The 144,179-nt window shown below is 45.2% G+C and overlaps 4 protein-coding genes across 4 annotated transcripts; 2 read left to right on the forward strand and 2 right to left on the reverse strand.

Annotated features, from left to right (window-relative positions):
* Positions 1-25,582: 25,582 nt before the first annotated feature.
* LOC119379150 (polycomb group RING finger protein 3) lies at positions 25,583-38,640 on the reverse strand. Its single transcript, XM_037648345.2, has 8 exons — positions 38,225-38,640; positions 37,147-37,252; positions 36,964-37,060; positions 36,837-36,892; positions 36,227-36,295; positions 35,908-36,134; positions 35,292-35,372; positions 25,583-25,697 (listed from the first exon to the last, which is right to left on the reverse strand). Exons 1-8 carry the CDS (start codon positions 38,258-38,260, stop codon positions 25,653-25,655), a joined length of 717 nt encoding a protein of 238 aa, XP_037504273.1. The 5' UTR covers positions 38,261-38,640; the 3' UTR covers positions 25,583-25,652.
* A 193-nt stretch (positions 38,641-38,833) lies between these two features.
* Positions 38,834-72,859, forward strand: LOC119379151 (nucleolar protein 56). Its single transcript, XM_037648346.2, has 10 exons — positions 38,834-38,997; positions 39,488-39,692; positions 43,894-44,061; positions 57,787-57,985; positions 60,195-60,382; positions 60,797-60,948; positions 62,306-62,406; positions 63,894-64,042; positions 70,771-70,892; positions 72,533-72,859. The coding sequence occupies exons 1-10, from the start codon at positions 38,995-38,997 to the stop codon at positions 72,794-72,796; spliced, it is 1,551 nt and encodes a 516-aa protein (XP_037504274.1). The 5' UTR covers positions 38,834-38,994; the 3' UTR covers positions 72,797-72,859.
* A 20,975-nt stretch (positions 72,860-93,834) lies between these two features.
* Positions 93,835-94,361, forward strand: LOC119379153 (ribonuclease P/MRP protein subunit POP5). Its single transcript, XM_037648351.2, has one exon. The coding sequence runs from the start codon at positions 93,866-93,868 to the stop codon at positions 94,340-94,342; it is 477 nt and encodes a 158-aa protein (XP_037504279.1). The 5' UTR covers positions 93,835-93,865; the 3' UTR covers positions 94,343-94,361.
* Positions 94,362-94,632: 271 nt separating this feature from the next.
* LOC119379152 (cytosolic 5'-nucleotidase 3) lies at positions 94,633-107,699 on the reverse strand. Its single transcript, XM_037648349.2, has 8 exons — positions 107,344-107,699; positions 106,005-106,103; positions 105,758-105,827; positions 105,577-105,623; positions 105,319-105,494; positions 105,080-105,242; positions 102,704-102,904; positions 94,633-98,592 (listed from the first exon to the last, which is right to left on the reverse strand). Exons 1-8 carry the CDS (start codon positions 107,467-107,469, stop codon positions 98,488-98,490), a joined length of 987 nt encoding a protein of 328 aa, XP_037504277.1. The 5' UTR covers positions 107,470-107,699; the 3' UTR covers positions 94,633-98,487.
* Positions 107,700-144,179: the final 36,480 nt, after the last annotated feature.

Consider the following 144,179-nt stretch of genomic DNA (forward strand, 5'->3'; position numbering starts at 1 on the left):
CATGCAGGGTGGTAAATACAAATACAAATACAAAAGAAGTAGCAATGACATAACACAATAAAGGGTGGGGAAACGTTATTTTGCAGTTTGATCACATGTATCGGTAAGGCAGTTCCATTCACTAATGGTTCTCGGAAAATATGAAAACTTAAATAGGTCAGTGCGAGCAAAATATGGGGTTAAGGTGTTTTGGTGCTGGTGTCGGGTGGGCCTGCTAGTTAGGGGCGTCAAATACGGGGATGGATCTAGAGCTAGCTTTTTGTTCCAAAGTTGATAAAGAAATTCTAATCTAGCTTTTTGCCTTCGTGTCTCTAATAAGGGAATATCATTGGTTTGCATTAAATCTGAGGGTGAGTCCAACGGGGAAAATTTGTTAAATATAAATCTAACAGCCCTTCTTTGAATACGTTCGAGAGAGTTAATATTATGCTTGGTGTAAGGGTCCCATATTATGCACGCGTACTCTAGTCTTGGTCGCACAAGGGCAGTGTAGCCCTTGTGCTTTGTGGGAGCAGTTTTAAGTTTATGTTTAAGGAGACATAGTTTGCGAAAGGCAGATGAACAAATATTATCAATATGGAGATTCCAAGATAAGTTAGAAGTAAGTGTCACGCCTAGGTACTTGTAGAAGTTTACTTGTTGAAGTGGTGAAGACCCCAATATATAAGTATGTGATATTGGATTTTTTTTACGAGTTACTGGAAGGCAGACACATTTGCTCGGGTTAAGACACATTCCCCATTCATTACACCATTCATGTATATTGCACAGGGTACTGTTCAGGTCGTTGTAATCGTCATTGGAACTAATTTCTTTAAACAAAACACAATCATCTGCAAACAATCTTATTTCTACATTAGGGTGGATAACATCAACAATATCATTGATATACAACAGAAAAAGCAAAGGGACTAACACACTGCCCTGTGGTACGCCAGATGTGACCGGAAGACAGTCTGAATGTTGACCCCCTACATCAACGTACTGTTTGCGGTTATTTAGATATGCGGAAATCCATGAAACAAATATTTCTGGTATACCTATTGTTCTAAGTTTAAAAATCAGTTTATTATGAGGAACTTTATCGAAAGCTTTACAGATATCTAAGAAGAGCATATCTATCCTACCGTTTCTATCGAGGGTAAATGCGAGAGAATGAAGTAATGAGACGAGCTGAGTTACGGTTGATAAGCCTTTCCGAAAGCCATGTTGATGTTCGGTCAATATTGAGCGCTCTTCGAGGAAGCTGGTTATACTAGTAGCTATGATGTGTTTCGATAAGTTTGCAACATTGCGAAGTTAGGGAAATAGGACGGTAATTTCCTAGTGCTAAGTGGTCTCCCTCTTTAAAGATTGGCACGATTCGGGCTGTCCTCCAGTCACTGGGCACTTGGGAACATAACAAAGAAGAGCGAAAAATAATAACCAAAAATTTTGCAACAGATAGAGCATATCGTCGTAGGAATACGTTCGGTATGTTATCAGGACCACACGATGCTTTGGTTTTCAAATTTAACAACATAGATATCACACCAGGATAAGAAATAAAAAGTGCGTCGGCATAAGGAAATGCTGTCGCGTTACATGCACTATTGAATTCGGAAGTGTTGAACACACTTTGCAAATATTGATTGAAATGCCGGGCAATGTCCCTCTGATCCGTCACGTTGGTTCCCTCGACTGATATTTGCGATACTGGTTTCTTTTCACTGATAAAAATTCCAGAATTTACTGGGGTCGCTTGCAATAAAGTTAGGTAATGAAGTTTTAAAGTAGTATTCTCTCGAGCTGTGCACAGCTTGAGCGAGGCTATTTTGCGCATCATATACCAAATTAGCCGGTGCGTGTCTTTTTTTTTTTTTCAGTCGCTTAACTCTCCGCTTCATTTGAATAATGCTGCGAGTTATCCAATGCGTTTGCTTGCTAACTTTTTTACTCTTGGATGGCACAAACTTATCTAAGCAAAAACAACACATTTCTTTGAATCGAGTCCACAGTACTGGATCGAGTCCACAGTACTGGATATTGAGCTGGCGTATAAACGCATAAGGCTGATAGTAATGCTGAAGTTGTGTAGATAGAAGACTAAGGATAACACAGCTGAAATGAATCGGAATCGATTTATGGGAACGTCACGAAGCGATACAAGATATGAGAGACGCCGTAGCGGAGGCCTCCGGATAATCTTGACCAGCTAGAGTTCGGACATTGCACAGTATGCGTGCATCTAGCATTTCACCCCCATCGAAATGCGACCGCCGCAACCGGTATTGACCCCGCGACTTTCGGGTCAGCATCCAAGCACCGTAACCACTGTGCCACAGCGGCGGGCAAAATTGAAATCTTCGTAGCGTTGATGTCAGCGTGCTTGCTCCGTGGCATCAGGCAAGCCTGAGATGCTTGCTATATTGCTCTTTAGATGTTGCGCGCTCGATTTCCTTGATTTGTGGGCACACGTAAGTGGTATAGCCCAACTTAATCTAGTAACGTTGGTATAGCCTGCTTGATGTCTCTCGTCGTAGGGTTCAGGTAGCTAGGAAAGGGCCAATTTACGCCTACCTGCAACGATACACCGCTTTAGCGGCAGGTAAGCAGAAGAATTTGCGGGTATACCACAATGCCACTCACGTATGCGGATCAGCTGACACACATACGCACAAACAGACAAATCAATAAGGCTCTGCGCATTGCAAAAAATGAACAAGTTTCCTGCGATCATTTCTTCAGCAGTTCGTAGTCATTGTTTCTCTCCGCCTCTTCTTGTACATGAAACCTCATTTCGCTCGGTGTACCATCACCGCCTCATTCTTTGCATTTGAACACATTTATACAAGGACGCGACGAAGTAATCGGATGAAAGTCGCTGCAAAATTCTGACGTGTCGCCGTCATGCTCTAGGCAATCAGTATTTGATAACCGATACCCACCGCGGTAACTACCAAGTGCGTTAGCCCACCTACCTTCAAAACAGTGCCGAACAGTTTGTCTGCCTTGCTGATTGACACGGCCCGTGACAGCGCAGCAGCACTTACCTAGCAGTAGATGAGAACGGCTGATACGCGTTTGCACTTCGCTAAAAAGCCAGCAGTGCAGGAGGATCGACCATCGGAGACCACAGGCCCAACAAAAACACTTCGCAGCCGCACTTGGATTTCTTGTGCGTCCGAATTCACGCCAGACGTTTAACGAACAGTGCAACAACATTTATTTTATCGTTGATCTTGTCCTTCGCGACAACCAAATGAGGTACTCGGCAGCAACTGCTCTCACCTTTGACAAAACACCCCGTTTTCACATCGCAATCTAGTAAACACAATATTTCCAGCAGCAACAATCCGCACATGGATAGTCACTCTACACATGGACCTTCTTACCGCCGCCATCTTTGCCAGTGTTGCCTAATTTCGCAGCACCCCCCTGAATTTCGTTTTAGGTGCGAAGCATTCTACAATACACAAATAGACAGCTTACTGTTTGCGTGCGATGTGCAGTGCTTGTCTATTCGCGAAAAACTACTTCGCCTGTCTGCAAGAAGCGCCGCAGTGGCTGCCCCCGAGTTTTATGCTTCCCAGACAAAGAAATGGTTCATATTGCGGTTTTCTTGTGCACAGCTCGAAAGAAATAGATAACCACCAGACATTACACGCAAAAGTAAGGCGACGCGCTGACACAAGTGAGATGACTTGCAGCTTTTCACGAAAAGATATGGACGCGGCGCGCCTTCGTTCAAATTCGTCACTTCCTTGTCACGGCTAGTTCCTGTCTGACGTAACAGAACGGTCGCGCTTCGTGCGCGCCGAGCGCGATTAGTTTCTATATCGCCCTTGAAATTCGATGACGAATATCTCGAACTACGTGCAACTTTTGCGATTTCTAAAAAACATAGGTATGCCATAAATTCGCACTACAACTTTGTAATACAAACACCTGCCCTCAAGTCAATAATAAAAAAAATTCACTAACGAGTTTTTGCTAATGTCATTTCAGCTGCGGCAAAGTATTTCCCCCTCGACGTGGAGTTCGTGTGCGAAAACGACAGGAGCCTTACAGAGAAAGGTGAATGACAAACTATAGACCGAAGGGTTCCCTAAAATGCTAGACCACTACTACTCTTTTACACAATGAACACTTGGATGCGCCTGGTTTGGGCGGCTTGACACGCACACCCTTTCTTTTATTCCTCGTGGTGGACATTTCGTACGGCAAGGAGTAGACAGGAGCCCAGGCAACACAGTACACCAAGTGAATGTCCCGGAAAGATCCCAACGCCCTGGCCACTTTTGGGAAATTTTAAGAACCGAGCAACAACCCCGGCCGTATGGAGGATGAAGTGGTTCTTGAAGGAAGTATGGGGTGGCGCCATCTTCTGCAAACCTTGCGGAAGCACGCGGCTACGGTCCCTATATTCTAGGGACCGTAGGCTCAGCGCGAAAATTGAGGAAAGGAAAACAAGATGGAGCGTCACGTGATTCCGCTAGTCTCGGCAAGCCAACCCTGGCCACCCTCCTTTGACACTATGGAGGAAAGAAAAAAAAGATGGCGAAAGCTTGCCCTCGGCCGCGCAAGGCTTGAGACACAGCGAAGCTGGTCGATTTGATGGCGTTTCGTGGCTCGCATACGCGCAGCATTCCGCTCACGGTGATCGGCAGTATCTTCTCGTCGTCTCTCGCTCTCCCTTTCCCTGGCCGCGTATTCTGGATCTGGTCGTCGCGCTGCCGTTGCCGTTCTCGTACAGCGACAAGCCTCGCTTCACGATGCGCTGCTGCTTCTTCGGAAGTAGTACGTACATAGGCGTATCCACCGGGGGGCAAGGGGGGCGCTAGCCCCCCACTGAGAAATGGTAGGGGGGCGGAGCCCCCCCACTTTCGACATTGTCGGCTGCAGACTGGAAAACTAACAAGTCAGGCAAAGTTTTACTTGAATGCAGCAATAACTTAATTATGTAACAAAATTTGTCCTACAATTCTGCTGTGACGACTGTCCTCCGTGCGTCATGACGACGCACTGTAGGCTATATGCGGTGCGGGCTGCCTATTCCACGCTTGAGCGCCTTGCGCTCGAGCATTGCAGAGGAGGCTATCGCTCAGCAGGGGCTCTATAACATTGCAGCAATCTGTCATGATTTTATTTTGTACTGCCTGGCCTGAAATTTAAGTAATCGGCGACGCAAATATCGAGGGGAACCAGTAAACGTTTTATAGCCCGATCAAACGCTCTCCTTTTTCAGGAAATTCAGTTTCTTTGAAAATGCATAGCATCGCCACTGCTCCATATCCAAGCTGCTGTTAGTTGATGAGCGTGCAGAAGTGTCCAGTATTTTAGTTGTGCCTAGCCAGGACAGCTCAAATAGATTCCCACTTTAGTCTCCGATTAGCCTGCTTCACTTTGCTTATCATATGGTAGCCTGCAGCGATCGAGGCGGCTTGTAAGAAGGCAGTGAACTCGAGCACATGGAGAAGCCCAGCTTTCAAGTTTGCTCCGTTACTTGATCTACCTCACCAGGGAGATGATCAGCGAGCGTCCACGGATTTCTGGACTAAAAAGGCTGCCCACCTGCAAAGGATTGTCTGTTCCTAATAATGTTTATTTCTCTCTCTACCGCTCTGTCAGCAACGATGAGTTCACAGAGAGTTGTAAACGCGCAAAAACAGCTCAACATCGTTATACTACAACTGAATAAAAGTATCTATTATACACAATTAGACATATGAATCCATCTCGCCCGCTGCTATAAGCAGCCGCTGCCAATGTGTTTGGCGGGCAGCCTTCTTAAATTACGCTCAGAAAAAAAGGGTTATTGTTCAGCGCAGTAATGTGCTGTTTATTGTGCACACTTCATTTTAACGCCGCGAGTTTTCGCAGACGTCGCGTAACAAGGAGGCGATTTTATGGCACATTGAAATTTTTTTACTAATAGCGAAGAACCAACGATAAAATACGCCGTATTGAAAAGGTTCATTATTATTATTTTTTTATGCAGTCATGCGTACGTGGTAATTACGCAGTGGATCACTTACGCATCATTTGTTGCGTCGTTTTACGAGCAGGTGCTGTGAGCATGACCCAGAAAATTTCGACCAATCATTAACAGCTAACGACCTATACGGAAGAAAACAATGCGAGGTAATTTAACGTTATAATCGCACATTCTTTCAAGGAAAATCTGAGCTTACACAGTTTACGTAGGCTATTCACTTGGAGGAACCGGAGGGAAAGGGCCACTTCAGGTATATACTAGAGTCATAGCAGGTTCTTCATACTCATCATATCTACAACGCCAAACTAAGACTGGGAAGTTTGCTGATGCAATATATGCTCAGATGATCAGGTTAAATTTGGGGGTACTTTTTAAACTTCACGGTAATCGTTCCAAAATGTTATTAAACACTGCGTGTTGTCGCGGCATAGGGCGGCCCAGCCTGCGCAATCTGTTTGTGCAGAGTCTTCCTTGATTTAAAGGGACCGGCAACTGCCCAGAACATGAAATAAGATGACTGCACTGATGGAAAGATTATCCGTACAATTGACTCAAACCAACCCTGTTTATCTCGTGAGAGGCGGATTTATATTTTTATTTCTTCATTGAAAGTCGCGAAAAATGACCTTTGGCGCCTCTGGCGGCAAAATCATACACGGTCCGATGAAGCCGGTCACATGACCATTTATTGGTGTATATGTGTGTATGCGTTCGATTACTTTTCTGTTAGTACTGAAATATTGTTCATTTCTTTATATTAAAAGATATTATTCCATAAAAATGTACATATAGGCCTGCGTTAGTTGTATGCAACGAAGTGGCGCTGCCTTCGCTTGGCGTAATGATCCCATGCCGCGAAAAGCCATCCATGACACAGGCGCAGGCAACCTTGGTCGCAGGCGCGCACAACGCTGTACAAATACCGAGATGGTGTATCAAGCCACATCATCTCATTGTAACAGCTTGCTATTTTAAAAAAATGGCCGGAAAGCTCAAAATAAAGGTGGTTAAGCATAGATACAGTAACTCCTGCGAAAGCAGAACAACGACGGCTTTCACAAGGGCTAGCGGCATTGCTATCAATTCTCAGCGTTGCTGGAGCAAGCCTTCATGCGTGTTTGGAGCCTTTCAGATAGAAAAATACTGCTTATAAAATAACTACGTGCTTTTAGGATAAACCACTGCAGCTACAAACGCTACGAAGGGTAAGCTTCCTGTCGCGCCGTAAAAAGCTGGGTCGCGAAAAATCAGTTGTCGGTCCCTTTAAAATAAACAGTTTTGAAAAGCAAGTGATCTGATCAGCTCTATGAATGTAAAAAACCACATCAAGTCAAATATATATATATATATATATATATATATATATATATATATATATATATATATATATATATATATATATATATATATATATATATAGGTACGGCGGCCACAGTGAGCGGACGCCAGCCCCCTACTCGCGAACGAGTTGGTACGCCACTGAGTATGTTGAGTATGTACTTTCTTTGTGCGTCCGATGATTGTATCGGCTGTATCTGATCTAGCGGCGGAACTCGGAACTGTCGAGACTGCTCAGAAACGCTACTCGCAAGTGCCGACAGTTCGTTTCACTGTGTACTGTTTTATGTCGGATACCATCGAGCACACTCGCAGAGCATAGGGATTTTGATCATTCCAGGTCTGCGTTATAAATTGAGCAATGAAAAAACATAACCGCGCGCCGTTAAAAATAACTTCGACTGTTTGTAAAAACGACGTGTGAAATAAGCTATCAGCATCTTTTTGTATCTCCTTCATTTCCCTCTCCACCACTGCTTGACGCATTAGGGTCGAGCAGTGGCGGAGAGGGAAATGAGGAGGAAGATACAAAAGGAAGCTGATAGATTGTTCCACACGTCGTTTTTGGTGGAGCCATACTTCAAGCACTGCTAATAGCATTAATTTCGAAAACTTCAACCAGTCGAACACCCCACTTGTGCCGAGTGGAAGGCCTTCAATAAGAGAACAACGCTCTTTGCATCACCTGATCAACGGGGGTCAAATTAACAAGCTTTTACCAGCATAGTTTCAATGTACAGCCGCCCAAATCTTAATTATCGTGCGCGAGCGCCGACTTCTTTGTGCGTCAGCGCCGTACGACGGAGCCAAGTTGCAAACAGGGCAAAAGTAAGCTAAAAGAAAAAGCATTTGCGTCGCCAGATAACAAATGAACAATCCACATTTGTCAGCTTTTATCTCATGCGCAGGGGCGTGTGACGTATCTGCGGATTTCATCTTCCCGGTTGCTTGCTGATCTTCGGAATATAAGATACGAGCAAGACGCGCTGCCTGTTCGTCTGAAGTGAGTTATTGCAGGGTGACGTTCACACGAAGGAACAGCCAAGCAGACAATGGGCCCAGCTAGTCTAGATGCAACGTTTATAGACCTGACTGGCTGCCCAGGCGGCGCTGCGAAAACGGTGCTAAAAAGCGCCCCCCCACGATAAGTTCTTTGGTTTCGAGTAGTCAGACTGGCGGCCGCATGCAGCACTAAGCTCAGATGCGCAATGGAGCCGCCGCTGTCGGTTGTGCTGCGCTTTGGATCTCGGCCAATTTCTGGCGTGGCTGAGTTCTTCAGGCCAAGCAATCTGCGTAAAGGCAAGAAGCTCGTCAACGTCAAGTCTACGACGTGCAGGAGATTGAAGGAACCATTTCGGCGCGCTGCAACTCGCAAGTGCAGCGAATCTCATACGACGTTGAACTCGAGTTAAGTTTTACGAGGCATGCTCGCGCGATTAACGACAGCGCATAAACGAAAAGATTGCTGTTAAGAAGGCCGAAATGATTTGCATTACACGACGAAACGGAATCAAGAAAGGTCCAGTGACGAAGGCTAGCCGTCGGCGGCCCGAATGAGCGCATTCGCGCCGTGTGCCGTTTTCTGCTGCATTCAGTCGCAAACACACTTTTTCCCCATGCACCAGGGGCGTAGCCAAGGGGGGGGGGGGTTCAACCCCCCCCCCCCGAAATTTTTCAGTTTTGCTTGCGTATATAGGCACGCACACATACAAACGCACGCACGAACATACATAAAGTATGGTTGAACCCCCCCCCCCCCCCCCCCCGAAAAAAATTTCTGGCGCCCCTGCCATGCACGGTCGTAATTTTCAACATTTGCTTCTAGGGAGGTCGTCAAATTCTGTCAGCGTGCGGTGGCGGTCGAGAAGCGACGGCGCGCAATGTTTACAGCCGGCCGCTGGAAGCAGCCGGCTGTAAGCTGCCGGAAAAATCGCAGGCACATACGCAGGGTGACACATGGCATCGTTTTTCTCGTTTCCCACGAAATGCCGGCTGCATATCCTCGTGATCGCCGTCGGCAGCCACGGCGTGCCGTCTGGACTGCACACAGGGAATATATACATATATAAACGCGTGCACGCGCGTACGAAAAGTAATCAGCACTTTACGTTGCAAACCACGTTTTGCTCGCGTACTCACTTCACGCGTCGGACGGCACGTATCCAGCGGTTACGTCGCTCCACTTCGTACGGCTTTCAGGGGAACCAGTAAAACCGCACATTAGTATCCTTACCCCCATGTTCGAGGCAATTAACCACGCAACAATAACGGCGGCGACCGCGCTTCGGGACCGCGCGCTGCTCAGAGCCGTCGCCCGGACCACCTGCTTTCGGCACGGTTTGTTGAAGCAGGGATCGCTCGTCAAACATGTCAGACTCTGCAGGCATAGCGGACAAGTTCCTGCGTACGTTTTAAGCACTTTTTGAGCCTGAAAACTAGGCGCAAAGTTAAGTAAAACGCTCAAAGCAACTGAGAACTGCGTAACTCGCCGGTCGGCGTCCATTTTTGACTACCCAAGCAACTTCGGCGCACGCCACCAGGTTCCGCCACAGTACTCAAAACTCCAGCGCGTCAGCCCTATAGATACTTTTTCAGTTCCGTATCTCCTTGCAGCGCGCGTAGGGAGGAGGCGGCCTGTCGCCGCACCCGCCACCACAGCGCTGCAGTCGCGCTTTGCGCTAGGAGACGAGGGTCGTCTGCTAGCGCGAAGGGCTTCGCATGAGCCTTTGCATACGGCCGAATGAGAATTGCGCGAACACTGTACTTGGTCTTTACTCCAGTTACTTAACGTTAATTGGACAATTACTTTTATTTGTGCGCGTTATATTGCTCACGAACTTGGAAAGACCTGTACAGACACGCTTCGCAGGCGTCAGTTTTGGGCAATGACAACGCGCTCGCTTCGCCCTGCGCCTTTCCATGTCCGTTTCATTAAGACCACACTAGTTTGGCTATTAAGAATGCTCCAAAAATGCGAATTTCAAACGTAGAAAACTCGGAGTTACGTAACCTCTCTCAAACGCGGAGAAATTTACGGGTCCAATATTTTGTTGTACTATTCAAACATTTCTGTATCAATATACTCGAATTATTCGCCAATAATCTTTCGCGGTTGACAAGCGTATCACAGATTTCGTGAAAACTGACGCACACATATCATTTCAGTAATTCTAGCACGTTCATTAACACGAAAAAATGTGGTCTAGCCAAGAGCACAGCATATTCCGTGCGTAATAATTTTGCAACTTCGCGTTATGTGACGTTTTCGAAAACCTTGCATTGTACGAAATGATAATGCGCATTTGTATTGTTTCAAAACGCCAAGCAACGTGCAATTTGGTCAATGAAATCGAACATGGTGGCATCGCAAAAAATATTACATTGTGAAAGCAAACCGAGATCCTTGGTACGCAAAATGAACGAGAAAACTTTTTTACACGCGTACATACTGCACAGCATTGTTGGCAGGCAGTAGCATGACCGGGTATTATATTCGGGGAGGGGAGGCCAGGAGCTGAGGGGGGCTAGGGGCCCGGACTCCCCCCCCCCCCCCCCCCCCCGAAATTTTGGTGAAGTATGTCTTTACCAAAAATCAATAATGAAAATAGGTGATTTTCTCAAATAGTTAAGGTTTTCAGCAAGTGCCCGCCCCGACAAAAATTCCAGGCTACGGGCCTGGGGGGGGGGGGGGGGGGTGTAATCTCATTTTCTATGTGTTTGTATCAGTGCGCGGATATATACACATGTAAAATTGAAAAATATCGGACGAGGAAGTTTGACACAACCCCCTTCCTGGCTACGCTTGTGTTGGCAGGTTTGCTGCCAACTAAGCTGTTTTCCAAGCATTTGGCTTGTGCAAAGAAGTGCATGGGATAAATAAACGTGAAGCCAACAGTGTTGATGCCTCTCGTTATAAGAGCATTCAGCACACCCCAAGACTGGTCACCAAGAAATGTGCCCTTGGTAGCATGCTTTATAGCACGCTCTACCATACGTGCTTACGTGCAAGCATTTTCTCTGGAAGGCTACCACTGTCACATTCGCGCACAGTGACCAGCATAGACTCATGCGGCAGGGAATCCCGCCTACCAAGGGCATCTTATTTGCAGACTTCACAGCGCGTTGTTTTCTTCAATTTGAAAGCCACGTAGCCTGCCAGGTAACAAAAGGCTGTTACTTCTGGTGATGGTGCACAGTACCCATGGTCGTCAGAAGCACCTGAGAGGTCACGGAATGGCATGGTCATAAGCTGTTGGCACACTTTCTCTTTCATCGCATTCTTCTGGACAAGGGCCTCACGACGCTTTTTTTTTTTTTTGCACAGCGGCTTTCAAATGCACTAGGCGTGTAGTGGCTAAACTTGGTCGCTATGGTATATGGTCTTGCATGTAGTGCTCAGCGGTTTATCGGCGCGAGAAATAGCTCGCACCCAGCTTTCAAGATGCTGCAGATCAGGCGGCGGCGCAAAAAAGTGCCGCTTTTCTGGGTTATGCTTTTCTACCCTCTGGCACAGCCGGGCACGAAACAAGCTGGCATCGCAAAGCTTGAAAACTGCTTGACTTCTTGTGGCAAGGAATGCTCGGTTGTCTGAATTCACCGGAGTCATCGAGAGTAACCTCGCGCACGCACGGCCAACACACCCAGGAAAAACATTCCATGACATCCCCACACGCGGCGAAGCAACTACGGAAAAGAACACGTGCGCCCGCTCGCGCGACAGCGCTATTCACGACTGTGGCGCCCTCTCACTGCCTGGGTAAAAGCGGCGGCCGCCTTCGGCGGAGGAGTTACGGAACTGAAAAAGTATCTATAAACGTTGGTCTAGATGGTGTTGGCTGAGCGCGCTTCGTGGGCATGCGCTTACTCTCGCCCTGTTTACAACTTGGCTCCGTCGTACGGCGATGACGCACAAAAGATTTGGGCGGCTGTACTTGCTAAATTTCGTTTTATCCTTCCTTTGGCCGTCTGCATGGGCGTGCGCACGAGGGGGGCACTAAAAAAGCAACGTTAGCTAACATTTTGCTCAATCTACCCCCCCCCCTTCCCTCGATCTAATATTCTGTACTGTCCTGGCCCCCCAGCTGAGGCGCGTTTGAGACCCTGGCCTAGTCAAACAACAAACCCTGTTCAGTCTTGTGGGTGCAGAAAACAGTTCTGTGACATCCGATAGTTGAGCGACTTTTTTAAAAATTTATGCGCCCCTTTATGTGTGAGGAATGTAGCCACTTTTTTTCTTGTTCCCTGCAGCTTCTCTTGCTTACGCTTACGTTCTCGTAACTTCCGCAAGCTGTTCTCAGAATAGCTAGAACAGCTAGCAGTAGTTTTTTTCTTCTTTCAGACACACACACAGGAATTATTTTTCAACGAGCAAGGTGAAGAAGGCAGCTTCCAGGCACAAAAATATATCAGCTCACGAAATTTCAAAATTTTATTTTACATTCATGAAACTTTACATAATATACACTGCTTGACGTTGAGATAAAATTACCAGGGCACATTAAAAAAAAAGTGGATGCTTGAACCTGCCATCGTACACCTCAGCAACTTGAAACATAGACTTTCGAAGTAAAAGAAAAATATGGCAAGGTACAATGATGCATAATTTAACCAAGTGCACTAATTATCTATACAGGCAATTTGGGTCGGCAAAGCTTGTTTGAATAAGTGCAGACAAGCCAAAAACAACAATGTACAAAAATACTAACATGATGATGCTAACAAAAAATTTAACGTAATCACACATTAACAGCAAATCCAAGCAGATGTTTAGTTTTGCAATAATTATGAGGGATGAAAGAATTGACGAAGAAGGGCAACAATACACAATACAATCCAGGGAGTGATTTTTCCAGAAGTCTTATGTGAAAGCAGAAAAGCTGCAAGGTCAGAGTGATGTTTTTTATTTTCTAGAACTAGAAGATCGGCATTACAGGCTGCAGCATGATAAGAAAGATATTTGAGACATTTCCAATGCTTAGGAAGTAAAAAATAATATGCAGGTCTCGCGTACCCCAGTGATTGAGGTTATGCAAAGCATTTTGCAAATAGTAGCTGGCTATCTAGCATTCGTTGCAGTTCTGTAAAGCATTACATGTATGAACATGTTTATTTGATGACAGCAGTGACAGCATGACTACGACTGTTCATTCTACTTGGTGAAAGTGTTACAACCTGTTCTGTTGCTACCTGGGCCAAGTCCAAAAGCAGTACTACTGTCATTTTGCTTATCAAAGCACCAACTACCACATGAAAGGACTGGACAAAAAAAGTGGGGCAAATACAAAGCTGGCGCACTGCTACATTGCATCTCGAAAGCGCTGACTGCAATGATGGAAAACACTGGCACACCGATGCTTTTATAAAAAACCTGCCGCTACATAACATGATGCAAGAAAGGACAGCAGTAATATTGGCAATTATTTTCTGATTCTATTTTTGCATTGTAGCCTAATAGAAACCGGAGTGTACACCCACGTCCTCTTGCTTTTTAAAGAATATTTTTAATACAACGTGACGCACACAACAATAAATTAAAAGCACTAGGTGCCAATGGCACATGAGAGATACGAGTGCACCTGTGGCCAACTGGGTAAAGCATCGGGCTTTTCTGCTGGCGCCCACGATTACACATTATTTTTATTTTACTGAAACCTTAAACAAGGTACAGCAATGGCCTATAGCTGCCTGCTACAAAGAGTTTGTTATAACGCAAAAAAATGCTTTGCATTAAATGAACTGTAGAACAAGACAAAGACAACAGGAGAAAATAAAAGACTACCTTCTCAACATTTTAACTTTTTTTTTCAGCCTCAATGATTGGAAATGTCTCAAATACCCAAATTCAAAGTAGCTTAACATTTTGCCCTAATCAGGAAGCCGCTGCAGACTCAAGTTCATAAAAGGAAAGGTAGCGGAACTATAATCATCACAGCTTTACTGCTACAATGAAATGCTGTTTTTTTTTTTTTAATTTGAGATAGAGGCAATTCCTAAAGCTTCTTCCACTGATTGGCAATGCTTCAGATTGCAACACAAATACCACCCCCGCCCCCTAGAATGATATTACAAATAAATTACTCCACTGATACACACTCTTATGCCTTGAAAATAGTGTACTGGCCATGCAGCCGCACCCGAGATTTCTCCCTTTTCAGTGCAATAGTATACACTTCAACAATTGCAATCTAAATTGTAGCACTCATTCTAAAACCCAAATTGCAAATAAATTAAGTGACTTAGACTAAATTGAGCATCACGCAACAATGCATACAAAATGGCTGAATGAACATGGTGGTTTTTAAAAAATAAAAACTATATACTAGAGACGTACATTTACAAACCACATTAAAAGTTACAGCCAAGCCTAGCTTGGCATGCATGTAGTCAAGGCACATCCTGTTTCTGGTAAGCCAACTTTTCTGCATGGTGTCAAGAATGGAAACAGGCATCATTCTCTTGGCTAAACTGCTGACCACTTTGTTTCCAAATTAAACACAAAGGTAACGTTAAGTGGAAACTGTCACTCAGCATAACATTTTTACAGTGTGCACTTAAAGTAAGCAACAATTTTACACAATACATAGTTCCAAGACTCTGTCTATTGCACAGGACACCTACAGCACCAGTTATTCATCTTGGCATTACTATACTTCCAACACAAATTGAGGAGCAGCATGCCTATGCTTGCCCTTGGCTATCTCTTATGCTAATCTGAAGCACCTCAGAGGCATAGACTCTAAGGCGAAAACCTTATATGTCTCATGAGTTGAGAGACTTTGAGAGATTTGGCGAGACCTGGGCAAAATGTCACATGACATGATCAATGAGGTCATGCAACAAGATGAATTCATCAATGACATCATGTGACATCACAGATCCACCTAAATTTGTGACGTCACATGATGATGCCATTCCATGACATGACATCATCACTTCCTAAAGGATGGGGTGACACCAAAGGTAGCGCAAGAATGGGTGAAGTGCAGAAAGCTTGAAGGTAACGGGCGGAGGAGGAGAATGCAATTCACTGGGAACGACAAAGTAATTTAATGAGTGTCTCGTGACAGCATACACTTTTGCCTGTTTTCCTTAGGGTTACCGAAAGAGCTTGCCAATTTTTTTTCCCCATATAAAAGAGACAAAGATCCCTTTTTTAAGTCTACTTCCAGCATAAACTGTGGACATAAATGTGAAGCACTTGATGAATGTATTACTGCTCATAAATTTGGTGATCCCATAAAAGCCCGTTTCTAGAGATGTTGGGTACAAGGAGTAGGGGAAGAGCCACTGAAGAAAAAAATAAGTAGAAATGCACTATAAGAAAAAGAAAAACCCTTGTGACTTCACTGCAAGCGCTCAGAAACTTAAATTTGTTTCGATTGGTCAAAATTGACCTAAAGGGGCAGCACTGTCAACTATGTGGTTTCTACCCATGACAAATGGAGCTTCTCTGTGTTTCTCCCTCATTGCTTACGTCCCTTGCCAATTATCATGGCACTCTCTCACACAAGTGCCAAAAAAGTTGACCAATAACAGCAACATAAAAAATGAAATATAACAGCCGTGACTGAGGTGACGAGATATTTAGCTGCAATTTATGAATTAACGGAAATGGTATGAACTTTCCAAAAATACATAAGGCCTCTTGAGGAGCACCAAGATGAGCTGCTACTCCAGACATGAACCAAGTGCGTTACTATTAATGGTGAATTCCATTGGCAGATTCGGAGCACTTCCGGTAGCAGTTTTTCTGCTTCATTCGGAGCAAGTCTGTTCCACTGGTGGAGTGAGAGTGCTCCCTGTATGTTTTGTTGGCAGATCTGGAGCAGCTCCGCCGCCAGGTTCACCACACGGAGCAGCTCTCTCTACTCTGCGAAAAGCGGCGGATTCGACCGGAAGCCACAAGCTCCCTGCGCGTGTGGAGAGCGTGGTGTGCCGCGTGCGCGATGCAATGCATAGTCCGACAGCTCTTGTGTTCCATTGACAGATTTCCTTCGGTTGCTCTCTGCCAGAGTGGAGTGCTCCAGTGCAGAGCTCCGAATCTGCCAATGGAATTCACCATAAGTGCGAGGAATAGCATAGTCACTTAAAACCAACCTCCAAAGAGAGTGAAGGTGAATCGATCAAGAGGCCAGCTTTTGTATGACAAACACTTCAAGCCAACAGATAATTAAACCAACGAAAGCCTCAAAGTTGCTCGCAGGTGTAGAAATGGTAATATAACGGGAAATGAAAGCCGATGAAGAAACAAGTGGCCACTGGTGGGAGCCAAACTGACAATCTTTATATTACTTGTGCAGTGCACAACAAATTATGCTAACGAGGCTGCTACTCAACAATTTACTAGAAATTTGAGTTGGGCTGGTTGGTGGGAATTGACTTCAGGCACAACTAATTAGCGCAAAAAAAGGACAATGGACAAGGTGAAGACGACAGGATGCGGTTGTCTTTACCTTGTCCGCTGTCCTTTTTTTTTCCCTAATTAATTATGCCTGAAGTCCACCATTTACATTCTTGAGTATGTCGAAAGAGGCAGCACAAAGCTAAATTCTCCCTCCTTGGTGCTGTTCTTGTAAGTAATTAGTAGCAGATATTTCAACATCCCCACAACACTGCATGCCACTGCTCTGTGCAATGTGGAATTTTGCTTTTGTAGCTTGTCCTTAATTTTGGCTCATAAGCCAGGAAAATACAACTGAAATGCGCTAAAAATAACCACCTTATATGCTACTTGAGCATGAATGTGTATAAATAGGACAACAGTTTTGCACGTCACAAGTGTATACCTGTTTCCATTATATTAACAGATGACATGAGTGTAGTTCTATATTCCAACTTCCCAAGGTATGGTCACACTTTTAATTTAATGAACAACCTATACACAAATTAAACAATGCCCAAAGTGGCAGATGGCACAGCAGACATCCCCCTACATAGACACACACACATTAAAAAGATTAAAGCAAAATCTTTAAAAAGTTACAAAAAACGTCTTGCATGTTTTATCACAATGTGTCCACCAATATCAACTTACAAAGAGCACAAATAAGCCACTGCTTTCTGCAATCATTATCCGAAGTGACAGTATAATTGTGCCAGCAATTGAAGCTAACCAAAATTAGCACAAGATTGCAAAGAACATGTACATATTCTCAAAAGTTGCAAGTACTTACACTGCAAAATGAATTAAGGTGGTTCTTCAAATACTGTTTTGCAACACGGTGCTATGACATGTTTTGTGAAAAGGACCACACCTAATAAGACCCCTTACAATTCTGATAAGCTTGTGCCTAGCTAGCCCCACTGCACCTGCAGTGACCTTTCCAACACTACACCCTTTCCTAGAAGTTTTAATATATTGCAACAAGTGCCGTTGATCTTTTCATTGGGTCACAAATGTGCTACACACAACATTACAATAACTGGTAGTGACCAAGCAGCATAACTTATTTTTACATGAAATAGAAACAAGCAAACATGGCTAACCATGTTGTGCGCAGTCCCTTTTACACAGCAACCAGACTTCCTGAGCATACACCTTCTCCAACGAACAAGTGCTGGCAGAAATATTTAAACCGATTAAATTTATGGTTTTACATGCCAAATTCACCAAAGCTATAAACTCAATAGTATGTCCTCCTAGGTGGTGTTTCTTTAACACTACCCAGAAGGGCCACAAAAATATGCGTTTCCTCTGCCCACTGCAACACAAGGCATTACTTGTGCAACATTATATGATGGAGTGCAAAAATTACACAGCTTCTATACGTTGTGGGAATTTACGTTAATATGAATCAACTACTAAACATTTTTTTATGTTTCGGTTTGTGTGCATTTCCCTTCCAGTGCTGGGACTCACTAAGCGGTTATCAGAGGCAGATCGACGCACAACCTCTAAGTGCCCAGTTTTATGATTGTAACACGAGCCTTCATAGCATCATGTCAGTAGAACACTTGGCTAATAAAATCTCAAGGACAACTCATGACAAGTCATCACAAGAAGAAAGATGCCTCACACTTCTGCATCACTGAACTAGATATGTCGTCTGCTGTGTAGGAAGTTTCCCCTAGGAGGATATCGGTTGGTATAGCCGCCACCCCTCCAGTTGACCACAAATGGAAGGTCTTTGTGGAGGACAACACCACATGCCTGAAGTGTACAACCCTGGCAGAAGACGCTGATGTACAACACCTATTGTTGACCTGGCAAGCCTTACGACAGAACCATGAGCCGGTGCTCAGATGATATGGCCTCCATAGTGGCCTGTAACATGACTTCAAAAGGTGGAGTCAACATCCACATAATTACTAAAGTTTACTAGATTTCTTGTAAGCTGTGGGGTCACCACATCTGAAACCTTTCTGCTTTCTTTACTGCACCGTAAGGTTGCCCCTTCTCAAAATAAAAAAATAGGAGATATCAAGAGAAAAAAATGCCTGATATCACTCAAACACCGATCTACAAACGGTTCATTATTATTAAATGAAGATACTAAATGGGAAAGTTTTACAAGCACAGATGAGAGGCTGCGATTGAGGGAACACCTATACCGCTCGGAGCGCAAAGCACAGTATATCACTCTGGAAAGAAAAAACCACAAGGTGATGGTATTGCTCTAGGCTAAAGCAGGCCAATCTCAAAGGCATCACGTCACATAGCATGTCAAGGTGACAGCCTCTATGGAGAAATAAAGGGAGCCACTGGCACACTGGTAAAGTCGTAATTCTGTCAAGTTATGCAGGCATCAGTAGTCTCATAGGCAGAACACTAGGCTGCTGTGCTAGAGGACCCAGGTTTGAAACTGAAAACTGAACACGAAATCTTCAATACAGAATGAAGGGGGTGGCAGTGATTTTCGGTGAATTGGAGATGTGGAAAGCCCAACATGCACCATATGCAGGGTATGCTCACCTAAGACATATGGTGAGCGCACCCTGGGTCAGGTGGAGAGCTGCTGGAATGGAAATGCTGAGAAAACGTTCCACAAAGTACAGGGTCTCGATTGGCTGTGAAAGGTGGCATTATAGGCCCGCCCTGCTTCAGCAATGCTTCCTTTCCCACCAGACCTCAATTGCCCATGTTACGTGTGTGGAGATGGATGTTGTCACAGACAACAAAAATAAAAAGGTCATACCACAATGGGTTATCTCAAGTATTGTGCGAACAATGCAGAGGGGTCATTGCAACTGTGCAAGTGGGCAGCGGGTGGCGCGTTTGACTACAACTCAAGTGTTTGGTGCTGCTGTGTCAGGAAGCCTACAGTAGCTGTCGCAACGCCGAAACGCCAGAGTAACGTGCTTCATGTTCTGAAGCACTGAAAAGTATAGAATCAGACAGCTGAGAAACGCCCCGAGTCTTAGTGCAGAGAGAGCACTAAATTAAACACAGCGTAAACTTCACAACTTGACAGAGATACGTCTTGTGTTGCATTTGAGTGGGAGGAATACCGCTGCAATAGGTGGTTGCTCAATATGGTACTTGTGCACTACAAGAGACAATTACAAACACAAAAAAGAAACATATAAAGACATCAAACAACATTGCCTGTGCTTCTGCATGTCTCGCACAAGTGCAACATATAAAGGCTCGTAATTTTTTTAATTGATGTGCGGTTGAAGCCACCAGGCCAGACACTCGGCAAGAAAATGTAGGGAGTGATCCTAATGAGTAATAATAATATCTGGGGTTTAACGTCCCAAAACCACCATATGATTATGAGAGACGCCGTAGTGGAGGGCTCCGGAAATTTCGACCACCTGGGGTTCTTTAACGTGCACCTAAATCTAAGTAATCCTAATAAGGCTTTTAAATAATGCCTGGGCTGCACAACAAAATGAAGACTAGATGAGATAAGCAATTTGACAGGACATGCATAAATTACTTGTCTCACCGTTTTGTAGTGCTGCCCAAGCATTATTATGAACACAATCTTGCCCACGTATCTATTACCCTCTAATAAAGCTTGACAGGCTGTGCATGGCCTTCAAGGTTGGCATGAATTCCATTGTACTTGCCACAACACAGTAGACAATGAAGGGTACTAACTTAAGGTTTCGTCATAAGATACGAGAATGGTGCTATGTTAAAAACAATGCAAGATTCCATTGTCTGCCTCATTGCAGGCAGGCACAGAAAGCAACAGAATGGGGTCATGTGCAGAACAGCAGTTTATTACCTGACCATATATCATAGAAGCTTCAATGTATACAGTTGAACCCACTTATAACAGCTGGATATAACAAGGAGCCCCACTTCACTTTCCACCTTTGTACGTCCCCCCCCCTTCTATTTTAAAATAAACAACTTACTACAATGTTCCCACGCCACATTACCGGTTAGAACAGTACAATTTGGCTATTTGGTGTCTATGAAGTAAAAAAACATTCGGCAGATCCCACGTACCGTGGGAATCGATGTTATGCAAAGCATGCGCGGGATGGTGACTCTGGCGTTTTTTTTTTTCACATTGAGCGAAATGTTACGAAATGACGCTAGAGAAATGTGGAAGTGGTATACGTAAATTCATATGTTGAAGAGTCGCATATGTATTATATAACCAGTTGTTTACAGTTGCGTAGCGATGCCAACAGCAACATGGGTGTTCCCAACACCAGACGCGGTAAGCTGATATGTAGTGCTTATATTCTTCAATACTGGATAGAGCGAATCCGAACAGGACAAAGAAGAGACACAGACGCACAGGACAGGCGTTACTCGCAACTAAGTTTTATTTAGGAAAGTTTCCCTGGATAAGTGGTACGCAGCCGAGTGGCACGCGTAGGCGCACTGCACATACGTTGCAGTTGTTACAGTTGCGTTACAGTTGTTATGCTTATACTAGTCCGTTATGAATGACGGAGAACGCACGCACGTTTCACAAACCTGTGCGTATGTGTAGGAGGGGTTCTTGACAGTTATTGAGCAAGGTCATCATCACCGTGATCAATGAGCACCAGAGGCTGGACCAGACTTGTTATCGGATTCGTTCGTGATCGCAGCTATGAGGGGTCTAAGTGTAGTGAAGTGCAAGGTGTAGTGCAGCTGGTGGAAATCCTGGATTCCTCTTACGATGAAATGATCTATGACGCCTCCTGTCATGGACGTGGCAGCGAGGTCTTTCGATGCCCTGTCCAGATTCGAGCCGTCTTTCGCGCAATATAAAGAGGCGTTGTTGGGTCTTGATAAATCCATGTTGAAGTGACCGGTAATGATGAGAGGCCTGGTTCCCTCCTCAGATTTATTGTAGGAAGCATTGACTCTGATTTCTGCGTAATCGACGAGTGCATAGTAGTTGAGCGTCTTCAAGGGGCGTTCGGTCTTCAGCTTCTTCACTTTCCTCGCGTCCGCCGCGGTGGTGTAGCGGTTACGGTGCTCGGCTGCTGACACGAAGGTCGCGGGTTCGATCCCAGCCGCGGTGGTCGCATTTCGATGGAAGCAAAATGCTAGATGCCCGTGTGCTGTACGACCTCGATGCACGTTAAAGAATACCAGATGGTCAAAATTGCGGAACCCTTCGCAACGGCGTCTCGCATAATCACATCGTGGTTTTGAGACATAAATCCCCAACAATTATTATTATTGTTATCACTTTCCTTGCGTGTCAATGTGTGTGTTCGCGGTTACTGTGTCTGTTGAGGCTTTGTATCACCTGTGGCACATACCCGCATAACATGAGCTCTGGTAAGCGGGTATGTGCCACACGTGACTGAGAGAAAGGGTTTCATGACGTACGCGACAGGTATTTTGCGTTATTCATGTCATGACCAGTGGATCGTGTTCGCCATACACTGATCCCCTGCTATGCCAATTTTGGTGTATTACAAGTTATGGAGACGACCAGGAGAGCGCCCAGACGTAGGCGGCTAGATAGATAGATAGATAGATAGATAGGTAGATACGTAGATAGAAACGCCCAAAGTGCCTGAGGTTCGCTAAGAAATGCTTCGCATTTAAAAAAAAGTGATGGAAAATTCCTGGCGCTGGTGCAAAAGATGCATGCGTGCAGTGGTGGCCTATCAGCACGTTGGGATGCTGTGTTCAAGAACAGAGGTGTCAGAGGTTCGATTTGTCTATATTTGGCAAGGGACAGTGATGCTACCGAGGACTTCCGATTTGGAGCAATTTTTGGAGCAGCAAAATTTCAGTTTTGGAGCACTTTGGAGCAGCAAAATTTTCATCTTGGAGCACTTTGGAGCAGATAATTTTGCATCTGGGAGCACTCTGGAGCAGCGAATTTTACATTCTGGAGTGCACTACAGAAGCATATTGCAATAAATTCAAGCACCGGAATATTACTATGGGGCTCTTATGAAAGCTAGAAATATTTCGATTCATTGCAAATCTCACGGAAAAAATCATCTCAGGAGAACTCCGTACTTCACTCGCTAATGAAAAAATAAGGGCTCATGCAGTTGAGTGTTCTGAATTAACCTCTTCGACGATTATTTTCGACACTAGCAAATAAACAGAATACCAGATCAATAAAATTGAACTTTATGAAGTAACACTCTAAATACATCTATGTAGTTATCAGCAGACATTGTAGACAAATGCCGTGATGTACAGCAGTGCCTCAATGTCAAAGAGCCACACTGTCTCTAATGCATTCCCCTAAGAAAACCCCAAGGCGAAAGCCAGGTTCTTTTTCTTCTCGATCGACGGGTTGATCCTCCCCCTCCTTCTCTGCAAGCTTTCTGCACCTCACCTGTGTTTTGCGCTGGCTCCATGATCAGCGCACCGATTACGGAAGCAGTGTAAAGCGACGATGTCGTGATGGCGTCATCACGTGACATCACGATATGACGCCATGATGACGTCACAAGTTTTGACGATCTAGGACGTGATGATGACGCCATCACGATTATTTTTTGCATCAATCGATTGACGCCGCCGACGGTCAATTTTCTTGTTTGATAAAGCATCTGATGCTTTCGCATTAATATTGTGTATTGAACGTTAACAACCTGGCCTTACATACCAAACTGTCCTCCAACATGTCACCTCCTTGCCATGCGCGAAACAGCTTCGCTTATCATCCACTTCACAGAGTGAAATGACTCCTCAACTTTTTTTAAATGTTTATTGTGATAACAATTATATGGACGCTCTCCGCGGATTTTTGTCGTCACCATTGCCGTAATTTTCTGTATAAAGACCAAATTAATAACATCACCACGCGCATTCTAGCCGCGGGTAAAAGCTCGCGAGCGCTGGCGACGAACGCGGCTGAAGCGGAGATTAAGCTAGCCGGCCGTCTGTCTCCGTCGCACGGACAGCGCATGAGATAACATCTTCCCGCGTGCGGGCCTGCCGTCGATTGCTCATCAAACAGACAGGAAACGTCCCGCCCGTCTTTCGTAAGGAGCATGAAAGGACGCCAGAGGAGAGGGGGGGGGACCGCATCGTTCGAAGGGCGCAGTCGCTTGCGCGCGCCATCTCGAGGCATCAGGAGACGGCTCGTAAGGTTGCTGTGCTCTCAACGCTTACTTCGCGTTTAGAGAACTCAGAGCACGAAAACGCTTCGGTTCCTGGAGCGGCCATATTCCCTTAAACCAGCGTTTTGTTGAGTTACGCGAGATCGAATCCAAAAGAGTTAGCTGCTAGCCTTACTTCGTTTAACAATACAATTTGTTGGTATCGCATTCATTGCTTCACCCTTAAGCGAAACTGAGTTTTTTTACCCGTCAGCTATTGACCCCCGAAAGCGAGGGGCGGACATGTAACATGGGGTAGCCGCTTCACTGTGGGCCGTCAGCGACGGGCCCGCTACTGACAGCTGCGTATTTGCGGCTGCTCCGACCAGGATATATGGTTTTATTAACGAGATGACATTTTTAAAAAGCAAGCAAAAAATTCGAATTGGAACCCTAGCACGTGAGCTCGAAAGGGCAGGGCCTTTTAGGGGGTATTCACCGCAGAGTGATTAAACTCGGACGTGCTCGTATAAGCAATTACGAAAAAGCTCTTCCTAATGAAGATCCATGGATAAAGTATATCCGAGGAAAAGTGTGAACGCATTTCCACCGTTCGCGTGCTATTCCATAAACACGAAGCAAGGAAAATTCAATATTGTTCCATATATATACTGCTAGCGATCCCAGATTTCATTCCACGATGTCCGGAAACAGAAGTGACAGACATTTTAGCAGCACACATGTAGTTATTACTGAACATTGCTTTCCTTACGTGCCGTGCGACGCTTGAAACGAGCTATCAGCAGCGTTTCTAGAACAGACGACGTCCGCCGATGAATCGCCGTCACAATTTCTCGCTACCGAGAGGCCTAGACGTCACGAGCCTCTGCGGAGAGCGCGTTTTGCTGTCGAGCCGACTTGCAGAACAGAAGCTGCGTCGGCACCGTGCATGGCATCGTGGCTTACTCGGAACGCACGCGCGAGCGCTATTTATTCAGAGGAATAATTCTTGGTCCATGGTTGCGACTTTGGCAGCCCCAAGATCAAGCTGCACACGTTCTGACGCGCCGGCCGTGCGATTGCCGGTGATAGACGGCCCCATACCCGAGACTTTGGCGCAGTTTGGCGCAATTTTCGTCGATATTATCAGGATGGCGCAGTAAATATAATTTGGCGCACTTTGGCGCAGTTGGCGCAGGAGTGGAATCACTGCAAGGGAGCAGCAGCAGCCGTTGTAGTACTAGCAGTTGTAGTGCTAGCAGTTTTGCCGTCCTCTACTTTCTTTTGCCTGAGTAATCTAGTTCTAATAACCATTGGTTACAGCAATGAAAATTTACAGTTGAATGAATACTATTATAAGTCGGTTCAACTGTACACAATTCTATGCAGGAAAGACCATTGGATTTGGCGATACTTACAAAGATGATGATGAGCTGCTTTACACCATAGAAGGATTTCTTCAACACAAAATTCAGCACTGCACAACACGCACCCCCCCCCCACCCCCCGAAATAAATCCACAATAAGATTTCACCCTGTTTGCTTCTCCTAGACATGTCACTACAGCCCAGTAATTTTATCTCTAGAACAAGCGACCTGAACATATGCACAATTTCATGGCCAGCATCGGTGGGATAATTCAGTATTTACAGGCATGATCATGACTTATGTACAATGGGAGACCTCATTAATACAGAAAAGACTGCTTGCCAGGACCAGCCCCTGCAAACTACATGAAAAATCTTTGACCTGGAAAGCAGCCATCCAGTCAGTAGGTGCAAAAATTGACTGTAAAACCAACTCGGCATTCATGAGTGATTGAAGACTCAGAAACCAGAGCCCCCACCCCCAACATTGTTTTTCCCCAAGCTCACAGTCCAGTGGCACCTACTAAGACCTTGGACTTGCATCGCAGTTCTTGCTGTCACAACTCCACCTTAGGCCTGTAGTACAGCTTCAGTGGAGGCTCCTGCACACAATACGGCATGATGAACACAATTACTAATATCATCAAAGATGCTAAAGCAATAGGTGTGGCAAAGCAATTGGTACTGTTTAACGGTTGCGCTCTCCAGCGGCTCCTAGTGGGTCGTCCTCTTCTAAACTTAACGTAGGAATTGCTTAAACAGCATCTGTAATACCAAGACCTTAATTAAAATCGCAAATGCAATGAACATCTTTGTTGTTCATCATCGCTGCAGCCGAGGGTAAGTTGGGCGTGGTGTGGAACTTGTGTGTGTGTGTGTGTGTGTGTGTGTGTGTGTGTGTGTGTGTGTGTGTTATTCCTTCGGAGCCACCGATGGTGCTCGGTGCCTCCCTTTGCAAACACTACAATCTTGAGCCTGTAAGATGCCTCAACTATTCCAATACTGCATGAAAAATCTTAATTTTACTTTCTATGGCCCATACATTAACTGTTGCAAAAAGTTTTGCATACAAGGATAAGACTCCTTGAATGCAACAGTTTAATAAATAGCTATTCATCACAGTGAAAGAGAAATTAACAAATATACCCAATGAGAGCCTTGAATGATTTATGGGCTAACATGCAAGCAGTCTATGAAGGCTAAAATATTGAAACAAAAAATAGTGCCCATTGCTGAGGCCTAAAGTTGGCACTGCATGTAACATGTACTGCACGATAAAGTTTAGCTTAGTGGGCTGTTTTGTATCAATGCTTATAAGTAGACCATGACAGATGATTCATTAGACACCACTCGCACCATGTCTCTTGGGCTGCTCATAGCGTTGAGAAGTGTTAATTCTCATTGAAATATGCTGGAAAATGTGTTAGCTTTGGACATTTAGGGCTTCTTCAGTAGTCACTGCAAAACTACTGCCACTTTTGACCACCTCAATAGCTACTAATATACAGGTACCCCTCCCCCACTTCCTTTCTTCATATACAGTGAGCAATAGTAATTTGGCAGTCTGTGAAGAACTTAATAAGAAGCTGCAAGGGTTACTAACACAGCTAACTGGGCCTGTTTGTTAATGGCTACCTTTTTTTTTCCACAAGTGAGGCAATTACCCTGACATCCACTGTCATCAGTGACAAGAGAAGGGTAACCCCAAGCGTGATAAAATGAATTCATGTTGCACAGGGGCACAGCTAGGATTTCATCTCACGATATCTGCTGTGAGAGCTGAGCCACTCGGGTGCTGCGCTGCTTAGCTTGAAGACGTGAGTATAATTCCCTGCCACGGTGGCAGCATTTCGATGGTGGCAGTGAAATACATAAAGATCAATGAACTTAGATTTAGGTGCATGTGAAAGAAACCCAGATGGTGAAAATTATTCTGGAGTCACTTACTACAACGTGCCTCATAATTATATCATTATTATGGCATGTTAAACCCTCACATTTGAAGTTTTTATTCAAAGAGGCGTATGTGTGTGTATCTAATATTGATTATACATCTTCAGTCCGACTATGTGCAACAAAAAAAGACAAGGACAACAGAGAAGACACTGTTGACCATGTCTTTTTTTGTTGCGCAATCATAGTGAAGTAATGGATTACCAACTAGCCCAGAACACTGCTCTCATTGATTATATATCTTGAAGAAGCAGGTACACGCATGAAAATGCAGTTTGCTGCAACTTACTAGTATTTTACCACCTGAGAGAACTGCAAGTGTAATGACAATTTGTACAGATACGTTCATCACACAACTTGCAAAAAGCTGTGCTTGTTTTATCTTCTTTAACTATTGTTTCTGAAGGCTAAAACTTCAGTAGACATTAAAAACCCCAACATCTCAGTTTATGTTTTTAAGTATTACATCTCATTTTTACTCCTTCCTTCCAAATAAATAAAAAAAGGTGCATTATACATGCAGTCCTGCACTATATTCAGTAAAATAAGCTGTCTAGACAGCACCTCTCCTTCAGAACATGACAGCAACTACAACCACACTCCTCAAGGATTTTAAATGCATAAGCATTTCTATGCCAGCTAAACGGGAAAACTGTCCCTGTCCCTCTGTCACATAAGACAATCATCGCTATTACAAAATGTTCTTGGTGGCACTGGGTTTGAACAGATGCCCCCACATCCCAAAGGCAAGTGTCTTAACCACTGGGCTACACACCCACACATGTAGAATGTATATCTGAACCAGATTAATGTGTTGTACCAGCAGTGCAAAAAAATGTAAAACGAGAACACTTTTTGTGAAGGCTTCATTGAATCAAAGTCCTCTGCAAGACAAGATACAGAGCCAACATGGAGCATTGTACGCATCTGAAAAATTCTGACTCTGCGAAAATATGTTGCCAAGCACGCGTTTCGATGGTCATGGAATGCACCTTCCCTTAAGAATGTTACAGATATTGACAAATGTTAGAAGATGAAAGACGACATGTCAAAAACAATGTTCGAAAACAATGCCTTCCAAAAACAATGTTCGAGGGAAGGCTTCTACCTACAATAAAACTCTACGCTTATGCATCCCTCATACAACTCTCAAAGGCACTCCTGCGTGGATTGTTTTTTTTTTACATTAAGTACACAGTGCTATTACAATTAAGCAATTATTGCTGGGATACACAAGAACATGATACTCTGCCGGCATGGCAAGAGGCACCTTATGAATCACCGACTGCTAGGGGGCCAAATGTCCTGACAATGCATCGCAAAGGAACTCCTTTTGATTACATCAGCTTTGTGTCTCCAACACCCACTGATGGTGCAAAATGCACCGACTGACATGCTGGCACAGCATCACGCTTCAATCACTGAGCTGTGTACCTTAAGAGATGTTTCTCCAGCATGATAAAACTGCCAATAAGGCATTGCTTACAGGCTTTCTCATTTAAAAGAAGTTCTCATGTGGAAGCACCCCAACAAATATACAGCAATGAATAAACAAATGTGGTATATTGTGGTTTTCTTTGAAAAATTTATCCACTCAGCTGTTAGATATGGTGTTTTTCACACAATATTGTTGTCAGAGGCTTGTGAAAACTTTTTGGTTCAAGGCAAGGTTAAAGCTAATAGTTATTGAATAATTTCAAAGCAAATACATTTAGCAGGATTGCATAAAACCTTGATATAAGTGCCTGATGTCAACAAATTTGTTAAAAGTTTGTTTTTACTTGCAGAAAAAAAGAACTACGTAATCTATGGAGTCAGTTTATTACTAAGATAAATACTAATTGTACACAGTTATTTCTGCCGGCTATACGCACACATTTTTTCCTGTCTGCTGGGTGTGCAGGTCACGCACGGCAAAAAACGGTAGATTTTAAATTTTACCATAGTTTGTGTGCACAACTAACTCTGCTAAAAAAAAAAAGAAAGAGTTCATTCAGGGTGCAGGCAAATTGAAAACTTCCCCCTAGAATGTGGCTTCACGGCAGCGCAAAACACACCTGAAGGAGCGGTTTCACTGCCGAGAAACCACCTTTACAAGAGGCTTATGTACATAAGGGGAGACACGGGTCTTCTAGAACAAAAAATCGCCAAAAAATCGACTTTTTGAAATATTTTTTTTTCGCAATCTAGACGTCCTAAAGAATCGTTTGCTGCGATATTAACGCGTTCCGCCGAGTATTTATTTTGTTATTGCGCTCTAAAGAGAGCTTCATGATCGCTCTCGCTCGAAAACGCCCCCCGAAAACAGGCAAATTCGATGCCGTCGTCTGCGGTAACCGTTGGCCGCAGCGCGGCCATTTTGGAATAATTCGAGAGCTGAATACTTCTACATTCCGTTTCTAGCGAGAAAACACCTCTAGGTCTGGCGACTATGGAGCTGCACGCCACCGAAAAAGAGGAAATACTCGCGCGGCATTGGCGCGTTTGTACCACGTGGGGTGAATCCTGCTCTCTGATTGGACGACCGGAGTTTCGTCTGCCCGACAATGCGAGACGCCTTGTCAAAAAAACGCCAGGCCTGCGCTGAAACCGCAGCACAGTCACAGCGAAAGCTGGAAGAGCGGCGTTTCTAGAGCCCGTTGTAAGCTCTCTTGGGGCGACAATACAAGTACACTACAAAGGTACCCACAACGCCATAAATCACAATTTTTGTGAAGTTGAGAAGCACCTATAAGCCATTATTAGTCATTCTGCAGAGAAGCAAGGCACCAGCTACACGTCTGTAAGGCATTATGTGCACTTTGTTGACGCGACGACTGATGACGATGAAGAAATATGGCTCAGCCATTTGTAATGGGTTGGAAGCTTTAAACGGCCCACCAGTTATGTAATTTGCATTGGGTGACGCTCGGTCGCTATTTCCCTATCCTGTCATGCTGTATAACATGCGTTGACGTGGGAGAGAGACAGGGGGGGGGGGGGAAGAACTTTACTGAGGCCCCGAGGAAATGGATCATGTGCTTATGGGCTTCCTTGGCAACCAATACAAGTGCATGCGATGAACCCACTACGCTATAAATCATTGTAATTTTACTGAGACCCTGAGTAAATGGATCATGCGCTTATGGGCTTCCTTGGCAACCAATAGAAGTGCACTTGCGAGGAAACCACTACGCTCTAAATCATTGTATTTTTACTGAGACCCCGAGGAAATGGATCATGCGCTTATGGGCTTCATTGGCAACCAATACAAGTGCTCTTGCGAGGAACCCTCTACGCTATAAATCAGTGAAATTTTTTAGAAGTAGGGCAGCAGGCACTGTGCCATTTTTCGTCATTATAAGGAAAGCCGTGGTACCTGCTAAACGCATGTAAGGCATTATGCACACTTTGTTGATGCTGTGCCTGATGACGACGAAGAATTATGGCAGAGGCCTTTGTAATGGGTTGGAAGCATTCAACAACCTACTCGTTGCGCAATTCGCATTGTGTGACGCCTGGTTACCGAATTCCCGTTGTGCGACGCTTGGTGCTTATTTTACTCTTCTACCACACTATATTGCATATGCTAATGTGGTTCCTTCCCGACATGAAGCCTGTATAGGACCTTTTTGCAAAGCAGTTTCAAGCACCGGCATGGCTCAGAGGTTGAATACTGGGCTCCCACGCAGAGGGCCCAGGTTCGAACCTCGTTCCATCCGGGAATTTTTTTCTTATTTCGTTTTTTTTTCTTATTTCGAGCGATACTGGTTACGGACACCGGCGGCGGCGGCGGCGGACAACTACGGCGCCAAAATGATCTCATAACAGCTTTCGCTGTAAAATTGTTCGGACGCGACGATGGCTGGCGGGCGACGCAAGTTTGTGACGGCTCATGCCTACGGCAAAAAACGCAAGCGTCGATCTCGGATACCTAAAGCAGCATCGAGTGGATCGACGGCGACGAGCTCTGCGACATGCGCCAGCGGGTGTACGACATCCACCGAAGCTGCGGCCACTAAGCGATGCCTGTGGCCAACGGCACGTCGAGGACAATGCGCGTCAACACGCTCCTTGTCTCAGAAGCTGAAAAAGTGGCTATTGAGCATCGCGCAGAAGAGCAACGTCAGAAGCTGTCTTCATTATCAGCTACCCGCCGAAAGCAGTCGCTTATCGGAGATTCCCCGGAAGCGGCGGGGTGCGGCACCGAGTTTACGCTGCTAAGCCTACCGCTGCTGAACCAACTGCTTCGGTGCGCGAAATGCGAATTCTGCTCCGGCCCTTTGAACGTTTCAAGGGGCGACCGTGGGTACGGAGTGGCAGTGACCCACGATACAGTGAGTGGCGAGCTCGACATAAGTGCCAAAAAAAACTCTTCGAGCAAGCCTGGCCAAATGGAGGTGGAGGCTGCCAAAATTCTGTTTGGCCGGTCCCTTGAAAAACATGGACTGCGTTACACAACGATGTTGTGCGACGGAGATAGCCGCGCTTTCAACAGCCTTCAGGAGGAGAAAGTGTATGGCTTTGTGCCCATCGAAAAGGAGGATTGTGTTAATCACATTCATAAACGAATGGGTGCTGCACTGAGAAACCTCTTGCAGAAGAGCAAAGGGGAAGGTCGGCCAAGCCTCGGTGGCAAAGGCAAGCTCACTGCTGAGCTTGTTACAAAGCTTACGAATTATTATGGCTGGGCACTCAAGGAACACCAGGGAAACATTGATGAGATGGAGAATGCTGTCCTTGCCACGTACTATCATGTGACTTCCACAGATACAAAGCCACAACATTCACGGTGCCCAAAAGGCGAAGAATCATGGTGTGCACACAACAAGGCAGTGGCAAGGCAGCAGGCACCGGTACAACCTCCCTGAATACGTTGCTGAAGCCCTCCTCCCAGTGTACACTCGCCTCTCAGATCGGAAGCTGTTGGAGCGCTGTCAACAAGGCAAAACTCAGAATTCAAATGACAGCCTCCATTCAGTAATCTGGTCGCTTGTGCCAAAAACCAAACACGCCTCGCTCTTCACAGTCGAAACTGCAGTCGCGGAAGCAGTCGCCCGGTTCAATGCCGGAAAGAAACGTGCCTGTGAGGCCATTTTGAAGGAGCTGCATTTGAGTCAAGGCAGCACAGATGTTGAAAGGTGTCTAGAAAAGGACCAGCGGCGGCTAGCGGCATGTGACAAGAAGCATACCAGAGCAGAAAACTTCAGGAATGCCATGAAGAGGAGGCGTGTGAAAGAAAATGATAGTGATTATGTGCCTGGTGGCTTCTAGAGCAAAAAAGGACTTCCATCTGTTGCTTTTTAGTAGCAAGAAGAAACCTATACCAAGTCTTCAAACTTCTTTTTGAGTTTTCTCAAAATCCGTTTTTCGCTTATGTGCTATACTGTTGCCCACAGTATCTTTTGATCTTGTGATCAGATTTGAATGATTCTTGTTGCAATTGAAAGCTTATGAGTTCCCATACACAATAATAGTACTAAATTATGGACTTGGTCAAGAGAAAATTTTTTATATGCTGATAATACTGATAAAAATTTTCATGTTCCCAACCATTACATTAAAGATGGCAATAACTTTTATAAAAATATAGCTAAAATTACAGTAATGGTTTAGTTGTGATCCTTGATTGTTCTAGAATATGGCCATATCAAGTTTTCTAGGATATTCAATGATTAAATTGCAGAACAATTGGGCAATTTGATCATTCATTATTTATTTAATATCTCAAAAACTACTTGAGCTAAGAAAAAATGGATTGCATATCTGTTTATAGCAGGTTAAAATATACATTGCCTGAAAATTTCATTTGAATATGACAATAAACAAAAGTTTTTTTTAGAAAACCAGAGTCTCCCCTAAGGGAAAATGTACATAGCCTGAAAATGCATTTTGAATAGGTCAAATAACAAAATTTGAGCCAAAGCAAATGTTCACTTAAGCCTAAAGACATGTACTGCTCCCTGAAGCAGAGATGGAAAAAAACATTGCTTATTTAAAGCTGGTGCTCACTGTTGCCTAAGTTCACAAGTTTACGAGCAACTGCACGTGTTCTCTTCCTTAATCCTTTGCAGTACGTTGTTGGGCAGCGCCGGACAACGCAACACTGCCGTAGCGGTCCGCTGTCGGGCACCGCCCAACAAGGGTGTTCGTGGTTTAAATTTCGCCGTTTTCTCACTGCGAGTCGCACGCATTTTTTATATACATGAAGTGCCATCTCTTCAGGAGTAAGTGAGCATTTTTTGTTGAGGTTTACTTTTTTTTTACACTAGGGTGCAGCAATATGTTCAGCACAGAGCCCAGAGCGTACCCACTCACGCGCGGTTCGCTGAGAAGCATGGCCACATTTTCACCGCATGCGTTTTACAGTGGTGTTTTTAGCGAAACAGAGGATGACTTTAGTGAGGAAGAGGATTACACCTCTGCTGACACACAGGGAACAGAAACAACCCTGGCCTGCACCCAGGAGAATGCTTTGAGCGGTATCATACGCTGCCCAAATATCGCTAAAGGAGTTGCCTGCAGAATGCAGGAGCGAAAATAAATATCCTGCGAGTTTTTCTTCGTGGTGCCAGAAACTGGCAAAATAGTTTCGGAGCAGTAGAGCCGGAAAGTGGGTAAAAGTTTCGAACCACAAAGGGTTAACCCCTTTATGTATTAAGGGGGCCCTAAAACACATTCTGAAGTAATCATAATATGACCTTGCTATTTGAATAGATTGCCTCAGAAATCTGCCACAATAACTTTTCAAATCCTTTAGGTATAAATGGAGCTACAGACGCTTATCGCACACTTCTCTGTCCTTTCACCGCCAGAAGTGCACTGGCACCACAGAAGGGGAAGAGGAGAAGGAATGACAAGGAGGCAAAGTGCCACCAAAGGATTACACAACTGTGTGTCATGGCCTTCGACATTTTCTCCGGTTTTTATATTGAACATACTGGCAGCTACCTCTGGTTCAGGGATGCTCACACTGCCCTGCATTTGGAGATTAATCATCCACAAAGACCAAACAGAGCATGCAGTCGACTAACGAGAGGGTTAATCGCAGTATGCTACGATTAACCCTCTCTTTAGCTGACTGCTGCCACCGGCGTTTCTCATACATTCCGCCATTTTTAAATCACTGTTACCAGGCTAAATACAGAGCACAGGTGCAAAACTACATTTTCTCTAGACTTCTACCGCCCTCTAGTGTTTAAAACTGAAGCTAAAGCCAATTGATGACTGCAACATATCTTTGACACTGAGAGGAGCACACATCAGGCTGAACGAGGGTAACTTACTGACACAGCAATACGCTGCATCAATATTGACACGGCAATATTGACACAGCATCCAATGACAACTACACAGCTCGGGCCTGGGGGTTCGGGAAGTTCAGCGAGCTCTCAGTTCTTATAATCACAAAAACCTAATAATATGTGATCACAACAGGTAAAGGCACCCGTGAGTACCTTAAGGCATGTAGCATGATTTAAGAAGCAGAAAGTAATAAAGAGTACTCAGTGAAATGCGAAACCACTGCTCTGGTAAAAATCAATACCCGCTCCACACTGGCCTGTGTGTGGCTGGTACACTAAGGGCTCTTTCCACAAAATGTACCGATCCAGTTGCCATTCCTTAAGCATGAAAGCTTATGTTCTGGTTTTGATACAATGCCTACAGAAATATCCATGAGTGTACCGAGCAGCAAGCTTCCATAAGCACCGGTAGCAGCATGATAAAGTAGCTGTCACTCGGACCATCCCCGTTTAAGAGACGTGCGAATGCTGGCGTGCCCTCATGTCAATATCGTTTCAGATTGCCAACTTCCTTCTCGAACCAAAAACTGCTAAAGAAGTAATTTCATTGACATCTGGGCGAGCTGGTTCATGGCTTATGGTAAATGGTACCAGCAAAAAAAAAAAAAAAAAAACACAGAAACAAGAAAAGAAGAAAAGTTATTTCAGTTTCACTCTTGAACTTAATAATATGTGATCACAACAAAAACGATTAAGTTTTTGTTTTGACCATGTAAATCATTTTTCATTTTCTTGCAGTTCTGACACACTGTTTGCCGGTACTTCACGAAGTGCAAACCACGGTCACTGCATTCCATGGAGTTGTGGGAGATAAAGTGCGGGATTCATGCAAAGGGTGTCAGGTCTGAAATTGACACTGAACAAGCTAATTATTTGGTGCAAGCAAAACTGAATAGCAAGTGATCTAAAATCATTAATCAACAGAAAATGACAACTGCAATTCAAGAAAAGGTTGTTTACCTTAAACCTCCATCGTGTGACGTAGACAAACTTCAATGTGTGGTCCTTGCCTAGTATCTCCTGGTTACAAAGGATCTCAACCTGCAACAGAATATTTTGCATTTAAAGAGCAATTTACAATTCAAGAAATTGTAGAGACTGAAAGCAAATACACAACAAGTTGTGTAGCATGCAGCAGTCAGTATGTCATCTTTTCATTCTGTGCCATCTATAAGTTCAAGCAACCTAAATTAGACCACACATAGGAGAAAAATATGGAAAGGGGGGTTAATGAGATTCACAAAATGTGAATACTCGTATAACGCATAAAAATGCAGACATGCCCCCAAAGGGCATATCCATTCATGAAACTACTCGTATCAGGCAGTAGGATCTTGCAAGTCAGGATAGACGTAACCACTGCATGTACTCGTAGCATTTCAAGTGATGTGTGTCTACAACGTTCCACATCTTTGCCTGGTGACATGCATTAAGTAAATATAATGCAAAACAAAATTCCAGCTTTTGTCATAACATCGCTCTTTCACTTCAATAGAGGCAACTGCAGATAACTGTACATCCTCGTGGTTCAATAAATGAAAATGCACATGCTAAATCAAAACCCAACAGGCCATACCTCTTTGTATCTGTCAAGGTTGTTGAACAGCTTCTTTGCAATAAACTTCTTCAAGTGCGTGATGGTGGCCTGAGAAGAGCATCGAATGAACTTGCGCCGCATTTGCTTCAGCTGGACGCTGTCCGACTCCAGCAGTATGTTGACTTGCTCATCCGATCTGTGGCAATCTGCCTCATCTTCCTTTGAGGATGATGCCTTGGAACCTGCATCCTTTTCATTGAGCAGCCCTACAAAGATGGCAAACAAGATTTTAGGTCAACAAGATTAATTTGCCCAAAATGGCAAAATTAATGCCATAAAGTTAGGCCACCTAGCTCACCAGGATTGTGGGCCTTCGGACACGGAAGACCTTTGCGCCGATAGAAATCTCGCTCTCTCTTCATTTCATCTACAGAAGGAACAGAGATGATGATGAACTTACAGCTATCATAGTGCAAAGCTATCTTGTAACAGAGAACCCCCAGCTGGCCACAGCAAACTGGAGATAGTGTCAATACTACAAAAGCTTCCAGATGGCTTTTCACGCAAGTATTGGAAATTTGAACAACGCATTTTCAATCATCAAGCAATTCAGTCACCTTGGGCGCACTGAGCTACACTTGAGAGAAATGCAGCTTTTTTTCATTTTTTAACTCACGCAAACACTGCAAAGACAGAGTAAATGCACAGCTCATGCGCCTTGAGGCATGGTATTTTTCACTTTGTGGTAATTTTTTGTATCGTTTCGTGATAATGCCACATTACTCATCTGATGAGGCACATAAGGCTTTCGACTCTTTCAAACTTGCTAGGTTCTTTAGCAAGAATGTCCCCCAATAAACCATTAACCATTCCCAGAAAGGTGTCATCAAAATCCAGAAAATTAAATGGAGCTAGAGGGGCTCCAAGGCTGTTCAGTCACCCTTTAGAACAAAAAATAGTTCACTCACTGTACTGAAGATTTGGCACCAGCTTGTACACAATGTCCTGCATAGTCCTGTCGTAGCTGCAAGCGAAAACAATGTCAGCTAAGAGTTTATGAGTGTGTTCTGGTGCAGCAGATCACTAAAGTCATACCTGATGTACTGCAGGGGATAGCTCTGATGGATTACAATTTCACAGGTCGGGCATGTGTTGTTGTCCTCCAAATGTTTGACCAAGCAGCTTTTACAGACTGGGACAAGGTAACAGACATATTAGTCCTGTGCTAAGCAGTGGCAGCACCGACTTCCATATGAGCAGACAAGCAAGGGCACTTACACGTGTGCAGACATTCCGTGACCGTAGTAGCATCGATTAAATACCCCTTGCATATCTTGCAAATGATGTGATTGTTGAGCGTTTTTAATCGTATCCGCCTTTCCATCTGCAGAAAACAGGCAACACAGAACATTAACACCACAGGTCGGGTCTCAGTGCTCAGCTTGCTGCACAAGACGACCCAACGGCGCCGCGTTAGACACGCTCAATTTCGTGCTGTGTGCAGACATAGAACATAGGTACTGCAATAAAACTAGTTCTGATAGAGCACATAGGCCCGAAACGATTACCTTTGCCGGAACGAGAACATCTTGCCAGCAGCGCGTGGGCAAGGAGAGTGCTCCCTTCATGTCATCGGTCGTCCCGCAATTTTTGGGAGATTCAATCTCCATTGGCTTTTCTGGGCCTTGGCTTTCGAGAGGTCCTTGCGCAACCTCTTGTACCTCATAACTTTCGGAGGGAAGCTCATCCATTTCTTCAAAAAAACTCTCAGCCGTCCGTCACCATCGCCAAGAGAGCTCAAAACGTTCCACACACTCCACGCGATCCGCAGAAAGAATGAACCGAGCTCGCGCTGTCTCGCGCGTCTCAACGCTCAATTCCGCACGAGACAGCGCTGCAGGGTCCACAAGCGGCGTTGCACGTGCACCCCCTTCTTCAGCTGTTCAGAGCCTTCAGGTGCGCTACTTTCGTTAGCATGTTCCAGTTTGCAGCAAGAGTGTAGTGCGATCAGATATGTTCGCAAAGACGCTGCGTCGTTAGTGAAGACATCGTGTTCAGAACATAGTCCTGGCAGACCAAGACCAAAAATCACCAAGGTGACCAGGTAAGCACTCATTCCGAAAAGCAGACGCGGTGACACAACCGCAACAACGCGTCAGCTTTTCGCACCGAGGTGCATGCAGCAATCGCCCTACTGCTAAGGCGAAACAAACGCGAAGGCACAAATCAAAGGTTCGTGGCTCACCGGTGTGACAAAACTTGCACTTCTAAGCAATGTGTACCACGATAGCAAACTTCTTCGTATTCACACAGGAAAACACGCACATTGGTTATTAGAGAAAGCAGGCACGGTTACCTGTCTTGATAAGGACTCCTGGGGAATGAAAACCATGAAGCACTAGTTGTTTCTCGGCGTCGCCTGCTCACATATCAGTAGATGAGCGCCTAATTTATTTGGAGAAGTCGCTCTGTGCGCCGTGACTGCTTTAACGGAGAGAGAAAAGCATGTCACAAGGCTTACAGTTGGTATTTCGACGCTCTGTTCGGCAACGTACGGCGCAAAGCAACGTCGGAGAGGCTGTAAGGAACTTTAGCAACTGCGAGAAGCAAAACTAACAAAAACTGTACGGCAACCATCGACGATGAGTGTTACGTTAGCGATTCACGGATCGCTAAAGCCGCACACCCAAGCTGCCGTCTACCGTCACCACCGTATTGTTGTCCTACCTTCGCTCGCGATTTATTTTTCCGGCATAGCGCGGACTGGTGCGGAGCCTCAGAGCAAAAAACGCGAAAAGCGGCAGCTAACATCACTGATGGGAATAAAAATTTTACTTATAATTAATCCAACAAGCATAATTTATTATTTATAAAACTAAATTTGTGTCTATTTTTAGAAGATATAATTTAATTTATTTCAAAGGTTACCGTAGTTTCAGGTTGTAAGTCACCCATACCGCCCATACTCCCCATGCCGCATTCGCGGCACGCACGCCGTGCACGTTTCCCTCGGCCGCGTCGATATTCTCTGGCCGCGTCGTGTTGTGTTGCTCGCGTAGGCTTAGCCGGCAAGGCAACGTGTTCTGCTTGTGGTATGGTGCACCGTCGTTAAGCAAAGTTGCAACAATGGTAAGTACATGTTGAAACATGCGTTCCTGAATATATCTGATAGTGCCTTGTGTCCAACCCTGTGGACATTTCTTATTGTCATTGCTAGAGGGGTTGGTTGTGTGGTGCCACTGCGATGTTTTCGTGCGTAGTTGATACAGATCGGCAGATTCGTGCTGTAGCTTCTTTTTCTGTTCTGTATTCCCAGCCTTCATTGCGAACTAAATGTCATCTGATTAAGCAAGGAGTGTATTCTTACTTAGCTACATGCATGAAAAATAGTTTTTATTCACTTATTTTTTTTTCAGTGTCCGTTTCACAGGGTACCTCAACACCCTGTGAAACGGATCATCTGCAACTTGATCACAGTTTGCTTTGCGTTTTATAACGGTGACGTGAGTGCCGCATTGCTTGTTTCATGAGCTTGGCGTTGTAGTGCGTCTTTCAGTGGTGATCGGTGCGCTTTAAATATGGAGCACGTGCACTTATATTGTCCATTGTCTCATTGCAGTCTCAGCTCTACGTGCTCTTTGAGCACGCTGTGGGGTATGCACTTTTTAAAGTCAAGGAGTTCGAAGAGGTCGGCATGGCGCTGCCTCAGGTGGAAAAAAGCGTCCTGGACTTCAACAAGTTCAAGTCACTCGTGCACCTGATAGCGTTTTTCCCCTTCCGCACTGCCGTAAACGCTTTGGAAAACATGAACTGTGTCACTGAAGGTAGGTTTACTTAATATTGCTCAATTTTTTATCGTAACAAGCGATCAAATTAACTGAGTGCCGTTCCTGCTGCTGCGCAGTTTGTTTTGGCAGTAGTATAATGCCACGTTTAGACACAGCTATGCCCAACCTACCGTTGGGCATAACTTGTGCCCCTTTCACACGGCAAATGTAATGTTATTTGCATCGAAAGACACTGATCATTTTCCGCCCATGCGGTCTCACGCGACAAAAACAGTTGTAATTTGAAAATGACTACTGATTCCTTTGCCATGACTTTGAGGGGGAGGGATTACTAACAGAATATGGCTTTGCCCGATCACATAATTAGTTACAGCCGCACAGCATTAACCAGGTTAACCACCCCATGGGCTTAGTGAAAGAACACATTCTATGAACAGCAAACACTGCTGTGAGCAGCTCAGCCAAATTTTGTGGTCGTGTGCGGCACATAGAGCTTACAAGCAGAGTGCCAATTGCCACTTTATCAAGTGCCCCCTCTTTACACAGAGGCCTGTGCTCACTCTCTTCGAAGGTGCCGGCAGCTGCTAGATTTTGTCATTTAGCAGATTGCTGCTGTTGGCTGAAAGCAGAAATAAATCAAGGGCGGCGTTTGGATCGGGTGCGCTTCTTTCCACTGGGTGCCACCACATGCCGGCACCGCTCTCAGTGATGGAAGTGCTGCTTCACATTCATTTTTGTAACTGCTCCGAACCTGCTCCAAAATGGCACTGAGAAATGAAGACTAGGAATTTTACCCGTGGTGACCAACTATCAAACCCTAAAAAAACCAAGAACAATCTGTGCACTACTATCCTTGTGTGCTAGTGGCTCTAATCTCATTTATGCAACAAGAACTGCCATATGAAGGGTGTAGCTCATTTAGCTGGTTCTTTTTTTTTTTTTTTTTCCAACTTGCAGGCTATTTTGGTAACGTGATAATGGCTGAGGTAGCTTTGTTCTCATACTGATATCAACTGCTGCTTTAGCAACATTTATTAGCCCCGAGAACGAACACTGGCGGCGCAGCGATGTGACTTCACGGCAAGGACTCGCTTGCTCCGCGGCCGAGGATTGCCTTTTTCTGCGCCCGCCGCGTACCCGCTCTTTGGTGATTACTGCTCATTCTTGCGATGCAAATCTCCCAAGGTAGAAGGTGGAAGTTTGCACTACTAGCGAAAGTTTAGTAAGCTGTAGAAAGTTTGGATAATATAGCTTATAATGGGCGAATTCCCGTCCGAACGGAAGATACACTGTGAAAATTTTGATGCACGAGAGCAAGACATTCGTTGTTTTCACCGTGTACTCCAAGACATCGGTGCTAAGTAACTTACGCTAATGGTTCTAACTTCATTACAACTTGGCGTAGACTCCACGGTTAGAACACGCGTCCCGAAGATTACAAATTAAATTAAGATGTTTTCAATTCACTAACTACATTGCGGTTTATCGTACAAGTTATGTCTGCTTTTGCAGATTGTGTAGGTGATTTGACAGAATTGCGCTTTCTGCTACAGGAGTCTTTAGATGAATCTGTCTATCGTAAAGAATCACTTAATACATCCGGGAAATTAAACAAAATAATACTGCCACGCACACAATGGTCTCGGAAATCCTGAGGTGTTGGTATACTTGGATTATGTAACCATTTCTTCTCAGCACTCGTCTGGGATTATGTGGCCGTATACCCTGATTTGCTGAACTGCTGGTCCGATCAACCGCCGGGTCACAAGCGGTAATGTTAAATTCACGTGGAAGCTCTGTTGATAGCAATCGCCTGCTAAACAAACGCCTGAAAGTCAATATGAACGTTTTCAACTGTTTCGATGGCACTCTCAGTGACGTGGCCCACGTATTAATTAAAACACCTTTGCCTTAATGAGTCAATTAATGGTCTCGCACGTCATGTCCACATAAAGGTTGATGATGCTCAGGGGTATATCAAATGCAAAGAAAATTAATTTACGAGCTGGCTACCTAAACTAGTACTTATACAAGTGTAACAGCGCCGTTGCTACGATGCTGCATGCTCAGGGGTATATCAAATGCAAAGAAAATTAATTTACGAGCTGGCTACCTAAACTAGTACTTATACAAGTGTAACAGCGCCGTTGCTACGATGCTGCATGAAGACACAATCTGACAGCAATAAGGAGTTTCCGTAATTAACCTAAACTTTTTTATGTTGTGAAATGAAGCCCCGAAATTATTGGGAGAAAAATGTGAAACTAAACAACATGATGAGTGAGCGAGTACACAAGGAAAACAAACACAACAACTGCGGCGGTATTCTCAGGCGAGCGCTTTCGAGATATTTTGCGAAGCTCAATGCTGCATGCGCTTTCGTAATCGTGTGCGGGGCTTAGCACACCGGCAAGAATGCTGTCCACCGATCATGGATGAGTCCGATGCAAATAACACTTGCGGAGGCGAAGCCATCATATTTTTTAAAGGAATCGCCCGTGAACAACCCAACCTAATAATGTGAGTAAGGTGTCTTACATGTCAAGACCGCGACATGATTGTGAGACACGCTGCAGATTAATTTTGACCGCGTCGAATTCTTTAACGTGCACCTGTATCTAAGCAGAGGAATGTTGCTTTTCACACCCGTCAGAATGCGGCTGCTGTGGTCGGGAATCAGACCCATCCCCGAAGTTAGCACCGCGGCACAACAACAAACCTGATCACCCCTTTCAAAGTGTGCACGACGGTGCGCGGACACCGTAGGGGACTGTGAAGAAAAAATGCATATAACTTTTTGTCGTTTTACTAGGAACATTATAGACGCTGTTTTCGTCATTCATCCGAAGCTTGAGACAGGCAAAAAGCGAACGTAAACAGTGGAACGGCGCACGAAGAAAGCGCGTGATATGCCGGCGCGTCACGGCGGGCATCGAAGAGTCCTTGCCGTGACGTCATCCACGCCTCCCACCAGGCGGCGCCACCCCAACTTCTCGGGGCTAATATCTGACGGTGGTTACTTCTGTAATGTGGTGCTCAGCTCTACTGGTTTGATATTTCTGCCACAAGTACTGGTATCCTCAATCTATACCTCATTTCACAGTGCATTCAATAACCAATCATCATAATTATTCGTTTCTTGCCATTTATATTAATCGTTTGTGAAATATCTTCTATAATGAATATTAAGATTTATGAGACGCTTTGGCGGTTTTTTGAACTCCAGCAGTTAGTTGTATGGCATATTTCGCCATCCAAAGTGGTACTTTTTCTGCTCCAAAGTCTGCTCCAAAAATTGAAAAGTCACTTCCATCACTGCACTTTCATAATGTGCTAAAATTACGCAGTAGCAAAACTTACAATTAGGAATCACACTGTGAATGGGTGAACAGTTTCATGATGCGTGCTCACATAGACTCCTGTCTCTGTGTCATCTGCCCACTCGTCAGATGAAAGAACAGAAGTGCTCAAAACGTGCAACAAATCCATGCAACTCCTCTCGTTCTTGGCTGATTAGAAAATGCTTTGTGGCAATAGATTCAGGAGGAAACTCCAATACTGAGGTCATTCGATGATTACTTGGAAAAGTGGCATCTTGAAATTGCAGTGCTTGCTTGACCACATGTTTTCTATTTAATTGATTTGCATTGCCATCAACACAGGAAGATCCATTCCTCTGTACCTAAAAACGCACTGCTCTATCTGTGGTCATCCCGCAGTTGGCCTTTCCAACGCATGCCAGTGCTGTGATGTGATAGTGTGCCCATGCCACAACACAGCAGGCATCTGTAAGTTCTGAAGCAGTCAATATAAACAGCCAAATCCCTGGAAAAAAATATTGTGATCTAAACAAAAACTGTGTGCTCTTGGCAATCTGTGCAGTTAGTTCCACGCATGCTGCTGCATGTCGTGGTAAGTCATGTCAGTGGAGTCAGTTATGTGTGAATGGGCAAGCCATTTAAAAAAAAAAAAGAATGCTATTTTTCCCCTTTGCTCGTGTGTTTTTAAGGTGATTTGTAAGTTCGCAGGTCAAAAGGTGATTGCACTGCATGTGAAATACAAGGCTGTAGGTTGCAAACAAACCTTACCCCCTTATTTTTAATACAGCTTGATCATTCACAAAGCAAGAGTCATTACCTAGCCACTAACTTATAAATTGAACAGATTTGTAATACTTGTAGATAACAGATAGGTTTGATATGGCTTAAATTTTACTTTTCATTCTGTTTTCTTCCAGGTGTGGTTCATGACGATCTGCAGACCTTCTTGGAAACAAATGTTCCCAAATCAACAAAGAAGAGCAAGGTGATTCTTGGTGTTGGGGACTCCAAATTGGGAATGACTGTCCAGGAGTCTCTGGGAATGTCTTGCCAGCATACAGGAGTAGTACCAGAAGTTATCAGAGGTGAGGTGTTGAGTGTCCTTTAAATGTATGCAGAACATCTGAGTGATCTTAAACCTACAGTAAAAACTTGCATTCCATTTGTGAAATGTGACCAATATTGTAATACCCTGGTTTCTGAGTATTAAAGGGACACTAACGAGAAACAATGAATTGGTTTAGATTGATAAAGTGTGCTCGGAGAACTATTGTGTACTTTATTTCACAACCAGAGGTTTATTTAAATTAGAGGAGAAAACCAAGTTCAAAGTTTGATTTTTAAATTTGGCGCCGAACTTTGTAATTCGTGATGTAAAAGATTTCAAAGAGCATTTAACGTATTTTGGCGCCACTGGCTCGACGAAATTGCTACAAACTCGTTATGTCAAGTCTCTGGCCCCCTCAGAGAACAATGTACTTCGATTTAACCTATTAGGAACTACGTAGGCCTAAGCAGGTGCCGTCAAAAATATGCGACGTCACAGCAAATGGTGCGGGAATTCCAAGGTGGCGTCTCCACCTGTATTTTCTTTTTGCGCGTTTTCTCGCTTATTAAGCGTCTTCTCGCAGCAAGCGTGGTGTTTTTGGTATCGTGGAAGACTACTTTACTAATGGGAGAAAAGTCGTTTTGCTCTTTAGTGTCCCTTTAAATCAGACCACCTAGCAAACAGTAAAAATACTTCATTGCCTCAAAATAAAATGAACATATGCGTAGGTTCTCTGAGCTGGGTACCTCTACATGGCAGCCACCGGGACTTTTTATCTCATTAAAGAGTGTCAGTGCTGGGGAGGACACATAGTCGTTTGTTTTCTTCTGTTCGCCAGCCGCACCAAGGGGGAACACAAAGAAACGCAAGGGAGGCACTGGAACTAATCTGATGCCACCGTTTCTTTCTCAGTGCGCTCGAGTAAGAGTTCACGCAGCATCTCCTCATCTCCTCAAAGTGACGCTAAAATGGTCACAATTAACTACGCTAGAATTAGTTATACGATACGCTAGAGCATTTACGATTTAACTTAGGGATTATCAGACCCAAAGCTACAAATTACAGTAAAAAAGTCACTAACAAAAATTTTGCTGTCAGGGGTCCTTTAAAAACATCGCCGTCCCACGTCAAATGCAATCAAAATAAATGTATTGGTTGCATTCTAAAAACTTTCAGACGTCAGCACATGTCTGAGAGTTCTTGAGCCTGGGTCACCCGTGGGTCACGCCATCTAACACCAGAAAAGTGATTATTTTAACCTCTTGCAACAAGAAATGTACCTCTGCGTACAAGTGGGATGAAGTTATCGCATCCGCAAGCAGAGGCATACTCGTGACATCGCGGCCGCATAGGAGGAGCACAGGCCGTCACCCACCAGTGACCCACGTCGCAGTGAACGTGTTAACCGTCATGCGCTCAAGCAAACGAGCTTTCCAGCCATGATAAGTGGGTCGTTAGCTATTTATCGCAACAGAAAAAAAACGATGTGTAAGATTTTTGTGTAAGTGCTCCTTAGAGATAAAAAATTGGAAAAAATCCATTTTCCGAAAATGGATTGCCACAAGTGCTGACCAAGTTTCTCGCATCTTGGGTTGATATTTCAGCCACAGTAGCAGTTCATGGCACCAAGACAAGCTGTATATTGACTTACAAAAAAAAAAAGAAAAGACTGAAAAATAAGAATGGGCACTTCTCATGTTATGCTGCTGCTGAATGACGTACATGTGACACGTATGCAGTAGGCATGCAGGTTATATCCCTGATGGCTAATAATTATCTAACAAAAATATTTCAGTACCATGTGCTACATGTGGTTCAAGATGAGCTTTATTTGTTTTTTGTTTTTGCATTTGCTCAAAAGAAACCTTTACACGCCCTGCTTGTTAGGGACATTAATTTCTTAAACTCTAAGCAGCTGTGATGTTTAATAATACATGTTCCACTACGTGGTTACTTAAATACAAAAGGATGTGTAACTGCCATAGAAGAACTCAAGACAGAACAGAAAAAGGCTTATTTCAGCTATGATGTTTTTTGCTAAATGAAGCTAAATGCTTAAACCTTGAAGTGCTGCCAGGTTTCATAGCTATCCTTGAAACCCTTGAAAACCCCAGAATTTTCAAATGGCATTTTCAAAGCCTTGAAAACCCTTAAATTTTTTAGGTCCTTCAATGTCCTTGAATTTCGTCAATACACTTTCGTTGAGCCAATTTTTAGCAGTTGCTTTTTGGATAGTTCTGTGCGAATAATCAAGCACATATTACAGTTGTCGAATTTGCTATGACGTTAATTTAAAATTTAAAAGTATTTAAAAAGACCGAATAGACATATTTTACCACGTGTAATACCCCTGTCACACTGGAGGTGTTAATGTCATTAGGTTCGAATGTCATTCGGTGCACCGAATGTCATTCGATCCGTGGTGGTGCTACACTGGAAAAACTAATGTCATTCGTTCATGATATCAATGTCGATAATCGAAAAAAAGAAGGCCGGAAAAGTTGAGGAAGGTAAATGTAGTGTGGTAGAAAAGAGAAGTTATTTATTTTAGAATGTATGTCGGGAGTTGCATCACTAAATAAACACAGAAATGTTATTTTGTATAATATCCGACCAAAACAAGCCAGGACGACGCTTAGCCAGTAGCCACAGCCAATAGAACACAACAAACACGGCCGACATGGCAGTGCCGCTGCACGACGACGCCAAGCTGCAGCATGTAAAGCGTTTAGTTGCTCTGTATTTGGCGTTGCGCGAAAAGCCTGTGAGCCAAAAGAAAAGACTGGAGCGAGAAATAGATGAAGAGTGCAAACGCAGCGATGACATTCTGCAACGCATTCAAGCGAACGCGTTCTCGATCGCGGCAGTGGTCGCCACTGCATCCGCCGAGCTTGCGCCGCTCTTCCACGATCCAGGCATACACTTTACTATTCCTCTTGGCTTTGTGCAAGTCACTTAAATTGTCTTCCCAAAGCCTAATTACAGCGTAAGTCTCCGACTCTGTCCAGTGTGCTCGTGTAGCTGATGATTCCATTGCTGCATGCACACGTGCGCACAGGAGTCTGTTTGTTTACATGGCAGCATTGGCAGCATGGCCGACAGCGCCGGGAGGCGAGCCAGACGCCACTGAGGTGGAGAGTAAAAACATTTCGCAAAAGCTTTCCGTACACATTTGCTCTTTAAAATGATAGATGCCTTACAAAACGCAAAATTAATAGCGTGTTAGCATGAATGCTTCCGAACTTGAGACTGCGGATTGACACATTCTAAGTAGTCTCTGGGGTGGAGAGTACACATTCGGTCCGAGTGCGACGGCGAATGTGTTTCTCGAACTCATTCGATTTTTTAAGTCACTCGATCCTAATGACATTAAATATCGCTGTGTAGCAGCCGCATAATGTCATTAGATGCGAATGTCATTCCCTTTGAATGACATTAAAACGTCCAGTGTGACAGGGGTATAACCCACCTTGAAGGGCACTAAAGAGCAAAACGATTTTCCTCATAATTGGTAAAAATGAAGTACATTGTCCTCTGAGTTTGAGGTAATTTTGTTGAGCCAATGGCGCCAAAATACAATAAATACACCTTGAACTTCATTTTCTCCTCTATTAATGAACCTATGGTGGCGAAATTAACGACGTTAGAGTTCTCAGAGCACAATTTATCGATCTAAACTGATTCATTGTTTCTGTTTAGTTTCCCTTTAAAGATGGTTTCACTGTACCATGAGACTGCTGTGCCGTGAAACCACCTTGTCAGGGGAAATCCATACCAGTGCAAAGCCACACTTCTGGCTCCCCCCCCCCCCCCCGCTTTTTTTTTAGCTTTTTATATTGCCTAAATATGAGAAATTTTATAACTTGAAGTATTTTTCCGCATACAATTTGCATCCTACTACTATTCAAATTCACTTCAAAATTTAATAATAATAATATCTGGGGTTTAATGTCCCAAAACCACCATATGATTATGAGAGACGCCGTAGTGGAGGGCTCCGGAAATTTCGACCACCTGGGGTTCTTTAACGTGCACCTAAATCTAAGTACACGGGCCTCAGACATTTTCGCCTCCATCGAAAATGCAGCCGCCGCGGCCGGGATTCGATCCCGCGACCTTCGGGTCAGCAGTCGAGCGCCATAACCACTAGACCACCATGGCGGGGCCACTTCAAAATTTAATTGCCATTCATTTTGAGCCTAGAAAGTTATATTCGCATGAGCCTATTTTCGATCAGAGAATTAACGAGGATTTTATTTTGCAGCAGTGGGGACGGAAGGGTGCCCGACCCCTTTGTAAATGTGTGTGTGTGTGTGTGTGTGCCTATATGTATATACTCATCAGGTGAACGTGATCGTAGCTTAGTTGGTACTTGCTATGTGACATAATTGCTCCTAAAATTACACAAAGTAAATTGGAAGGGCTGCCCTTGTTGTCATGTTTGTGTACCTTTCCTGTGTTTTTGTGTTATATTAGTGGCAATTATGTTGTCTATGTATTCATAAAAGTTGAAAAAAATTCTAAGGCTGGCGTTGCACATTTTGTGTGAGCGTGTGTGCGTGCACGTGCCCGCACACACAATACATCCATATTGTGAGGTGAATCAGTTTAAGCAAACTAGCAGAAGAATACTGAAACCTGCGGAAAAGAGTGTGATGCCATAAAACCTGCAGTGAACAAAATATGAGCAAAGAAAGGAACTGTGTAAACTCCTTTAGTTAGCTATTAATTGTGAAAAAGTGCCTGCTTTGGCTTGTGTGCAATGAAAGATGTGCTTCATGCTGTAATAACTGGTGTTTCCTTTTTCTACACAAGTGTTGTTTCAAGTGCTTGAAAATTCTTCATTAGGTGCTTGAAAGTCCTTAAAAACCCTCGAATTTTTTTCTTCAGAGTTGCTATAAACCCTGGCTGCAAGCAGATCCTTAAGGGGGGACGTGGCAATGAAAACTATCTTTATTTATGGAGATAAAGTGATGAAATTTGGCATGCAGATGTGATATGTTGTGATGATATCATAACTGAAATCGGTTTTGAGCTATCTTGTGTAGTTTTTGAGTTACAACACTTGATAGACTCTCATTGTCATCCGAAAATTAATTAATGAATTAGACGTAAGTTCGTCAAAATTTTTGCATAAGGATATTCACAAGGGCCCATTCTGTGCCATAAAGCTATTGGTTTATTTTTACACATTCAGAGAAGCACACACAAAAATTTCTGAAATTTCTTTCAAAAAGCCAATTATAAAAATTTGTACGACGTGCATACAAATATGGACAGCTTTACGGCATCACCGATGTCTCGGGTCTAAGCACAGAAAACGGAGTGGTTATATCTTTATTTGTTGTGAAATGGCACAGGATTGACTGGCAGCAACTGTTCAAAAAATGAAAGCTGAGAAAATGGAGCTCAAAGAAAATGGAGCTAAAAGCAATGAAAATGGAGCTCAGGAGGAAGCTGGTTTTATTTTTCATTGGAGAAATGCAGCTTTGCGGCTATCTTGAGCTCTATTTGTCCTCTTTATGGTTACGCCAATATAATGGCCCTGTGTCAAGGGCAAACTTCTGATTTGCATTTTCTAAAGCCCAATTTTCTCATAGTTTTTGATGACAGCACACTAGTAAAATGCTCTTTTTTTTTCAACTTCTACTGCTTATTTTGGTCTAATATTTCACCATGACATAAAACATGGTCTCAGGATTGCAGAAAAAAAAAATTAATTGAAAAATTAAACATTTTGACCAAATTTACCGCTCCCATTGCCACGTCCCCCCTTAACCCTTTGAGGGTCGAATTTTTTCGTGAAATCCAGTCCAAAAATGTGTAATTTTTTTATTGCTGAAATAAATTCTTCAGACTATTCTATTTAAGAAAAAAATTGTCTACAATTTTTTTTTTCGTGACCGTAAAGTGACAATAAAATCAGTATTGTTGTTACATACATATGGTTTATTCATAGTAAAATCAAGCAGAATCCTAAAAAAAAGCTTCACAGTTTTTTATGAATAAAAATTATGCATTGTGTTAAACATAGCTCACAAACATACAGAAATAAGCACACCAGAGTATGTTGCCGGTTAAAAACGCTCGTGCTCTAACACTAAAAACTTTTCAGCGTGTGATAGCCTTTGAAGCATGGCTCCCCGCGCACGCGTTTCAGATGTCGATTCCTTGATCGTCATCAGAGTCTGAAATCCAATGAATCAGATTCTGATTCGGCACTTGGGGAATAGTCCGCATCGGAAGAATCACTGCTCAACTCACCGGCAGCAGCGCAACCGGCGCACGCTTCCATAGCGTAAGCGAGCTGCGTCAGTGAGCGCACAGAAGAAAAATATGGTTGTGCGCCCGTCCGGAAAGCAAAACGAGTGAAAAAGCTACAGTAATACTTCGTCTTATCGCCAACAAATAGCTAGTTTTTCCGAGACCCCAAAACAGGAAACGCAATCACGGCGGCGTCGTTTGTGTAATTTAGCGCTGCACGGAAACAGATGTAATCGCGCGCCGGGGTGCAATAAACGAGAGAGTAACGAGCGGTCACCCTTTGAGAGATTAGAAACCAAACAGCCATCAACTTTGCGGGTGCAAGAAGCGAAAACCACCCGAAGGACGAAACCGAAACCAGCCGGACCGCGTGCGCGCGTTCTGATGCGAGACTACTAGCCGCCGCGCCTCTTTGCAAAGAAAAAAAAAAGACGGAGAGACATAGGCGCATTTAAAAAATTACACGTATTCCCGAAGCGTGGCAGCACGTTCCAAGCAAGAGAAATGGGAGAAGGCGCGCGTTTGAAACCAAACCGCGCCGCGGGCGCTCTCGGTTGCGCAAGCGATAGCCGGCGCGCCATTTTGCGAAGCATAAAAAAAGCAACAACGGAGAGACGTCGGCGCATGAAAAAAATTCCACGTATTCCTGAAGCGTGGCAGCACATGCCGAGCAAGAGAAATCATCGAAAAAGGCGCGCACTTTAAACCAGCTGCACCGCGAACGTGCTCGGATGGGCAAGCGATAGGCGGCGCGCCGTTTTGGGAAGCGAAAAAAAAATACAACGGAGAGACATCGGTGCATGAAAAAAAATTCCACGTATTCCTGAAGTGTGGCAGCACAGGCCAAACAAAAGAAATGATCGAAAAAGGCGCGCGTTTTAAAAATACACGCTATGCCGTACATGTACGACGAAAACCCTTTGGTACCAGGAAGCTTCTGCCGTACATGTACGGCGAAAACCCTGAGGGGGTTAATCTTCTCCGTCTGTAATATTTTTTTCTGCTTTTGTTTTTGTTTGTTAGTAACTGTTCTGTAAACATTGAACTTCAGTGGGCTGTTCAATTGCTAATTGTTGTTGGATTTGAAGTCTGCTTGCAGTGCTTCAATCTTCATGCATTAAACGTGTCTTTTTGCCCTGTGTATTTTTATCCCCCAAATAATAGTACAGTAAAACTTCGTTAATTCAGTCACTGGAACTCTGAAAACACTTTGAATTAAGTGGGTTTTTAAATTAACGAAACATGCAAAAAGCGGGATGCAAGGAATTTTGAATTACTGAAAGTTAATCAGAGGTGGTCATTTGCTGTGCCTGCTAGTTTGTGGCTCCAAGGGTTATGTTTTGCAGCAATACCCGGTCCTAATTTTGCTGCTAAACCGTGGAAACTGTGGGCGTTGCTGCTGCCAGCTCAAGAAGGGGGGTGGGGGGGGCGGCCTCATGGTAAACTGAAATTCGTGCCTGCAGAAAAGATGTGCTTCACTGCAACACAGTGGTGACACGCGGGCAGCATTTCACCTGCTCCTTGCTGCGTCAGCGCGTCATGATGCGACCATTCGGGCATATTTCTGGCAAAATAAGTAATTTAGTACTGACCAGTGTGACGGAATGCATGATGTGTTCTGGCTGGAAAACATGATCATTGAAGTTTTCGAAGTTTTCGAACTGAGTTTTTGAAGTAGGCATTACAGGCAAGTACTCTGCCAAGCAGTGCGAGTGCGCAAATTGCCGGAACAACTGCCAATCGAAGGTTCACATACATTGCAAATTCCGTCAGACCGTCCTTTATTAATTTCTTTGCCCAGAAAGAATGGGTAAATCATGACGCACTGACATTGCGAGATGCATGCCCACGTGTTACCGCTGTGTTGCATGGAAGCACGTCGTCTTCGCTGCAGGCAGACATTTCAGCTGACCACGAAACCGTATCTTTTTTTTTTTTCTTCATCTTGAACTGGAAGCTGCGAGGCTGGGGGGTTTCATCTGTCACTCATTAGTATCGCTACATTGCATTGCCTTATGGCTTCTGAGGGCCATCGTTTCTGCAGATTTGCGGCGAAATCGGGATCGGGAATTGGCGCATCGCACCCTAAGTTTTCAAGTTAACCGAGCTGGTACGGACCGCCGCTTCAAATTATCCACTCAAATTTACATTGCAAAATATGGGGCTCAATAAATCCTTCGAATTCTGCGGGATTTCGAAATAACCGAGTTTGAATAAGGTTTTACTGTAATTAACATTTATCTAATTATTTGAGCCACTGATAAAATGACTGCACTTTTAAAATCAATACGCAAATACATATACAGTCGAGCCCACATATAACTGCCCCACTTAAAATGAACGATGCCTGCGTGACCGCAGAAATATACATTATCTTTATGGCGCAAAATTGCACTTGCGACGAACGTCTCTGAGCCCTGCCGATCAGTTTCAGCGAACGGAGTCGGCGCTGTTAAACGCCTACCCTGCCTCCACTGCCGTCTAGTTGTAGCTCTCCCCGATAGTTGTTTTTTATGCACCCCTCCGTCCTTTGTCCCGCATCCTCACCAACTTTGACATTTCGCGATTCATTCTGCGTGCATGCTGGCTGAGCGTGAACGGGCCCTAAATTTTTCTAACACACGCACAGCTGGCACAGGCTACTATCCCAAGAAAGGTACCCGAACTACCCTCCCTCGCAGCTTCTTCGCCAGTCTCCACCGCTCCGTGACGCTGCCGCATCCAGCTTTTTTTGGCTAGAAACGAGCCCAGAGAAGTTACACTCGTGCTTGCTTCTCTTATCACACGTGCGCGTCTTCCTCACTGTTGGCGTTCGCGTAGCGTGCGGTCAGAATGGCAGACGGTGGCACGAAGCGAAAAGCGCTGGACATTGCTACTAAGCGAGCCATTTGTAACAGAGCTCTCTCAAGGTGTGAAAAACTGCGAGTTGGTTAAAAAGTACGGCGTGTGCGAGTCAACCATATCGACGATCCTGAAAAACAGACAAGATCATCAGTGCCGATGCCAACTCGACTGACAGAAAGCGTCTGCAGAGGGCCACCTACGCGGAACGGGAGGACGCGCTACTGAAATGGTTCATCGATATGCGAGCTCGGAACATTCCGGTAAGCGGTCCTATTATGCTGGCCAATGCGAAAGACTTCGCATTCCTGTTGGACTTTTTCGACATCTGCCCCGGAAATGGCTGGCTACATCGGTTCAAGGTGCACCATGGCATTGTTTTCAAATCGATAGTTGGTGAGGCGGCCTCGGCAAGCGACCAAGGCGTTCGTGGCTTGAAACAAATCGAGACACCATTTTAAGCTATGCGGAGCGAGACGTCTATAACGCAGACAAAACTGCGTTATTCTATCAGATGCTGCCAGAAAAAACTCGCCATGAAATGCGGCACGTGCGCTGGTGACAAACACAGTAAAGTGCGCGTCACAGCACTTTTGCGCACTAATAGGGAACCCAAGCTCAAGTTTGCGGCGCGACAACAGCACCGTGCCAGCCGTGCTGCGGCCCTGTCGGAAAGCTCTGAACCTTACAGGCGCGGCCGACTCGGCCCTTTCACGGTTGCGGTAGCGCACGTGCGCACGCGTTCTTCTCTCGGTGCGGGTAACTGGGGGGCCGTCAGCTGGGTACGTTGAACCGAGAGGCTTGCTGTGCGAAGCTGCGCATTTCCGCGATGGCAGAAGCGACCCCGCGGAAGCGCAAGCGTGGTCCGAAGTATTGCGGTTTAGTGGCCAGCCACAACAGTGCAGACAACACCAAGGCACACGATTCACGTGTTAAACTGTATTGGTTCCCGGGCGTGTCGCATGAGAAATAAAGGCGGCAAGCATGGATAGCTGACAGCGCTGTCTCGCCTTCTATTTTGGCTCCCTGAGTTCATCGCTTTCGTTCGTTCCGACTACCTGAATCGGTAAGTAACGCGGCGCATGCACGCAGGGACTACAGTAATGATTACTCGCTGCCTTCTCGCATTGTTAAAGTCCAGTTACGGTTGTAGGTGAAGCAACTTTGTGTTTTGATTCCCCGTGCTCGTGAGACCTACCCGTCGTTGTTGAACGTTCACATTTGCATTATACCGTTAGCGTTGCGCGGTTGGTTGAATTCAGCTGAACTCTGCACATTGTCAGAAGTTCGGCGCCTGCATTTCACGCGTCGGGAAGGCTGCTTTATTACGCCGGAACGGACGTCTGTGCATTTTCAGCAAGCTTTGACATCGTTCGGCAGGTTTGCTTTGTTTTTGTCACTTTATTGGGGTGATATATATTTAAGCCGCTAAATATAACTGGCACTTCATACATGCTTTGCAATTGCAACCTTGAATTAACCACCTTCTGACTTTGTGCGATTTTCTAGCCGCGTTCGCGCAACAGGTTTTATACGCCTGTCAAGTCGATATCATAAAAAGAGACTGCAAGCATGACGCGAGAGCCGAAAAAACTAGGCGAGCAGTTCATCTTGCTTCACAGTGGTTAAAGCTCAGCTAGCTACCTCGCGTCTTAATCGGCAGGTGATTCTCCAGCGGCACGGAGGACTTGACTCTAACCTTCTCAGGAAGCAGTGCCATGGCCGTATAATCTTTTTTTCGCACGCCGCAAACGTTTGTTCACGAAAGTACACGGCTGCTACTGTGAGCATGCCATATCAAAACAACAATCATATGATTCCTAGTCTTCGCCGCAGAACATCGATGGCGTGTACGGCTTCATTTCGGAGTGCATGTGGACCATTATTCATCTTTAACATGACAGAATGAGACTTACCTCGAGGTATACGTCCTACACGGTGTAATCGCGACTTGGGAAATGCATTTCGCTTTGAGTCTGGCGTGGTTGTCGTCGATCGTCTGTTCTTCACCGTTAACGTGATTGACGAGTCCTTCTCATTTTATCAAGTTCGCTTTTCGGAAGTGCCAGTCAAGCTTGAAAATTCTTTTGAAGCCGCACTGCAAGCGGTACATTGTGAGGCGCCGCAAGTGCACCGCGAGAGCTCTGCACGTGCACAAAAGCGAGCAGCAACGCGGTGGAGAGAAGGGAAAACGCGCGCTGCTTACACCCCAGTTTCTCTTTTTCTGCTAAAGATGGCGCTGCCTGTCAAGAGCAGCAGCGCCGCTAAGCGTTGCTTGGGAAGCCTATATGGATGGCAGCGACCGGCGCATGCCCTTTGTAATCGGGAAGTCGAGGAAGCCGCGTTGCTTCTGGGGCTATGTGCCTGTGCGTTACAGGCATAATGCGAAAGCATGGATGACGCAAGATTTATTCGTAGAGTGGCTGAGCGAGTTTGACCGCAACATGCACAAGCAAGGCAGGCTCGTGCTGCTCGTGGTTGACAACTGCGCCGCGCACCACGTAACAAGCCTCTGAGTTATTATAGGTGCCGCGTTGTGGAGTGCTTGCGCATAGCTGTTGACCGCCGAGCAGCCAACCTGCCGCTTCGGGTGACTTTATACTCAGCTTTGGAGATGCTGAAGGCTTCGTGGATAGAGGTGCCGGCTTCATTGACGTCGAACCCAATGCCGAGCCTGAAGCTCCCGAAGAGGACCGATCCGGCAGCGATTTGTGGTAGCGCGTCATCGACTCCGACATGGGAGAGCGGGACATCTGCTGGGAGGACTTCATTACGGTCGATGATGATGCCGACACTGAGGAACCGTGCACGGATGAGGGCATAGTGAATAAAGTGCGCGGCAAAAGCGATTCGGAGGAATCAGATGATGACGACGAAACTTTGGAGCCAGCGCCCACAAGCGTGCCTGTAGCAATTGGCTGCATAGATAGCCTCAGGCAGCTTGTATATGCCAAGGGCCTCGGCGAAGAACACGCTGCCGCCTTAAGTAAACTCGAGACTGTACTTATCACATCTGCGCTGTCGAAACAGACTTGCATCACGGAATTTTTCGCAAAAAAATAAATTTTTGGTTTTCACTTGCAACTTTTTTAAAGCTGTGTTTCATTTACTACGAACTTTGGGATATGACGAACGAATGCTGTGTCACGCTCAGGTTCGTTATAAGTGGGCTCGACTGTACTATCTTGTGTTTTCAAATCAGATTTGTTTATCAAATAAACAAGATAGCTCCAGGTACAATGTGAAATATGAATTCGATATTTTCCTGATTTGCCAATATTTCCTCACATGAAATCACTCCTGATTGAATGAAGCAGTGTCTAAAGTGTGCAGTTTCTTCTAAGCAGCGCCCAGTATCAAACCACTTGTGAAATCTGGAGCCACAACGGCAGTTTGCAAGTAAACAGCAACACTGGCGACATTAACAAAGCGAGCCTCTTGAGATCCAGGGTCTTAAGAAAACTAATGTGTACTAATCTTCAACATTAACCCTTTGCAGTCCAAAACCCTTTCCCACCTTCCGTCAGTTCTGGTCCGAAAGTAAAAGGCTCAAAGCTCAAGTAAAAGAAGTTTACTTACTCGTTTACAGATGGCACAAAATATAGTGAAGAAATGCACGCGTAAATCAACCGGGAAAGAACTTGTTCAGCAGTGCCTGACTGCGGACCGCTGCAGCCATGTTGCGTTGTCAGGCAGTTGCCGACAACGGACCGCAAAGGGCTAAAGTATAAATGTCAGTTGTGTTGGCAAGAATAAGCTCTGTGACGAGCTAGTGTGTCTGTTGGTGTACACGCTAGCTCTCATTGGTGGCTGTTAGTGGAGGCTTCTGACAGCGTGTGGTTGTGACATGTCTGTTGCTCATGAGGGCATGGTTTTTATTGACCATGTCCTTGTAAAACGAAGCAGCATTTCGAAAATTTTGCTTTGTACTTCTTGTCATTGATGTGAACTCTTCTGAGCATACATGTTGGGTCGTTGAATCTGGACAGAGATTACGCGCTGCTTCCTCATTTGTCTTGTCTTGAATCCTCATAAGTTGCATGCCGGAAAATACGGTGTTGCATATCGGAAATACGGTGTCGCATATCGGATTGGATACTGACTTGTTTCATTTGTTAAACGTTTTATACTACATTACTTATATTGCACAGTGCCGCTGTTGCAGGCATGCTTTTTTTTTTAATGCACGTAAGGCTGCTTGGGGGCCGGTTGGTGAGACTTCACGACTATTTGCACTGTCAAGAAGTGACGAAGGACGAGAAGAAGACAGAAACACACTGGGTGATGCGCATACTAACCACTGATTTATTTCCATATCAGACACTTTCTTATGTATGGCACGAAAAGAAAACGGAAGGAACAGCGCACTCTACAAGCACATTTCATATCAGTCACACATCACCATCCAGAATCAACTTACTTGTGTCCTTGATATGGCTGCCTTTAAACATTCTTTTTTTTTTTTGTGATGGAGCAGTTGCATTCTTAGCATTACTAATAGTAATGAAGGGTTTTTTTTTTTTTCTTTTTCATATAGTTTGTTCACCCTGAATGTCATCCTCTGCTACTGCCATGCCAAACTGGCAAGCAGCCTGCTAGCTTGTGGACATACACTTGGAATATATATTTCTGATCAATATATTCTGATTTTTTGCAGGTGTTCGGCTGCACTTCTACAAGCTGGTCAAAGGGCTCACAGCTGTATCCTCTTCCAAAGCACAGCTTGGATTGGGACACAGCTACTCACGTTCTAAGGTCAAGTTCAATGTTAATCGTATTGACAACATGATCATCCAAAGCATCGCTCTCTTGGATCAGCTTGACAAGGACATTAACACTTTTGCCATGAGAGTCAGGTTCGTTAGGCTTGCTGATCTTGCTTACACTTCTGCTTCTAGAATTTTACAGCTCGAAACTAACTTTAAAGCTGCTTGTTAGTAGTACATACTGTGCACGTAGGTGTTTTGGCATTCAATCATTTATATGAGGAACTTGTAGTATCGAGCCTAAGTTTGGGATGAGTTCATTATCGGTCATCACCAAAAAATAAAACTTCTTGGTCACGTAATATTTCCCCGCTACTATTGAAATAAAATTTATTGGATATAAGGGAGCACTTAGCCCTTGCTCCCACAAGAATAAACCTCAGAATAGTGAATGGGGTTAGGTGGTTGACTTGCATCTTGAACCCTATTTTAGCGCACGATGGGCGAAAACACAGAGAAACGACAGTGCAAAGTGCCTTATCCTGTTGTTTCTCTGTGTTTTTATCTATTGTGTGCTAAAATATTTTCAAGAATACACCTCGGTTGACCATTCATTACACACAGAAAGCTGTATATTAAGGTAGGTCACCACCTTTGAGAGAAAATTTTACAGTTTTAGTCCAAAAGGTATAATAATGGTTTTGGCTTTTAGGGCTTAAGTAAATTTAAACGTTAAAATGATGAAATTGCAAAAAACATAAAAAATATAATTTATAAAAATCAAAATGTGCCAAAATATGCATGTTCCACCAACAGTCATAACTAAAAAACACTGTTGGAACAATTCAAACGCGACTTGGCAGGTACGTAGTGAGGAAAATATCCTGTGCATCTAACCTCCACGATCACCATCTCTCTAAGCTAAGGTGCGTTATCATAAAAAGACTGATAAAGTTGATATTTGGCAGGTTTGTTTTGCACACAATTGGCCATAGTACAAAGAGTTACGGCTAGTTTTCAGTCATTGTGCTTGTATGCACAGTTCCACCTACAAAGAAAGAGCATAAAAAAATTTTATGTGAGAATATTTATTAGAAAGTTATCACTGTTACATAACTGTAGGATGCAAAAAAATCACGTTTTGTGGAAAATGGCCTTAAAGATTTGAACCGAATGTCCATGTAACAAAGAAACACTCCGTATGCCTGAAATTCACCAGGCTCATATCTTGGAACCTCTTTTGAAGTGGCACAATCTCCTTTTAAGCGAGCTGAAGCACGTATTTTTTCCCTAGCTCGTTTTGCATCTTCTGCTGACTCTCATCCACGAGCTTCACAGTGGGTCCACGCCTGGTATATTGGTTCCCTAACTTGGGTTGACACTTCTTTTTCGTGATTTACTTCGGCATATTTCATGGAGTACTATAACTTCCTCCTTGAAAAGCCAGAACAAAGTCCAAGAGCTCGAAATGGCGCACAAAAAAGCACAGACGGTCAAGTGAAAACGCACACAACTTCAAACAAAAGTGCTGCAGCCATGTAGTGGAAGTTTTAAAATAAATCAAACATGTTCCACAAGCTTTATAACATACTTAGAATACTTATTTTATCTCACTCTCTCTCTGTCCTCTTTCCGACCCCGATTTCCCCACACCTGTGCAGGGTAGCAAACCGGTTATTACTACCAGGTTAACCTCCCTGCCTCTTCCTTTTCATCTATTTCTCTCTCTTGGCATTACATAATATGAATACGAAAAGACATTTATGATAAAATGACAAGTGTTGTGGAATCTGAAACCTTCAGTTTTGGTTTCGGATGAGTCTAGGAAGGGTTGGAAAAATGGTCATAACTTTCGAACGGCTCAAGATAACTACATAATTCTTTTTGCTGAATATTCTTGATAGACAGGGAACTTGAAAATATTAAATTGTAAAAAATTTTTTTTCAAAACTGCGTTTTTGAAGGTGGTGACCTACCTTAAAAGCAATGTAACCAGGCTTGAAACTTGCCATTTTAGATATTTATAATGAGTAAGCAGAATGCCACTCACTTAAGTGTGGATTTACTTAGCTATTACGTGTGCGTGGCAAGTGTTGTAAAGGCACGTGTGTGGGGGGAGCACTATGTGCTTACCATGCTTCGTCATCAAATATGCGGTTTGGATGCTTGCTTTGTGCTTGTTCTTTATTGAAATGATTGCTGTGCTGCATGTTGTACGTGTGATACCAGAGAATGTAGTGCACCATTTGCTTTAATCAAGGAAGGTCCCCCTTCCCCCATGAGGATGCTGCCGCGAAAAATTCCAACCAACTAGGGACCGACAGGTTCACTGTAATATCCTTATGTATGTTTGTTGCAGAGAGTGGTACTCGTACCACTTTCCAGAACTCGTGAAGATTGTCCCGGACAACTACACGTATGCCAAAACAGCCTCTCTGATCAAGAACCGGAAAGACCTGAATGAAGACAGCCTTGAAGCACTTGAGGAAGTGGTCATGGACAGTGCAAAGGCCCAAGCTATCATTGACGCGGCAAGAGCATCAATGGGTGCGTGTTGCTTGGTAAAATAATTATGCAGATCTGACACACAGTGTGAAGTTGTGTACACAACAGTTTTTGTGAGGTAGCAAGGCAAAATAGCGCATTACAAGAGAATTGCAGCAGTTCTCTGTGATGAATGCATCCTTCAGCCACCTCGGTGGGCCATGCAGAGAATGTGGTAGTTTTAGTCAGCATTAGAACTAGTTGAATGGACCTTATAGAAGTGCACCACAGTACGATGAAAGTTATGCATCGAATTTCCTTTGCCGTCATAGTAGACCTTACAGAGCAAGTACAAGTTTTATTCAGCGTTAAAATCACTAAGAGATGTGCTCAACCTTGAAACACTTCACTTAGGTGCTCATACTTTCAGCAATGAATGCATGTGTCACATAATTTGTGGCGTTGTTGTTCCCTCAGGTATGGATATATCACCTGTGGATTTGATCAACATAGAGATGTTTGCCTCTCGTGTCATCTCCCTTGTGGAATACCGCAAGGAGCTCATGGAATACCTAAAAACAAAGATGCATGGCATTGCCCCAAACCTGGCAACACTCATCGGTGAAACGGTATGGACTTTGTGTCTGCAGTAACAGACAAAGCAGGGCTACTTGAAAGACGTGGCACAACGTTACGAACAAGAAGTCTTTTCTTTCTTCTCATTCGTAACGTTGCACCACATCTTTCAAGAGCCGTCTTCACTGCCTTTTTTTTTTTTCTTGCCTCGTTAATTTTTAAGCTTCGTAACTATTATTGTACTCAAAACCTATTGTAAGGACGCTGGATATAACAATAGAAATAACATGCAATTTCCATAATGACACGTGTTTTAAACCTTGTTTTACCAAAGCTAAGTTGGCCTGTCAATGTATGTTACAAACTAAACTGGGGATCATTCATACAGCGTAGCAGGCTGGATTAGAGGTTGGCATTCTGGCTTGTGTTCCGCATGTTGCTTGCTCATGGCAGACCTTTTGCTTTTGTTTTAGTGTTTAAGTTGCTCACTTTGCCAGCATTGTTGTTTCGCTGGTTTCACTGCTGTCATAAAGGCTGTTGCATCGGGTGCTTTTGCTGTTTTAATAAAATTTTATTGCATACATGGGTGTATAGCATTACTCTAAGCCGCAGTGCTGTCTCTCCTTCTTTAAGTGTTTTGTCTATTTATGAATGAAGTTTAGCCTAATTTGCTTGGTATAAGTCATGTTCCCCATACACATCGGTGTGCCTAATGGTCAAACATTGTGGTAATGTTTGACCAGCTGTGCAAGAGCCAAGGAAGAAAGACAAAAAAGTGCTTGACCAATAGGAAGCAAGTGCATGCTCTGGCCAATAAGTGGTACACAAGTGTCCTTAGACAAGGTAGTATCACTTCCTCTACACTTATGCCATTTTGAAGATTGGAGAAAATATACACTAAGAAAGCAGCTGCAAAATTAGCCCCAAATTGGTAGCCTCTAGTCCAGTGTTTCTCAGCCATGAACTTTCGGGGACCCTTGTGGACTTTTGGAATAGATGAGACACCTTGCAGTGAGAGAGAGAAAGGGGGAGGGGGGTCACAATACAGCATGCAGTGCAAAGCACATGGATTTTATTTAAATGGGTCTCTGTGGAATGCCATTTGAGAACCACTGTTCTAGTTGCTGTGTTTTTGCATGTTGGAGGTGGGCAGACTTTGAAAATTGTCAGTCTCTCTCTCTCTCTCTTTTTTTTTTACCCCCCTTGTCCACCGTGGTGCACAAAAGGGCTTTTTTTTTTTAATATTTACGCATGGCTTTCCGATTTTTGGTGAAACAATGTTGAAACAAAGGTGAAACGTGAAACAAGTGTTCGATACATCCATCATTTCTATCTCATACTGCACTGTCACTTCAACATTCGTTGCACTTTTTCTTATCACAGCAATTTTTATTTATTTTAACATTGCAGGTAGGGGCACGTTTGATATCACATGCAGGTAGCCTGACTAACTTGGCCAAATACCCAGCATCCACTGTTCAAATTCTTGGTGCTGAGAAGGCCTTGTTTAGGTGAGTACTCCTCTTGATAAATATATCAATGGACCTAGCATGGACATGCTTGAGCATTTATTAATAATTGACATACCATTCTAGTAAGATAAAAATTGTGCCCAAAAGTGTGCTTTGCAAATATGCAGACCATGCAAGAGCAACTTTTGCTCTTGCATGGTCTGTGGCATCATCTCTCAGTTTTGAAATCGCGGTGCCTGCGAGTCTAACACGTGTTTGAAAATGCCACCATTGCTCCGGCTGCAGCCAGCACACCCGCGAAGCGATTGTGGTATGGTTGCCGCCCTTTGTAGGAACAACTGCGACAATGTCGCCAAACACCATCCAAAAATTTCCCGACAAGCAGGAAATTTTGGGCTGGTTTTTTCCCTACAAGCAGGGATATTCCCTGACAAGAAAATCCCGCAACAAGCAGGGATTGTTTGTCCCTTCAGTCAAAGGGTCCCAGTCTCCCCCGGGAGGCTCAGAGAGGCCGCGCCCACTCACGAAATTGTGACGTCATCACATGATCTGCAATCCCCACTTTTCCCCTTTAGGTGGTGTAGCGTGAATTTGAAAGCTTTGCCACTGTTTGACCTGAGCTTTCCCCTTTGCTACCAGTAGGTGTACTTAGGCTTCTGCGGAGTAGATGCCCTTGGTTCAGCCCGTGTCTCTACGTCCACTCCTCATGTTATCTGGGGCAAGCTTCCCCACTCCAATCAGCAGGCTAGGCCTAACGCACACTAGCTAGCTGCCTTGTGTCAGTCGTGGCGACGAGTGATAAGGTCTAAGTTGCAGCTTGGCGCCGAGTCTGCCTTGCTGTGGCTGCATTTTAGAACAGGTGAATCACATGGTCAGTGAATGCGAAGGTGTGTATGGCATGTGCAACACTCAAATGGTAGTTCGTGGTTTCCGTGTTTTTGACATCATGCATGCACCCAAGAAATTGAATGAGGCACCATACAGCGCGTGGTATTCTGGTTGCCATTACACGTATTTCTGTGTAGTGCAGTTTTGCGGCGAAGTCCTCATAATCACAGAGGTCTGAAAAATATTTCTCTGAGTTTCTGCTATAGTATTAGTTTTTCCGTTGTTCTTTTTGTTGGCGCCACAGATCGTCAAACGTTGACCTTTTAATATTCAATAATTTGAATGAATGCAAACACCCCTGTCAAATGCTTAGATTCTCATATGTGCACAGCTGCTTGCTCGAAATGTCTTACACATGTGTAGCCTTTGAAAAATGTTTTTGTTATAGTGTGGATATTCGCAGCTGCAGTGCCTTGCATTATAAGTTGTCTATACAGTACAATAACATAGTTTCCTGCTTGTGCTTCTCTTTAATTTCACCATCCAGCAACCTCAAGTGAACGAGCACCAATAGAAATTCTAACTTTTGCCATCATATTTTATGTATTTTGTTTTGAAGAAACTGCCTGCAGGACCATGGGTTTTGCTCGCAAACAGCCTGTGATGATGCTTGTGCAACTAACTGTTTATGCTCACAGGGCTCTGAAGACTCGAGGCAACACTCCAAAGTATGGCCTCATCTTCCATTCAACATACATTGGACGTGCGGGGGCCAAAAACAAAGGCCGCATTTCACGCTACTTGGCCAACAAGTGTTCCCTGGCTTCACGGATTGACTGTTTCAGTGGTGTGTGCACTCATTTTGAATTTCTTTTCTGGCTAGTATTTCTGCTTTGCCGCTATAGTGGCGGCAATGTAGAAGATACGGGAACTACAGCATGCTTCAAAATGCCATATTTATTTGTCTAGTGGTCACATTTGCATAACGATTGCACGCCTGAATTTTGTCTCCTGCGTGATGCATGCATGGCTGCATAGGGAAATGGGGAAAAGAAAGAATAATAATATACACGCCGATATACACCAAATTTGTGATGTGTGCGGACCTTCGATTGGCTGTTGCTATGGCAGTTCATGCACCAATAGGGTTGCCAATGGTGGCTACTTTTCTCCAAATTGGCGAATTTGAGAGGCCCGTGGCGACCTAAAATTATGAATGGCAGCATGGCGAATTTTTGGCGATTTTCAGCTTAGGTCTCCACTGAGTTATGCATCCTAAGCTCAGTGCCTTCTCAACGAATGAGCGGCACTATTCTCTGTATTTTTCTGGGTTTTGGGGTGCACATTACGCGCCGTTCTGTATGTCCGTCCTGTAACTCGTGTGTATCTCCTCAATTCATCTAGATGCTTCTAACTCAATTCATCTAGATTCATCTAGATGCTTCAGAGCTTCGCTAAAGTTTCGCTTCTGAAGGGGCTAGATGACGGGTTGGTCGTGCGTTCCAGCCATTTGTTCCCCCAAAGCTCCAACTATTCTGAATAGCTTGGCGACCTATTCACCGCTGCGGTATCCCCTATTCGAGCTCGTATAGCGAAGATGGGCAGATACGCGGGTGTTCGTGCAATAAAAAATTATTTATTCAGGCATTTTCTACTGTTCTCGGTGATCTTGTGCAATGAAAACAATTGCTATATAACATTTTACAATGTCTACCTGTTCAATTATAACGCACTGGATTGACGTGGGTAGATATAAGTGATTATATATGAAAGGGCAGTGGCGTCCGGTATCATATTAGTTCACACTGAAAGGTATGAGACTCACTAATGAACGATACCTGTAAGAATTCTGTCTTACTACTTTCAATAAACCTGTTAATCCTTTTTTTTCATATGAGGGGATGTAAAGCTGTCTACAAACAACGCCTTCGCGGCTTTTGCCCAAGGTTTATCACACTTTTACCTTTGAAACGAGCGGACAGGGATGGAAGGATATCATGAGCGTTTTATCCTTTCATATTTGCGCCTCCGCGCACATCTTGCGGCTAGTCGGAGAACCAGGTGCACCAAGCACTCCCATGGTGTAGGGGCGATGCGCCTGGCATTGAGAAATGTTAAGATACTTTAAGGGCTTTGAATGGCATTGTATTCTACGGGGCTATACATCAGTGAAAATTCCTATTACTAGGATATGCCGCACACATTTAGAATGGCGACTTTTTTGGCGAAATTTCTAAAAAAATGGTGACTTTTGGCGACTTTCTGCTCGTTTTTTGGCGACATTTACTCGAAAGTCAGTGGCAACCCTGGGTAGAGTGCTTGCTGTAGGCCTGCTTTGAAAACTTCGCTGATCCATAAAGAAGGGGAAACTATTGTAAGTCTGCTCCTCTTATATCGCACATTAATAAAAACACACAAAGTGAGATAAAGAAAAAAATGATATGGCAGGTCTAACGAAATTTGGAACGTATGCGGACTTGAGTACGTTACCGACACTACCAGCAGAGTGCTTGCTTGTAGGCCTGAGAGAAACAGCTGATTCGCTGTTTTGTTAGATAACTACATGGTGTAAACAACGGCGAACTGACAAGAGTGTTTTAGCAAGTTATGGAAATGCGATACAGAAATAAAGTATTACCGTACCGCTCCTCCTTTCTCGCTCGTGCTTTTGCCACTCTTAATTGGAGTTAGGGCACCTTAAGGGGTATTCAGACGGGGGACAAATCCTCGGGGTATAAAGGCAGAGCCTAGTGACGTCAGCTCGCGAGGAGAAGTCTCCACAAATGTCCACCACTCACACGTATGGGGCAAACGGAGGGGGAGACCAGTGTTACTAGACTACTCTGGTGGTTTGCACCACCCGTTTGATGAGCTGCAGACTGGACACCCACTGCCGCTCTCGGCAGGAGCAAGTGCAACAATGTGGCCAAACAGGAGCCCAAAATTTCGCTGTATCCCCCACCGCCGGGGGATCGTTTGTCTTGTTGGGGAATAGGTCCCCGTGTTCTCCGAGGATGCTTCGGGGGGGTCGCGCTCACTCACTATTCCGTGAGGTAACGGTCACGTGATCCGCAATCCTCCCGTGACCCCCATGGATTTCTCCCTGATGTGAATACCCCTTTAACTCTTTCGTTACCGCATGAAAATGGCCATTTTTTATAGGTCTGAGGAAGAAATTTATTGCTAGTATAAATAATACTCTAGGTAACATTGCAGCACACCAAATTGTGCATAATGAATTGCTCTTTATAGATAACACAAGTTTCAAAACAAAAAAGATGTTACAAAACTTATAAAAAATCTGAAATCTACCACTTTTGCAGGAACTTGAGAAAAACAGTACAAACAAAACACAATATCTACAAAAATATTACGAACAAACAAAATTCAAAATATACATTTTGAAGGGAAATGATCTAGAAATATTCTAAAAGAAAAATAAACAATCTGCCTAAAGCCATTTTTCACACAGATCAAAAATACTGCAGACCGAAAACTGCTTCACCGCTCGTGCCATGCGGTGAAGCAGTTTCTGGTTTTCGTGAAGCACAGGTGGATGCCACAGGTTTCACAAAGAACGTTCGTTTTTTTTTTGTTTTTTTTTTTCAACTTTGCGTTCCTCATAGCACTTGCGGCAGTTTTTCCTTTTCGGTATCTTTTTGGGGTGGTGCTGCACTTCTTTTGGCGGAGGCTCCACTCCTGGAACATCATCCGCATCCACATCGAGAAGCTGTTGAGCGAGCTCCAACCGGAAGGATAGCTGGTCAAAATTAGAGGTTCTCTGAGTTTCTCTGAAGAGTTTCTCTGAAAACAGGAAAAAAAAAAATCGCGCGCCGTCGTGAAACGTTTTGCGCTGCTCCGGGCCGAGATGCGCGCCGGGTGGCCTTCTTGGTGAAAATTGAAGCTTTCTGGCTGCCGGCGGCAGCACATCCTGTCCAAGTGCTGTGCATATCCTGCAGATAACCAGGACATCTCAAAGGTCGTGCACCGAGATCGGCAGATAAGCGCTTCCGACGGAAGAGACTGCTCAAGGCCGAAAATGAAACTTAGCGGTACACAGCTGAGGATGGCCCGGGCTGGCTCAAAGCATCGTCGCTGTCAGCGCTTGAAGTTGAGCTGGTGTCGTCTTCGGACTCATAGCTCGACTCAGCTTCACTAAATTCGTGAGCGGGTTGAGTACGCTTTCGAGCGGAACGTTTTTCCCGCGACGCAACCCCGCGGGTTGACGACGCCATGGGAGCGGCCAAGAGATTGCCGCGCGCGCCGACGCTAACGCCCGATGCGCCCCTCTCGCGTAGATAAAGAGAAATGAAACCAAAACTGCTGCAAACTGGCTAAAAAGGCCAGATCAACAAGTTAGAGACGCGACGGACCTTCAGAAACGAACTGTATTTGAATAATATTGCGCAAACTCGGAAGCAAAGCTCGCTAGTGAGTAGCAGGTGTCGTTTTCGTGTAATTATCACAGCCAAAATTGATTACCGCGCAAAACTGACGACACAATTTGATAATTGACTTCCTAGGAATCGTTTGATACCAAAATGTTGATAATAATGGAGCACAAACATGAGCAGCGCATTTTTTTCCCGAGTGTGGCAGCCACGCCCCCTTTTCCAGTAACACATGCGCATTCGTTCGCGAAAAACTCCGTCAAAAATCGCAACGTCGTCAGAGCGGGAAAATTTAAACGGATTGTAGAAGAGCAGTCCCAGAACTAAACGCGAGATGCTGCAGCATGCACGGGAAAAATTTTTAACGCGTCGAAATCTGCAGCTTTTTTCGTCGATCACCGGTGATCGATTTGAATAGGCGTGGTAACGAAAGAGTTAAAGGAGCACTGACATTAAATTTGCGCATGTCAAGATTTTTGCATCCACGAGTAGTTGTCTGCCCCCTAGTGGCAATTCGCCACCGAAAATGCAACTGAGGGACGAATAGCTATCTGTTTTATTGATTTATATCACCGGTATCTAGCACGATTCAAAATGGCCTGCAAGCCCGCTATTTTTTAGCGCTGGCAGCGCTCCCTCGCGGTCAACTCCAGACCGCGCCCCAGTTTACCACTTGTCCACAGAAGGGAGTGACGTGAGGATCAGCTGCTCAGCTAACATTTCGTCTGCTAGGCGCGCATGTTCAGTCATGCCTTGTCACCAGCGTCGCTGTCAAAAGTATCGACTTGTGTTGAGGACGACATTCTGGAACTTAGAATCACCGCGATACGCGACGTCGCGAATCATTTTCGCTTCGACCCTCTGCAAAACAGCGATTCAGAAATGGACGCCGTTCCATGCAGCAACAAGGAGGTGCCCGCAGGGACGCACACTTGGGCCATACTCGCTGGTGTGTCTCGATTAGCTATATCAAAGAATTTTAGCATGCACGGAATTCCGGTATAGGCAAAGGGGTCTACGGAATATTGGCATAGCGAATGCACACCAGCGGAGAAATGGAATACGAGAGGTTTCTACAATAACAATTTTGTGCTTGCCAGGTTCTTTTTTGAGCCGCGAGATGGCCCCACCTATCCGGCCTCTTACGGCTGCGCAAGGAAGTCCACGGACTAACTATCATTCACTATTAACGCTACATGCATGTTACTTGTTAGCGATGTTATTTATCTTTAGGCTACTCCACTTTGATAGCTTGTGGTCGTGTTGGCGTGTACCGTACGTGTAATGAAACGCCACGCACTTTCCGCGCATCGACGAGCAGGTCCACACTAGGCAGCGGTTCCCCGACATACTGGCACTTAGTCGCTCTGATTGATCGCACTCGCGCTGTGGAGCACACGACAAATTAGTCGATGCGACTCGATGAATCGCGGGCACTGATCGGGACAGCAAGGAGAGCCACTGGCTGGGAGTGAGAGCGTTGCCTGGCGTCGGCGCCACAATAAATACACTCAGATCGGCGACGTCACTGTTACTAGCGTATCGTCACTCAGGATGGTATTTGCGGAATGTATCACACCTTACACATAGCACTAGTGTCGATGTCGCAGCGTGATCAATCTTCCGTTGAGCTTTTGTACGCTGTTTGCCCTTGAAATAAAATCACTTCCACGCGACGGACGCCATTCAAATTTGGCCAAGAAGACCTATGCATACCGAGCAATCGAATGAATGGCACATCTCGACTTTAAAATTTGATGTCAGTGCTCCTTTAACACCACAAATGCTTTTTCAAAAATTACTATGGGGTTTTCACGCCTCTCAGCCTACGCATTGTTAACGGGGAACCTGTTGTTTGGGGAACCCACTGGAACTGGGAGCGGCTAAAGCACAACAAGCCAGAAAGGAGGAGTTGTACGGTGATACCGTACCTTATTTCCATAACTTGCTAAAGCCTCTTTAGTTTCAAACAGGAATCACGTAGCGGCATACAAAGAGGCAGGTGCAACCCTTATTTGATCACGTGACAGGGGAAGCTTATTGCAAGGCTCAGACTACCCAGTGATGACACTGCCTGGACCGAAAACAGTCGAGCGTGTTGTGCAGTCCTGTTGCTAAATTACCGCGTCGGTAATTTAGCAACAGCAAAGAAAAGCACGGTATCGTTGGTTCATGCACCATGTGCGGAGCACTCTTACACTGTGGTGCGGTGACGCAAAAGTTGCGTGGGTGATGGTGTTCACGTTGTGTCTGCGCTCGTTCCTGCGCCTCTACGTGTGTCCACGGGTTCCTGTTGTCTCGAGGTGTGGTGCGTCTGACGTCACTGTTAGAAAAATTACACATGCTAGTGCCATGCTCAAGCGCAATGTCAACAGCCTTCAACGGCAGATATGTAATTTCTACACCACATTCATGGCAAAACAGTAGCAAGGTGTGACCACGCTGTTTTGCACAGTAGCCACGTCGCAAAACAATGAGCATGTGGCGTCATAACTGCAATAACCGCCATTGCTACGGTAAGTTCATTACGTGGGAAGAAAAAAGATCAAATTTTCTTCACAGAACTCAGGTGCAATCATTATGTGAGTACTAAACGCAGTAACTTCGGGTTTTTTTTTTTTTTTTTTTCATATAATTTCGTGGTTCCAAGGGAGTCTGAAAAATCTGTCGGAGTTTAAGTGATAAAATCTATTTACAGGGCAAAAGTGTTTTACAAGACAATGGCATGACACAGTTAGTGCTTCATCTAGTTGTACAGAATGCCCACATGAAAGTTAATGTTTCGTATGTGTAAATGAATGCTACTAAATTGCATTATCATCTTGTAAAGAAGTATTGATGCTGTCTCTGAGCCTTTCCTTGCTCACTATTCTTGTTTTTGAGTAGTGGAGCTCCTACAGTAAGTAGTGCAGGGAACTTTCAACTCTATGCTTACCTTGTCACCCTTGTATATTAGTGGACAGCTAAACAGGCCCTGTTTACAGGTAATGTTCTGAGCAGCTGCATTGCTTGGCTGTAGTGTTAAGGAAGCCTTATTTGCTTATGTGTAGGCACTTGCATTTCATTTCACTAGATTACTGGTGATTTACGAGCATGAAGCTTTTTCTCAGAACTTCGTGGTTTTATTTATGTTTAGTTTCTGTTTTATAGTCTTTAATGCTTGCTTTGTTTTCTTTCTACCTAGACTTGCCAACCAACATTTTTGGCCTGAAACTCAAAGAGCAGGTCGAAGACAGGCTCAAGTTCTATGAAACTGGTGACATACCGCGGAAGAATGTGGATGTGATGACTGATGCATTGGCTGAGGTGAGTTGTCTGCTAAAATGCGCTGGTGGGGTGGCTGGTTGTTTGCAAGTTAGTGTCAGTTAATTTTGTGTGTGACTAACATTGTTACCTCTTCCAAATGAAATGCAATTGGTGATGTGGCACTACGAATGCTCCCGTCAAGGGAGAGTTATTCTGCACGACAAAGATGGCCGCATCACATCATTTTTGCATGCTTGAGGCCTGTGACAATGAGTAGTGCAAATGAAGCGCGGAGCGCTTCAGCTGCATGTTCACCAGAAAAAAGTTCTTTGGGCTGAAAACAGGAAAAAAATCTGGACCTCAAAAACTAGCTTGCTGACAATCTCAAGCAACTCCACGTAGATTGAGCCTGTCTAGGTAATGGCCCTTGAATATGACAATTAAGGCGTATTCAGAGGCTATTTTATCCACGAAAACTGCATCCCTGAAAACATAGTGCCAGGAAAATAAATTTCCCAATCCATGAAGGCAAATTGTACTTATCTCTTGCCCTCTTTTTCTCTAATTGTCAACAAGGGCATGTCAGTTTTATATTAAGCTGGTATGATTGCATTCGGGTGAATGTTTATTTTGAACCTACAAAAATTGGGTGCACGTCACATACAATTAGTTAATCCAACCAATTTGTCATATAAGATGCTGGTTGTCGCACATCACGAGTGCTGTTCGCAGTTGTGCACTGCCTCTCAACGATGTGCATGACTAAAAGTAGTGGAATGCAAGTGCGGCGCGAAACCAAGGCAGTCATGGTAGTCTTTAAAAACAAACCTCATGAAGTGTTCAACAGCGCTGAATTTTATGTTTGACCTCTGTGTTAGAATCCACAATTGAAGTCCAGGTCTCTATGAAGCTGTATGCTTGCTGGCAGCACTTCACATGCTGAGCATTTTCCTGTGTTGAAGGGACCAGCAATTGCTTTTTATGGTACCTGTTTTCTTTAGCGGAACGGAAGGCTTACCGGTCAGAGTGTCTAATAATGGAATGGTAATGCGGAGAACACCCCGAAACATTTATAACCAAATTTTCCCATCTGCAGCGACTATGATGTATACACGCATCACATGCTGCAAAACAGTGGGAGTTTAGTGCGAGAGCGGTTAGTGTTTGTGCACGGTGGTTTGCTGCACATGCGTACACACCGCGCCTCGATGTTGGCCGCTATGCCGCTTAGCAGCGGTAAACCTTTCTTTTACCTCGTAAGCAGCACAGAATAGAGCGAGGATGGGTAATGATATACATGCTCTAATTTTGAACACTAATTATGCTGTGTACTACGAAAGCATCAGACTACGTGAAGCAAAGTGAACGACTCCATAATCCAGCATCAAGGCACTTTCGCTAGGCTGGTTGACATACCTACTTTTCGTTACTTTAAAAACATGATTTAAAACTGTAAATCCTACTCAGGTCGTGAAAAGAATGCTTAAATCTATCGCTATAATTCATGGTCTTACATTTCCACCAGGATCTAATCGCACGTTTTGGCCAGTTGTCTGTCTCTTTTAGTACATTGCTTATTTGTCAAGCTGTCAAATTGTGGAAATCCCTTAGTCCTTTCTTGGGAGTCCTGGAAACCCCTTATTTTCCACAATAACTGCTAAGAACCCCTCTTAATTGTTCCATTATTGCTCTCTTTGCAGGCACAAGCTGCAGTGGCTGCTCTGAAGAAGCAGAAGAGGAAGGAAAAGAAAAAGAAGAAAAAAGAAAGGGAAGCAATGGAAAATAGCACCATGGACACAACAGTAGACGCAGAGGAGGAAGAAGAATCGCCACCAAAAAAGAAGAAAAAGAAGCATGCAGCAGTGGAAGATGCAGATGAAGCAGTAGAGCCAAGCTGTAATGGGGATGCTGATGAAGAGGTGAAAAAGCCGAAGAAAAAGAAGAAGAAATCCAAGGGAGAGTAAATGAGGTCAAATTTCTGTACAGAAGTTCAGTTGTCAGAAAGTAAATGCATCTTTTACTTTTTACAGGAACTCTGGTTCTGTGTTATTGGCAATCTGCTGCTTTGAACATAGTTTCTCATGTACTATCGCACTCAGTATGAGCTACATCACGCGAGCATGTGGACGAGCGCTCTGCAAGGTTGTACAGTGGCGCCGATCATGGCATACTTTCGAGTTATCAGGAGAGAGTCTGGCTGTCCGTGCGAGCGCGCGTCACCTACCCTCGCCCTCATTTTGCCCTGCGGTGATATCGGCTTCGAAAATAACTTCGAGGGTGAAGGCGAGCAAGTGGGGGCGATGCGCGCTCGCTCGAGCAGCCAAACTCTCTCCCGATAACTCGAAAATAAGCCATTATCGGCGCTGCTGTACAACCTTGCAGAGCGTTCGGCCACGCGCTCGCATGATGTAGCTCATACTGAGCACGATAGTAGCCGTTTCTCAGCCCACATTCCTTTACCCTTTATGGGGCATAATGTTATGAGCAACGCACGCCACCTATTGAGGGTGGCATTGTCATTTCTATCAGCTTCTTATGATACATACAAAATTTGAGCTCTATTGTTAAGGGTTATTGTTAAGTGTATTGTTAAGCAAAATGAAAATTGGATACTGCAATCAGTTGCACACAATGTTAGACTGGCTACGCTTTCAAAAATATATCACTGAAAGGTTGTCAACTTTGCATTGCACAAATTTTTGAGGAAACTGTATGTTAAGAACGAATAAAGTCACTATAATAGCACATTTTGGAACTCGTGAGTATGAAATAAACTTTTCAAGCATACTGCTCATGCTGAATCGGGCGGAGAGTACGCCAAAATCTGATGAAAAAAGGATACAGCACGTGCAGATGGAATGGTTTGTTTGGAACATGGCTATTTGCTGGCGCCTTGTGAATACGATAAAAACAACTACCAAAACTGCTTTCTAGAACATCCACGTGGTCGCACTAAAAGTCTGAAAGCAATCGATTCAGTGGTTTTGATTAAAAAAATTAGAACATGGCGAAGAAAAAAGTGGGACGTATGAGTCCCACTGCACAATATTGCTGCTGACCAACAGGCACACTGTCCTCCTAATACAGACCTCCCATCTATTCCCCTTCCACCTCAACCCCTAAATACACTCCGTGCCCGTAAGAATGTTCTCCGGCAGGATACACTCGCTCTTATCCCACCGTGTGTCTGCTCTCCCCCCCCTTCACCTTACTAGGGCGGAGGAAGTCGTGCTCAGGAGGCTTCGGGCAGGGGTGGCCCTTACACCAGCTGTTATCTCAACATGGAACTGGTCCCATTTACCAGTTGATGATACATGCCCGTACTGTTCTGTTCCGGTGATGCAAGCAGATGCATACCACCTTATATGGGCATGCCAAGGATTAGAGTCTGAACGCTCCCGGCATCTCCTGCAAGCTGGTCTTCGCTATACAGTGACACAAACAGTTGTGACCGATGGATACATGACAACACATTCCACAAGACACTTCACTTCATACACAACGCCGGCCTAACGGCGCACATTTAACACAAATATACAGAACAAATATGCCTTAAGGGCAAGTCTATGTCACAAGAAAAAAAAAAAGTCCCACTGCCCCACAAATGGTTAATGAGCACTTGCGATAGAGAGGGTAGGTAGGTCGTTCGACCTTGACGTGCATTATTACTTTTTTTTTCCGCTAAAACATTGTGCACTACAACACACTATTTTCATTAATGCGACCTGCGATGGTTTAGTGATTATGGTGATCAACTTCTGATCCGACGGTCGCGGGATCGAATTCCGGCCGCCGCGGCTGCATTTCGATGGAGGCAAAATGCTAGAGACCCGTGTATTAAATTCAGGTGCACGTGAAAGACGCCAGATGGTCAAATTTTCCGGAGCCCTCCACTACGGCGTCTCGTAATCATCGTGGTTTTGGGACGTTAAACGCGAATTGTTATTACTAGTTAATTAATGTGATGTTGAAGGGAATAAATTTACTGAACCAATGAGCTTAATTGGATGAAATAACATTTGTTTGTTACTTGTCATATTGTTTACTTGTCTGCAATTGCCTCTGATTCTATCTTCTCAAAGATAGAATCAGAGGTTTAAATGCATCCTCAATGGGGGATGATGGGCTGAAGGGTCAGCTTCTGAACCAGTTCTCCAGCTTCGGTTAACCTTTCAGTGATGCACTTCATTGTCATAAAAAAGGTATAATTTTTCTTACATTAAATCGACACCAAATGTTATGCTTGTCACATTGATAGTCTGTGTGAGCTTACAAAGTTAACGTAACTAACTAACCAGACGGTACCTACTAACGTACTAACCGCTATGGGCCAGGATGCAACAAAGGGATACACCCTTCGAAAACACTGAATAATACTAAACTTCACCTGATGAGTTCATCAGCACAGCTGTTCAGTCGCTGCTTTGCTTGCGGGCCAAGTTTGCATCACTTTCCACCATTGTAGTCTGTTCTTTGTGGCGATCGTGCAGTGTCCACTGTCGGTCGCAAAGCTGCTGTTTTGTGGTGCCATATTGTGGGGTTGGTGAAAGTCTCGTGAAATGGAGTACGAGATGCTTCGCTTTTCTGGTGTTTTGCCCACATGTCCTGCATGTCGCCACTTGGACATTGGGAGTAGAATGGAAACGTAGCATTCGTAGCGCTCTAGCACAGCTTCAAAGAACAAAGCACTGCAGTTTTAAAAGACGGAGGCGCGCACATGAAGGCTCCCTAGTCCTTCTGTCATGCGTGCGCCGAAAGACACATGCGGTGGCAGCCAAAGAAAAGAATGAAGTAGGGAAGAAGGAGGAAAGAGAGCTGCCACCTGTAGCCCGATCTCGCGGCGAATATCGACGCGAGATCGGGCTACAGGTGGCAGCACCGTCGCCGCGCTAGTGTGGATATGCGGTTGTCGGTGCGTGTACAAATGCACATAACAGCGCTTCGTTGTGAGCGATTTAACTCGATTTCCGGCAAACAAAATGCGTTGACTGCAGCTTTCTGGTAATATGTGCGTTCTTCATTCCCGAATTAATGCACGAAGCGCGCCGAACGTTACTAAGGGTGTGCGAATATCAAATTTCTCGAATACGAATCGAATACAAATATCCACCTTCGAATATCGAATCGAATATAACAATATTTATTTAACATGTAGCTATTTGAATAAAAAGAACATTAACAGTCTGACTGGCAACACAACATACACTGCTATCTCCAGAACACAATGTCCAGGCTAGAGCACTGCACGGGCCCGGGCCGGCCCGGGCCCGGCCCGCGGGCCGGGCCGTCCGAAGCGTTTTCCCGCGGGCCCGGGCTGGGCTCGGGCTTGAAAGTGCGGGCCCGGGCCGGGCCCGGGCTTGAAGCTGCGGGCCTGGGCCGGGCTTGAGGCTGCGGGCCGGGCCGGACTCGGACCCGCTCATTAAAAGGCGTAAGTCGGGCTTTCGAGCACACGCGAACGTTATGCATTGCATGGTCTAAGGTATACTGTGCCAAGCTGAAGTGACACGTGCAAATAGCTGGCTCTAGTAAAGCTTAGCAATAAAAATAGAAAAACAGTTGAAGTGCTATTTTTTTTTCACCAGTATAGATATATATTGGCACTGTATATTTTCACTAACGTTTAGTCTGCGGGACCAGACTTTGTCAAAGTAACAAGTACATCGTGGTGGGTTTCCTTATAAACACGCCAGATCACGTGTATATATATATATATATATATATATATATATTAACAGCACTAACAATGGGCCAGATCACGGTTGTTCCCATGGGAGGAATAAAGATTTCGGTCTTTTATTCGAGGTTTACAGATACGATACATTTCATTTATATTCCTTGGTATTACGTGCCAAAACCACGATATGATTACGAGGCACGTCGTAATGGCACCGGATCAATTTCGACCACCTCGAGTTCTCTAACGTGCACCTAAAGGTAAGTATATACACGGGTGTTCTTGCATTTCGCCCTATCAAATTGCGGCCGCCGTGGCCGCGGGAATCGCACCCGTGTCCCAGGACTTAACAGCGAAACAGCTTAACCGCTGAGCTACCACCGCGGGCAAAGCAACATTTAGATGCATGTACACACCGAATTTTCCGTCCGATCGCCCGCTACAGAGCGCACGGCATCATTAATAATCATCATCAACAACTAATATCCTCTTGCGGGCTCGGATCGGACCTGGTCACGAACAAGCGCGCCCTGGATTAGTTTAGTAATGAACGCCGGGCCCAGGCCGGGCCCGGGCCGGGCTCGGGCTGGGTACGGTCAAGTACGCCCGGGCCGGGCCTGGGCTTGGAACCACGGGCCCGGGCCGGGCTCGGGCTGGGTTCGGTCATGTACGCCTTCATAAAGCGGGCCCGGGCCGTAAAATCCGGCCCGTGCAGTGCTCTAGTCCAGGCTAGCACAATGCGCATCGCAACAGAAGCAACTATCACGGCACAATGAAAGTAATGACTAGATGTTATCATGAAGAAATATGAGTTGCTCCACATGATCAGGCAGCAGGCGCTCCCTTGTAACAGACAGCCCCCCCCCCCCCCCCCTCTGCCACTGAAAAGGCACGCTCGCTTGGAACAGAAGTGGCTGGTATAGGGAGGTACATGGGGCAAAGCTTTGCCAGAGTGAGGTATCTGAAGGTGCCTACAGTCCGCCACCAGTCACATGGGTCACTGTCTTTCTTCAGGAGTGGTCCCGCATAGTGAACGAGTGGTAGAGCGGCACGTTACGGCCGCATAATATTGAAAATGTACGGTTACATGATCGCGAACAGCGCTGCACGTCGGAGATGCACCAGCAATAAATCATACGTATTGGGGCGCTCGTCGCAGGCAGATATCGTGCCTCCGTGTACTTACGATGTTTATCGCTCCTCTCGGCAACGTTTTTAGCGATACGAACACAGCAGAAATGTGGAAGACGAGGTACTTTATGCATAATAATCGAATCGCATATTCGAATTTTTCGATAATTCGCAGTTATCGAATATTCGAAACTTTTCGAATACACGATTTTCGAACCGAATACGAATATTTCGAATGTATTATTCGATGAATATTCGAAACTTTCGAATATTCGCACACCCCTAAACGTTACACTATGACATGTGAGAGATTGGCATTCTGCCAATCTCTTCAGAATGCCAAACCGTTCGTTGGCATTCTGCCAACGAACGGGTTGCTCGCCTTCGGCAACAGTCGGCGTTTTCGCAATGGATGGCGTTTTCTTGTTGGTTTATTTGTACATGTTTAGCTTGTGTTCCACCTGCTACGACCTGCTGTAGTGCGACTGAATTAAGTATTTACTTGTTCATCTGGATACCCCCCAACAAAAAGAAAGCCCGTATTCCTGCACGATGAGTTTAAATAGCACTATGTGCACTGCGTGCTCAAATATTCATCCGCATTTATTATTCTGTTCTCCATGAAATGTAGGACGCTTGATAGGTTTACTGAAGAAAGCTACGTGGCCGACAGCGCTTTTTAGCGCTGCGGAGACGTTTAACACGCACACGCTTGTTTTTATTCCAGTAACAGTACACAAAGGTAACTGTACAGTACGGAACTTTCTTCGATTGATTACTTGCACGACAGTAATGGAACAAAGGCCCGGTTATTACACGGGATCAAAGTACGTTTTTTCATGCGAATAATGCCCGCTGCCTTCCGTCAATCTACTATAACAACGCAACACAAACACTCAAGATAATGGAAAGAAAAAAAAAAGATGTGGCTTCGCGTGAAATTACAACGACCTAAATGTAAAGTACGCCGTTTCGATTAATTTTGACCATCAGGGCTCTTTAACGCGTACCTCAATCTAAATGCACGGGTGTCTTTGTATATATTTCTCCAGAAGTTATGATTGCGCAAGGCAACTCAGTTTTGCGATTTCCGTGTCAATCCGTGTCAATTTCTCTGTAAGGTGACCAGGAACGCGTGCACAACTAAAGCTCGTCGCGTAACCTATAAACGACAGCCCCGAAGTTATACACCTAACCACAGCGCGCAAGTGCAATGTATAAGACCCTTTCTTTTTTACCACCGAGCCGCTGAAAGGCTATCCACATGAGATTTAATATTTCTCATCTTTAGGACAACGCCAAGTGCACTTTGCAATGCGCTTGGACCACAGAGCGGCACCTACGCTGATATGACTCTCGTGAACGAAGGGTACGACGACCACACACTGTCGACAAGTGCACTCAGTGATCTTATTACAGTACATATACAGCCGATCAAGGCCAAATGCTTCTTTACATCGTGTTAGGCATACGTACGAGTAGTTAAAGTTGCACTAACGCAACGGGACCTTTTGAGGACCTGCATGACGTACGCGCACATGCAAGCACAACGTGGCTAGCAGACGACTCATGGAGCAATCCACACTAGGCGCGGTTCAGCCAGAAGCCACCAGGCGGCGACTCCGCTCGATCTCGTGGCCAATAGTATGCTACAGGCCCGTAGCCACGAATTTTTTTCGGGGGAGGGGGGGGGAACCCCTTGATTTGAAGTGGGTGCCGGGCAGGCAGATGTGGTCAAGTGTCATTTTGGGCTCTGTATGTCATAGCAAAAGAAAATTTCAGGAGGGGGGGGGGCACGGGCCCGGTGTGCCCCCCTTGGCTACGCCACTGCCTAGGGAGCCCCCCTGGCTCCGGGCCTGGTATGCTAGTATGGAGTAGAGCACTGCACGGGCCGGATTTTACGGCCCGGGCCCGGCCCGGGCCCGCTTTATGAAGCCCGAGCCCAGCCCGGACCCGTGGTTCCAAGCGCAGGCCCGGCCCGGGCCCGGGCGTACATGACCGAACCCAGCCCGAGCCCGGCCCCGGCCCGTGGTTCCAAGCCCGGGCCCGGCCCGGGCGTACTTGACCGTACCCAGACCGAGCTCGGCCCGGGCCCGGGCGTTCATTACTAAACTAATCCAGGGCGCGCTCCTTCATGACTAGACCCAACCCGGGCCCGCTAGAGGATATTAGTTGTTGATGATGATTATTAATGATGCCGTGCGCTTTGTAGCGGGCGATCGGACGGAAAATCCGGTGTGTACATGCATCGAAATGTTGCTTTGCCTGCGGTGGTAGCTCAGCGGTTTCGCTGTTAAAGGCCAACTCCGGCGATTTTTCGAGGTCGATGGATCTCAGTGAAATTCGCTGGGTACGTTCCTTTGCACGTTTCCGTCATTTATGCCAAATTACAGGCTTGAGACATGCGCAGATTGTTTGCAAATGAATTTTAAAGATTGTCTGCAAACGCCCTCCTGGCTTCCCACAATTATTGGCAACATTGCGTCTGTGACGTCAGTGTTGGCAAGGCGGCGGAAGTGACGCAGCCGAGGGCATCGCTAACTTCGGCGCTTAGGCCGCTACAGCGAGCGTCTGCTGTGCACAAGGCGACAGACAGCGTTGGTTTGGCCGGCGCTTCGCTGGTCGTCCCGGCTGTCACAATTTTCATACTCCGCGCCGGCGTGACCGGCATGCCTTGCACGACTTCCGGTTCGTTCGTAACAACGTCTACGTCATACGTAGACAGAACACTCGGTTGGGTTTCGGTTTCGGTGTTGCGCTTTTTTGCTTATTTAAAATTATTCTCCAACTTGCCGAGTATTTCTGCTATCGGGCCCGTAACAGGAGCGTCTCAGGAACATAAAAGCACCATTACTTTGACATGGCCAAAAAATCGCCGGAGTTTTAAGTCCTACGACGCGGGTGCGATTCCCGCGGCCACGGCGGCCGCAATTTGATGGGGGCGAAATGCAAGAACCCCCGAGTTATGTTTTTCCTTGTTCGTTTTCTTCTTGATGTGGGTTGAAGTCCCGTCAAGGAGATGATCGACGTCGATGAAGCAGGGGGCAGGTTGGAGGTAATAAAAACTTGAAGGTATATTGCAGCGAAATATTTACAGTCATATGTACATCTTGCCGAAGCACACTGATGATAACATAGACATCAACAGCATCTTACTCTTCTACTTAACTTTTCTTAAGTTAGAGCCTAGAACACTGTTACTACATACGAAGAACCGAGTCTCACTGTTCGACCACCGAGTGGTTACGGCCCAGACAAAAGTTGCATCGTACGGAGTCTTACTGATCGATCAGTTAAGTGATTACAGCCTAGACTGAAGGGAAACGAATTCCGTCCAGTCTTAAGTACGTTGCGGTAACAAAGAAAAGGGGAGGTGGCCACTGGTGGTCCGCCTCGACATTCCCTTATCCAATCCGTTTATCCTCAGATTAAGCCACTCCCTACTGGGCTGTCCCTAATCTCGACAGCAGTGTCTTTACAGTGCAGACAGGCGTTTTGGCACTCTTTCCCATCATGGCTCTCCCTCTCCTTATCCCACGCTCTCAGGGATTCTCACGGTCGAAACACCTGTATCTTAGCCCTGGTGCATCCACGCCATTTTCCCATACTCATCGAGTTGAACTCGCGGTTCCAGTCGTTAAACGGTTCCGGGAAAGAAAAGGCGTTTGCGTGACCCTGCCTCCCACGCATTCGACCTTGCATTGTTGCGAAAGCACATGTCGGTCGTTGTTGGGGTCACGCATACCGTCGCCTCGAGCGACGGCATAGAGCAGGGGATGTCCTCCTCATTTTCCTACACATTCGGGCCGCCGACCTCTGAGAACGGTCGCTTGACCGCAACCCATGCTGGCCATCGGGGTATCGAGCTGCTCCCTGCAGTTTGCCTTCCGTTACCACGCAGAGAGGGAGCCGAGAAAGAAGCTTTGTACGACGTACAGTGCCGCGCCGTCCCGTCTGCAGGATCGACTTATGAGCGGCGAAACCTAACACCCCGTCTATATACAAGTTAGGTGCACGTTAGAGAACTCAAGGTGGTCGAAATTAATCCGGTGCTACTACGGCGTGCCTCGTAATCATATCGTGGTTTTGGCACGTAATGCCAAGGAATATAAATGAAATGTACCGTACGTGTCAACCTAGAATAAAAGACCGAAATCTTTATTCCTCCCATGGGAACAACCGTGATCTGGCTCATTGTTAGTGCTGTTAATATATATATATATATATATATATATATATATATATATATATATATATATATATATATATATATATATATAAAGGGTGTTTCAGCTAAAAAGCACCAAGTAATAAAAAATTAAGCATAGGCGCTACGCGTCTCCAATTAGTGCAGTATTGTTCTGAGCGATATAGAGCACGTCAGAATATTTTTTTCAATCCACCAAGCTCGGCAATTAACAAAGATTGCCATATAATGAACTTTTTAAATAGTAACTCTAGAGAACAGTTTCCAATACAAAAGTTGTAGCGCTTGTTCAGAAACATCGAATTTTTTAATCTGTATTAAGATAATTCCCCTGCTTAATTTTTTCCGGCATTTCTTTAAAGCGCGCGTTTTTTAAAAAATACCACGTGACTGCCGCCAAACGCGCGGCGCTTTCAGTGCCCTCAAATGTAAGTTGAACGAATTATGAAAGGCTGCTTCGTGCACGAACATCGGTGTAACAGGTTATTGGTGACTGCGATGGACGTTAAACGACAAAATGAGCATACCGTTTCAACAACAACAAATAAAAATTCTTCAACAAAAACGCGGCAGCCGCGGAGCAAATGCTACATGAGACCGTAGGTAGCATTTGATGTAGGGTAGGCATTTTTTTTTCTTTTTTCGCACCAATGAAGAAACAAATTGGAAGGGGCGAGGGTGACAGCGTGGTGCAGGACCGAGATAAAAGGTTCACTCACACGTGGCGGCCGCTCTTTCGTAGATCTTTATTTCTTTAGACGGTAAGCCCCTCTCATCAACTGGCGTCCATCCAGTGGCGGATCCAGAGGGGGGGCGGTAGGGGCGATCGCCCCCCCCCAAAGCCTGTGCCACCTCCCCCCCCCCCCTGCCTGCAATGCCTGTCTGTCTCCTCATCCCTACCCTACCACTCCCCCCCCCCCCCCCCGGTCAGATGAAGAAACCGCCCCCCCCAAAGTTGGCACCTGGATCCGCCCCTGCGTCCATCGCAGTCACGGGTAGCCTGCTCAATCGACCTTCGTGCGCGGAGCAGCCTTTGATAATTCGTTCAACTTACATTTGAGGGCACTAAAAGCGCCGCGCGTTGGGCGGCAGTCACGTGGTATTTTTTAAAATTCGCGCTCTTTAAAGAAATGCCGGAAAAAAATTAGGCAGGGGAGTTATCTTAGCATGGATTAAAAAATTCGATGTGTCTGAACAATGGCTACAACTTTTGTAGTGAAAAATTTTCTCTTGAGTTACTATTTAAAAAGTTCATTAAGCAATCTTTGTTAATTACCGAGCTTGGTGGATTGGAAAAAATATTCTCATGTGCTCTATATGGCTCAGAACAATACTGAACCAATTGGAGGTGCGTACCACCTATGTTTAATTTTTTAATACTTGGTGCTTTTTAGCTGAAACACCCTGTATATATATATATATATATATATATATATATATATATATATATATATATATATATATATATATATATATATATATATATGTGATCTGGCGTGTTTGTAAGGAAACCCACCACGATGTACTTGTTACTTTGACAAAGTCTGGTCCAGCAGACGAAACGTTAGTGGAAATATACAGTTCCAATCTATATCTATACTGGTGAAAAAAAAATAGCACTTCAACCGTTTTTCTATTTTTATTGCTAAGCTTTACTAAGAGCCAGCTCTTTGCACGTGTCACTTCAGCTTGGCACAGTATACCTTAGACCATGCAATGTATAACGTTCGCGTGCGCTCGAAGGCCCGACTTACCGAGTCCGGCCCGGCCCGCAGCCTCAAGCCCGGCCCAGGCCCGCGGCTTCAAGCCCAGGCCCGGCCCGGGCCCGGCTCAGGCCCGTGGCTTCAAGCCCGGGCCCGGCCCGGGCCCGCACTTTCACGCCCGAGCCCAGCCCGGGCCCGCCGAAAAACGCTTCGGACGGCCCGGCCCGGCCCGCCCGGGCTTTCGGGCCGGCCCGGGCCCGTGCAGTGCTCTAGTATGGAGTTTCTATACTAGCTCCATACTAGCATATCGACAATGTCACAAGTACTGGCATTGTTGGTATGTCTCCGACTTAGCTGTATGTAGCTGTACATGACAGGCAGACTATTTTGGTAAAATGTGTGTGAGATTAGTTCGATATCTTACTGATTACTAACTGCTGGTGGGAGGACTGTGATGAGTGACTGATCACATTTATCACTTTGTCATTTCGGACCTCATTTTTGCCACAAGAAATGGCAAGGCTGTTTTTTCAACCAGTCCGAACTTGGTTTCTTGCCTTGTTTTTTTCTTTTTTGAAATTTCAAATGCAGGCTATTTTGGTGAAATATGAAAATAACAGTTTTTTGCTCTGTTACCGATTATAAACTGCTCTATGTGATTCTAGTTTCTGCTATAATTTGGGGCTCCGCTTCATCAGTTTTATATCATTTTTGTCACAAGTACCCGATATTTCAAGAGCTCATCTTGAACATCAAGAGCTCACCTTACTTTATGTTCAGTGACCACCCATCTGCTTAATTACTTGTTTGTTGCAATTTGCAGTGACAATTGTATGTGCAGTATCTTTAATAATAAGTAATAATACTTATGAGATGCTTAAATAATGCTTTAAACTCCAGGAGCCGTTTGGAATATTTTGCCATCTGCCCCCCAAATGTCACTAGTTGATCCAAACTAGCATTTTTTCTGCTCCAGAGTGTGCTCCAAAAATCAAAATGTCGCTTCCATCACTGCTCATTGCACATTAATTTTTTTTACGTGCCTTTGCATGGCGTTATCGATTCTGTTACAATTTCCTATAGGATCCGCCACGGTGGTCTCGGCTGCTGACGCGAAGGTCGCCGGATCGAATCCCGGCTCCGGCGGCCGCATTTTCGGTGGAGGCGAAAATGTTTGAGGCCGGTGTACTTATAGATTTAGGTGCACATTTAAGAACCCCAGGTGGTCGAGATTTCCGGAACCCTCCACTACGGCGTCCCCCATAACTATTGATTTATAAACCTATTATTTCATCAAGCTAATCAATTTTGCGAACAAGGCACCGTCCAAATGGCCAATTTCCCGAGGTGGGGTGCGCCAAATAATAGGAACAACCAGCCGGCCAACTTGCTCGGACTGATATATCACTTCTCACCGTCCATGGTGTGGCAGTTCGCTCGTATTGTTTTCCGTTTTAATTGTGGTGTTTTGTAATTATGTACTATTTGCTGGTTTTCAGGAACCACAGCTCTAATGCCAAACCAGCATTTATATATTCTAGTCCATATATTTATATGACACGTGTTATAACAGTAACAAAGAGCTTATCTCCTGTTCTCGTCTGCATGTGTACATCTACATATGCCACTAAACTGAGGGCAGCTGCTAGAAATTTCAATTATTTTACAGCAGAGCTGTTATGCGCTATAGTTTCCAATGGATTGCTGCGTATGTAGACCGAGCGCGTAAACCGTGTAAGCCAAAAAGAAAAGTGTAGCGATTGGTGTAGTTCTAAATCCTGCACTAAATGCAGCTTCACTACTGTGAAACCTCAGGAAGTGCGTAGCACTGGCACCCAGCGATTCCCGTTCGTGGAGTTCTCACTGCTCCGTTTACCAAACCGTCGATGACGTCAATGTTTGAGGCAAGCATAATTATAGCGATTAATTCTTGTTTTTTTTTCTGTTAATTATATTATTTTAGACCTTGTGCATTTATTTTAACCCGGTTTTGAGCATTGCTAGCCTTGTTTTATGCCTGTATTGACTACTTGATTTTGAGCGTGGTCACGCCACATGAGATCTACGGATGAACGACAGGCTGGGCGCCTAAAGTGCTATGCACTTACAACAACAGCGGTTGCCGTCTCGCCATTGGCCACTATACGGCGGCGCGCCTGTCGCGGATATACTGCCTGTTGTTATCCGGTGGTGGAATAAACGCAATAAAAGCCCTCTGCAGTACATGTAAAGCCTACATGGAGAAGTGCACACATCAGGAAAATTCTGGCTTTGCGAAAATTTGATGACAAACATGCGTTTCACCATGCGTTTTAAGGAGCCATTCAAGAAGCTGAAGAACGCTTGAAAGACACAATTCCGAAGCCGCCTGAAAACAGCGTTCTAGGGAAGGCCGCAGTTTACATTAAAATTCGGCGCTGACGCATTGGACAGCTCCGCTCCGCCACGGTGGTCTAGTGGTTATGGCGCTCGACTGCTGACCCGAAGGTCGCGGGATCGAATCCCGGCCGCGGCGGCTGCATTTTCGATGGAGGCGAAAATGTTTGAGGCCCGTGTACTTAGATTTAGGTGCACGTTAAAGAACCCCAGGTGGTCGAAATTTCCGGAGCCCTCCACTACGGCGTCTCTCATAATCATATGGTGGTTTTGGGACGATAAACTGCAGATAAAAAAAAAAATTGGACAGCTCCCAAAAGCGCCCGTCAGCTCCGCTGGTCACCCACCTTCACTGATTGGAATAGTCTCTATGACAGGCAGAGAACTTTATTCAGGTCCTGAGGAACTGCGTTGTAACGCCCCCTTTTAGGGGGAATCCGTAGCAATCGCGGGCCGCTCCCACGTAGGGACCGGAAGACCGTGGCCCTCCGCCCTCTCGCAGGCCCTCTGGACAGCCCGAAGTTGAACCAAGAGGTCGCCGCTGTTAAGGGCTTCCTCCCAGTCCTCTTCTTTGTTGAACTCTGCGTCACGTAACGCAGGACATTGCCAGAGCATATGAGGTAATGAGCAATACGCCTCTCCGCAGTCCGGACAATGCGGTTCGATGTTGGGCGAGAAGTGACTGAACCTGCCCCTCGAAGGGAAAGACCCCGTTTGGAGCATCCTGAAGGCCGATGATTGCGGTCGAGTAAGTTTAGGATGAGGAAGTGGAAAAGCCCTCCGAGATAGATGATAATGAGTCATGATCTCGTGGAAAGTGAGTAGCGAGTCTCCGTATCTTCCGCCGTCCCCACCTGCGAATTCACCGGGACCGCCGCGGTGAGCGATACCTCGCGCACGGTCATGGGCAAACTCATTGACGTTGGGGACATTGGGATGTACGTTGGCCCCCATGTGGGCCGCGAACCATGTTATGGTGTGAAACCCGACAGCTCCCTCACAGCCGAGGATGGCCGCTGCCTCACGCGAGATCGAGCCAGAGGCGAAAGCCCTAGCTGCGGAACGCGAGTCTGTAAAGACATTTGGACGCGATGGGTCCTTCATTGCTATGGCGATGGCGATTTGCTCAGCCACCGTTGCCGAAACCTTTCTAACCGAGGCAGAGCATAGGAGTGTGCCACTATGATCGACCGAGACCACTGCGAAGCGATCCGAACGCCCGTACTGGGCTGCATCGACAAAGGTCGCGAGATCCGGACTGTCTGCAACCGATTTTAATAAAGAACGAGCCCGAGCTATGCGGCGCCCTACATTGTATTGTGGGTGGACATTTCTTGGAAGTGGAGCTACCAGAAACGTGCCTCTGATCAAAGGTGGTAGTGTCACATTACGCTGGGTAGTCTCCGTCGGACCGCAGCCTATGGACTCCAGGATGCGCCTACTAGCCCGCGAGGACGATAGTCGCACGACCTGAGCCATCTGCTGGGCCTCGATCACCTCCGAGAGGGAGTTATGTATGCCCAATTGTAGGAGCTTCTCGGTACTGGTGTGGATAGGCAAGCCTAGAACTCGCTTTATGCTTTTGCGCATTAGTGTATCAATTTTTACCTATTCCCTTTTGGACCAGTGCAACGCCGAAGCGACATAATTAATGTGGCCAGAGTCCTTCAATGCTTGGACTCTGATGTGGCTCATGAGAAATGCATGATAGAGCCGAAAGAGATTGCTCTCGCTCAGCCCACCCCTGCGGTTCGAAACCCTGAGTATGAGCCCAAGCATGTTCTCCGTCTTGGAGGTGATGCGGGCTATAGTCCGTGAGTTGCCCCCCTTGGACTCTAGCAGGAGTCCGAGGACCCTGATGGAGTCCACCCTGGGTATTTTCTGCCCAGCCCGTGTGTGTAAAGCTATGGGAATCTGTTCTAAAGGAGTGAGGTTCCTCAGCCCTTGTCGGGTCATCGGCCAAGTTATTACTATACTGGCCATTAAGAAAGACGCCAGCATCACCAGAAACCAACTGATATTGTTGGTGTCTTTCTCGCCTCCGTGTCCTGGTTATCGTATATGTTACAGAGCTCTAACCAAAACCAACTAGCCCAGCTGCCTACGCTTACGAGTTGTTAAACTCATCAGCGAGCTGTTATGCACAAAAAATCAATATCTTACGAAGTTCATAAAAGCTTTTGCGGAAAGTTTATAAGAATGCTTGCAAGAAGCTTTCTAGGCTTCCATAAGTGTGGCGTTAGCACAGCGTTCCATATAGGCGTGTGCTCAGTGGAGGCGGGGGAGCCCCACATCTTTACTCAGTCGATCTAGCTGTCCCGCCATTGGTCAAAGTGCAGCATTATGGCCATGCAGGCATGGAGAAAAAATAATAATAAAAGGGAGCGCGCCTAGCGCCTGCAAGAAAGAGAAAGTGGTTCTTTATTTATAAACAGATATGATGGCACTAACTTCTGCAGCCCTTACGTACGGGAGCACGGCTCGGGAGCCCAGGAAGAGCAGGTCCTCCCGACTACCGGACGCTAAGGTGCGTTAAGCCAGTTGAAGGTGGCGTTTCTGCTGGCTACGGGCGGGACAGGCCGGCATTAGGTGCGCAAGAGACTCCGGCTCATCGCAAGATGTACAGGCTGGAGATGGCGCCAAGCTTAGCCGGTAGCGTCGGTCTCCCTTCCATATGCAGCCGATCCGAAGACGCTGGAGGATGGAGGATTCCCCTCGGGTGAATCATTGCTGTGGGATCCGAGGGGCTGTGGAGGCATGCCCTGGGCAGTTGTGTAGGCAGAAATTCTTTTCGGGGGGGGGGGGGGGGGGGGGGAAGGGGGGACCTTTTTGATCCAACATGGGGTCTGGGCAGATAAGTGTGGTTGAGTGTCATTTTGTGCTTTGTATCCCACGGGGGAAAAAATTAGGGGGGAGGGGGGCACGGGCCCGGTGTGCCGCCCCCTGACTACGCCACTGGCCCTGGGCTACTCGCTGATCTGGGTGGCATATGCCTGTAGGTGGCGCCGCAGGCAATGCCTTGTGAAGTCCCCGGCCGTAACCGTTGTGCTCGGTAGCATTCCCAGCATACTCCTGTTTCAATTTCCTTTTAACGGGGCGCATGGGAAAAAAAGCAAAAATTGGCGAGCGCGCACGCGCGTAGCGTCTACAACCCAACCCACGTACTCCGCTACGGCTCATTGCAGGATGCGCAAGCCATAGACGATTAGGGGAACTTCTCTGTGGCAGGGATATGGCACGCCTGGATGTGACGGGGGGGGGGGGGGGAGTTGGGGGGGTTCAACCCCCCCCGAAATTTTTCAGTTTTGCTTGCGTATATAGGCACGCACACATACAAACGCACGCACGAACATACATAAAGTATGGTTGAACCCCCCCCGAAAAAAATTTCTGGCTACGCCCCTGGTCACGCCGCATCCGTGTGCTTCGTGAAGTCGCCGGCGTGGCAGCACGTGGTGCACTGCTAGCAAAGGCTAGCGAAGAACCAACGACCAATGAAAATGGTTTTTTTTCTACGCGGTCATGCGCAAGTGGTAATTACATGGTGTATCACATATACGCGTCATTTGTTGCGTCGTGTTACGAGCAGGTGCTGTGAGCATGACCCAGAAAATTTTGACCAATGATTAACAGCTGCTAACGACTTATACAGAAGGAAACAATGCGGGATAGTTTAAAATCACCCACACTTTTTTTTTCAAAGAAAATATTGAGCTTACACAGTTTGCGTATACGCTACTTGATTCGAGGAACCGGTGGAGAGCAGTAAAGGGCATCGCTTTCCCGTCCATCCCCCACCCCAAATAGGAAAAGTAGGATATGGCAGGAACGACACCTAGTATATAAATTCGTAGTCATTTATAATCTTCTATACACAACCAGCTCAATGTGGTTTCCACAAATATTAATCGACTGAACTTGGTCTTCTTCTTCAGAAATACGTTATATTAGAGGGCTTTAGCAGTAAAGAAATTCGTACTCGGCTTATCCTGAAGACTTCTGCGAAGTACCGTGCTTTGTCAGCCAATGTTTTGTTTAATAAGTGAGAGTTTAAGGTACTGCAGAGTCATAGCAGTTTCTTCATACTCAGCCGTATTTATAACGCCAAACTGAGACTGTGAAGTTTTCAGATATGCTCAAATGAAGATCAGGTTAAATGTGGCTGTACTTTTTAAACATGACGGTAATATTTCAAAAATGTTATTAAACACTACTGTGTTTTTGCGGTATAGGGCAGACAAGCTTGCACAATCTGAATTTGTGCATATTCTTCCTTGATTTCAGACAACAGTTTTGAAAAGAAAATCACTTAATCGTCTATATGAATATAAAAGATCACGTCAAATTGAGAGCAACTGTAGTTATCTCCCTCTCTCTCTCTCTCTACTCTCTCTCTCTCTCTCTATATATATATATACCGGGTGTGCCAGCTATCTTTAGCCAAGGGTTAAAAAATACAATATTAGAGGCAGGCGAGTGAAATCAGTTGCAAATTGCTGACAGCCACCTTGCGCGCTACAGACAATTTTTTGTTTTGTAATTAACTAATTTGTTAATTAGGACGATTTTACTAATTTGCTAAATATTGACTTTAGGCAAGAAATCCTGCTTGCAAAGTTCGAGAGCGTCCTCAAAAACCCCAACTGCATTATTTGCGATAAAGAAAGTCTCACGTATACCATTTTTTCCAAGCTGTAAAGAAAGCCCGCGAAATACAAAAAGAACCACGTGACTAGCGCGCTCGCGCGCCGCGAGAATGCTGCCCTCAGCCGAGGTTTGAGCGAACGAAATCACCTGCGGCCGGGACTCGCCGGCTCCGTTGCAGCGGTAGGCCTATAAGTGGGCGGTGGTTTCTTGGCCCGTTGCCAGCCAGCTGCGCGCGTGACGGTGCAAGTTGTAGCGAGCGCGGCATGGAGCGCGGGCCAAGAAACCACCTGTAACTTATCGGCCTACCGCTGCAACGGAGACGCCGAGTCGCGGCCGCAGTTGATTTCGTTCGCTCAAACCACGGCTGAGGGCAGCATCCTCGCGGCGCGCGAGCGCGCTAGTCACGTGGTTCTTTTTGTATTTCGCGGGCTTTCTTTGCAGCTTATCGCAAATGATGCGATTGGGGTTTCTGAAGACGCTCTCGAACTTTGCAAGCAGCATTTCTTGCCTAAAGTCAATATTTAGCAATTTAGTTAAATCGTCCTAATTAACAAATTAGTTAATTACAAAACAAAAAATTGTCTGTAGTGCGCAAGGTGGCTGTCAGCAATTTGCAAGTAATTTCACTCGCCTGCCTCTAATATTGTATTTTTTAACCCTTGGCTAAAGATAGCTGGGACACCCTGTATATATATATATATATATATATATATATATATATATATATATATATATATATATATATATATATATATATATATATATATATATATACACACACACACACACACGCGCGCGCGGTGGACAGAGTGAGCGACGCCAGCTCCCCCCTCGCGAACGAGTTGATACGCCACTGTGAGCCACGGCCGGGCTAGACCGCACGCGCGCTCCTTTCCTTACGGCCTTCTCACCCGTCGCGAAAGCAATGGGAGAGTTTCTCAGTATGTTTCGCCGCCCGTCGGCGGTAGGGGCGCTGCGACCCTGACCGTGCATCTCCTGCGCCGCGCACTTGGCACAAGAGCGTTGCTCGATGTGAAACCGCGGAAGGGGGGTTCTCGACGGAGAAAGGGGAGGAGGATTATTCAAGAAGTCAGGGGTAGAGGGAGGATCGTCTCCTTTAAAAAAAACTAATGTTATCAGACGGCTCTCCGCATAATGTCGGTATGCATGTGCTCGTGGATAATACAAGCTTAAACTCAGTAAAACTACGGAAGAATCGGCTAACGAGGCATAATGCAGGAGGGTAGCGAAGTGGGCGAGTTGGAAATTGCTCACGATGGTTAGCGCAAACGCAACACGGACGAAAAGAATAAAAAATGACGACACAAGCGCTATCTAACAACTGAATGTTTATTGGAAAAATCACAAATATATATGTATAAGAAAGAGAAAAACAACAAACCCGCACATGCGCCAAAGATAATTGACAGATAAAAACGTGTATGCTAACAAAACTACGCCCTTTCCAGGAAAGACACTTCCTCATCAATCAAAGCGATAGAAGGGCAGCTCACGCAGTTATCTTTCTTAGACATATATACTTGTGATTTTTCCAATAAACATTCAGTTGTTATAGATAGCGCTCAATTGTGTCGTTTTTTCTTCTTTTCGTCCGTGTTGCGTTTGCGCTAACCATCATGAGGCATAATGCAGGAGGCATGAAGCACTGGCAACGATCAGAGAGAGATATAAACAACGGTGCACCTGTTCTGCAAGCAGAGAGCATCAAATACCTTTGGCCCTTGGTCTCGTTGGACAACGAGGCCGCAATTAAGAGAGGTCGCTTACATAAATAACGAGCACGCCTTCCCCTTGCTAGCTATTTTCTATTTCTTTATTTTTCGAAATATATTTGGAGTGGTTTTCAGGGCTAAAAGCTGCAGTCTGCAGCTTGACAGCTCTTTGAAACACGTACGTGAGTTGTATCTCTAAGGGTTGAAAATAACTGCGTATAGGGAGAAAGAAAGTAAAAAAAATAAAGAGAGGACTAGAGAGGACTAGAGAGAGAAGGTGTTAACACCACCTGGAAACATTAATTGCGGGGACCCCGAGCTCTTTCGCGTTCCTTTTGTTAGCGTCAGGATGGCTGGGTCGTAAAATAAGACACAATAGAAAACGCAACGCACGACACACAGTTAAAAGGGAAAAAGAAGTTTACATTTAATTCTCAACAACTTGGTTACAACGGAAAACTCATAACACAAAGTCGCATACGCACAACCGCTCTCGCACCGCTCAAATCGCTCGCACTTTTCAGACTCTCCTCGTCGCTTATTATTATTACAGACCTCGGATATGACTCTTGCGCTGCGCTGCTGACGACCAACAACAGGCAGCATCAGCTGTACAAGCTACTGCGAGCACACGACAGGAACGAACTACACTACCCGAGGCCTGAGTTTCTGGCTCTTTTGGTCAAGATAGTGGTCTTTTTTCGATAAGGCCTCTGAACACCTGCCACGCAGGAATGTGCTAGAAGTTTTGGAAACAGCAGTCCAGCCCTACTTGCAACGCGCTCCCATTTTAAGCTGCCCTGAAGGCATTGACGACAGCCATTCCCGACGATCCGCAGATCTCATAGCCGAAAAATTCCTAAGATTTTTCCTCGTCAATCACTTAAACCAACTGACTGACGCAAACGACAAGCCTTCTACCTACGCACACAAGCCGACCAGGTAGCATTTTAGGTTGTGAACGAGACATTTGTGAAGTCCGGAAAAGCTTTCACTTGAAAGGGTTCAACTATTTGCGAGTGCTTACGAGCAATAAATATTTATTTCTAAACCTCAGAATGTCTACACGTTTGATGGCGGAGAGCTGTACTCCCGGCTCTTGCATTTATACGTTCGTGGATAAGCTTAAGCTCGATGCACGTTGCGCATATAAGAAGTCAAAATAAACCATTTGTGCGTCTTCAACGATTAGGCAACTTGTTTTACAACGCGCGGTGAGTGAAGAAGCGCGCCCGAGCTCATGTGCCGGCGTTGCGCGCGCTGCACGGAGCGGCGGAGGAGGGTCAGGGTCGCAGCGCCCCCCTCAGAGCAGCGGCGAGAGGCATGTACTGCACCCGATGCGCAGGCCGTAAGAAGCGAGCGCGCGCGTGCAGTCTAGCCCGGCCGTGTGTGAGCACACATAAAGTATAGCCTTTATTTAGCCAAAAATAAAAATTTGTTAATATTTGCCAATTAAACCGGTGTATTACGAGAAAAAAAGTATTTGAACACGCTTACCAATGCCACGATAGAATCAATAAACTGGCTGAGCGGCATTGCCATCGTTACCATCGCTGTCAAACATGGTGCGTCTGAAACACCGGTATGTTTTGGTTGAAATATTATGGAAAGACTGGCAAAATCCACGCATTCACCAGCTTCCCGTCACTGAAAAAGACATCTACGCGTGCGTGAGGAATGCTGTGCATTTCCTGCACGGGAATTTCGGTCTCGGCGTCACGAAGTTTAACCTCGCCATCAAGTTCTTCAACCCCCTCACACGTGTCTTTTTGCTGCGGACCCGCAGAGGCGCGCACACTTTGACTTTGTCAGCACTTCCATTTGTGAAGAAGGTCAAGGACGAAGCGGTGACATTGAGAGTTCTGAGGCTCACAGGAACCATCAGGTCATGTTTGAAATACCTGAAGAAGTACGACTGTAGCGTCATGCAGAGTGTCTTGAACAGGTGCGACAGCGTCGAAGCAAAACGTGAAGTCAAGGAAAAGATTGCCCAAGTGTACAACTTGCTGCAGACAAAAGGTGGCGTGCGCCCAAGCTGAATACAGAAGTTCAGCTGCCGCCTCTATAACTCTCGTTGTGACTGATATGCGCTTGTTGCTTGGAAAGCTGTGCCGGACGAGATCCTTTTTACTCTGTCACGCTCAACTTGTGTATGCGTCATGTCGACCATGGCCATATATGTTCACGAAGCAAGATGCTTGCGATTTTCAAAAACTGCTAATAATGGTGACCTAGTGATTTTGAGTGCAACGTTTTATTCATGACAAATACACAAATTTTATCATCCATGTTGAACATTCTTTATTGTCTAATGGATTCGACATGCACATTCAAGCTGAACGAAGTTGAAGTTTATTGCCACATAGTTACAAAACATGTATATACAGCAAGGATGGTGGGATATAAGCTGCATATAGTGTTGCGAACGAGAAGAAATGAATAGCAAAAATTTTGGTGCAAAGCCATAAATGTGAATAGCTAAAACAAATGCTTTCGCTACAGTTAAGGAAAAGTCAAAGCAGCATAATTTTCACAGACAATGCAACCAAACCTTGCCATTAAGCCAGCACGGCACTCTAATGTGCTTGTGGCAGTATTTCCAAGTATCCATGGTAAAACTATAAAACAGCACTTCTTTAAACGCAAGATAAAGGAAAGAAGTGACACACACGGCGCTGACCTCCTTTCCTTCATCTTGTGTTTAAAAAAGCGCTGTTTTATAGTTTTGCCATGGAACCTCACCAACTCGCAAAATTTCCGTGTCTTCTTCAGTTTATTTCCGAGTATGTTTATGCCAGCCCTAGGTTGGCAAATGAAAGTGTACTTCATTGTGATACCTATGCATATACAAATGCAAAGATGCTGCTCTGAACAAATATAAAAATTGAGCCAAGCAAGCAAAAGTTTTTTAATGAACCTTGCTCACATATGTTGACACAACATGATGAGCATAAAATTAAGTTAGATACAAATTAAGAGCTTCCAATTTGGCACAAGCTGCAATAACCTGTGTAGAAACTGTAGACAGAATTATCCACATGTAGTGCATGGTTCTTTAGCATTGAGCTAATCTACCTTGTGCACATGGAGCAGTATTGCAAGGAACTTTTCTTTATTGCTCATTTTTGTACTTCCCTATAATTCACATTAGATTTTAACATGTAAGCCACACTGACACTACATACTTTCAGAGCCCACAAGCTTGACCAATCCTCAAAAGGGATTCATTGAGGGCAGAGTAAGAGGCTTTAAATAGGAGACAACTCCAGTGCTGCCTATTCAAATAGATGTAAAACACAGAACCACTTAACTTATTTGAATGAAACTTGTTGCGTTTGAGAGCGTTATTAAACTTAGGGCAAGACATTTTACAGAAAGATTGCCAAGATAAAAAAGAATCTCAGAAGATTGCAAATTGGTAACTAAAGCAGATATGACAGTTCCGTAAATTGCATGCATTAGAGCATCTCGAACGGACATTGATGTAAAAATTCACAGGCTATGTGAAATTGTTACAGTGTTTATGGTATTTTTTTCTCAATAATTCTACTCAAAGAAAATTTCACAGTGATGTGTAATACATCACTGTCGTCTGCTTCATATGTATTATTATGCACATTATGCAGAACTGTGATATTGTATTTCACTGCTAAGTTAGTGTTGTTTTTTGGAATTTCACAATGTTTAACAATTATTTAAAAAATTGACAGCCTAAATGCAAGATATGCTTCCTACAGTTAACAGATATTGACTTTTTCTTTAATTACAATAAACCTCATCAAATCCAGTGCAGTGGTTGTCAATGAAGTATTTCTCCAATCCAGTGTATTTAGTTAGGAATGCTGCAAAAGTATGCCTTAACTATGTAGCACTTTCAACATCAATGCAGATCACTTGGTACAGTACTAACGGAATCGACAAAAAAGAATGGCAATTTTACGATAACAAGTTTTCAAGAAAACCTCCAGTCGAGCCTTTTACTTCTACTGATACCTAACTGCGCATTCTAGGTGGCTTATCTATGTAATATGCTTTACCTTTCAGACCATAAAAATATTTTCTTTCTTTTTTTTTCTATTATAACTTATATTCTTTTCAACATACTTCCTATCCTAGAGAAATCTTTGAGTGGCATTGCCATCAGGTGATAGCTGGATAAAAACCCAATTCAGTGTGGCGTGGCAGATATGTTTTGAGCAGTTTCACTTTGCACTTCAGGTGGAGTGGGCACAGCTGTCACAGTCCTACGATGCCACAAAGCCATTACTCAGCAAGAGTTTCCATTGTCGAATCATGTATGCTTTACAGATTGAAGAATTGTGTGCTCCTGTATATGCTTGACATGGCAGGTCACATAGACACGTCAGACCATAGTGAACAACCTGCTTGTATAGTGTGCTACTTGGAATAATTAGCATGCTTTCCATTCTCCACAGAGAACACAGATAACCATGATAGTACACTGTGTATGACTGATTAGGCTTGATCCCTTGCTGCTCACCATGTATAACAAGGAAACCTTTTACTTTTTCTGTGATGTCTCGGCAGATAGTCTGCAGTGCTCTGCAGAGTAGTCACACAGTTGCCACAGCCGGATATTTTCGCGAATGACTGATGTTTCATGGATATTGAAGAAACACACATGAAACAGGTATTGCAACAGCCTGTACATTTTGCAGGAAAACAAAATGCAAGAGTTCAGTAACAAGTCTCAGGCATACAGAAAATGTCAATGCTGTAGCGGATATGAAGCTGCTTTTGGATATCTTCTCATTTAAAGGGATACTAAAGAGAAAAACAATCTTTCTAACATTAGTAAACTACTCTTTCACAATACCAAAATCACCTCGCTTCCCACGAGAAAACGTGCAAAAAGAAAATGCGGGTGGCGACACCACCTTAAAATTCCCGCACCAAATGGCATGACGTCACTGATTTTGATGGCGCCTACTAGGTCCTACGTAGCTCCTAATTGGTAGCAATGAAGTACATTGTTCTCTGAGGATGCCACAGACTTCACATACCAAGTTTCAGGAAGTTTTGTTGAGTGAATGTCGCTGAAATATGAAAAACAAGCTTTGAAATCCATGACTTCACGCGCGTAGATTTCGGTACGAAGTTTAAAAATTAAACTATGACCTTGACTTTCTCCTCTATTGATAAACCTATGATGGCGAGATTACCAACATTAGAGTTCTCAGAGTACAATTTATCAATTTAAATTCAGTCGTTTCACTTTAGTGTCCCTTTAAAACGAGAGACAATGCAATAAAAATTTGTGGAGTAATAAAAAAAAGAACTTGCACCACATTGCCTCATCAGAGTTCGTAAAACACACTCTAAAATGCATGAGGCAGAAAACATCACCTTGCACCAAAACAACCTTAATAAAACCCATCACTTTCATGGGGGAGAACAAACTTTGTACCCCTCCTGCTATATAAAAGGACAATAATATTCACCAAGACTTGCTAGTAAGTTCCACTGCTGTAGTGGCATACGGTTTCACCACATTTCTGTCTTTTAACACAATATAAAAGTTAAATAAAAGCATCCATTCCAGCAAACAAGCACGCAGCACGTATACTATAAGACATAAGTAACCTAAGACTTAAAATTGCAAGGCATAAGAAACAAACCCATGCTCACAGGCATGCCCATTAGAAAGTTTGATGCAAGCTCAAAAAATGTAAGACTAGACTACCAACATACTTTAAAAATACGGAAGGATGGGAAGAAGATGTCTTCACAGGCTTACACAGACTAAGCAAATAAATTACCAGAACAAATTACCAAACTGATTTAAATGTGTGGTTGACTGTGCGAACACATAATCTCTTGTCATTTGAATTCACAAGTGCTGCTTGCAACCGTGTGATGACAAATTAAGTTATGAACCTGAGACATAGTGTGCAGGAGTCCCACTACAGAGTTCTGTTACACAGTGTGACCACAAACATTTCACAGCTTTTCACCACAGGTGCAATGCATGGTTCACATGCACTGTGCTGGCATCAGCTACCGTAGGCGACAATTCCCACGTTGGTGATATTTCTGTTCAAGCTCTTTTCATGTTCTGTTGTTGAAGCCTCCCGCGAGAAGCATTTTCCCTTTGCGTGACATCAAGACAAGAATGTAGTGGCAGCCTCTTGCAGCCATCTTGCTGTTCTCTGGAGCTAATGTGCTAGTAGATAATCTTTCTCAGTATTCCATTCGCAACATCCATCGTTTGATCATCGAGTAGCACAATGTCAAAATTATTTAAATACTGTGGAAGGCGTTCTTCGATCTGTAAAAGAAGTAAAAAGTGACAAGTCAGCACAGGCAAAGAAAATCCGCAGCTGTATAGCATACATTTATGCATCAACTGCAAAATAATTGGTCTAATGAAACAAAAAAAACACAGGGAACCACCACCGGCTCCAAGTCTGGGCCGCTCTCGCAGACTTTTCACATGTGTGGGCAGGGGTTACCGGCAAATACAATGCTGCGCTGGCTTTTGGGTGTTGCTACATTACAATTTTAGATTTCGAAGGACCGCAAAATTTTTTCTCCATTTTACAAACTTCTCAATTTAACTAGGGCACATTAGATTCGCCCGCCCGACGAAAGAGGTCAGCGGCACATTATCATCAACATTCAGGGTTAATGAAATAACCTGAGCGTGGTCATCACTTCGATAAATTGAGTTTCATCTGTAGGTTAAGTTTCTGCACTCGCAATGTTTACAAAAACCGTCAGGTTGCATTTTATATTTAAATGCAATTTAATGATTTTTATTAAAAACTGATAATCAGCCATGGGCAGACACTGTCACAATCTGCAATGGCACGGCTAATAAAAGACTATGCTATCTTGATAAATGTCACTTGTATAGGTGGTCTATGAGCTTTGGTGGACACAAAGCCAAGAAGTACCTAATAAAAAAAATCAACGTTTTCGAATTCCACAATTATGAAATATGTTTTATAGGAGCAGCGGCGGCTGCGAGCGCACCGACCGTGGAATAAGAGAACGATGAACGATGGCGCGCTCGCAGCTCGCGCTCAGCAGCCACTAGCAGTTGCGGCCGGGCATTGGCGGAATAAAGATGGCTGCTGGTCTGTCTCGGTGTCTTCCCTGAGGGGTTCCGGGTTAGCCGCAGCCCAAAACCCTACATATGGCGCCCAACGGGAAGGACTGCGCCCCGAGATGTACTGCATGATATTCGCATGACGGATCCCAGCGGCTCCTCACTTCGGCCCCCTGGACGGTGATATCGCGTTCGAGGAGCTCTGTATGCTGAAGTGGGCTTTCCTGGATCTGGCCCTCTACAGGGCCTACGACCTGCTCCTGATACAACGGCCAGTCCAGACCCTCACGCGCCTTTATCTCTCCGGGACAATGACCCCCGACGAGCAGCGGCGTGTCATCATAGCCTTTGAGCACCTCTGTTTTTACTTCGGCGTCCCGCTGCCCGCGCAGGCCATGGAGGGCGTGGCGAGCTCGTGCAGCGGACTGGCACCGCGGGACGACAAGCGACGCGGTGGCGACGCATCGTCCGCCAACGAGGGTGCAGAGACCAGGAACAGCGAGCAGTACACGGCGGTGGACAAGGAGATTGCCAAGAAGATTGTCGAGAAGGGAGATGAGCAAGCTGACGACAAGGTGGGCGCTGGTTTCATGCTGGTCAATTTCCGGGACAACGACGATGGCATGAGGGAACTCGACGGTGCAGAGGAAAATCTTGGAGGGCGAGAGGAAAAGGATGGAAACGCGGAGAAGAAGAGGAAGAGGCCGAACAGGAAGAAAAAGAAAGACCATGGAGAGCAAGGCGATCGTGGACGAGGCGATCATTGGGGACGCGGCCGGTGACTGCCACGACGGCGAAGAAGAGGTTGGTGAGTTTCAGTACCGCGAAGAGCAGGTTGGGGACAAAGCGGCCAGGGAGTCCCAGAATGGCGAAGCGGCGGCTGTCGAGGAAGGGTAAGACGAGGGGAACGCAGGAGGTGACGACGGTGCTGGAAACTGGGAAGGAGTAGCCAACGGCGACGCAGTGGACAAGGAAGACAAGATCGCACAGCATGGAGGCGTCAGCAGTGTGACAGCCGCAAATATGAAATGTGAATCGAAGGAGAACGTTAAGAAGGATGGTGATGAGGAAGAAGAGGGTCAAGAAAAGAATGAGACAGGGAGTAAGAAGGGCAAGAGCTAGGATGAAGAGGAAGAGGCAGCCTCTGCTGAGGTGGCCCCAACGGCAGCCGCCAACGAGGATGAGTCAGCTGACAGCAAGGACCAGAACGACAAGGAGGAGGCTAACAACGATGGGGATGCAAGCAAGGCTCGACAAGCAGATTCCGAGGATGCTGACACTGATCATAAGGAGAAGCCAGACGTTAACAACAGGAAAGAGCAGGCAACCACAGACAGTGGCAGAAAGGCGGCTGCTATGACGACGGCTGAGCAGAAAGTGGGTGCGGTACCCCCTGTTGCCACGGACAATGCCGGGACCTTGGTGACATGGTGGACGAACCGTGCCGACGTGTGGTTGTGTACACCACGTGCTGTCCGCCTTGGCCAAGGGTAGTGAGGACAGTTGTGTGGGCTACCGAAGATAAGTAGCCCGCGTCCTTCTCCCCCACTTTTCCCGAGGGGAGGGGACAGTATAGGAGCTGCGACTGCGAGCGCGCCGACTGTAGAAGAAGAGAACAATGAACGATGGCGCGCTCGCAGCTCGCGCTCAGCAGCCGTTAGCAGTTGCGGCTGGGGGTTCCAGGCTAGCCGCAGCCCAAAACCCTACAGTTTACAATACAGACTCGAAGACAATGATATTTTAATATTCATTTTGTTTCCTATAGTGCTTGTGTTTGGAGGTATTCATCCTCCAAACACAAGCGTCATCATCCGCGTCAACAAAGTGAATGTAGAATTTATTTACACATATCTAGAAACACAAGCACATAAGAGAAAGGAAACAAAATGGAGTTGTGTATGCCTTTAAGTTTCTGATATAAATATACCATAATCACGAAATTACCGCAATAAATTTTTTGTTACGTATTGACTTTATTTGTTTGTGAAAAGCGAATATTTAAATCAGCTTTGCAAATCATTTGTGTAGATAGCATAGACTTACCCACATATTAAAATTACAGTGACGTCTACCTTCGAAAGACCTGTATAAAAAGGTGCGAGGGATAGTGCCACTGCATGCCTACTGTCAGTTATTTCTCACCCACAATTTTCCCCCACTTTCGTTCTATATCTCTCTCCACATGTCAATACCAATCTGAGCAACTTACACAGCAGAGAGAGTTCTTGCACCATTTGGTAAGTCCCAGGCAGAACTTTCGTTTCAGGTAGAAACTAGCGCAAAATAATCAATTTATAGTGTTTTTCAAAAACTGCTGTGTCTAGTGGCTGTGTTGTGAACTAAAGGAGGTGATGTTTGGTGACATTTAATGTCCCCAAAAACGGGCGTGCCAACCTTGCCAGCCGTCGCCTGCATCTTTCAACCCGCTCTGCTCCCACTATGGTTCCTAGAACAACTACGAACGGCACCGGCAGCGAACAATGCACCGGCAGCGAACAATAACAGTTATGAATAAACCCTAAACATCTTTACATAGTTGTCTTTGTTTTCGGCTGAAGCCTATTTCTGTGATAACATGCCAGATGGTAACAATGTTGTCCAGAACATCTGGTATAACTAAATTTTTATCAAACCAGCCAAAGGAGGCCAAGGTAGGGATAAATTGGGTTTTGTCCAAAAGCAAAAAGCCCTATCCATACACAACAAACAACTGTTCGGATGACTCAATATTAAAGGGGCCCTGCAACACTTTTTCAACTTGGTCAGAAAACGCTGCTGATTGGAAGTCAAGGTTCCTGAGAACACGCGAGCCAAATATTATAGTGCAGCATGCAGCCTGTATTTTACAATTAATTCTCAGAGTCAGCTAGAAATCGCTCACTCTTCTCTTGACAAATGATGCCATAAACCCAAATGACCATGCCATAAGTCCAAACTCTATGGCCATTGGCTGATTTGAGCTTTGCAAGCTGCATAGTTACCACTGCAACCGGGCAATGTCGCCACATTCCTGTGCGCATGCTCGCGATCACACTGAAAGTAAGTCGCTCATGAACGGATGTAGCTTCTTGACTCTTGTCATCGCCCCTTGTGTTGCTTTCGACGTGCTCGCTGGTATGAAAGGAGAGAGAAAGCACATAAAGCATGCGACAAATCCTTGTAACTCCGCTCATACTTGACCGATTCTAAAAATTTTTGCGGCAGTCGATTTGTGAGGCAATAAGCTTCTTTAATGAAGCCATTCGATTATTACTTGGATGAGTGTTGCAGGGACCTTTAAAGTATGAGTTCGTTCAGGTTTATAAAAATAGCAATAACAATTACATACTCTGCTATTAAGGAAGCCAATGCGAAGAATCACTTCCTGTAGCTGATTACCAGCCAGCATGTCAAGGTCACCGAGAGAGTCTCCTAAGAGAAGGATGTTGGTCCTCTCCTTCACTGCCTGGTGGTACTCAGGACTGCTCACATGACACCGGTTCTTGTTGTACATGTGAATCAGCTCACCCTTGAAGCCAACAATGTTGCCCTAGAGGAAGCAAGAGTCTGATAAGCTTCAAGAGTCTGATAAGCTTATTGGGAATCCCACATTAAACAACTGACAATAGACAGCATGGCTGCAGTGAACAGAGCCCCTTCATTTCAAGTACACACACAGCATATGTAACGTACAGGGGCATAGCCAGAAATTTTTTTTCGGGGGGGGGGGGGGTCAACCATATTTTATGTAGGTTCGTGCGTGCGTTTGTATGGGCATGTGTATATATATGCTAGCAAAACTGAAAAATTTCGGGGGGTGGGGGGGTTGAACCCCCTCCCCTGGCTATGCGCCTGGTAAAGTATGTAACTTGTCTGGCAAGTAATGTGCAGTGTCAAGTAGTAGTTATGTCTCAATACAAGTGCAAGAGTATTATAGGTGAGTAATGCTTCAATCTTCCTCGGTCAGGATAGCTTCAATTCACTTAGAAGATGAACATGGGGAAAAAAAAAATTCTAGGGTTTCATGTGCCAAAAGGGCAATGCAATCATCAAGCAGACTGTATTGGATTAATTGTGAGCACCTGGAGTTCCTTAACATGCACCTAAATCTAAGTGCATGGGTATTTTGGATTTCGCGATCAAAATGTGACCATCATGACTGTGAACAAAACCTGCATTCTCGAGCTGAGCACTGCAACATCTTAGCCGAAGAGCTACCTTGATGGATCTTAACAAATGCAAAGTCGAGCTTTTGACTATGCTGGTAGGAAAGGAGAGAGAAAGTGCTTAGAGCGCACGACAAATACCTGTAGCTCCGCTCATAGTTGATGGATTCTAAACGGTTTTACAATAGTCAATTCGTTAGGCAATAAACTCCTTTAATGAAGTCATTCGATGATTACTTGGAGAAGTGCTGCAGGGCCCTTTTAATGCCACATGCTTAGCCGATACTGTGCTGAAATTACATACAGTCATGCTTGTTTATATTTTTGTAGAAAGTGCACTTTTGTGATATCTTTATCCATGAGGCTTTAAAAAAGTAATATTCTTATACACAAGTTATGGCAGTAGTCTATATTAGTACATAAGTCAGCAGATTCATGTGAAGCTGTGCCTTGGCTTCAATTAGCACAGTTTCCTATGGTGTGTAGGTCTGACCTTAGATAGCACCTTGACTCTGTGCCATTAAGTTACAGAATGATGTGGCAAGTCCCAGTGTGGAGAGGTGTGCACTGGAGCGTACATTCATGCAGACTAGAATGAGGCTAAGGTAACGACTTCCTTGGCATATAGAAACATCTCGTCTCTGACTCCAGCCCCCTGTCAACATTGAGGAGGGACCTCTCTCAAAGGAATATTCATGTGTTGAGCGCTTCTGGTGCAAGTGTCTCCTTACCCATGTCCACTTTTGGTAAACTATCTCAGAGTATAAAGACCTAGACAAGCTTAAAGCATAATACTGTAGAAAATGTCACCTGCAGCTTGCTAATGATTGCCTGATACTAATGCATCATCTCAATTGCTAGCTGTAAAAATGGCTCACTTCAACCTCCATTTCTTGCGTTTGCATGTGTGCAACCTGTGAAACATGGTGTTTGTAACTGGACTAATTATTGTTGGGTACATAATCATATTTAGTGTCATTTTAAAAGCAGGCAAAATAAAACAATTTTACAGTACACAATTTTACCTTTGCTAACGAGTTGAAAGCCTCTCAATACTTGGAACAGTACTGTAGACCTCTTCAACATATGCAAACAAAAGCGATGTTCTAGTACATAGCTGTGACGCAGGAGAAACTGCTCGTCTGGCAACTGCCATCACCAGTCATAATACTGGTGATGTCACTTAGCAGGCTGAGTGTTCTCTAGAGGACTTCTTATGCTGCAGCCTCACTTTTTTTCCTTGTGTCTGATACAAAGTGTGACACGCACAGCAGAAGAGCATATATATCACTCAGGCATTACGGTATCCCACTGACACTCAAGGCTATCTGCCAGCAACAGCAGGCAATGTCAGTCACTGTCATATCTTTGTGCACAATGCAATGTGAAAGGTGGTATCTGACACAAGATAACTTTTCTGCGTATTTTTCTTCAATTCTTTTCATGCAAATATCCAATTCGTGCAAGAGGTCAATATTCTAGCATGTGTTGTGTTTTCAGAAAGGGGCTTATTCCAAGGCAGCTAAGAAGTTTTTTGAATAAGAAAATATAAACCTTGCCTCTTCATCAAACTGCATATAATTGGAGATGAACTTCAGGTTGGGAAAGTGGCACTGGAAGTGCCTCAGCGCTTCTTCCAAAATGTCGCCAAGGCCAGCAGAAAATACCAGAGTAGGTATCTGGTGCTCATGCAGCATCTCAAAAAATGACTCGCAGCCGTCTCTGCAAGAATGGGCAACTCGGTTAAAACGGGCACAAAAGCAGTACACGCATAACTCAAAGCATTAACAAGTCTAACCTCAACATAATTGACGAGTCTGCCACAAGCTTAGGAAAATCATACTTCTTCACACCACAGCTGACTAAAATGGCATGTGACCGCGAGTACCATTCTACCATTTGAGGTATTTTCTCTTCCGTTGAAATATGAGGATCAATTTCGATTGGGTAGTACTTGTCATGCAATTTCCGTGCCTGCAACAAGAAAAGTATTGCAAGAATGAGAATTATACCAGCATACCACCTCGCTCACGCTTGCTAACCATATCTTTCTTACCTGTAGGCGGTACTCCTCGGATATGATCGGACTGCATTCAACGACTCCTGCACATCACAAAATATAAATATCAAGCATTTCTTTACAGTGCAAATACTGTATATTGAATCACGTTTGATTCAGTGTAAACACGGAATTAAACATGATTCTTCATCAACACAGAAGTTTACTGGTCCCTTACCATGAGTTGAACAGCAACGTTTTCCGTTGAAATGTGATCTCGAAATTGTGTGGTCGAAATCTGTAACAACCTGAGCCACAAAAAGTCAAATCAGGGTTACTGTATGTAGTTATTTTCCTCTTGAACCAGGAATATGTTAGACTAAACACAAAAATCAAAGAATACACGGTGACAAAGTGTCTACGTATTGTTGCAACTACAGTATTAAGTGATTAATTTCATGGTTTATATAAAATGGTGCTTTTACCTGGAGTTTCTTTGGACCCCCTTTAATCAATTTGCAGACAAGCTCTTCCACACGTTCGGGGTCTTTCATCCGAACACAGGGCTTCTGGAGTTCCAATACCTGATAGTGAAACAAAAAATAAAGAGAGGTTTCCTTTATTCACTTACACAGACTTCAAGAGACATCCGAGAGAAAAAAAAAACACGTCACACACATGCTTATTTCTTGGATATCAAACAGTTACATTCATCACAAAAAAATTGGTGCTATGAGGAGTCTTAATAGTGAGTTCTAGTACTGCATATGTAGCATCCATAACAGTATTGCGTACATAAGAATGCTGCGTTTCGCATAGTGCGCACGAGCAAAAGTTCAGTGCATGCGCTCTATGCGAAACACAGCATTCTTGAATACGCAACACCGTTACAGATGCTACATTCGCAGCACTGAAACTCCCTGATAAGCAAAACCATAAATATGTGCGCAAGGTACTTCTGCCATCTTATATTTTTCACCACGCTAAGTGGTGCACAACGATCACAGCGCTCTGTGAAAAACCCGCATGTCTGAAGGAAATATGATAATCCCTTGGCACAGTAACTTCGTCAGGTCAATAATAAAGCATATTCGTCAGTCCTTTTGTGAATGAATTCATTACAAACGAGGCAATAAACGAGAACGGAGACATTGCTCGCAATTTCGCTCCAAACTATAGTTGGTTACAACCTAAGAATAAATACAAGCTCCGCCTGCCAAACCGCGGCGCGCTTGTCAATCACCTATGTAACAGTCGTGAAAGCTGGCTTCCTTTCGAACCGTAAGTAGTTTTTCTGCGCTAATATAAATGCCACGCATATCGAAAACTAAAGGTTAGTCGTTCCTGCCTAAAATATCACCTGAGGCTAAGGAGTAATGTCAGAATCTCTAGTGAAATTTGCAAGGACGTTTAATTTTTCGACTTACAACCAGCGACACGAACATGTGTCTGTACAAGTACACCAACTGTCTGAACCGGCAAAAGTGTTTGACGTCACGGAAATGCGCAAATGTGATTGGATGTGACGTGTAGTGGGTGGAGCTTGTGTTTAATCTTAGGTTGTAACCGACTATAGTTCTGGCAGATTGAAAGTCTAATTTTACGTGACTTACTGCAATCACGAGAAAAAGGAACCGCAGTTGTGACTTACGGGACTGCAGACGAAAGTATTAATAATTATACAAAATGTCAGTGCTCTTGGTTCCCATGAAGGACGAACCGTGCACCGGTGATTCGCCCGGGACAGTGCTAAACGGGTGTGCCGGCTTTTTTTTTAGCGCCAAAGCGGAGCGATTAATCAGCTGGAATGAGTAACTGCCTTACCGTGTCTATCACTCGCTTCGCCTTCGCTCTCTTTCGCTTCCGTAAAAGTGCCGTTGTTGCGAAGGAAATCACGACGACAGTGCCAATACCGAACGCTGTCCACATCACCACAGTTTTACGCGACATGCCCTCGCTTGGCTTCCACCACGCAGGAAATAACTTTTGAAGTTGCCTAGTGAATAAAGAGTAACGCGTTGCCGACTCTGGCGACGTGCTCGTTGATTCCTTTTCTCCTGTGTCCGATGCCACCGTGGAATTCGGCAACTTTCGGGCGCTTTCACCCTGAGCCTGTGCGTAGCGAATTTTGTGCGGATGCAGCGGCTCCCTGCCATTCAGTGTGACCCCCGCTTTAATTTTCCCTGTTGCGACCTCTAGCGCCCTAGCTGAGCAGGGTTGCCTGCGCATGAACGCGGCGAATTTGAACGCTTGAATGCGGCGTCTGGTCCGCAGTATTTGAACGCTTGAATGCGGCGTTTAGTACGCAGTAAATTGCCTTCTTTTGTGTCAGCTTTCCATGTATGTTACCGTGACTGGACTACGACATATCAAAACTGTCAGTAACTTCTCCGGGACCTTGGCAAACACAATCGACGCGAGTATGAAAAGCCATAATTTACCGGTAGAAGCAGGGGCGGCGCCGCGATTTCTTTAGTGGGGGAGGGGGCACCCACGACAAGCGAGTTCCTTCAGGGGGACACGGAGGCTGGGAACTTATGCGCTATGTTTTGAATAAGTTTGTTTCGGGGGAAAAGAGGTGGGGGGAGGGGGGCGCAAGGTGGAAATCTTAGGGGGCCAGCTGCCCCCCCCCCCCCCCGCGCTCCCTGCTGTTGCTCTTCTATATATATAGGATTTGCTAAAGCGCATTGATTTTCAGCGAAATTGGCGGGTTCCACGGGCTTAATTCACTGGCTGTTGAGTTTAGTTGCCGCTGTTGAGGGGGAGAGGGGGCTGAAGGTATTGCCACGCGCATTTATTTCCTTGTTTTCATGTATTCGGATTCCACCCACAAGCACTGTTAGCACCGATCGGCGCACGTCGCGCCGCTGCATTTGGGAAGCTTCGCGATTGTTTGGGGTTGCTCTGTTGAGGTTACGCGCAGGACGCGAATAGTCAAGTTTATTCGGAAACTTTCGCGAGCACCAGCGATACCGCTGGAAGGTACGCCAGGGGCGTAGCCAGAAATTTTTTCGGGGGGGGGGGGGGTTCAACCATACTTTATGTATGTTCGTGCGTACGTTTGTATGTGTGCGTGCCTATATACGCAAGCAAAACTGAAAAATTTCGGGGGGGGGGTTGAAACCCCCCCCCAACCCCCCCCCCCCCTTGGCTACGCCCCTGAGGTACGCTCACAGAAGGTTCGCTCAAAGACGACGCCTTCCGTCGACGATCAGATTATTCGCCGACCGACGACTGTGTGCGCCGATATCGTTGCACTTTAAGTGTCATTCTTTTTCGGGGCACAAGTTCGCCCAATAAAGAGTTTCATCTTTACCGGTTGCGATTGCTTTCTTCCCTTTCACAACCACGTGAGAGAGAGAGTACAACTTTATTAAGAGTCCACTGCAGACGCTGAGGTTGCCCCGCGCCACCCGGCTACTCCCACGTGGGGACCGGCAGGTCTAGCCTAACGGCGCTGTCGCATTATTTTGTCTCTCCAGTCAAACTTTAGGTTAAATGATTTCTGTCCTGTCAGGCAGTCGTTTTGTACTACTACTACTACTACTACTACTACTACTACTACTACTACTACTACTACTACTACTACTACTACTACTACTACTACTACTACTATTACTACTACTACTAATAATAATAATAATAATAATAATAATAATAATAGTAATAATAAAATCCTTAGCACACATATTTTCATGTATTTTTCGTAGGAATAATCTGCCATACAAAAGGAAAATGAAAAATGAAATGACAATTCTCTTTGAAGTAAATAAAAAGACCACTTTCGATGAGTCAAAACCACAGAATAATCGTATACTAAACGCGTTGCAAGCATTAGGCTACAACGATGAAATGGTGTCCTCGGAGCGTCGCGTATACTGATCCCACCTGTGGCAAGTTGTTCTTGTCGTCCACTTTCATGTATTTTAATCCCACAATAAGTATACGCGTAGACTAGCCCCCCTATGCTTTCCTTGTGAGTGGCGCACAACCCCAACCACAGTCACTGCGTGACTTTTGTGACACAAATGCCCCCCCCCCCCTTGTATTTTTTCTTCCATAACTGACGCCTTACAACCATGGGGCAAAGGCGTAGCCGGGGGGGGGGGGGGGATCGGGGGGGGGGTTGCAAAACTGCAATTTTCCAGTTTCAGTTTTCAGCCACTACTTTGAACTTGGTGCGGTCGCGATCGTTGGCGCGCGCGTTATCTCGAAAGCCATCACAGCGGGCGGCTCGTATACCCTTCTACCTGCTGCGCTCTCAACGCTAAGTTACTATGCGGAGAGCATCTCCCTGGAGCGGCCGTATTCTCTTACACCAGCGTTTTGTAGTTACGCGAGATCGGATACAAAACAGTTAGCTGCCAGCCTCACTTCGTGTAACACTACAATTTGTTGCTATCGCATTCATTGCTTCGCCCTTGCGGTGAAACTGTGACTTTTTATTCAAGCAGTAAATGTGGTATACCCTCTCTTGGAAAAAGTAGTGAACGATGGTGGGATACTTGTTTTCCAGATTGCGCCATTTTGATGTCGTAGAAAACAGAAGAGGGCACACGTGGTGATCGAGGAGCCCGTCCACGCACATGCTACTGACTGTCTGAGCGTGGGAACTTCTGAATTGGGCCCGTGCTGTGCCAAACCTTCAAACATGGATTAGGCGAAGAAGCGAATATCTCTGACAGTCAACGAAGTTTCGACGTTGCTTGAGAAGAGTCACGACACTGACAATGTTGGAAGTCGACAGTGACTTTGGCTGCAGCGACAAATAGGACGAGAACGACTTCGAAGTCAGAACGAACTTCTGAATTCAAAAGGAGCATAGCACGATAACTGCAATTGTATTTCTCATGTTAGCACTTTGTACAAAGACGTTTTTCTTGTTGAACACACACAAAAAAGAAGAAAAGCAAGGCGTGGTCGTTCTTGAGCAAACAGCCCCATTTAGGAGATCTACGACCTAAATCTAAATACAGTGTCGTTTTTGTATTTCGCCTCCACATAAGTGGGGTCGCCGTGGCCGGTATTCGAACCCGCGACCTCGTGCTGAGCAGCGCATCGTCGTAGCCGCTCAGCCACCACTCGCTCCTTCATGCTTCACCGTGCGCCCTGAGAATATGCACGCAGCTGTCAGGGCGCAGTGAAGCGAAGCAATATTCGTATTAATTTGTGGTCGACTGTCCTTATAAAGGGAATAGGGACAAGCATCCGCTATTTTGTAGCGAACGATATTCCGATGTTATTGTTTTCCGGCGCACTTTTCGCCCTTTGCCAATGGTCAAAGCGACGATGCCCTCGTGTTATCAACGGTATCAGCCGGCTCTGAGCGTTGGATGATAAGACCATCAGAGAGAGCAGTATGTGCGTGAGAGAGAGAGAGAGAGAGAGAGAGAGAGAGAGAGAGAGAAAGAGAGAGAGAGAGGAGAGAGAAGGTGGTTATTCTAGCGTTTAGAATTGAGCAGAGCGCATCCCTACAAAATCGTGGCCAAGCGCTGGCCCTAGGCGTCCAAAAAGCACGTATATTAATTTAAACATAAAAAAAAAACTTTTTTTTTTTCTCAATTGCGACGCTTTCCGCGGTGAATTTTCATTCGTGATGCTTGCCACACTGCACGTCCTGCCCCAATAGTAGTTCAATGACGTCATTTAGAGTGCTACTGAGGATGCCTCGACCATGTCATGGGTCCGCATACCGTCAGTATTTCTAAGATGATAACCGTCATACTTATCGAAACTTTAGACGAGTACCTAACGAGCTTATTTTTAAAAAAATCTGCGAATATTGTATTAGCAATTGCTCTAAAAAAAAGAAAGAAAGCCGCGCTATTATTTGAAACTAAATAAATCTAAACAGAAAAAAGTGTGCAGTCGCTGGGAAATGGGAAATGATTAAAATAATAATAATAAAGGCTGCATTGCTCTTGCAGCGTGTTTTCTTTGGTATGTTATAAAATACCGCACCATTTACGATTACATAAAGCTGCGCATGCTTTACTCGAGTTCTGATAATGAACGAGATTGTGTTTACGCATATGTCGAAGTTCCTTACTTTCTTTCTTTTAAAAACAAAGACTAACAAATGCCTACTAAATGTGTTTACGCACAAGCTAGGAGGCGCGCCATAGCGGAGAGCTGTATGAGTTGCATCACAGTGGGCATTTATAATGTCACCTGCCGTCACGTACATAGATGCTGCAATGTGCCATTAAATGTTATATATATATAACTATCGCGCATCTAGTAGGTACGCTACTGTTTTTGTCTTCACACATAGAATCACATTATGTAAATGAAGTCATTATTGTTGAATAACTGTGCGTTAAGTAATCAGATTCTTCTGTCTGTCCAGACTTGTGCACGCTACAGAACAAGAGCGGGTATTACTAAAAGAAAGTAATGGATTACGTTAACGTTACTTTCATTCTAACTTAATAGCCAAGCAATTCTTTTGCCTACTCGCACCAGAAAAGTGGTTTATGACACCATCTTGCCTTGAAAGGGCTAACACATAAAAAAAAAAGTCAGGCGATTTGGCAGTGCTGTGTATCGCACCCAAGAGCAGGCTGGGTCTCTAAACCGTATTACGCTACCTGCGCAGATATTTAAGGCAGAGCTTAAATAAACCTCAACTATATGAATGCGGCACTCGATAAGAAAAAAAAAAGGACATCGGTGCAATTACGTATACAGCGTCGTAGCGGATTCTCGTAAACCGTTCTATGTTTCATGACGCAACGAAATGTCGCGAATGTCGCGAACATCGGGGCTTGAAAGGCGAAATGGCAGAGCAAATGTCGAGAGCTATCGAATGAAGACGCTAAAGGGAAGCCATAGCGACATGCCGAATGCGGTGCCGACAATACAGGCCGCGCGAGCTGCCCTTAGAGGAGTACTGACAAAACATTTTGAAGGCGAGATAGCTTGCGAGGTAGATTTGTGTCACACACATAATCCCCAAAATATTAACGGTTAATGTAGCTTAGAACATATTTATAATCAATTTTAATGTGTATGCCTCGCAATGAGCGTGAAGTGGAGCACCTCGCGGCTTCGACATAAACTTGGTTTTAATGTAAACGACCAACTTCCCCCTATATATACGATACACGTTTGTGCTGGCTGCCATGCTCCTTGCGTGTGTTGTTGGCCGCAGTTGTCAACGAGGTGCTTACGGACACGCGATGCGCGTGGCGAGTACGTCATTGTTTTGTGAGCTCACATGCCCAGCTATGAATAAATAATTGTCGGGGTTTTACGTTCCAAAACCACGATTCGGTTATGAGAGACGCTGTAATGGAAGGCTCCAGAACACGGACCTCTAGCATTTCGCCTCCATCGAAATGGGGCCACCACGGCTAGGATTCGCTCCCGCGACCTTTGGCACGTGTCCAACTGCGTTTACAAAACAGCCATCCTGGGTCCCGCCTCTCTCGTCGCTCTCTGAAACCGAAACTGCGACTGGGCTCTATAAAAACGTCTCCAGAGAATTAACCATCGCGTACTCAAGCAAACGAGCTTTCCTGCCCCTTGATAAGAGTGTCATAATCAACTGACTGCATGATCAGTTGAAACATGCGCATCCATCAGGTTGCCGCGTTACACCGCTGCGGGTATGCTAGTGTTATATACAAATACAAGTGCTACAAGCCGCGTCCCATGTTACAAGCTTGCCTTACGAATAAACGTAGCAGGGTAGTGGTTTGGGCTAGATGGCTTTCCGTATTCGCGATGCAGTTGACATTAAGCGAAAGAAATTGACCTGGGCTGGTCACGTAATGCGTATAGGACAGACAACCGATGGCCAGTTAGGGTGGCGGAAGGGGTACCAAGGGATGGAAAGCGCCACCAAGGACGCAGAAAGTTAGGTTAAGTGATTAAATAAAAAATATCGCAGGCCGTGGCCCGAAATTGGGGACATTGATGCAATTGAGGATGATGCCACCAGATCCCACTACAGAAGCTGGCGCTGTCCGCACCAGTTGCGAGGCGGACTCATTGAGGCATTGAAGCACCCTCGTCGTCTCTCTCTCCCGCACACGCTCCCGAGCATTGTATTCAAAAACTTTGTCAGCACCGCGAGCTGTTCCGACACACCCCCATACAATGTAGGAACAGATGTGGCCTTTGGAAACTGCAAGAATAAGGCCGACAAAAACGACCGAGGAAGTGACGTGGCTTTAGCTGCAAAATAAAGTAGCGCATCAATTGAAAGAGCGCTTCTCCGCCAACCTAAAGCCGGGAGTCGTTTTTGAAACCTCTTCTCTGAGCTTTGCAATCGGAGCTGAAAGAGGCCGAAGTGGGTCTAAATTGAGACAGCTCTCATAGGCTGTGTGGTAAAATCTTCAAATGGCCTGGGAAGGTAGGCACGTTATTAGAATTACGCCTGAAACGTTCTAGTCGTTCCTTAGTATCTGAAAGTGAGAGTCGTTTTCAATATCGTATTTCGTTCGTGACATATAATTTTTTTTTTTGTGCTTCCCTATCAGTTACGGCGGGGCGCCCGGCCGCCGCCAAGAGATGGCGCGACATGTACATGCACCGAAATACTGGGATTGATAAAATTGAATCAGCTAGCGCAAGGCAGGGTACACTGGAGATCATTGGGAGCCCAATAAAGCGTGCTTGCAAGCGAGCATAAAAGAAAAGTCAACGGGACATCGTGGAGGAAATAGCGCTGGGTTTGGTGGCGAGTGATGTATAGGTGACGTCACGTCACGCGATGGGCAAGCTTTATCTTATCTAGGAGACTGAGTACAGTCCACGCGACATTGTATGGCACAGCGAGCCATGTGGGATCACTTCGCCCTGCAAGCGGTGGAAATACTCAGCCGGAGTTCTCTCTAAAATGACATTTTTTTTCTTCTTTCGTGCCTATACTATACGTCAAGATTAGGAGGCGCGTCGTAGTTGGAGATTATAGGTTCATTTTAAGCGCATATGGTAGCGTTATTTAACGCGCAAACCCACCACCCCATCTTCCCCCGTTCAATAAGAATGATTTAAAGCTACATTTGATGGGATACTGACCATGCTATTGGCTGCGCGTGTCAGGTATATATTGAAAGCTATTATATAGGGGTATCACATTGCGGTACGATGGCGTGGGGCACTGCTCGTTTGAACAGAATGAGTAATTTAAAGCGCAGAAATATACACGAACAGACCTGGATTGCTTTTGTAGTATAGTCAATCGCTCCGTTTCAATGTACTCATGACGGCAACCACTTTTTGAGCAGCAGGGCTCAGCTCGAAGGCCGTCAACCTTATACTGCTTATACTGTATGCTCGTTCACTTCGTTTTACTTTGAGTCTTGTGGTCGCTCTGTTTCGTACTTGGGGTACAACGACGATCAGTCAAACGTCAGAAACGTTTGTAATAACGATATAATAAGTTAATCTCGCACTTGGCACGCACACATTTTGAACATTAGAACTAGAGGTGTGCACGGGCTCCGGGTAGCCCGAAAGCCCAAACCCGACCCGGCCCGCGGGCCGGACTCGGGCGGGCCGACGTATTTTCACCTCGGGCCCGGGCCGGGCTCGGGCTACTTGGAGTTTTATCGGGCCGGGCTCGGGCCCTCCGCAAAGCCCGACTCAAGCCCGAAATATAGAGAATGAGCGGGAATTGTTTTCCAGCACGCATACAGCGCCTTTTCCGCGACCGCGGTTTACCGCTTTTCCTTTCCATTCGCTGCTTTAAACAAAAGGGGAGCAGGTAAAGCACACTCCGACAAACAGAGAAGTAACACCACCTGAGGTAGTGACGGTGCCACGCGACTGTCCGCGTTAGATTTAAGGCCAAATCCCATATGAGTGAAAATGCACGCGACAGCGACCCGACGTAGATCGCCTTCGAGCAAGCTGACGTTTGCATGGGCATACCCCATACACGTGACGGCAGTGACGGCTTTGGCGAGCGAACTCCATTGTTGCTGGCATGAGGCCGTCTACTTGCTTGCCGTTTTTGCACGCCAATCTGTAATCTGTGTAATAGAGACTGTTCGTCGTGTGTCGTTTGATCATATTTTATATGCTCTATAAAATGCCAAATTACCGGAAAACGATGTTTTGTTTTCGCAGCGAACCTTCAAAAAGCCGAGCCGGGCCGGGCCGGGCCCGTGATTGTGTTTTCGAACGACGGGCCGGGCCGGGCGGGCTCGCAGCCCTTTGCCGTCGGGCTCGGGCGGGCCTTCGACAAAGTCAGCGGGCCCGGGCCGGGCTCGGGCTCGGAAATACGACTCGTGCACAGCTCTAATTAGAACGACGACTCCACGCTTAAGGCATCCAACACGCGCCAGTGAATATCCAGCGACGAAGTTACAGGAGTAACACCAGCAAGAAGAGTGGAAGATGCGGATAAGTACGAAGAGAACTTACCGCAGCTGGCTTCAGCCGGCTTCCGAATCTCGCACGCGTGGAGTACCCAGAGAGCCCAGGCCGCCCCAAGGTGCGGCTGCTGCTTCGCTGGGTTGCGACCTCCTCGCACTCCTCTTCCAGAAGCGAGGACAGGCCACTCGCATGCCTGCCTCCACTAGCATCGAGTGGCTGAGTCACCGTACAGGTCTCCAGGTCGCCTCCCAACGGAGGAACTCTGAGCACTCGACGCATCGCTCCCGCGTTCTCTGCGTTCTGCTTTTCGAAGCTGGCATAACCTGCCGCGAGTGGTCTGTGTTGTCGCACATAAATTTTGATCACAGCCTGAACGAATGCATTCCCATGCTGTCCTCCTTTGAAGCCTATCTGTGGCTCATACCCGCTATAGGCCATTGGCTACGTGACACAGGTGGACAGATTACTTCAGAATAATAGAACAGCAGTGTACAAATAATACAAATCCAGCGGCCTGCAGTTTCATGGTAACAAGTAGAAGTCTCAAAAACAACAACAATTTGGGGAGCATGAATTAGCCTTATGATAGGTTCAAAGATTAAAAGCAAAAAACAAATTATGTGTTTTGTTACATTCCCTCTTCTTCGTACTTCCTACGCAACTACACGGACATTGTGCGCCATTTCGATCGCAACAGTAAACAACGAGCGCTCGTCGAAAAAGAAAAAGGAAAAAAAAATGAAAGTAAATGTTTCATTGAGGGACAGCCATATATAAATAAATAATAATAAATAATAATAAATATATATATATATATATATAGATATATATATATATATATATATATATATATAGATATATATATATATTATATTATATATATATAATATAATATATATATATATATGATAATACACATATATATATATATCATAGATATACATATATATAGATATAATTATATATATTAAATAATATAATATATATATATATTATATATAGATATATATATATATATATATATATATATATATAATATTATATATATATATATATGTGGCGGCGAATTCCGGTGCCCTGCAACGCGTGAACTCGGCATCCGCTCATTCCTTGCTTGTTGCGAGAATAACTAGCTCTTGTGTGCCCCGCGTCAATATTGCCTCGTGGAATTGAACACTGGCCTTCAGTTGGGGACATGCCCAAAGTATGCAACAGGAGAAAGGGGTGCTCTTCAAAGCAACATGCAAACGCTACGGCTTCGGTCAGTAATCCTGGGGAACCTTTGTCTTGAGGAGAATAAACTTGCTGCTCAATTTTCTCAGCGATACAAAGTGTGTCATTGTGACTGCTACATGTTAAAAATAGTGGACTTTATGCAATATTTTTGCACGTTAAACGTGGCTCGTGAAAATTCCGGCATAAGCTGCTGTGGAGGCTCAGTGGATATGACGTTTTCTTGCAGAGCACGAGTTATATATATATATATATATATATATATATATATATATATATATATATATATATATATATATATATATATATATATATATATATATATATAGTCCAGTCAATCAATCAATCTCTCAAATCCAGGCGTCTCTTACAGGTCTGATCGTTAGTCCACACTACAAATAATAACTCGCTCACTCAATCACTCCGTATAAACTATACGTACAAGCAAGCGCAGATGCACGTATAGTGCAAAATTGTTGGTTTGTCGTTTTTGACCTAGTTTTCTACGCTGCACTACTAAAATTCCAGAAAGAATATTAATTTGTACCACGCAGAACGTTTGCGGAACAACTTAATGTTTGCAGCTAGCTTCTCTAAGTCTAATCAACGATGTTCACAGTGTGCCTACATTTAATGGCTCATTGCCGATTACATTTTCTTTGTGGCTCGTAGTAGAGAATCGACCATAATGGTGAAGCGAGGGAGCTACAGCTTGAGTTGAATAGAATGAATCAATTCAGGTGCACGCAAGAACAGCGTGCATGTCATTGCGCAGTCACAAACAGAGAAAAGATCTTACTTTTTCGCGCGATAAGTGACGCCGTCAAGCTCTCAAAAAGCGACGGTGCGAAAGTAGAGCACCATATGCAGCGTATAATTATCGAGGCGCTCTATACACAATCCCCACGCGCCTCCTCAACGAACTTGGAACGAAAGCCTTTCGAGATTGAGATTTTTCTCGAAAGGGAATCGTATACCTCCAGCAGCCATTTTCCTAACTTTTGACATTCTCTTTCTTCGGCCCCTTTTCTTTCTCAGTTTCTTCCGTGGTCGTATACGTGTGTACGCAGCTTCGGATGAAAAAATTTGAACGAGACAAGATGGCGAAAATTCCTCTGTAGGTGTCGTCCACGCAGCGACGGGGAAAATGCGAGCGTGCCTCGCCTTGCCTGCGACAGTGGCTCGGGCGGACCTCATGCATTTCTATGACTCGGAGGCAATCTCTCCCGGGACGAGATCGTCCCTGGAGCACTGGACGCTGGGAAGAGCAGAACGGGGTAAGGGAAGGGAAATGGAAACAGTGGGAAGGCTCTAGTGGCACAGCATCACGATGGGCAAAGGACGGAGGCGCGCTAAGGTGGAGGAATAAGAGGGGCGCTTTTTTATTCCTTTCACCTCGCGACCCGGTACGCTCGAAGGGCTCTAACGAGGACGGCACCTTTCGGCGGTTGATAATGCTTTCGGGCTTACGTTGCAAGGCCAACGACCTTTCGCTCCCGGGAAAGTAAGCCATTCGCAGGTCAAACCTCATGCCGATGTCGGTACGTACCGTGGCCTGCTTAAAACACCACCCTTCGCTTCAGTTGGCACTCGGCTCTCTCCTTCTCCCCCTCGCTTTATTCGGCTGCGGGGACTATAACTAGTTTGTCCAACGTTGCGCGCACATTAGGACCACTACCGTGTGCGACGTATTTCGGGCGGGGCGCACCTATAGCTCTCCGAGGATGCAGCGAGGGGCGTGTGGAGTTGTGAGGCTAGTTGTGGAATCTCCGCCACTCTAAATGCTATCGCTGAATGGGGTTATGGGCTTCATTATGCATTATAGGAAATGATTACTAGCGTAAAAGGAGACGGGGACGAGAAGAAGGAACACGGGGACACACTAGATACCAACGAGCCCAACTTTACCCCTTAACGGGCTTCATCGCTCACGTTAGCGGCTAGCACAAGAAGTCGGCGTGTCAGGTTCCCTCCACGGCAATTATTCCTTTGCGACTGGTTTAGAAAGCGAAAGCCCCCGTGTAGCTAATCGCGCGCAGTAAAATGCATAGCTGATTTTGTACATGCACATGAGCGAATAGCAATACAGTCAGTCAGTGATGATGATTTTTATTCGCATCTTCTTTGAAACGGGTTAGCGACCAGTATTCGCTTTTATCTTAACGAGTTTACGTTTCCTTCCTTCTTTTTTAGTTTTCGGCCATCAAATATCAATAAAAGCGTGTATTAGGACGTTATCACGTAATCCCGTAAGGTACAAAAGATAACTATCGGGCTGATATGCAGTTAGGAGGTCAAGGACGTTCGATGAATTTTCAGTCACTCTTGTAGGCGTCGAAACAAGTTGGCATTATCTAAATGTTAGACACGCATCATTGAACTCGCCTTTCGCGTTAGATTTGCCCCGCCACGGTGGTCTAGTGGTTCTGGCGCTCGACTGCTGAGCCGATGGTCACGGGATCGAATCCCGGCCGCGGCGGCTGCATTTTCGATGGAGGCGAAAATGTTTGAGGCCCGTGTACTTAGATTTAGGTGCACGTTAAAGAACCCCAGGTGGTCGAAATTTCCGGAGTTCTCCACTACGGCGTCTCTCATAATCATATCGTGGTTTTGGGACGTTAAACCCCAGATATTATTATTTCGCGTTAGATTTAGAGAATTTTAATTCCGGGCAAGACCAGCAAATATTTGAAAAATTCAAATACCCGAAGTAATGTCTTCGTCAACATTATGCTAAGTGCCAGAAATCGCGTTTGGGACATCGTGAAATGCAATAACAAATGATACGTCTGCGTCAGAAGGACGGTAACATATATTTACAAGCGCGTGGGGCTGTAATGCGCCCTATGATATGAACAGTATCTCAAGTGATGACTGAATATTATAGCATATTATAGTAACTTGTGAGCAGCTATACTCACACAACCACCACGCCTGTCGGCGTCGTTCCGACGGAACATGTTGAACTCGGGAAAATACGACGTGAAACAAGCAAGTTTATATTAGTAAATTCAATAATACATCTAAGTTGGTGGTTCTTGGATTTGACGCTCCTGACGTGTGCGTAGATAGCGGAAATCTAGAGGGGTAGGGCGAGCAGGGCGACAAGGTGATGGTTATTGGGAAAAAGAAACGACGTCTTGGGAGCAATGATCGTGCACGTATGTGCCTTTATCAGTGAGTAACTTGCTGTGGCGCAGTTCAGATGGTTTATTTTGAGTCGTCGCGAAATCGAAGAGCTTCTCTCGTGCAAGGCGCGTGCTCAGCGAAATCCTCACCAACACTGGACCTCGTTCTTTTGAACTTTTTCGCGCATGATAAAGCATAAACTTTGGTTTTGAAATGTGAAAGACGAACGATGGCGAGTCTGTTCCTGTTATGTTTGAGACTGCCTATGCGATGTGCTCTTTCAATTTCATTCACATTGGTCAATACATTCATGTTTTCCTGGCAAGTATCAATTACTAGCTTTTCAGGTTCTGCCCATGAATCAGTGGCACTATTCTTTACACAAAAAAAAACAACAAAAAAACAGCAGATATGATTGGCAGGCACTATATTACCGTCTATTCTGGCCGTATCGATGGTAATACGGATGCACAGTCGCACATCACATCAGATAAGGGCTCGTTAGTACAGCCAATGATACGTAACGGACACGTGGCGCATAGAGCGAAATGTTTTACCTGCAAAAGCAACTTGCGATGCGGGTAATTGCCGGCCATGGTTGTGCCGCCAAACACACCAAAAGTACGCGCGACTGGTCCATGCATGATAACACCATGATCAGTTGGGTGGTATGCGTCGAAGTCTTGTGAGCGGGGAACCAGACTCGAACAGATACGGTGGATGGCGCTGCGAAGCATTGACGGTAGGCATCGGTTACAGAGGCTTCTGAAGTAGCGGCGGGTGAACTGCGAACTACTGTGCTTCCTATAGCCAAGGAACACCGTGTCGTTGCCGGCAGCACATGGCAGACGAGAAAGCATTGTCAAAAGACAGGCCAAAGGGATACTCTGCGAAAGCAACAGACGCTGACGGTAAGTTGGTGTGCCGCCAAGCCCACAATAATAAGCAAATATTCTACGAAGCCTGGGCGGTATTCTTTGACGATCGCTTTTCGGGATGATTTTACTTTCGTGAAAATTCGAGTGGATTGCGCCATATGGGTCAGCGTTCCTGGTACGATCGTATATCACAGTGGGCTTGGTAGTGTGCCAAGAACGCCGCTGCTAGTAGACGCCGACGTGTCTGTCTTGTGCTACTGTCAAGCAAAAATTCAAGCATCCCCCAACGTGATTGTCCGAGAATACGCACCTTGTTCAGCAGCGCGACGTACGGTTCCACTCGACCAGTGCCGTCAGGTGACAGCTCGCCCACAGTGGGGTGAAAATGAGAAAATTATCTCTAATAAGTAAAATTAAAGAAGTAGGTAGGTAGATAGCAAACTTTATTCGGGTCCGGAAATATCCTCACCCCGTCTTTATAGGGACAAGACCGCGGGCCGCTCCCAAGCAAAGAAGTGAAAAACGAAAATTCTGATGTGGTGCATATCGTCACAATTGAAGGTCTGGCAAACCAATAGATGACGACGAAGTGAGGTACACGAGCAGCGATCGCTGTTTTTCTGAGGAATGTAGCGATCGCTGTTTTTCTGAGGAAAAAGATAACTTGCCGCCGGCAGGGACCGAACCTGCAACCGTCCCTGCCGGCGGCAAGTTATCTTTTCGTCCACTTTACTTTCTTCACATCGATATCCCAGTTACTACAAATAACATCCCCTATACTTTCCTTGGCATTATTGTCTGTTAGTTCTCAATAATATTGCGACTTAAGGGTAGTTGTTTATACGAAAAGGTTGTAGGACGTGACAATATGTGGCATACTTATTTTCTCTAACCCCCAAAAATGCGCATCATCTCAGATATTCGTCATTGCATAGCAAAGCTACCATACAGGCGATATCGACACGCTGCGCGCAGGAAAGGCGGCCGCTATATTACAACACAGCACACTTCCCGTGAAGAAGAAATGACGAACTTTGAATTAAGACGCGTAGTGGCAGAACTCTGTAGTGGAAGGCTGCAAGTCATCGCACTTGCACCAGCGGATTTCTTTACCTTTGCGTGTGATGTTTGATGTTTGTCTCGCTCTGTGCGCAAGAAAACCGCCATTTCCACCTTTTCTTTCACTGTACAGCGTATAAAGCTCAGGGTAAGCCAAAGCGGCGCTTCTTCTTGCAGACACGCGAAAGAATGCTTTGCGCCCATTTATAGTTTAACACTTTTCTGTCCGCGGGAAAATAGGCCAATTTTGTGTGCTCTAGTAAACAATTTTTCTACTGCCACACGAGGTTATTGATACTATAATATATGGTATGAATTTGTAGAACAAGAAATGCCCTTTCTACATGTATGAAATTTAAGCATACGTTTGTAAAGGATTTTCCAAAAAAAGACTTTATAGAAAATTTTTTAACAAAAACGCGAACACTCTGTAAAAACATCATTGCTGCTTTGCACACACACACACGCGCGCACACACACACGCACACACACGCACACACGCACACACACACACACACACGCACACACACACACACACACACACACACACACAAACACACACACAAACACACACACACACACACACACACACACACACACACACACACACACACACACACACACACACACACACACACACACACACACATTGAACAAAAGTGTCATATCTAATATCCCTGCAAATATAAGCGTTCTATCTGTAGAAGTTATTTAGGTTCAAAGGAGAACGTTAGCTCTAGTGGCTATCATGTCATCGCGCAATGGAGTTACGTGATGCGGTGAAGCACAGGTTTTCGCAATGTGTTTCGCAGAAAACATTCGTTTTCTGTTCTACTTTTCGCGCTAGAGTATTCATTCATGCATATTTATTGGTTGTGCTGCACATCTCGGCGATTATTTCTCAGGTAAAGAAGAGCATGAAGAAATCGACGGCTCCGATGAAACGCCGCGCGGCATTACGGAGCGCAAAGCCGAGGTCCGCTCCGGGTCGTCTTGTCGCGCTAAGCTATTCATGTAGCAGCCGCCGGCAAGTGGTCCCTCCCAAACGATGTTGACACCGCGCAGATAAGAACTGTGGCATTTAGAACACGCCAGATGCCTTTAGAACGGAGCGTGGCAGCGACGACTCTGTTCAGAGATAAAAATGAATTTTACCGGCGGATACCTGTTGATTTTCCGTCGCTGTTTGGCGCACTTTAACTGTGTGTGCTGAAGTCCCATGAGTCAAAATCATCTTCAGAGTCTGTGCTGCCGCCATCATAAAAAATTGTGACTAAGACTCGTCGGAATCCGCAGAAATTTGCCGTTTCCGAGGGGCAGGTGAGCGCGAAGTCGACGCCATGTTTGAAGCTACGAGCGCTCGACCCTCTCGACTTAAGTAGCATTTCAAAGCTTCCTCCATGGCAGAAAAATTAAACAATAAAGCGAAAACGAAAAAAAAAATTGTTTCTGTTTTATGCGATGGATAACGTTAGTGGTCCGCAAGCGCTCCTAGCACGGCAAAATTTGATGTTGAAAACCACCGATAGCGGGCTATCGATGGGTATAGGCGCGGACAGGAAAGCGTTAAGAAGGAAACAGATAAGCCGCACACATCACACGCAAAGAATAAGCGGTGCACTTGTGTATTTCAGACGACCGGCTGTTCTTTCTGAACAGATGCTGCTGCGGCGCGCCTTGATTCAAGTTTCATCACGGGAAGTTCCAATCTGACGTAACGGAGCGGCCGCCTTTTCTGCGCGCCCTGTGCGCGCTGTTCCGATAATGCCGCAATCGGCACCTTGAAATTAGATTATGTATATCTCAAAGTGCATGCGATTTTTGGGATAAAAAAGTTACACCATCTCCCACTGAAGGGAACCATGAGGGGATGCGAAGCAGCATTGGGGCGCACACCATGTTTCCATTACGTTCACTCGGCGTTTTCATTAGTGTGTGAGGTTTGTATTTGGTGTTTGTGTTATCATTACGTTGTGTTTGTTAGTTGCTTTCCGTTAGAGCTGAGTTAACGAGTGGCGCCGACGTTGACGTTACAACTCATCTGAACGGGAGCGAAGCAAGAATGACGGAAGCCGACCGAGTGCACGTGCTTATATGCACATGAAATGGGGGAGGGAGAGGAGAGAGTGGGTTACAGGCTATATTTGGCTGCGGCGCTGCTGCATCACGTGGGAGGAGAGGCTGCACCGCGGCTGCAGTGCGGGGGAGGAGAGGAGAGAAGGCGACCGAACACCTGCGTAAAGGAGGAGAGTGGGAGAGAGAGTAGGCGCATGTGCAGTGGAGCGCGGACGCCACCACCGACGCCGGACACAGCCCCGAGCAAAAGCTGCTTCGCATCTAATAGGTGCACCACAAATTGTAACTCCTTACAACTTTCCCATCTAAATTTAAGTACACGGGCCCCTAGCATTTCGCCTCCATCTAAATGTGACTGCCGCACCGGCATCGACCCAGAGACCGGGTTAGCAGCCGAGCGCCGTTAGCCTTTTCGATATAACTTTAGCAGCGGCAAAAAATTTCTGCCTTGATGCAGAGTTAGATGCCTAACTGTTATAGCATAGTTATAATAAATCTGTACTATCTAAAAAAGTTTAACAAATTGAGGAAATGATTTTATCAGGAAAATACGAATTGTGATGAACTTCTAAAGTTGATGATAAAATATTCGCTTTAGAACACAACTCGCACACCAGTACAGCGATTTTGCTTTGCGTGATACACATACATTAGGCCCACTATGTATGCGCAGCGTATCTACAGAACCGCTGTATTCTTGCTGCTAGATCAACGCCTTAGCATACTGTCATCTTGCATAGGGGAGCGCGGATTTGGTTAGAAAGACAACACGACAGAAAGGACGCGTCCTTTCTGTCATCCTTTCTGAGCGTCATTTCTGTCGTGTTGTCTTTCTTTCTAAACAAATCCGCGCACCCCTATGCAATATGTCGAACCAACTAGCCCAACAGCTGACCATTTTGAATCATACTGTCATCACTTAAGCGAAGCAAATGATTAAACCCGGTAACAGTTAGGCATCAAAAGCGTTCCCAATTGCCAACGCATGATTTAAAAAAAAATTAGGTGTGACGACATGCGAAGGTAGGCTGCGTTAGAGCCGCCTATCACAGCTCTAGGAAATTGATGTCGAAGAAATAGACAAAAGAGAAAGAAAAAAAGAAATAACTGAGAGCATTGTGTACATGTACGATCGCCAGCGCTCAAATAATGTCTTGGTGAGCCGAGTCCAAAACATATAGGGCGGTCACACATATTACCGGGGATAGAATGTAAACAAATTTTCTTGCACCTACTGGCAAAATGATTATGACCTACATGAGAGCAGCATTTTGGGCTAGTTGGTGTTCTTATGTCCGTGTTTTCGTCGCGAAATTTCTTTGATGTCATGACCTACATGTTCGTTGAAATTCCGACATGATCAAGACCACGCATGATCAGCGCTAAACGTTGCGATGCATGCGGGGTGTACACAAAAACCGGAACTTTTTCGCGGCACACTGGCATCTTTTTTTAGGCTTGACCCTATCGAAAGAAAATGATTGTTTCAATAGCAGTGACAAACTCTCGTCAATATATTGTCATCGGCGTGAAATGTAAGACTGAACGGGGAATGTTGGAAACCCTCTAAAGAACGAAGTAGGCGGTGCAGCGCCGACGCAACAGAAGCCTCCGAGCTTCGTGTTCTTCTGCTATGGAGCCTATAAACGTTGAAAAAAAGAGTTCTGCTCAAACCGCTTCGCGTATCGGTCAACAACATGGTGTCCTGACTGGGATTCGAGCATGATATCTTGCCTTTCAGTTCTTGCTTTCGCGGCGCAAAGCAAGTGTCAATGGTGAATTCAGATCAAAGCTGGCGGTCTGAGTGCTGCCATGTAACGAAAAGACAGTCACGGAAAACCCGCGGTAGCTGCCGCGGTAATCAGCAGTATAGCGTGCGCATTCACACAAGATACATCACGGTTACTTATCACGGTAACGTACACCGTATTACGCAAAGCTAGACCTTTGCAGTGCGTCAATGAAACTACAAGACCGGAAGCTTGTTTTTGCCCCTGTAAAGCGTGCTTGTACTGCTAGACAGCGCTGTAGCGCAACAAAAACAACTTAAACCCAGGGATTTTTTTTATATATTTAGGTTACTCAGTTTAACTTCCGGTGAAAAAAGGTGATTCAGCCCCCCCCCCCCCCCCCCCCCCCCCCGAAAAAAAAAATGATTAAGAAGTGACCGAACCGCGCTTGGTGAAAGCATTGCTCGAGCAACTGCTAAAAAATATTGTTATTTTTCGGACTATCATAGGGACATCTTTATGAACTGCGGTGAAGAAACCATCCTCAACCTTACACAGTAAGCGATGACGACAGAAGTGTTTGTTTCCACGTAACAAGGACGATCGTGCGGCATTCTGCCTTGGGCACCTCTTATGTTTTTTGAGCGGCTAATCATTCACGCAGCTTTGGCTGATCTGCACCAGGTGCACCGCCGACGTACTACCTTAGTCAAGCCTTGGATAAAACAAAACGACCACACATATCGTGCACATGTCCCGAGATTTCCTGCCCATGCGGCTGCTCGAACATCTTCGTGGGAGTAACGGAAGTTCCTTTTCCGCATCGAAATATGCTACGAACTAGGGCGAAGTTGGCTTACTTGGCACGCCCCTTACGTAGTCTTCGCGTTCACCTCTTGGCGCGCTCAACGTCGGCGTCCTGGATTTTGAATTGAAGTTCGCATTGAGGGCTCGAATTTGACCTCTTTAATTCTAGCGCAATGTCTATGGGCGCCGGACCTGCAGCTCCTGCTCGTTGCTTTGTGAATTGCGCCTGCTCTCGGGTTGAAGCTTGATGCCTAGCTCATCGAGGCTTAGAGCACTTGCCGTCACGCAATGCACGCACAGAAGTTATAAAGTGGAGCGCCGTGAAATGTGTATGCAAATGAAGGGAAAGTGAAGTATAGACCTGTTTCCCTCTGCCATCTCACAGAGACCCAGCGCCCGTCGTACTCTATGCCACCAAGGTTTCGCCTGCTCGCTCCGGCAAAAATTCATGGCCCGTATTCACATAATCGTCTTAACGTTAAAGCGTTTCGTAACAGAACAGTGTTCAGCCCGTCGTGATACGGGACATATCATTAGCAAATACCGGGGGTCCATTTACAAGTAGCACTAACAAAATAGAATTTTTGTGAATTAGGCCCAACGTCTCTTGACGTCTCATGCCTACAACATCACAAGGATGCATGGAAGCACACAGAACAACAACACATGACAGGCGCTGAAGTATAACGATATTTTACTAACGGGCATAATAAATAAACAACGGCAAAAATAGAATGCGATGGTACTGATAAGCAAATATAAATGGTTTCTCTTAGGTAGAACACTTCCGCAGTGAATCAGGCCTCTGATCCCTGTGTTCAGTGAACAAAGATGAGTGTTAAAATATTGGTTTGCAACCATTATTTCAACCTTCTTGTGCTGAATTTATTATTAGAACCGATGAAATTGAGTATGTCTCGTGTTTTTAATATGTAGTATAGAAGATGACTTTTAAGGGCTAGTTTTTCTTTGTTAGACAGAACACTAATGAGAACTAACAGACAATAATGCTAAGGAAAGTATAGGAGATGTTATTTGTAGTAATTAGGATATAAATATGAAGAACGTAAAGTGGACGAAAAGGTAACTTGCCACTAGGTTTAAATGCACATATATACCCCATAAAGAGGACGGGAGGATGACCGCCGCCGTAGCTCAGTGGTAGAGCATCGGACGCGTTATTAGAAGGTCCCAGGTTCGGTCCCTGCCGGCGGCAAGTTATCTTTTGTCCACTGTACTTTCTTCACATTTATATCCTAATTACTACAAATAACATACCCTATACTTTCCTTAGCACTGTTGTCTGTTAGTTCTCGATAACTTAATGTGTAGTGTAATTCAACACCACCATTCCTTTCCTCAGTGTAGGGCACCACACCGGTTGTTCTGAACTGGTTAACCTCGCTGCCTTTCCCATCTCTCGCCGGCCGCGGTGGTCTAGTGGTTATGGTGCCCGACGGCTGATCCGGATGTCGCGGGATCCAATCTTTGCCGCGGCGGCCGCATTTTTGATGGAGGAAAAAATGCCAGAGGCCCGCGTGCTTTGAATTAGGCGCACGTTAAAGAACCCCAAGTGGCCGAAATTTCCGGAGCCCTCATCTGTGGCGTCTCTCGTATCGCGGTTTTGGGACGTAAAATCCGGACATTTATTATCATTATTTTCCCTCTCTCCCGTTTCCTTACTTCTCTTGCTTGTCAACGAACGATTAAGTGGCCATTGGAGAAATCTTCTAAAACTGAAATATGTGACATCACGGGGAGCTTGCGTAAAAACTTCAATGTGGCGTCGCTGCACGTATTTCGATTTTACACTTTCTTACGGCTCACTAGGTTTTTTCTCTGTGTGAGTTTACATAAAAATGATTAATTCTTGAGCAGAAAACGAAGTGTTCCTCAGATAATATCGCGGACTCAGAATTATAAATAGTTGTAATTAAGCTTGCGATTTGGGCCTGTTGGTTTGCCATTAGAATGCACAAAGTTGCGCGACTGAAACACGGACAGAAGAAAGACACGATTGGATACACAAAGCGCAGAACACACGAAGCGCTTCGTGTGTCTAACCATGTCTCTCTTCTGCTCGTGTCTCAGTCGCGCAGCTTTGTACAGATGTAATTACATCGAGCATTACAAAAAGAACACACTCGCGATGGCTGTTTATTCCAGATCTTCTTTTTCTACTCATCAAACCATTCGTCTTGCGTTTCAGTTGTCGTCCACCTATTTTTTCCGCCTTTTTTTCCGCCAACCTTTCTTGGCTCCCTTTTTTCGCCACTTATTCTGAAAAACGTTACTTACGACTGCGAATTTCTGAACTCCGCAATTGAGGTGCCCTAAATTCTTAAGCGCATCTTCCCCTATCAGTGCTTGGATAACCTTGAAGAGTCCAAAGGTTCTTGCGTCGCTAAGGTTGCAGAAAAGGGTGTGTGAAAAGGATGACGGGTTAGGAGTCAGTAGTTTCTTCTGCACAAGCACAATACTGTTCAGGGCAATTTCTTGTCCGTGTACTCGGTGACACTCGTATTGCAAATCAATTAATTGCCTTCGCGACATCTGCCTGGCCCTCCATTGGTTTTACGGTATTCAAACAGTTTCGTTTTGTCGTCAATTCCAAGTTTTCTTTATCTGCGGGTAGCACTAACCTTTGCCATAAGCAGCAAAATGTGGGCAACACCAACGAAATAAAAACTAGTAGCGTACGTACCGTTCTGGTGAGCTGCATCCACTATCCGCATTTCTATCCGCATACAGCTCTTGCAAATCTCGAGACGGAAAAAAAGAGTTCCCAGCCTCCGGTTTCATTAAATATTGCCTTCGACAGTTGAAATGGCAAGGGGTCAGTTTGTTTTTTTATTGGCTTGTATCGGACGCAGATACGGCGTGCTTCATTTTCTCAGGGTATTGCTCTGACGTCAAGCATTTTCTGTTACTCTTTGTTCAGCCATGCCTTTTCTCTCGAAATGCTATAGGCTTTCGGTTTGCTAATCCACTTTGTCGAAGTTCAAATGATACTCGAAACTGGTACATAGCTTTCTGGTAGCCTCCTACGCTAGGTAACTCTGCGCATGCAAGTGGCGTCCTGCTGCATTCGCTTTGCGGAAGATTTTCGCCAAAGACTGTGAAGAAAAACGGCCGGTGGTGGTCTTGCGTTGTGACTTGTTCACCACAAAAGAGGCTTAAACAAAGTTTCTTGCATAACAAGACGGGTCAAGATGAGTTGGTATTTCAACTCGCCAAGCGTCAGTGCTCTTACGCTGGTGCAATTTCCTTAACACGCAGCGATCGCATCCTCCCATGCATTGCGAACTGCCTTCTTTACATCATGCCAGTACACGATGGGTGGATAACCTTTTCTCATATTCATCACGGGCATCACAGTCTTCTTGATTGCGGAGATAAACGCGTCCTTAGCAACGAGAACTTTACATCCGTTCCGTTGACTTGCATGGGAACCTCCATGAGCATGGCATATACAGTGAATGGGGTGAAAATCCATCTTAGAGGGGGCGAGGTGTCATCAAAGGGAACGTTCATGTTGTTCTATTTGGTGATGCCTTTCTCAGACTGACCTGGTTCGCCGATATTGCCTTACCTATTGCAGATATCCGAGGGATATGGACGCCTGTTTCCGAATGCTGTCCTTATTGATGGAGCTGATAACTGATTCGTAAATAACTGTAGGTATTCGTGACTTTGTGGTGCTCCAATTTGGACACGGTTCAGCGTATGGTCAGAAAGTACCATTTGAAGAGAGTGATGAGTCGGGCATAATTTTAAGATGTGTGTAAATGGTGACGAATTAAAAAAAAGATTACTGAAGGATTAAAACAAGAAAGCGTTAAAGGCGCGTTGAAGAAAAGACAGTTTCGCCGCAAGGGCGAATCAATGAATGCGATAGCAACAAGTTGGAATGTCACAAGAAGAACGGCAAACGTCTCAAACCTTGCTGCGTGCTATTCGAACTCAAAGGATGCACGAAAACAGCACACACAGGGCGAGCGCGAACTAACAAGTGTCACAGCTCGACACTTGCAGGACACTGCTCAAACACAAAACAGGACGCATGAAAAGAACGCGCAAGAATACACAGGACGAGCGCGAACTAACTGTCACAGTTGTTACTTCAACTAGCCCCTACTTTGGCTATTCTTGATAGCAGCTCACTCCTTTAGCAAACACGGCCGTTGCAGCGAGCGAAGTGACCTTTGTGCGGTCTATAGCTTCAACGCAAATTTTGCGGTGAAAGCACAAGACGTACAAGCTTCCCCCCTCAAGAGATAAGCGCTCGAGTTCGGGGTACCACGTCCTGTATGTAAAGTAAGGTCGGAGGCACACATCCCAACTCCGGCGCAACACTAGAGAATTTTATAATTGGGGACCCAAGGAGCTAGGAGACCCAAGAAACTTGCGAGCCGCGAGGGCGCATGCGCAGAACCCAAGGTACTCTTGGGCTCTTGCACTCGCGTTGTCCCAAGACCCAAAAATCGTAAACTAGCGTGGGTCGCCATCGAGACGACGCAAACGCAGCGCGGGCAACGACGCAGCATGGGCCGCGTCTCGATAATTTATTTACGCCACGTGTGGCGTCCCGTGCATTTGACCCAACGCTGCCTGCGTTTGATCCAACTCTCAAACGCTGCTGCTCCTCCGAACACAAGAGCAGTCTACCCAACGCAGCTACTAGCGGGGCGACGGCCTTTAAAGCACGCCCTTCGCGTCAGCTCGCGGTTGAAAATGAACACGCTGAAGGACCTCCGAGATCTGCATATATATATATATATATATATATATATATATATATATATATATATATATATATATATATATTACACGGGTCATGACGGCGACGGCGAAAACCCGCCGAGAGTGTTTCTATAATTGCTATCGCAATAATAAAGACGAAGATAATGTTTGGTTGCCTGGCGAGAAAATGAGAGTTGACGATTGGCCGCCGGGCCATGGAATCTGTACAAGAGTATGTGCTTCTAGGTTAGTTACTAACAGGGCAGCGTTTTCGAGTAAAGAAAGTTCACCGAAGAATGAATAAGACTCGCAAAATTTTTTTCGTGGCACATTGGCATCTTTTTTTAGGCTCGACCTTTAGAAAAAAAAAAGGCTTATTTAGAAAAAAAAGGCTCGACCTTTAGAAAAAAAAAGGCTGCCCCGCGACCCTGCGAAAGCCTTTTGCACCTAACGTGGTTTTCCACTGCCTCCAGGATCGGGGGTACCTCACCTGGTTTTGCACTGCCTCCGTGATCGGCCCGCCTTTGACGAAATTTCGATGCCGTGTGATGACATCATCACGTGACCCAGGTCACGTGACGTCACGATGACGTCACAAAACGTCAAACATTTTGGCGATCTGTGACGTCATGATGACCTCATACGATGACGTCATCACGTGATGACAATTTTTTGCTCCACTCTTGTTGACGCCGCCGGCGCGGGACGCCAGTCAATTTTCGCGTTTGATGAGGCACCTACGGCTTTTCCCTTAAAAGGCAACGAAGTAGGCAGTGTAGCGCCGATGGAACAGAAGCTTCTGAGCTTCGTCTTCTTGTTCCATTGACCCTAAGAACGTTTAATAAACTAGTTCTTCTCTAACAGCTTCGCGTCTTGGTCTTCAACATCATGGTGTCATGACCAGGATTCGAACATGCCATTTTGTCTTTCAGCTTTCTTGCTTTCGCGGTGGTGAGCAAGTATCAAGGGCGAATTCAGGTGAAAGCGGGCGGTCCGAATGCTGCCACGTTACGAAAAGACACAGCCACGGCAAACCCGCAGCAGCTGCCGCGGTAATTCGATGTATAGCGTGCGCATTCACACAAGATGGTTACTTATCACGGTTATCACGGTTACTTATCATGGTTACTTATCACGGTAACGTACCCCGTATCACGCTAAGCTAGACCTATGCAGTGCGACGGTGAAACCACAGAACTGCAGCTTGTTTTTGCCCCTGCAAAGCGTGCTGGTGCTGTTGGACAGCGCTGTAGCGCAACAGAAACAACTTTAAAACCTAGGGAATTTTAAAAGCGAAGCCGTTCAGCAAATCGTTCGTTGTTCATTCCGTACCAAAAAAATTATCATCATAAACAGGTATGCGCCACAGAAATTGAGTAAATCCCACTACTCACCACTGGTGCACTAAAAATGAAGAAGAAAAGTATCGTCATCAAACGGGTATGTGGCACTTTGCGGCCTATCAGAAAACTATCATAATTGTAAACGGGTATGTGGCACAAAAATTGGGTAACTCCCACTACACACAACTTCCACTAAAAAGGAAGAAGGCAACAGTTAGCCCAACAAATGGCTGCGAAGCGATGGCGGCGAGCCGAAGACCCCTAGTACCTACAAGGACAGAATACTAGGGAACGGGAAAGGCAACGGCGGCTGCGAGAAGACCCCGAAGCGATGGAAGGCCTACGCCAACGACGACGTGCCCGTAGATCTATGAGAGATGCGAAGGCTTGGCTTCAGCGCGAGGTTCTGTCTCTGAAGTTTCGACATCCATGTCGTGTCTGTGACTGTCTGTGGTTTAACTCGAACCTGTGTGCGCTGAGAATCAACGTAGAAACGACCTAGCAACAACGTAGAAACAACGTAGCTAAGCCTAGCTACGACCTAGAAGCAACCTACATACAACCTGCATCACCTAGCTAAGACCTAGAATTAACCTAGAAGCAACCTGATCAGTCTTCAGAATTGTCCAGTTTCGCTGTTTCAAGCCTTGCGCGGCTTAGTAAAAGCTTCGCCTGACTTTTTCCTTTATATTTTTAGGTTACTCAGCATTACTCCTGGTGAAAAAAGGTGACTCAGTTCTTCCAGAGAAAAAAATGTGGTACACAGTGACCGAACCACACTTGGTGAAAGCATTGCTCGAGCAACTGCTTAAAAATATTGTTATTCGTCGGACTATCATAGGGATATCTTCGTGCACTAGGTGGAAGAGACCGCGGGCTCAGCTTTCCACAGTTAGCGAAGACGGCACAACTGTTTGTTTCCTTCTAACAAGGATGATAGTGCCGCATTCTGCTTCGATCACCTTTTTTGTTTTTTGAGCCATTGGCTGATCTTCACAAGGTGCATCGCTGAAGCAGTGCTGGGCAGTATCGAAGATACATGTATCTTAGATACTATCTTAGATACTCTTTGGGTATCTTGTATCTGTATCGCGATACGTCTCACAAAACAAGTATCTGTATCTGTATTTCCGATACATTCGATAATGTATCGTGTATCTTAAGATACAAGATACTTCTATCGCAACACAACCGTGCGAGGCAATAATCGCTGGCCAAACTCCGCTCCTCAAGCTGGTACTGGCGCCACTAGGTCATCTGAATAAAACTAAAGGCAATGATGAAATTTTATCTTTCCGCCAGTGCCCTCCAGTGAGGGCAGAAGATTACGTCTGCGCGTCCCTATTGGTGGAGCAGAGCAAAGGCGTAGCCAGAACTTTTTTTCGGGGGGGGGGGGGGTGGTTCAACCATGCTTTATGTATATTCGTGCGTGCGTTTGTATGTGTGCGTCATATATACGCAAGCAAAACTGAAAAATTTCGGGGGGGGGTTTGAACTAGAGCACTGCACGGGCCCGGGCCGGCCCGAAAGCCCGGGCCGGGCCGGGTAAGGGATTGTTTGATCGGGCCCGGGCCGGGCTCGGGCCCGTGACCTTCGGGCTCGGGTCGGGCTCGGGCCTGAGCCAGGTCCGTATTAGACCCGGGTCTCATACGTATCTGTATAATTGCGTGTGTACGTTGTTTGGCTTTGTTTTTGTTTTTTGGGGTTTAACTTCTCGAAGCGATCCAGGCTATATGAGACGCCATCGTTGAGGGCTCCGGGTAATTTAAGCCACCTGGAGTGCATTGGCGTGCACAGAAATTGCACAGTACAAGACGTCTACAATTTTGCTCCATCGGTATGCTACACGTAATTTTAAGAAACGCCTAATATAAGTTTCCACCATTATAGTGAGTGAAAGACGTTCTCGGGTACCGTGTAAGGAAAGCAACGGTAAACTGCCTAGATTAGTACATATAAGATGTGCGCGTTTGTATCTAGGGAAACATTTCGAGTATGAAGTTTGCAGGAGGCTTGCTACATTTACTCAACAGCCCTAGTTCGTATGCAATTGATGTAGACTCAAACGAAAAATATCTGCAGTTTTTTTTTTCACTTTATGGAGGTATTATATTTTGTAGTCGTTCTTTGAAATGCAAAAACAAGGCTGCGTGGTTAGTACTGCGTGCGTACATGAAACAGCCATCTATGACCCCAATTATATTTTATATGGCCCTACAAATATTCCGCAAGAGTCTTACGGGCGTAATTAACGGAAAGTATACACAGTACCAGTGAAAGTCGTGACACTGAAAGAAGTTCCTAAAACAATCTCTAGAAATTATCTTGTGTGCGGCAGGTATCTTCACAATAACCGAAGTTTGGACAGTGCCTCCTTTACGCTCAAAGCATAACTAGCTGAAACGGGCCGGGCCGGGCCGGGCCGGGCCGAAACCTTTCGGGCCTGGGCCGGGTACGGGCCACATTTAAGAACACCGGGCCGGGCTCGGGCGGGCCGGAGCATGGCGTTTTCGGGCCGGGCCGGGCCCGGGCCGGAAAAAGCGGCCCGTGCAGTGCTCTAGTTTGAACCCCCCAACCCCCCCCCCCCCTTGGCTACGCCCCTGGAGCAGAGTCACGTGGCAGCGCTCCCGCAGTCTCGACAGAAACAAGCGCGCGGACGTCTACGCCCAGCCTACGCACCTTTTGTTTTCTTGATTTCTTTTCTTTTTAGTTGCGCCAATGCCGTGACACTTGCTCTCAACCACTGTCCTGCGCCCCGTACTCCAATGCGTGCGGCGTCTATCGCGAAAATTCTGATGTTGCTATAGTGTCGTTATTGAGGATTCTCTTGCGTCTTGCTTTGTAACTAAATCTGATGCGTGAAAGAATGGGGTTGCTTTGCGTCTCGTGGCTTTTACATATCAGCGATTTGAAGGATCTCTTGGATGTACATTTGGCTTACACGCACTGAATTAACTTATACGCAAATAAGATTCTAAAAACTTTAGCACTACTAGTACTGATGCTAGATATAATAGAGCAAGCGTTTACATAAAAGAAGATATCTTGGCCTACCGTATTTTTTCTTCCTGCTATCTTTATTTAAAGAATTTATGAATTCACAATTTGAATGTTAGCACAAGTGCTTTCTTAGCAGTCCTTTTGCATCCCATACATTACCTAGGTGTCTGTACTGTTTTTTTTACGGTCTGGTCACTCCAGTGTCTTCTGTAACGGGCTAGCAAAATAAGATCTCTGCTTTATTCTTTTGACTGTCTAGTACTGTTGACACATTTGCACGTTGTTAAGGCAATTTCGAAAACAGATATATAATTATGTTGGCGCGCCTTGAGTATACAGTACAAAGCATTCTGCATACCGCTTAGTAAAACAGCGAAATTGAGTTTGCGTTATAAAAAAGCAAATTATTAGGAGCCAACTTAAAGAAGTTAAGAAGGGGGTTCTACAAACGTTGTTATACCAAATGCTCTGTTTTTCTGATGAGCGTCCAAACGAGCCGTTTCAGGCAATTTTCCATAGGCACTAAATTTTCTATTGTCTCACCTTAACAGGTGAGTTGACGATACCTCATGCTTAATTATCATAGCTATTAAGGGCGCCGTCTGTATCGTGTTTCTGTACTCATTCAATGTGAATTATATTTGTTTTCCTGTTTCAGGCCTTCCTAGATTTGTTTACTATTAATAATGGCCACGTAATCAGAACTACAAGTGGCAATAGCGCGAATAGCGGCGGTATCCCGCGACGCTTTGTGCAACTATACAATACGTCTAAAACGTTTCTGGGTTGCACATATTCTCTCGCTGCAGAAAAATTGTTAAAAGATTGCACTTTAGTGAGTATATCAGCAAAGAATCCTTTACACCAGCAGATAAGTAAAAATATGAAAATTCATTGTAGTTTTACGTCCTCTACGTATACACCAGGGGTCTCAAACTCACCTCATAGCCAGCGGGCCGCAGTCACTAAATGCAGTCCCGCAAGAACCAGGGCAGTAAAGTGAATAAGGTTGAAGGGGGTTGGGAGAAGAGGCTCGAACAAGATGACAGCTAAAGTTGCCATTTGAAAGGAAGCCTTTCGCACATCTCATATATAAGCCATTTCTGAAAGGAATTTGCGAATTTGGAGTAGGGATTCGAGAAACATGGATACCGTTCTACTCACTGACTGAAATCTGGACGGGGATCCTGAAATATCGAGTTTTTGGTAATAATAATATCTGAGGTCTAACATCCCAAAACCACGGTAGGATTACGAGGGACGCTGTAGTGGAGTGCTCCGGAAATTTCGACCATCTGGTGTTCTTTAACGTGCACTGACATCGCACAGTACACAAGCCCAGTCTAGCATTTTGCCTTCATCGAAATGCGACTGCCGCGGCCGGGATCGAACCGAGTTCTTGTTCCACGGTTGCGTTTCAACACATGGTGACCACATGTCCTCACGAAAAGAATTTTTAAGACCTGTCATGTCAGTGTAGCTATGTACGTACATACTTATTAAGAAAATAAGAACAAATGGGACGAAGACGGTCATATATGTGGGCCGGGCCGCGTGCTTGAGACCCCTAGTACACACCATGCGTCAAAAAATAAATAAAAAGAAGTCGCTACCGGCGTTGTTCCTGCTGTACACCTGTCCAGTGATTCGGTATTGCGCAAACGGTCTTCTACGGACAAGGTAAAAGTCCACACCGGTATTTGCGCCGTCGTGAGAAGGCTTCTTATTGAAGTTCTTGTAATTAAATGGCAACCCGTTAGCCTGATCGGCAAGCTGAGCAGCGACTCCCATCATTTGCAAAAACTAGAAGCAAGAAACGCTGTCAACGAAGTGTATAAAAAGCTGTCCTCTTAAGAAGCTCAAACAAACCCCAATAAGATGTTTCGGAAGGAAACTAATGTACCTTGAGCAAGGGCAAAATTTTGAGATACTAACAGACATTTCATCCGTTTTCTTTTTATTTTAATTTTTTAAAATTTTTTCCCCCCGAACTATTGAGGAACGGATCGTGATACCTTTTCATCATCTGGACTCACCTGGATAAATTCAGAATCACATTCTATTTCCTAAAACATTTTCATTTTAGAGCTGTTTGTTTGTTTGCCTTCCTTCGTTTCAGATTTTCAATTGTGCCTTGTACGTGTATTTATTATGTTGTACATTGTCCCTCCTGCTTGGGCCACATTGCCTACAGTATGATGTAAATAAATAAATGAAACAAAATTAGTCACAGTTAAGAAATTTTCAAGCAGACATTTTATTGCATAGGCGTTAGCTGCTACATTAAATGGGTTTATAAAAACAAATTTGCGAATGTATCGAAGTATCTTAAGATACATTTGCCAAGTATCGTATCGGATACAATTATTGCAGCAGTATCTTGTATCTGTATCTCAAATACTTCTTGCCTGAGTATCTTGTATCGTATCGCGATACAATTTCAATGTATCTTTGCCCAGCCCTGCGCTGAAGTACCTTTGTCGAATAAAACAAAACGACCACACATATCGTGCACATGTCCTGAGATGTCCTGCCCATGCGACTGCTCGAACTGCTTTGTTGAAGTAACGGAAGTTTCTTTTCCACACCGAAAGATCCTACGAACTAGGTCGAAGTTGGCGCACTTGGCACGCCTCTTATGTAGTATTCGCTTTCGCCTCTTGGCGCTCTCAACTTGAACACCCAACTTCTCGGATCTTGAATTGAAGTTCGCACTGAGTGCTAGAATTTGACCTTCTTAATTCTAGCGTAAAGACTGTTGGCGCCGAACTTGCAGCTTTCACTGTATGCTTTGTAAATGGCGCCTACTCTCGGGTTGGAGTTTAACACCGGGCTCATCAAGGCTTAGCGCACTTGCCGTCACGCCATTCATTCACAGAAGTGTCACGTGGTTTATTCACGTACAAACGTGAAGGGACGACGAGGAACGTCGAGGAACGTTGAGGGTCCAAAATCCAAGCAAGCGCAAGCTCGGGTCGCGTGGCTACCACTCACGATGTGGCTTGCTTTCTTGGCTGCTTCGTCGTCGTCTATATTGTTCACTACAGAAGTTATAATATGCATGGAGTGCCGCAAAATTTTGATGCGTATGAAAGGAAAGTGAAGTATACGCGCCTTTCGCTCCGCCATCTCTCAAAGATGCAGTGCTCGTCGTACTCTATATCACCGAAGTTTCTCCTGCCCGCTCCGCCAGAAATACGCCGTCCGTATTCACAAAATCATCTGACGCTAAAATGATTCGTAAGAGGACAATGTTAAGCCAATCACGATGCAGGACATATAACCAGCGAAGACGGCTCTCCAATGCCATGAAGCACTTGCGAAAGAGAAGTTTTTTTAATTAGGCCCGTGGGGGGGGGGGGGGTCCCATGAACGTTACTCTATTCTTGCTATTCTTGCTTGCAACGTCACAAGGATGCATGGAAGCACACAGAAAAGCGACGCAGGATAGGCACTGAAGAAGAACGACATTTTACTAACAAGCACAGAAAATAAAAAAAAGCGCCAAAAAGAGAATTAAGGTACTGATGAGCAAGTATAGTGTTTTCGCTTAGGCTGAACCCTTACGCAGTATCCATTGACCTCTATTTATTTTTTGTTCAGTGAGCAATGACGAGCGCTCAAATATTGGTTTGCAACCATTACTTCAGCCGTTCTTGTGCTGAATTTGTTAGAACTGAATAAATTGAGCATGTTTGGAGTCTAAATTGTAGTGTAATTCACCACCGCCATTCCTTTCCTCTGTGTAGGGAACCATACCGGTTATTCCGAAATGTTTAATCTCTCTGCGGTTCTCACCTCTCCTGATCCCTTCCTTCCTTTGCTTGTCGACAAACTATTAAGTGGTGATTAGAAAAATCTGCTAAAACTAAAATCTGTGACACCACGGGGAGATTGAGTGAGAACTTCAATGTGGCGTCGCTACACGTCTTTTGATTTTGCACTTTCTCCCGGCTCACTAAATTTTTGCTCAAGGCAAGAATATTCATGGTACTAACAAAATGTAATTCACCAACATTGTTTCACTTACTACTCCTCTTTAGTGTGGCTGTATGTAAGATATGTTAAACGTCATGATTTTTAGTAGCAATCTTGATTTTGAGGCGTTATCTTGGCATCTCACGCTCATTCCTGAATATGTTAAAAAGTCTGTCTTGATAATGTAATTGCAATGGAACCTGCAGTGGAAGCTGAAAAAAAAATACACCCGCTAAATAAGTGGAATACAATGTCTTATCTTCCTGTAACATCTTTAAAATCTTCTGATCTTCCGCCAGTCTCATCTTCGAAATAACTTAGGATTCGTTGAATGATGCATTCTCGAAGCATTACTCTGATGTAATTTACACTGTTATATTTTGTAATTACAGCTGCATAAATAGAGATGGCATACAGATGTATTATTGATATGGGTGGCTTAACAACAGTGTCTGAAGGGCGTTTTTCGTGTCATATGACCAGAGTACAATGCAAATTGAAATGTGACATGAATTAGCGACAGTCGGCGCCTGCTGCAGCCACAGTATAGAAATATGCATCGTTCATGAAAATGCATCGTTTCCGAATATTTAAGTGCAGCGACTTGGAATGTAGTTGAGGATGCATGTTCGACTGGCCTGGTCTGCACTACATGCATGCAGCGAGGAGAATTATCGCACTGAGGAAATATACATCCAGCCAAAAAACTAACGAGCACAGAAAACGGTGAAGAAGACAGGAGCCATTGAAGGCAGGAACCGCATTGGGTGTAACATTTTCTAAAGACCTAAGTTGGAACGATCGCGTCGAACACGTTCTTAAAACACGTTCTATACTGCGGGAACGATAGCTCGTTTGAATTTTTTTTCTTCCAGTTAAAATTAAAATTTTGTTTTACAGTGATCTGGTGATCTGGTGTTTTCTGTACTGCAATGCTGCAACCTTACGCGGGGCACCGCTACCAAGACAAATCTAACGAAATTGCATTTGCTCCAAAAAAGAGACGTGCGATGCATTGCCAATGTTCCTCGCTCATTTTCTACGAAAGGTCTGCTCGTAAAATTTGACATCATACCTGTATTTTCTTTACACATTTATCGCTTAAGTAAAATGGGCACAGTGTGTGCGTTAATGATTGTTTATCACATTTGCTTCGAGGAGTACAGACATGCCATTTTTCCTTATGCTTAGTATGACGGATGCTACGGCGTACCTTCAGATCAGCCAGCGAAAATACAATAGAATTATTGGACTTTAAATATGACTTGTGGGTTAATATTAATAAACTCGCAAAGGAAGAGTTTGATCCTTTGTGCAATTCTAATTAAGACTATATTTTCAATCGTGCCACAGAGATGACTAACGTTCGATATAATTTTTTCCCCACTTATGTTGTAATCGCGTGTGCGTGTCAGCAAAGAACGTGTACATGCCTGTATATACTTGTGTGTGTGGTATGTAAATTTATGTATGCATAATGTACATCTTTATTTATAGATGCAGATTTTTATTTGTGCATATATAAATATGTATGTGTACAGACTTTCTGTTTTTGATTGAAACTGTATTTTGTCTCAAGTAATATTTAGTTTTGAGTTGCATTTATTCCGGATATTTCGGCAATGCGCTGCTGTCAACTGTAAAAGGGGGCAGGATCGTAACGCTGCGTCAGCTTTTAGTCCTGCCTTCTCTTTTTCGCTGTGAAAATGAAATAAAGGTGATTGATTAATTGATTGGATTGATTGATTGATTGATTGATTGAATGAATGAATGAATGATTCATTAAATAATGATTATTGCGCTCTTTTCTCTTTCAAGACGTCCGCGAAACTTGAACTGTGTGAGCTTACATAAACATTGTTAGTTCTTGAGCAGAAAACAAAGCATTCCTCAGAAAATACCATGAAGAACTCAGAATTTGGAATAGTTGTAATTACACCGAGAATTGTCAAACGAATGCAGTCGCCATTGCTGCCCATCCCAGCTCTTCTTTTTCTACTCCTTAAAACTTTCCTCTTGTGTCTTGGTTCTTCTCGCCCACCTTGCACCCCCTTCTCTTATTTTTCCGTCAACCCTCCTTCACTCCATTTCTACACCAAAAAGAACACACTCGCCATTGCTGTTTATTTCAGATCTTCTTTTTTCTACTCATCAAACCACTCGTCTTGCGTTTTAGTTCTCGTCAACCTTTTCTTTCCGCCTTTTTTTTCCCGTCAACCCTTCTTGGCTCCCTTTTTTCGCCACTGATTCTGAAAAGCGTTACTTACGGCTGCGAATTCCAGAACTGCACTATCGAGGTACCCTATATTCTTAAGCGCACCTTGCCGTGTCGATGTATGGATAACCTTGAAAAGTCCAAAGATGTTTGCGTCGCTTAAGTTGCAGGAAAGGGTGTGTGAAAAGGGTGACGGGTTAGGAGTCAGTAGTTTCTTCTGCCCAAGCACAATACTGTCCAGGACAGTTTCTTATCTGTGTGCTTGGTGACACTCGTATTGCAATTTCATTGCCTTCGCGACACCTGCCTGGCCCTTCATTGATATCCCGGCATTCAAGCCGTAGCGCTTTGACGTCAATTCTAAGTTCTCTTTGTCGGCGAGTAGCATTGGCCTTTGCCATGAGCAGAAAAATGTGGGCAAAAAAAAAGAAAAGAAGAAATAGTAGAGTGTACTGTGTTTGTTTTGGTGAGCCGCATCCACTTGAAGGCAGCATTTTTATCCGCGTAAACCTCTTGCAAATGTCGAGAGAAAAAAAAGTTTGCAGCCTTCGGTTTCATTAAATATTGCTCTTCGACAGTGGAAATGACAAGAGGTCAGTTTGTTCGTTATCGGTTTGTATCCGACGCAGAGACGACATGCTTCCTTTTCTTTAGTTGCAACCGTCATAGGAGAACCATAGAGAGATACGTGGAGGGGGGGGGGGGGGGTATTGCTTTGACATCAGGAATTTTTTGTAACTCTTTGTTCAGCCATGTGCTTTCCCTCGAAAATTTTCTGACTTTCAGTTCACTAATGCCCTTTCGCGGAGTTCAAATGATACTGCAACTGATATACAGCTTTCTGGTAGCCTCCTACGCGAGGTAACTCTGCACATGCAAGTGACGTCCTGCTGCATTCGGTTTGCGGGAGATTTTCGGCAAAGACTGTGAAGAAAAACAGCCGGTGGTGATCTTGCGTTGTGGCTTGTTCAGCACAAAAGAGGCTTAAAGTTTTTGCATGACAAGACGGGTCAAGATGAGTCGGTATTTCAACTCGCCAGGCGTCACTTCGGTGTTGCAGTTTTCTTAACATGCAACGATCGCATCCGCCCATGCACTGTGAACAGCTTTCTTCGCATCGTATACCCGTACATGATGACTGGATTCATCTCGAGTATCACGGTCTTCTTGATTGAGGAGATAAATGCTTCCCTAGAAAAGAGAACTTTACGTACGTTCCGTTGACTTGCATGGGAATCTCCATGAGCATGGCGTATACAGTGAATGGGGTGAAAATCCATCTTAGAGGGGGCGAGGTGTCATCAAAGGGAACGTTCATGTTGTTCTATTTGGTGATGCATTCCTCAGACTGACCTGGTTCGCTGATATTGCCTTACCTATTGCAGATATCCGAGGGATATGGACGTCTGTTTCCGAATGCTGCCCTTAGTGATGAAGCTGATAACTGGTTCATAATCAATTATAGGTCTTCGTGACTCTGTGGTGCTACAACTTGGACGCTTTTCAGCATATGGTCAGAAAGTACCATGCGAAGGGGGCGATGAGTCGAGCATGTTTACGAATTAAAAAAAAACGATTGAAGGCTTAAACTGAGAAAGTTAAAGTGGGGTCGAAGATAAAGACGAAGATAATGTTCGGTGGCCTGGCGAGAAAATGAGAACTGATGATTGGCAGCCGGGCCATGGCATCTGTACAAGAGTATGTATTTCTAGGTCAGTTACTAACAGGCGAGCGCTCTTGTGTAAAGAAAATTCACCGTAGAATGAATAAGAATGGGCTCGATTGCATATCGGATTCATTCCGAAATCACGACCCCGCAACTCACCACTTTTTCTTGCGTGGAAAGCGCACAGTCTTTGTATTCTGCCACTACTAACATGCGGGGCAGAAACTTGGAGGGTAACAAAGAAACTTCAAGAAGTTAAGGGTTACGAAGCGTGCGATGGAACGGAAAATTGTAGGCGTAATATTAAGAGTTAGGAAGGCAGCACAGTGGACCAGAGAGCACCCGATATCCTAGTTGACATAAAAAAAATGGATCAGGTCAGGTCACGTAGTGCGTAAGACAGATAACCAATGGTCGGTTAGAGCGACGGCATGGATACCAAGGGAGGGGAACCGCAGCCGGTGACGACAAAGG

This window comes from Rhipicephalus sanguineus, chromosome 1 (genome assembly GCF_013339695.2).
Source record: "Rhipicephalus sanguineus isolate Rsan-2018 chromosome 1, BIME_Rsan_1.4, whole genome shotgun sequence".
Classification (NCBI taxonomy): Eukaryota; Metazoa; Arthropoda; class Arachnida; order Ixodida; family Ixodidae; genus Rhipicephalus; species Rhipicephalus sanguineus.

Bases quoted from the DNA above. Each gene is read 5' to 3' on its own strand.
- LOC119379152 (XM_037648349.2), bottom strand. From the start codon at position 107,469: ATGTCGCGTAAAACTGTGGTGATGTGGACAGCGTTCGGTATTGGCACT. The intron at 106,104-107,343 runs GTAAGGCAGTTA...TTTCACTATCAG, and splicing joins CGAAGCGAGTGATAGACACG to GTATTGGAACTCCAGAAGCC. The intron at 105,243-105,318 runs GTTAGACTTGTT...CCATTCTTGCAG, and splicing joins GACTCGTCAATTATGTTGAG to AGACGGCTGCGAGTCATTTT.
- LOC119379150 (XM_037648345.2), bottom strand. From the start codon at position 38,260: ATGGTTTTCATTCCCCAGGAGTCCTTATCAAGACAG. The intron at 37,061-37,146 runs GTAAGTGCCCTT...ACCTTGTCCCAG, and splicing joins CACGGAATGTCTGCACACGT to TCTGTAAAAGCTGCTTGGTC. The intron at 36,296-36,836 runs GTGAGTGAACTA...TTCCTTCTGTAG, and splicing joins GGTGCCAAATCTTCAGTACA to ATGAAATGAAGAGAGAGCGA.
- LOC119379151 (XM_037648346.2), top strand. The intron at 44,062-57,786 runs GTGAGGTGTTGA...GATTTTTTGCAG, and splicing joins AGTACCAGAAGTTATCAGAG to GTGTTCGGCTGCACTTCTAC. The intron at 64,043-70,770 runs GTGTGTGCACTC...CTTTCTACCTAG, and splicing joins ACGGATTGACTGTTTCAGTG to ACTTGCCAACCAACATTTTT.
- LOC119379153 (XM_037648351.2), top strand. From the start codon at position 93,866: ATGGTGCGTCTGAAACACCGGTATGTTTTGGTTGAAATATTATGGAAA.